The following is a 121,896-nucleotide window of genomic DNA, read 5'->3' on the forward strand; positions in this document are numbered from 1 at the left end:
AAAGTTGGCGACTGGCTCAGGAAGGGAAGCAGAGCTGCAGTGACCCTTGACCTCCTAAACTCTCTTCTAAAGACTTAATGAGAGCAACAGAACAACTGGACAGAGCCAAAACATTTCCTGATGTGGACTGTTGACAAAAAAAAGCCCCACTCGAGCCTCTTAATAGGGGAAGAAGAGTGAAGATTTGGAGTTTAAAAAAAAACTTTTTTTAGAGCCAGAAAATATTGCAAGGTTATTTGCTGTCCTAATAGTCAGCAAAGAGACAGTTATGAATATTTCAAGATAGGTGAGCCGCAGAGAAAAGTGAGCGTCAGGAAAAGGGAGAGAGTGGAGAAGGGAGCAGTTGCTTCTTGTTGTCTGCTACATTACCTTGTTTATCACACAATGGAGCATCTGCAGGTAATTGCTTTTTTCAATTGTCTCTAACAAGATAAGGATTGGAGGCAAGTGAGGCCAAATTTCGACTCAATCTCACGAAGCTGTGTATCCAGAGAAGGAGACCTCAGTATGTCATTAGTGTAAATCAGCTGTTGTCATGTCTGAGCGAGGGTGGAACTGGGCTCATGTCTCCAGGGTGTTCTAATATATCGCCCTGCTAAACGCAACCACTATGTGACTTGAGTCGACAATATAAACCACACCGGTGCAGTACTAATTTAAAGATGATAGTGGTCTGTGTTCTGTGATCTGTGTTTGAGAGCAGATTTTACTAACTGAATCCCAGTGACGTTCATATTGCATTTTAAGATATTTACTATGAAAACAATGTTTTACTGTTTTGTTTTTTCCGTAGAGATTTGAAAATTAAAATATTATTGTGCATTTCCCTTCACTGTGGTGAAAATGGGCACTGTTTAGATAGAGCCAGTCCAGCAAACACTTTCCCTGCTGCTGTGGAAACTCTGTAGCACGGCGAGTTTGCTGCTAAATCTGCATAAATTATCCTCAAATGACACAATCTACTCCAATTTGAATAACAATACAGTGGCTGGGAGTTTAAGAAAGTGGACTGGATCACTGGTTTTAAAATTGTCTTATGATTCATCGTCTGCTTTCTATCCTTTGATGCTCAACAAATAAAGAATGCGTATAAACAAAGAGAAGTATGTAAGCCATGTAATTAGTCATACCTGATACAATGTCGCTCATTTGGACTGAACATCATTCTCAGTGGCTGTAATGCCTTAAAACAAAACTATGTTTTCCCCCTTGTATGTTCTCATACAGAAAAAAAAACATGTCTGAGGGGTGACTAATGACTTGGACTGTGCTGGAAATGTTTTAGTCCCCAAAGACCCAACTAGGACACGTAATCTGAGTTATCTCTGCTCTGGTACCTGCCTTATTATTTGTTATCCAGGATTAGGTACAAAGATGCGTAATCATTCTAGGAGACAACTTAAGTTTACCTCCATTTAACTCCAAACTATCTCTGATTTAAATGTTTGGTACTGATGAGGTAATAATGATGTAATAATGATGCAATAAGGTGGAAAAAAGGTAATAATATTTGTTGCCCATTTATATAAATTTCAGTGAAATATCTTTCAGGTATGATGATAGTTGACACATTACTTGGTTATTTGATATTACTTTTGTAGCGTGGTAATAACTTGTTATTACCATATTATTACCCCTACAGAGCTGTAATAGAAGGTGATACTTAAGTAACGGACTCTTCATCACTACATCCAGAACATCCAGGGACATTTGCACCTCTCTGAGTTTATATTCATGAATTCATCCAGAACTACAGGTCTAAAGTATTGCACCATCCAGATAGAAAGTAGACAACAAGGCTTTCTGAATGCTGTGTTGCTGCTAACTGGCTTTACACATGAGTGAGTGAGAGATACTGCATCCATCCGTGCACAGTGTCTCATAAATTGCACACAATTCATGAGAGAGTAAATCTTTTTATCCTCAGACAATATTTAAACTCAAACAAAACATTTGTGCAGCTGCTTCATTTGGGGAAATCTCTGCTACATTTCTCTCACAATCTGGACTGTTGTTAACACGCTCGAGTGCTTTCCCTCACTCCTGTGATGAGACAGATTACTCGGGCTGATTATGCATTCTGCTGGACGATGGTGCATCTCTGCCAACTGATTATTATTTATTTCTATCATCACCGGTAAACGCATAAGACAAACACACTCTCAGCTCTCTGCCAGGCGCTCGTCTGTTTCACACATACAGGGAGAGTAGGTAAAGCATTAAGAGGATGTTTGTGACCTGCGATAGCCTACATAGTCTTTAAAGCCTGTGATAGCCCAGATAGGATATTTCACCTTTAAAACAGGAAATGAACTGGACCTGCTGTTTAGCAAAGGTATGTCACTGTCACACAACAGGTGCACTGCACTCTGAATATCGTTAGTTCACTTTTAAACAACACCTAACTCACTGCTAATTAAAATAACTGTAGTCTGAAACACAGCAACCTCCCTGCCTTTTGACCCTTTTATATTTCACCAACCATCCAGATTCATAAAAGCACACATGAAACCATTTTTCCTTTCAAGGCTTGTTTTATCAAAGTATCTAGCACTAGTAGGGGTCGCTTCCTGCAGTGTTTTTCTAAGTTGAAACAATTTTTGTGGCGGCACCTGCAGCAATAACACTCTGCTAACTAATATTTGTATCAAAAGGAGGATGAATATTAGAAATAATGAAAATGGGAGTTACTATAAAGAGCTTCATGTGCATAGAAATAAAGTCTGTGTTATTTTCTCAGGCAGGAGGGATCGGCTCTGCTGTTTTTCACCACCGACAGCAACAACAACACTTCGGCGCATACTCTCTTCTTCCCCAGTCTAAATGGATATGAAGGATGGGTGTAAATGCTGATGATTAAGAGTTCACATGCATATTTTTCTTCAGACTAGTTATTAGTAAGATGGCTACTTAAAAGTTTAAGTAACTTGATGATAAAAGAACAGTAACAGCCAAGGAAACCAGTTCAGCTGAAGGCCCATCACCATTTTTTTTATTTTACTGAAGATATTAAATAAGTGGCCAATAAAAGTAATTTTTAAGAACTTCTTCAACAGTATTGATTGTATTTAGTTCTTGAATGACTTACTTCTTCAGAAGTGGTAATACATCAGCCCAAGTAACTCGCCGAGGCTGCTTTTGCTCAGCGTATATATGTGTACAGTGATCATGAAAGATTTCTTTTGGTGTCGAGCATATCAAACATACCCTTCAAAAAAGCACACGCATGCGACAAGCTTGTGCTTGCAATACTCCAGTGCAGGCTCTCAGCTCTCCTAATCCCAGAAGAGATAGGATGTTTTTTTCACTTTCTTAAGCTACAGTAAAAAGAGGATAACACGCTTTTACTCCTGTCCCTAAAACGATCAAATTCACATAGCCATGTCCATAATATTTGATATTTTAGGGGTTTAAAGAGAGAAAGTAGAAAAGGAATTTAGCAAAACTTGTTGTTTTATCTTCTAGAAAAAAATGAAAATCCATTAAAGCATTAAAGCAGCATTTATCAGCATTTTAATTATAATGTAAAAAGATCTTAAAAAGAAAATGACTATCGTGTGACTGTATAGTTTCCCCATGCCTGAAGGAGGATTATTGTTTTGGTTTTTGATGATATTCTTTCATCCGCCTTGTATGGTACAGCTCCAACACCAAACATCAGATACATTTAAACTACTCGCAGATTGATGAAACCAGATTAGCATTTAGCAGCTAAAGACATGAATATTTCCCCAAAGAAATGACATCAAAACACAGCTGGGAGCTGGGTAAAAATTGGACTTTGATTCATCAAATGGGCGGCAACAACAACTCCAAATAGTTGATAATGTTGCATCATGGCTGCTGGGTAGTTTGAGAAGTGTTGCCAGCACATTTATCAGAACAGCTTTATGTAATAACAACACATGAGAGCTTTTCTTCGTCACCTCTTTGCTCTGCCCTCAAGAAACCAAATAATGAAGGTTTTACTATTCAGATTGTTACAACCTCAATTCTAAACAAAACTGGGAAGTTGTTTAAAACATAAGTAAAAACTGAATGTAATCATTTGGAAACATCATAAACCCGCATTTTATTCATAGCAGAACATAGAAAATATGTAAAACATTGAAACTGAGAAAAAATATAAATTTATGAATAAAATTCTATCATTTTGAATTTGAAGAGACATATCTCAAAAGACGGCAGTGTTTACCACTCAACGCTTCATTTACCAGTTGCTGGAATGTCCATTCTTGTCTGATATAGGATTCTAGCTAACAGCTAACAGTCCTGGGTCGCCTTCTTGTATTTTTCATTTCACAAAGTTTCAGGTGTTTTCAGTTGAAGAAATGTCTGGAATGGAGGGAAGCCAGTTCACCATCCAGACTTTTCTACTCTGCAGCAGTGTTTTATATGTGGTTTAGCTTTGCAGTGCTAAAATATACAAGGCCTCCTTTAAAAAGATGACATCCAGATAGGAGAATATCTTGGATGTCTTGGTTTAAACCCTGTATATAGAATTCAGCACTCTTGATATGCTTCCAGATGTGCGAGCTGCCAATTTCAGAGGCACTAATGCACCTCGTACCATCAGAAATGCAGACTTTTGAACTCTGTACTAATAATAAGCAAATAAACTAAAAGGCTAATTTCGACCGCATAACAGTTTTCCACTTTCCCCCAGTCCATTTTAAATAAGCTTTGGCTTATAATTATGTTAACTAATTGCGTGTTCTTTGCATCTTAGAGCTTTAACCTGCATTTGTAGATTTCATAGCAAATTGTGCTCACTGAAACTGATTTCAATGATTTGTTCCTGAGCACATGCGGCGATTGCTATGAACAAATCATGCAGTGCTGCCTGAGTGCCAGAAGTTCACAGGCATCTAATACTTGTTTTCAGCCTTGTCATTTGCACATTTTGAGAGAATTTGAGTTATATTTTAGGTCCAGGTTTATTCCTGGTAAAATAATAATTTTATGGCAAAGTGAAATACCCTTTTATTTAGAAAAGTACTTTTGATGTCTGAGGCAAAAACATTTTTGTCAGATATTCCCCACATACTTTTCTCCATACAAATATCCCCCTGACTGAGAGATTGTGGATTATGAATAGTATGATGAAAATCCTGCTGTTCAGAGAGGAAGTGAAGGAAGTTGTGGGAAGGGTGGAAGAGGGGTGTTTTACCCTTGACCTCAGTCCCTGTGGCCAAGAACTGAACGCAGTACTAAAGAGGCCACACGCTCATTCCACAAGACAATCACCCATAAAAATTTGTTATGCATCTGTTTCATAAACTTATTCTAATCCAAGATTGTGGAATAGTTACTCAAGCATTCACCCGTCACTCCCCGGGGGGTAAGAAGTCACTTGGGTCATTTAAATACAACCTGCAACCTCTCCAACACCAACCAAGCACAGGATTTACAGTCATTTTCTTTTCCATTCTTTTATCTCATTCCTTGACAACGTTGGTCAGCGTTCCCACGCTGCAGCTAGAATATAAAAACTCAAAATATATAGACAATTTAGTAAAATTCAGAAATTCTAAGAAAAGCAGGAAGTAATAACTCAAAGCAAGAAGCTGATTGAAGACGATGGCTGAAGAGAGCACAGCTGCAAAACATAGCAGCTGCTCATACGTAGTGGAGATTGTCACAATTCCACTGTGGCATCAAAATAAGGGCAGGGGAAAAATGCAGGAGTAATGAAACGTTACTCTGAGGAAATAGACCAATGTCCCGCTGTGAAAACAAGGCAAAACAGTCCAAACAAGGGGACTGTTTATTTCCATGACATTGACTCTTCTCCACCACATTGATTCGCCTCCATCTCCCTTTGCTTATTACTATGTTCATCTATCTGCCTTGCAAAATAAAGTTCATATTCAAGGACCTTTTTACTGTATTGGAAGAAAGATAAATGGAACTTATTGTAAGCATCAAGAGTTTGGACATGTGAGAACACAGGAAAAAACTGTTAGTTCTTTTTGCACTTTACGCTGCACTCGCAAATATATCATCTTGTGCATTACCATTTCTTAAAAGAAAAATCACACAACAGCACCGAAATTCAAAAGCAAAGCTCTTATTACTCATAACTATTTTGTCAAGAAGTGCACACCATACTGAATAGGAAGCCTTTCATGGAATTTTAACTCTGACCCAGACTTCACTTTTATCGGGGTGTAGATGATGAGATTTATCACCTCGCACTTGGCAAGCTCTCTGAGAGGAAATTCATCTTTAAAAATAACCACCACCCCAGCTCAAGAGGTAAACTTCTAGCCTATAGATATCTGGTATTTGAGAGCTATGCATGGAATTCCCAGATGAACAGCAGGTCGTTAATGGACTTTGGAAAATGTGATTGTGTATTACTAGGGGTAATTTTTCCGGTGTTACCTGCAACTGAGTGTTGAATGCAGGAGAAGATGTGCATACGTTTATGTTTATCTCTCTTTGGAGTTTGGTTTGGCAGGGCATCAGTCTTTCCTGATTCACTGGAAATGCAGCCTGAATGCAAACAACAACAAAGTATCATAGCTCATGTGTATTTAATATATGCTGAGCTCAGTATTACAGTTTGCTGCTTGGATTTCCTTTTTTTAATAGAAAAGTTGCTTGTTGGATATATAATAAAACACATTTTTTTTCAGTGACACCACAAACCTCAATGTTACAGCAATTGCAGCTATAGCCAGTCTATTACAATAGTAGTGAAACCTTCTTTTTCTCTGAGCATGAATGAAACTATCCACACCTACAGGGCCAGTGGCCTTTTATTAAATTTATCTGACAACAATAACACCTGGTAAATTTGGAGGCCATGTGTTGACACTGAACTCAATATCATAAATGTTCTCCAATTTTGGATTCATTCCAGCAAAGTGGGTCAGACAAAAGCTGAACTTCAGCAGCACTGGTCTCCAAAGTAGGACTCAGCGTGTGGTTTCAGTAACCTCACTTCACCTGGCACCTGCCATTATGGCACCGGTTCTGACATAAACGGTAGTAACCAGACCAAAAAGCAGCGCACATTTCGGTGCTTCATTTCGGTGCTTTTTTCCCCCTGAGATGTCATACACTTTGGATTCTAGCCAATCATTTTACCTTTCCAAGGATAGTAGGTGGGCCCAGGTACGTACGTTCCTTTAGAGTAGAGCCACAGATTAAAAATGCCCAAGGCGAAGCGATTTGCAACAGTTAAAAACTAACAACCTGATTACCCCACATACATATTTTAAGAGGTTTTTTTTTACTTAGAAGTACCACTGCAGGACTTGGTTGTGCATTAGCAACAAAAAGTTTAATTTGAGCCTGAGAGGGTTAAGGTGATACTGTGCAAAGGAGGTAACACCTTGAATCTGATGAAACACCTGGCGACGCATAGCGTTTTTTTAAAAGCGGAGAAATGCACCGTATTTGATAGCTTGCTGCAAGACCGAGCAAATCTGCGGGTGTGGTGCCTGTTATTGGACCCGGAGTTAGCAACATCCCCCAAGAACCCGAGGAGGAGAGTCCTGGCCCCTAGCCCTGCCAGTGTAGCAGAAATGATGACGGATGATGATGGCAGCAGCAGCGGTTCTTCTCTGCGTGAGTAGCTTAATGTTGTTCATGTGTAATTTACGTTGAGTAGGCTAACCACGTTATTACATTAATGCATGTACGGTGAACTAGCAAACCGTCATAGTTACATGCGGTTGTCTTCTTGTTTGATGGCAGATACTCCCTTCACCCTGGCAAAAAAGGCTAAAATGACCAAAGAAAAAGTGGAAAACAGTTAAACATGAGAGGTTTTTAGACAAAGTTTGTGTTTTTTCCATTGATTAAGCACTGCTTCCAGCCAAGAGTGATGCCATATATGCCCTGTAGCTGCAGAAAAGGCTAACATTGTTATCTTTTTACAAAAAAAACAGCTAAACATGAGAGGTTTGTGGACAAAGTGTGTGTTCTCCATTCCAAGCACCGGTTCCAGCACCGTTTAAGCACCGGCACATTTCAAAAGTACCGGTTTGGCACCAATATTGGATAAAACCTAAACGATACCCATCCCTATGTAAGGGTCCATGTTGTCAAAAGATTCCTCTATTGGGCTGTTGTGACAATGGAGACCATCCGAATTCTTCAAACATTTGAATCTGGCAGCAGAAATGCAGATCGATCAGACCAGGCAATATTTTGATTACATGCCTAAATTGAGCTGACCCCATTTGATTTGCAGAAATCATAATTATTATTGGATATTTCTATATCTGCCTTTTTACTGGTTACATAGTATCCACATTGCTTTCTCCACTGCTTGAACCTGTCCTGAACTTGGAGTTTTTTAAAGTCACGTCTTATCTGCCCATTTTGCTGTCCTACAGTCTAGTATTTAAGTAACTAAATTCTTTTTTAACCACGAAATGTCTGAGAAGTCAACTTTAGAGTCCCGACCTAATCCGCTAAAAATTGAGTGTTCTGCCGGGGTCATCGTTTTGTTAAACTCTAAAGATTTTATTTCTCTGCTCAATATTTCTTCTGCGGCAGTGTCAGCACACAGATGTTCAGTGTAACACCGCAGGTCTACAATGTAGAGAATTATTAATCTTTGAGGCCCCTGTATCTTTTTGCTTTTGTTTGTATTCTGTCTAAAAACAGTTCCATCATTCACACACAGCAGACAAAAGCCCTCGGCATTTTAAATTTAAGCTGGTAATGGGCCGAAAAATGCTATTCTAGATTATGTCAGGGGTATCAGTGATGTGCCACGGGACAATTAGGCTCATAGGGTGTCAATGAGTATTGATTCAAGAGTATGCAGAAGTCTGTTAACCTCTCATAAGCACAAAGCCCCACATCAGTGTCACACAGACAGACCCACATGCACATTAGCCCACTGCCACTGTGAAACACTGTCATTTAAAATAGGGAGAAACTAAGAGGAAGATGTGGCTCATCTGTATGCATGTTTATACTGGCACATCTATGGTTCTGCATGTTATATATGTATGTTCATCTGTTACATGTGTGCTCACATAACCCAGGAAGCCAGTGCAACTCCCAAGTGACTCTGATTGTTCCTTGGATAGTTTTTAGTCCTCCTTTTTGATTCATTTGATAAGATGGAAAGTTAGATAGGATGAACTTTAAGCAGTCCCATGACTCGCACATGTTTCGGATTAATGAATCACATGTGTGTGTTCTTGTATCCATATTTGTACATGTGTGGATGCATGTTGTTACAAGGACGAGCCCTCCAGCCTACGTTATTACCATGTGGATTAGTGTTTGTTTTACCTCCCAAGGGAGCGCACGCAGTTGTTTTCAGTTAATTAAAACAAACTACCTGCAGTCGTAGCCTCAGGACTTGGATAAAATCAAATATCAACACAGCGTGGTGTCCAGTTACTGCAATTTATGTACATTTTTCAGCATGTGGTCTCAGGAGATGTGTCGTGATTTTATTAAAAGGTTGGCTTTTAAAGCAGCTTTTAAAATGTCAGCAATACTTCAAAACTTTACATTTCATGACAGAAAGAGATTCAAAGTACACACCGTGTTGTTCATCCAATTACATACAGCACAAATCATCTGCGTGAGGTTTTCCAGCACAGGTAAGACACAGGTGACAAATAACTTGTTTTATTTAGTGTAAATGCTATGTTGGCTGCTAAATGAGTGGGCAGTATTTCTGCTGCTTCTGGGAACGAAGCTCCTGGAAGGGGGAACAGGTGCAGGGAGGGGACAGCCTGTGCGCCTCAATTAACAAGCAGATGGTGGAATAGCGTTTATCCTGGGCCAGAGAGCGGATTGTGAAAAAGAGAAGAGAAATAGTGAGAGAAATGGGGTTGGCGACACACTCAGACACCTAGACAGGTAAACAAGCTGGAGTAACCTAGGAGGAGAGACACGTAGGAAGGATCAAATGACAAATGAACCGATACCAGCCAGATGATGAGTGAGAGGATGTAAGAGGAAAGAGGAATACGTTTATGTCTATGTAACGTATCTGGGCAGTCATATGATGTTTACAAATGATGCCTCCTGTAATGTATGCAACTTTTGAACACGGAAACTTTTGCATATGTTGACTCTGAACTTTTCTGATTCATCTGGAGTCACCAACATGTCAAACTTTTAATTTATTCTCTAATTTGGTTTATGACCCCATACCCAGAAAGCTCATTAGTTCCATTAGCCCCACAAGCACTTTGTCTCTTTTGGCAAATACCACCATGCTGACATGTCCCGCTGCACATCATGGTGAAAGTGATGTGCAGGGAAATGCAAGTGGAGTCCTACTCTAAGGTACAATAACAGAAAGTGTGAAAATAGTTGTGGTACCTCATCAGTGGGCCTGTCGCAGCAGTGCTTTGCACAAGTCGTATTTCTTCCCTGCATCTGACTTATGATTTGTAAACTTTCAAATGGCTTAATCGGTTGTTTTCCTAAAGCTTCACCATTGTGCTTGTTTTATCAAAATCTCCCCAGTTGAGTCTCGGATATGATGCCGATTTTAAGAATATGATGAATATGGCCTTTGGATAATTTTTTCTCAGCCCGTGTATCCATTTTGATTTGTAAAGGAAGCTGATTTTGATGTTTGTCAAACATCAGTTTTGGATTCTCACCTTTAATTATTGTGTTCCCACTGGGCCAAAAACTTTCTCTCCTTCTGTTTGTGCTTCTTGGTTTATTATCAAGAATTATTCACAGTGAATGTCAGAAATTTCAGTTCATACTAAAATGACGGCTCATCTGTCAGAATGACATTCCTAACACCCAGATCTCACTACTGTTTTGGTTAAAAATCAAAGATGTCTGATAATTTTCTCAAAGTTTTCTCAAAGCATAACAAAAAAAAGTACACGTTCTGCACTTGTAAGGATATTCCTGTGCGTTTACACTCAACATGACCACTCAAAGCACACCGAACTCGTCAGCTCCTCTGAGTGGATTTTCTTTTACATGTCATCCTGTTCATTACAGCTTGAGGTGAGGATTTGTGTCACAGTGGCTTATTACAATGATGTGTCCCTGTGCTATGGCTATGAATTATGCAATACTCAAATAGCTTAGAGTACAATATATGACTGTGACAGCACTGTAGAAATATGTGGCATTTTATTTCCAGTACCAATTCAGTTCAAAATCCTCCAACAGCGATGCTGTTTACAGCTTGAGGACCTCATCAGGACTGGAGTGTCGTTTTGATGATGAAATTTATTGGAAAAAAAAAAAAAAACATGGTGGGAAAAGTTTAAGTGGTGTGTAAGCACCCCACTTACACACACACACACACTTACCTCCATTTAAATTTACAGTTTAAGACCAATGTCTCTGTTGTGGTATTCACGGGCAGCTTATACAGAGACAGAAGGCAACGGGTTGAAGAAGTGCTAAAATAATTCAGAACTATCATGCACAAGGGTTCAGTCCTGCCATCCCACCTCCTCAAAATGTCGCTGCTTCTCCAGAGTAAAAATAAATAAAGAGACACACAAACTGTTGGCCCTGGAGGAAAAAAATAAGAATAGATGTGAAATCTCTGTCAGCAAGCCAAGGTAGGCCTGCTTTTATTGCAGCTGAACATGAAAAGCATTCAGATTGACTGGTTAGCACAATGTTAATCAGCTGGGGGATGGAGCCTTATCAATGGGCTCACCTGCTGTAGCGTTTAGTTGGACGGAAATTATGAATTCTCTTCAGCTCAAATAAATGCTGTGATTGTATAAACCACTTAACCAACTTTTGAGAGCCAAAGCATCTGAAAGCAAATGCACAGATCGAGTGCTGAACGAAGGTTACTCGGGAAAAACATTTCTTTTAAAAGAGACAAAATTAGCATCTGTAAATAAACAATGGAGAAACTTACACTCTAGTCTACTCTGGTGTAGAAGGAGACTTTCAAAGATAAAACCCCACCCCCCTCACACCGTTTGCCTAATTGTAACATCCATCTTGCTTCAGAGCAACCACCGCTCCTGATAACCTAACCAGCACCACCCTGCAAGCCAAATTGGCAATTAGCTGATAAACATTTAACGAATAAAAAGTCACATAATTCCCTCGGGAATTGGTTGACAGAGGACCAGAGCTAAAAGTAGTCCACATATTGATCAAAAGGTCAAGCTTATTACATCGAGTGAATGCTAGCGTTTCTTCCTAATTGCTAGCTATGAAAATAAACAAGTGTATGGGCCTCAGCAGCAGGAATAGACACACAAATACCAACTCACAGTGTGGCCATGATCCATGTCAAAGAATGCAAATCCATTCACTTTTTTTAGTATTTAGTTTTATATTTTAAATTGAATTTAAATAAAAAATTATTTTTTTTTAAAATGAAGAATTAAAAGAACATAATCTTATTTGACTTCTAAAAAAAGAGACCTCTTTTTCTTGAGTATAAAATTTGCCCAAACTTCTGTATTTCCCTTTAATTTCCACCTCTCTATCCTCTCGTACCACCTCATTCAAAAACACACAACCGTCGTCGCACTGAAACATCTGCGTTCAATTAGCAGGAAGCTTTCAGTGGCAGCGCGCGTTATCAGAACTCCAAAGTTCAAGAGCAGCTAAACGTCTGCAGCGCATCTGTCTTCAAGCATGTTTTTACTGTGAGAGAGTACTTTAATCTAAAACACACAACCTGCTCTGTCTCTGTGCTGCATAATGAAGTCTGGTTTTCATAAAGTGTACGTGCAGTCTAGTCACAGTTAAGGGGAGTGTTAAATGGAGTAAAACATATCATGACATGAACTTTTTCAGTGCGGACATCGTTCTGCTCTATGGATATCAAGTCTTGCCTTTGGTCTCTTGTGCGCTGAGTTACAGGATCCTAAACTGGCTCTCGGACAGGAATTCTCACCAGGTCTAAGCTGTCTCCAAATATTCCTGTGAATTAATTATTCTGTTCAATACTATATAAGGAAGTAAGTGTTCCAAATTTCGAGCCAATAGATGATGTTGGCTAGACCGGCTGTTTTTTTCTCATTCTTCCCAACTAAACATATACTTACTCCCTGATGTAAGCTTTAGCTCTCTTACCTTACTATAGTAAGGTTGTAATTGTTGTTTTCATACTGAGACCCCTGTTACTAGAACAACACTGTTTGTCTCCCAACACAACAAACAGTGACTGTAACATATCACTATCACAAAAAAGTGTAATTTTGACTGATGTAACTAAGCTATCAGGGACAATAATTAAAGCAAAAATGAGCTCAGCTGGAGAAATGTAAACACACCAGAAACACCTGGACACACAGGCAGCAATCCATTAAGTGTTTTCTAACATAACTCCACACCCTAATGCAATTTAAGTGGGTTGGCATATTTAATAGATGTAAATACTAGTGAAATTCAACTATTTCTTCCAAATTACTTAAATGTTTAGACTTTATTAACTTACTGCTAAACATACTGTCTTATTGTTAGTTTTTTTAAGCTTTTAATGTTATCACTTTCATTGTGTTCAATTACATTTTGAACACAATGAAAGGTCCTTTTTTGTTATGATTGGTACCTACTCCTCCTCCATTGCCCCTGTTACCTCTGGTGTCCCCCAGGGGTCTGTACTGGGTCCTATGCTGTTCTCTTTATACTTGTTACCCTTGGGCCGAATCCTTGAAAAATACAATATTTCTTTTCATTTTTATGCAGATGACATTCAAATCTATTTTGAACTGGCTGAGGATGTCACATCATCGTTGCAACACCTCTTCGATTGTATGAATTAAGTTAAAAACTGGCTGCTGAGCAATTCCCTCATTCTGAATGACAACAAGATGGAAACTGTAATCTTTAATAGTCCCATTCATCAGGCTGAACTAACTAGTATATTTGGGCCCTTTGCTGACTCTCTTTCTGATACTGCGAGGAACCTGGGTGTTGTCTTGGACCGTTCCTTTAAACTGGAGAAACATGTTTCCTCTGTAGTTAAATCCAGTTTCTATCAATTACGTCTTATCTCCAAGACCTACATACCACGTAAAGACCTTGAAAAACTTATTCATGCCTTTGTTACTTCCAGATTACGTTACTGTAATTCCCTTCATATTGGTCTACATTCTGCCCTTATTCACAAATGGCAGCTCATTCAAAATGCTGCTGCGTGTGTCTTAACTGGGACTGATAGGTTTGAGTCTATTACTCCAGTTCTTTCCGACCTGCACTGGCTCCCCATTAAAAATCGCATTGATATCACAATCTTATTTTTTACTTTTAAAATCATAAATAATACCGCACCCAGCTTTCTTAATGATCTCCTCAGCTTTTATACCCCTAGGAGAGCGCTTAGTTCAGCAGGCCAAATGTTCCTGGTGCGACCGAGATCTCAGCTTAAGACCAGAGGTGACCGCGTATTTGCCTCTGTTGCACCCTACCTCTGGAAAAATCTTACTCAAGCTATTTGTGTGTCTGATTCAATTCAATCGTTTAAATCTCGATAAAAAAACCCTATTTCTTTAGCCTAGCCTTTCCGACTTCCTAGAGCCTGCATGTGTGATGGTACTGTATTTTATCATTTTGCTCTGATTATAACTTATTATGATTTAACCTTCAGCCTTTGGCTTGTGCCTACTGTGTGCCTATTGTGTGCTTACTGTGCCTGGTGTATATTGGATAGTTATGTCTCCCTCCTGTCAGTATATTTGTATTTGTATCTGTAATTGCACTTAATTGATTCTGTGAAGCACTTTGGCACCCTCCTCAGGTGGTAAATAGCTAAAACAGTCTCACAGCAGTAAGAGGAAAAGACACAAAATTGCATGTTTTCAGTCAGAAAAAGTCCAATCTTTTCTGGTTACATACAGATACCTACCACACAGTTTGGATGTACATGGAATTATATTTATTCATTTTTATTTGTCATGACAAATTTTCAGTGTTTCCAGGAGTCATCAAGGTCCAGTTGTACAGACAAACAAACAAACAAAATATATTATTTATCACACTCAGTCTGTCATAACATTTCATCTGAACAAAGAATTATTAGCCATTATATTCAGCATTACTAAGAAAAGGCCATTAAGATCATAGATGTAGTTTATAAGAAGCTCTTCAGCTCATCAAATCTGAAAAATGAACCAAGTACATTAAAAACGGTATTTCAGTGAATTCATAAACATGTCGGTCTCTCTGCATCGACAGTAGAGCCTGTAAATCAGCTTTGCTCTGCTTGTTGGCCGTCGCAGTGGAAATGAACAGAGCCACAAAGCAGCAGGTTCAGCAGACTGGAGCAGAGAGGAGCTTACATCAGGGCACAGACCTTCTCTTACTGAGAGCGCTCCCACATGGACATGATAATACGACTGCAGCTACTGTCTGGTGTCTGTGTGCGCAGTTCATACAGTTCAGAGGGGCACGGGTGGATATGTGTACAGTGTGTGTCATGGGAAAAATATAAATTATTGCCCCTTGGTTTCCTCTGAGGTTAAAGGGAGCTGTTTTGCTCAGGGCCATCAAGAGTGAGTCATAGCTCACTACAATATTTTAAACAAGCACACACAACCCAACAAACACACAACCTCTTAAGAGGTAGGTCATTCATGCATGATCCTTCGTTGTACCCCATCCCAGCTTTTTTGAGACATGTTACTGGCACAAAATTCAAAAATTTTCATAAAATAATGACATTTCTTTTTCAAAATTTGATGTTTTTTTTAGATAATCTATGATGAACAAAATAAAAAACCTGAGATTAGGATTTGTTTCTTTATTTACATGTTAAAAATTCCATTTTATTTGGTATTGCAGTTATATTTGAAATTCATGTTATGCACTATAACTATTATAGAGATTCACATTGTCGTAATCTTTAAGACTGGAGACCTGGTTGTGAAAGCTCGGTCCCTAACCCACAAAGCTGAAAAGGTCAAAATGATCTAATTAATCTTGTGGGGCGACCGTGGCTCAGGGGGTTGGGCCTTGAAAAGCGCTATATAAATCCAATCCATTATTATTAATTACACTAAAGTGGAGGCCGCAGTGCACGTCACACAAATGCAGGTGTGCTGAAACACTTCTTCTTCTGGGAAAACCGATTTATGAACATGAAAAGGGAAACAAGCAGGATATCATTGCGTGTTTGTGTCGGTGTGTATACCTGTGTCATATTCAGAGACAGTTTGGGAGTCAGGTGCTAAGCGTGTGCTGCTGTTTTTGCTTAAGGGATATACTGTAATCTCCTTTAGACAGTGAGAGTGAAAGGAGATAATTTAATTTTCCAGTCAGCTGCATACCTACAAAATTGTTGTACAGTAATGTTTCCTATGAAAATGAATGATTTAAAAAAAAAAAAATGCAGTGTTGAACCGAAGAAGTTTTATTTAACCTTAAAATGAACTTATTATTAATTTGTATATATGAGTTTTAATGTGTAAATTTGCTACATCCAGCAGTTTTTTGTAATTTATTTCTTAAAAATGTGTTTATTTAGGGCTTTTTTAGCTTTCCTTGTTTTAGAACATGATAAAGAAATGCTGCTGAGGTAAATGAAAGAAATCTGTCAGCACGACTGTGTGAGACCCAAAGTGTACGAAATATGTGTTTACTGTGGGTCCTCTAAAAAAAATAAAAATAAAAAAACATAAAATTCTATGTTAGATAGTGAAACAGGAACCTTTCTGTCATTTAATGTTTAACTATATCTTAATTATGTTAGTGTAGTATGGCTAGCCATGGGGAAGGTCTTTATCAGTAGGAAAAGCTGTAAAACTTAAAATACAGTTATTTCCTTCACATTTTACAAAGTAATCCAATGGACCAGATTGGAGTCTTTGCTGGGACGATTCTGGCCCCCGGGCCTTACATTTGATACCCCTCAATGAAGCTGTTTGGCGATAAGACTCCAGTGACCGATCAGAGCAGAATGAAAATCCCAGTGGTGAAAGGATTTAGGACAAACCCGGGGGGTGGTAAAGATCAAGAATGAAGCTTGGATGGAGCTCTGAGTGACCATGGTGAGGAGGAGATTTGGAGGAGACAGGGAAAAAGAAGCTTTGAGATTTAAAGCAGACAAAATAGAGGCTGATTGGGTCAGAGAAGGCAAGTCTAGAGCAATGATGTGGAAGTGACATAAGGAAAAGACTAGCAGGCAGACACCTAGTAGCAGGCAGATGAGTTATTAAAGAACATCCTTTCTAAACTTATGTATTGCATATGCAGGCTTTATTTGCTTGTTCTTGAAATTAAATAACTACTGATATATTACATTTATGTTATAGATAGAATGCAACCCTATGATTATGTATACATTGTACTGCTTTTGTTCCCAAAGTGTGGGTTGAGCGCTGGGCTCTTCAAATCACGGACAAACAGATTTTCAGTTTACAAACACTTGTTGTAATGACTAACTACTCCTGACATTTTGGAGATGTTAGCTCTTTATACAGTAAAGTTACAGTGGGATACAAATAATATCAGGCTGATCCTGCCACGATTTGTTCCCCCAATTCAAATCACGGACAAACAGTATCCCACAGCTGTTTATGTTTTTGAACCCATTTTGCACAGAGAGGCATGTTTTGAAAAATGCATTGATAGCAATGTTGAACATTATTACACAGCAAAAAAACAACTACACGTAAAATAATCACACCGTGACGCCTCTGCCTTTCTAACTGGAGGGACAGTAACTGCGTGTGTGTATGTAAGCGTGTAAAACTTGAAGATAGTAAGATTAACAGTAACAGTCTCTGTTTGCCATTCTGCAATTCATCTCATGTAAACAACATGTAAACAGCGTGACGTGAAAAAAGGCACATACCTTTGACGTTGCGTGATGAACTCTGTATTCCTCGTCCACATGTAAATGCAAAAAAGGAGTTTTAAAAAATCTCGGTTTTAGGTGATTCGAAATGCCGTTTACGTGTGGACAAAATGCCCAAATGTAGTGTATTTTATTACTACCTGTAATTTATTGCAGTTTATTTGTATTTGCTTAATTGTTTACTAAATGTTTGAGGTGTGACATAAACCGTAATGGATCTTGAAAACAAAATATAGGTGTGTGTGGTTGGATGATGTGTTTGTGCGGGGGTGGGGTTACAAGAACAAAGGGGGGCCTTTGTTCTTGTAACCCCACCCAAGGTTAAAACAGAGTCCTCGCTTGTTGATCCTGCTTTACGGAGGTCCATGCCCATACTGACCATCACTGTTTTTGCTCTTTTACTTGTACACTGCCCCTCCTTCATCATCAGTAACAAGAGGTGAGAATCCTTAACTTCATAAAGAAATCTGCTGTCTTCCCAGATCTACTTGTTCTACTCACGATGGACTGATTGCAGATTACATGATTAGTAATTAGTAAACACATTGAGCAATACGGTATATTGCATGAAGTAAGGGAGAGGGGAACTTAAAAATGTAAAAAAAATGATCAGAAAGTTACAGTACTTCCTAAAATGATGTGAAAAGGCCTTGTCTATAGCCACTACATTTTCAAAATAATAAACTGAATGTGATGTAGATTTACTTTTATGTGGTACAGCAGCTGTTTTCATATGAATGAGATTTAAACACGGACTAAAAGAAAAGTTACTGCATTCTGAAGCAGTCTCGGCTTTTCGTATGCGATTAAAAAAAGGAACGACTTGCTTTACAAAACCTCTGATGTAATGAATGAAAACCCAATAAAACACACAATAAAGAAATCCCCATTGCAATCAGGGTTCTTACTTCTGGAAGAAATCTCATTTTAAGGGAAAAACTGCACTTCACAGGGTGCGTGTCGTTAAATCTCCGACCATCGACCTCTATATCCTGCTTTCTTAAAGTGTTTCTCTCTCCCAGCAGTGCACTTCTAGCCCTTGTATTGTACGATTTCAAATATCTCATGTCTCTATCAGCGGTCCTCTGCGAGCTCAGCGCTGACAGTCCAATAAACCTCAGCTTATTCTTCAGCTGAGATGCTGCGCAAGATGTGTGCGAAACCACAGTCTGAGACATGATGGTACGATTAGGTACACAGTAATATGCGAGATGCTGTGATGCAAAGCTCCATCCCTGCTTGTTTCAACACTAAATTATGCAAGCTGAAGTTTCGCAACCTGAAAACCTGCAAACAAATACAAAGTAAATCTAGAAAATGACAGAAGGTAAGTTTTGTTTCTACAGATTCCTTTCTCGGAATCAGCTTATCTTTAATTCATTATACACATAGGAAATGTCCATAAAGTAAATGTTAACCAGAAAGGATGTATCAAATAGGTGTTATTCAGTGAAAAAGGTGTAGCTAATTACACCCACCCAACAATTTTTTTATTAAACCAGATTTCACCAAAACAAAGACCAAAGAAAAAAAAATTTAAGAACAAATATTAAACAAAAACGTATTTTTTATAACAGTGATGATCACACCTATCACCACATTTTTTAAAAATGTGCATAATGAAGTACACGACCTCAGTTCCTTATCACAGCGATTACAAATGTTGACAGATACAGAACTTTGACCTTTGATTTTTTGAACTTTCCTTTTCCTCCGAGTTCATGTTTTATGTCTCTTGTTTCAAACAGATTCAAACAGATTATCTGTTTATCTGACTAAATATTATAAACTTTGCTTTTTTCCCAGCTCTTTAACAGCCTTCTTGAGCTGTTTAATGACGTCTATCAGTGCAGTCAACACATCTTGTTGTTTGGTCACTTTATTGAGATCATCCTTCATGGAGAGATTTTCTAATCTCCTCCAGATCTTCTTCAACAGCCCAGATTATTAGCTGTCTTTGGTGCCATTTTCAGCAGTTATAATTACTGTTTTCTTGTTGTTGTTTTGTAGGCGCCACCGTTCATTGCGCTCCTTCTCATCTTAATATCCTTTTTTATGACTGCCTTTATATTTAAACAGGAGGTGATTTAATTCCGATTCCCTTGCTGGTGGAGAACAGATGAATGCCTCACTTAAATGTCTGCTTATCTGTAATCTATTTGTATTCCACTGATTAAGACCAATGCTTTGGAAATCATTTCCAGATACAAAGCGACGTGGCTCCGCAAATGATGTTATTCGTGACCTCTGCCCACTGAAGCACACAATAAAAGCCAAATTAATCCATACACAGACTCTGACATGCAAGCTGTCATCTGATGGACAATTGGCCCAGCCAGTGCTGGATTAGCTGAGCATGTGCATGTCCACAAAGCACACACGCACACACACACACACACATACTCGCTTAAGTCCCATTTGGGGTCGCACATCTTAACTCCCACCCTTTGGGGACACCACTTTCTGTATGGTTTAGAAGCAAGCTGGCAACTCAGTTTTACTCCTTCAAGACCACAGAAATAAAAAATCACTTGAGATTTTCATTTTAAGCAACATTTGTTCAGACAGTATTTTTACCCTCACATTGGGGACTGGGGATTTTTAATGTCCCTTTTGGGGTCTTCAGCGATACACAGATAAACAAACTATTTTATGCCACTTTTGGGGACCTTACTTCCATTTGGGGTCTTCAGCAACACACACATACACAAACTATTTTATGCCACTTTTGGGGACCTTACTTCCATTTGGGGTCTTCAGCAACACACACATACACAAACTATTTTATGCCACTTTTGGGGACCTTACTTCCATTTGGGGTCTTCAGCAACACACACATACACAAGTTATTTTATGTCAGTTTTGGGGACCATACTTACCTTTTGGGTCTTCAGCAATACACGCATACACAAATTATGTTATGCCACTTTTGGGGTCGTTACTTCCATTTGGGGTCTTCAGCAATACACACATAATCAAACAATTTTACTTCAATTTTGCGATTATTACTTCATCAAAGTAAGTACAAGGTAATGTTATGATTTAACCATCTAGAAATGTTTTAGTATGCTGCTGCTGCTCAGTGTCACAATGTTAAAAGTCATCTTTTTCTACCCTACCTAACAATATTCATTGCAATTAGGTTTGCTAACTTGACAGAATCCAATGGATTTGCCAGAACTTCAAAGTCAGGTCATTACTTATTATGAAAGAAATCACAACTTATTGTGCCACAGAACCATTTAAATATTCTGATTCTTTTATTCCTACCGTGTTGTTTTTAGCAATTTACATGCACTTCATGTATACACAGGAACTTGCAGCAACAAAGAAACAACAAAATAGACAACAATTCATTAAGTGCTTCTACCTGCAAATGTAAAAAACTTTGATTCCAAATACATTTCATAGAGTGTGAAGTGGACACAATGAAAACCATGTTAAGAAAAAAATGTCAACTTGAAAAGTTTTTTTTCCTCTCAGAATGAGAAAAGGTTGTAGGCAACAAAATTACACCTGCTTACTGAACCTGAAATTTTTTGAGTGCAACGTCTTCAAAACATCTTCAGAACCATTTTACCAGAGAAACAGGAAATTTTAACTCACTGAAATCACAAACAGCCCTCAGTCCTTTGCACAAGCTTTTTTTTTTTAAGGCAGTAATGCGATTTCTAACATAATTTTTTACCCCAGTCCAGTTTCTGTCTTTCAGTGCATAGGGTTCTGCATTGATGCATTGAGTGCAGTCCAGCTTCTGAGGCACCTTGCATGTGTTGATGAAACGCATCATGTGTCTTTCAACTGCACGTACCTCATGATCTTCCCACTTACATTTGGCGTTACCTCGGCTGCCTTTGAAGAAAAGAAAACAGACATCAATACACTGCTTAAAACCTTTTCAATATCAAATGTTTTCCTCCTCTACTCAATGAATGTCATGTATTTAATATATATTCTTAGTGCTTATTTGCTGATTATATTGTTTTACGTATAAGAGAGGGCCAGCGTTGAGTGTAAACTAGGTCGCAGGCTGATAGGAAACTGCATGCTTTTGCAGAGCATATGAGCTGCAGGCAGAAAGTGAAACTAAGTAGAGTGTTTGATCGAAACTTAAAGTGTGCGTGACGTCTAGAGGAAGTATATAAATAACCAGACTGCCTGCTGCTGCTTCAGACTTGAGCTGATGTCTGTGTGCTTAGTCTCCATTTTCCGGAAAATGTAAAATTAAAGATCATTTTTTGAGTTAGACCACTTTGAGCCGTTAAAAGAATACAAAGAACTGAATTTAATAATTGGTGCCGTGACCCGGGTTCTTTTGCGGCTGAGAGGATTAATTTGGACCTTAAGGTCAGTGTTGGGGAGTAACGGAATACATGTACCGCCGTTACGTATTTAAAATACAAAATATGAGCAACTGTGTTCCGTTACAGTTACCGTTTAAAAAGGTGGTATTTAGAATACAGTTACTTTGTTGAAATAAATGGATTACACTGCGGTACTTTCCTGTTTCATATTGTGGTGAGTCAGGACTAAAGAGGACTGTTTGGGTTTTGTTTGACAGCTACGTTCTGTTGTTCCAGACGGCAGCGTTACGGTTGCCATGGTTACAGGGTGACGCTCTCTCTCTCTCTGCGACTGTGGTCGTGTCCAAATTCATGAGCTGCATCCTCCTGAGGACCCAGCCTTTGCGGTCTACGTGGGCCGGGTCCTCAGAAGGTCGGGTAGGCCGGAAGTAAACGGCTGTGAAATGTGACGGTCCAGCCTTCTGACTAGCGTCACCGCTGTCTCGGTGGAGTTTAATAAACTCGGCCGTCTGCTCCTTGCTATCTAAAATATAACAGGACACTGGAGTAAATTCTCGACCGTCTCACACTTTGGTTTAATCAGTTTTCTATTTGACATTTATTCAGCTGTGTGAAAACCACCCGGGGGATTAATAAAGTTTTATTTTATCTAATCTAATAACTTTAATCTCAGCCAAACCGATTTACTCACGAACAAATAAAACACTGAAAAAAGCCCAACAATAACATCTTTAGGTTGTCTAAGTGACTTATATATCACGTTTAACCTGAGTAGCGAAAGTCCGCGGTGATCTGAAAATGATGTGCTGGGAGTTGTGCTGTTCTCTGCGGCTTCAGTAACCCTCGAGCTCCCTAGCTATCGAGCTGGTGGGTAACAGACGTCTCCGAAAACATCGAAGCACTTTTGCAAATATGCGATATCTTGATAAACCGAGCAGATATTTGAAGTATACACAGCTACTTTCTCACCTTAATATATGTTAAAAGTTTATTTTGTGACTCAGAAAGAATAATAAGAGTAATTTTAAAACTTAGTAGCGGCCGCCATTGCTGGAAACTGGAATTGGCTGGGCCGCGCTATGAATTCTGGGATATGGTGGGCCACGAAGGACACACCCGACCCATCCTTCAAATTTGGGGAAAAGGAGGACGCATTTGTCGGCTGCATTCGGAGGAGTCTATGAATTTGGACAGCCTTTGGTGCGTTGCTGTGACGTAATCGGTCTACAAATGCGGCCTCAGGAGGATGCAGCCCATGAATTTGGACACGACCTGTGTGTTTCCTGGGTGAGAGAGCGCCTTTTTGTTGTTGTTGTGCTAAGCTAACAGGCAGAACGCTACAGGTATAGCTCTAAAGAATGTAGCCTCATGGGCAGTGTAGTCTGTGTTGCAGGGAGAATGGACCGCCAAACACGTTATGTGTCTGTGAGCAAGAGGAGGGAGAAAAAGGTGAGTGGAAAAGTACGAGCTGTCATCGAGCAATAACGGGAGCTGGAAGCATGTAAATATAATAATAACCACTGCAGCCAAGAAGAGAGCCTGACGAGCCCAGTTGTAAGTAAGCTATTAAGACTCGACTGTACACTGTGTTCGTGTTTTGCTCCGAAAACAATAAGTTCCGTTGGAGCAGCCTTTCAACGCCTCTCTCTGTCTCTCGCAAGAAAAGTTGACCCACACAACAAAGTAAAGCTATTTTTTGGCTATGAGCCGACACGGACCCCGCCGTATTAGTCAGAGGTCCCTTTACTACGGTTCAGAGCCGCGGACCTTCAGTAATAGTAATAAATCACACAGCAATAGTACATTCACGTAGTTGTAAAAAACATGATAATATATTAAGTAATCCAAAGTATTCAGAATACGTTACTGTCATTGAGTAAAGTAACGGAATACGTAACAGAATACATTTTGGGGCATGTATTCTGTGATCTGTAATGGAATACATTTTAAAAGTAACCTTCCCAACACTGCTTAAGGTATGATCTGATATGAGGCGGACAACAGACCGGTCTAAAAAGATTTAAAGGTAGGCACAAGCCTGTTCAAAGTAAAAGCAAAATCGTGCATATTGGATGAATTTCAAATTATTTGTTCGCCGAGTTGATGATCGTCACCATCAAAAATTTCCTCAGTAGTGGTGAAATTAAACTAAACTTAATCATTTATAACCACATGACCCATCACCTTTTCACTTCATTAATTCACTGAACCATATTTATTTTTCTGTGCCAATGTATAAAGTTTATGTTTATGCCAAAACAAATTGGTCGGTACCGTTTTTCAAGGGAGGACTGAAAGAAGTCCTTGGAGATGAAGACGTCCCTGGCCCTCTGTCTCCATCCTGATCCATTGTCTCATTCTCTGGTGTTTTTATTGCCTCCAGAGCTGATTGAAGAGGCTCACTCTCATCGCTTGAGTTATCTGAATTTTCCAGATCAACTTTTTCTAAAGGTTAAATGAAAATAAAACACCGCCAGAGCATTTAATAATTAAAAATAATAATAAATTATTATATTTTAGAGCATCCTAATAAAATTTACACTCTTACCTTCAGGGTCAATTTCAATATCATCAAGTGTTTGGCCTTTATAATTTGAAACAGTTCCATTCTCCAGTGCCAAAAGCAATTTGCTCATCTTAGCAAGCTGAAGTGTTCCCTGAGGCAACCGGTAATACTGCCTGTGCACACGTATGTCATGACCCAGAAAGTCTGCTAGTTGATCTGCTTCATTTTCTTGAAGATTAAGCACCTGCAACATTGTTGCGATATGTTTTCGGAGCCTTGTTGATGTTAAGATTTCAGGGTGTTTTGCTCCACTCTCCTTTGCAAACATTTGGATACAGTCTCTTCCTCGATAGGCAGATAAAGCTCCTGGTCTAGCAAACATGTAAATGTTCTCTTTGGGGACGCCACAAGATTCACGAGTTTTCACAAGGAGCTCCATTGCAGAGACCATTGATGGTTTTAGGAGAATAGGAACTCCTCTCCCTCGTTTTCCACGGATTTCTACTCTGGTGAAGAAATCACACATTTTTTTCTCAAGTGAGGTCAGACAAGCAGCCATGTCCATATTGATTTCTGACTTTTTTCTGTCTTTAAAGGTGGACACCTCCATTCTTGATACCTCTCCTTCGCTTCTTCTGTTAAAAATGATCACTTGAGCAAGTGTCACTTTGGCAAGCATTGCATAGCTGTATGGAGTTGGAGTCAACCTCAGCATTCTTTCCGCACCGCTTTTAACAGTCTCCATATGGCGATCCAAGCATTTGACATCATCTGTTAAAGGTAAAATCTGTGGTGCATTCCACTTAGACTCCTTCATGGTTGTTGTTGCACCTCTGGTGATCAGTCCCTTCCATCTAAAATTTTTGATAGCCTTAAATTCTCTGGCAAATTGCACAAGGCTTGAGTCTCTGTCTTCTAAGGACAAATTGTCAGTCTCTACAAGCTCACAGATAATTCCCAGATTGTTGCCAATTTTTAGAGCTAAGGTAGGTTTCTGGAACGTATTTCTTTCAGGACTGTACCCAGCCACCTCTTTCACTGCAGATATCAAATGGTTGAAGTTTGCAGGATAAATCAGTTCCTCTGCTTTTTGAATGGGGGTATTCTTCTGAGCTATAAGCAGCAGTCGCCCAAGTTCCCTAAGCCTTTACCTTATGTAGTCATGTCTGTTCTTTCTTGAACCATTTAGATCATAAAGGTGCTGTCCAAACTGAAGAAGAAGTTGGTCATTTTGGATTAATTGAGTTACCTCGTCATATTTCATGCAGGAAATCACAGTTTTCAAGCCCTCTCCAATGTCACGAGCAACAGCAGTTTTCAGTGCACATTTGGATCGAACCCACTGCTTCCCACTCTGGGAGTTTTCTTCACTTTCTTTCTTTGCTGGGCATATTCTCATGTGCTTCCACAGTGTTTTCTTAGAATAGAGTCCCTGGCAGTGATAACAATGAATGTAATTAATGCCCTCTGTGGATTTCTTTGGTCTATAGCAGGCCTGTAGCTCACCAGCCCCCCTCTTCACAACACTGGCATTATGGGCAAAATTTCCACGTCTTCTAAGGATGTTCAACCTATTGCGTCTCTCTCTTGAATTTTTGGGATATTGAAATGCACGAGCAACCTCTTCCTTATTTTTATGTACAGTCTCCAGGTGTCGTGCAATTTTTGATGTAGGTTGGAGACAAAACAAACAATAGTTTCTCTTATCATACACACGGCGACTTCCAGACTTTGAAGGTGGTAACACTTTGAGTCCAAAATCTGTTCAGTTCTGCTTTTCTTCGGTGTACTTTCATTGCTATTTGTTGCACTGTGGGACGAGAGCTTTCTCTTTCTTGGAGTTTTTGAGATCCTCTTCTTAAAAGTTGTGGCACCATTCCCTTTATTTAAAATTTCTGAATAATTATCTAGTTTTTGTGGAGATAAATCAGGGTATTGCAGAGAAGGCAGAGACTTCTGTGCAGTTGGATAAAGAGGTTCATCTTCATCTAGCTGAGAGGAACTTCCTTCAGTGTCTGGAACATAATCAACATCACTATAGTCTGTGTGATCGGATTCATCAGAAGACGTTTCTGTATATGTTGAGACCTTGGGGGAAAAAAATAACATCTCTTTAAGTTTTAAGACATGATAGAAGTATTTTTTGTGACAGATTAAAAGTTAGAGCCATTTAAAGATAAATAAAACATGTATATTAAACATTTTCCACCTGTTTTTGTCTTGAGGACCTCTTTTTTGAGTATTCAACGAAGCAATTCTCAGATGCTGGTTGAAGTAATGATGTTGTGGCAACTATAGGAGGAACTGCAGCCTTAAACGATGGACAAAAAACAAAAACGGAGTTTCTAAAAGTATCATATTATTACAACATATTTTTGATATCTATAAAACCAAATAAGGAAATATTGAACTGTAAAAGTAATACTGGTTATAGCATAAAATTCAACACTGGAATTACTGAAAAAAAAATTATATGTCATTTAGAAAAAAAGGTTGCATAGGGTATTTTTTTAAGAGGGATATGAAAATTAATATTAAAACAAACCTAAACTGCAAAGCAGTGTACTTGTTTAAATTCAAAGACTTGTTACCAATACTTCAGCTACCTTCTGTGCATTTTCCAGAGTTTCCCTGGTCCTCTCCAAGGAGAAATCATCAGAATAATGTAGTGGCTATGAAGATACAGAAATTCATTATATAGCAGACATATTTAACAATAATAAACAATCTTTGAGTTTTCAATTACACAGTACTTGTATGGACAGAACTTTGTTAAATTAGTTAGGTAATAAATGTATTTCATGTATAAGAAAAAGCATCATGTAAACAAATGACAGCCTAACAGTAACTGTTATGCTTATTGTAGCTGTTAGCTAAAACCACTAATTTAGCTTAGTTTGCCCTGGGTTCAGCTTTGACAAATATGATCGACTGTTGTTATTATTATTAGGCCTCACAATTATAACTTTTGGGGACGTTTCTAACACAAATACACTCTGCTTTAACCTAAGTGAGGACAGTAAATGGCAAACTGAACTAAGGCTACTCATAAGATACTGATGAGAACGTAACACTTACCTGAGTGCAGTGTTCAAGATCGCCGGTTTGGCTGCTGATCTCAAGAGTAGACTTATCCTGAAAACAGAGACATGACTTCACTTACAACTACAAAAACATCACCAACTACAGTCATCATTAGGCCTCACACTTATAACTTTTGGGGACGTTTCTAACACAAATACACTCTGCTTTAACCTAAGGCTCCCCTAAATTGACCGTGTGCTTCGTGTTGTGCGTGCCCGCATCTGTGCATTTCATGGAGTCTGTGTAGAAATGACTAATAAGACAAGGCTGCAAACTATTCTCACAGACTTCAAATGTGAAATTGAAACCAATAAGATGGAGGATGATTTTGGGCAAAATACATTTATATAAAAAAAAAAAATCGATTCTGGATTTTAATGAATCGATATCACGTTATCCAAGCCAGAATCGATTTTAATCAATGAATCAATTATTAAAACCCACCCCTACTAACAACTACAAAAACATCATCAACTACAGTCATCATTAGGCCTCACACTTATAACTTTTGGGAACGTTTCTAACACAAATACACTCTGCTTTAACCTAAGTGAGGACAGTAAATGGCAAACTGAACTAAGGCTACTCATAAGATACTGATGAGAACGTAACACTTACCTGAGTGCAGTGTTCAAGATCGCCGGTTTGGCTGCTGATCTCAAGAGTAGACTTATCCTGAAAACAGAGACATGACTTCACTTACAACTACAAAAACATCACCAACTACAGTCATCATTAGGCCTCACACTTATAACTTTTGGGGACGTTTCTAACACATATACACTCTGCTTTAACCCTTTAAGACCTACCATAGAACCAAGTCCGCCAGAGCTTATATTATATTTTTACATGCTGTGGAGCCATTTTTGGGAGCATTTCAAGTTGCTATACATCAATACAACCATTATAGCCCAGATTTTAATAATATGTCTGCATTAAGTGCATAGTAATTACATAAATTGCAAAAAAGTGCAATAAACTACAAAAAAATTGAAAATCGTTTTTGTTTTTAACATATATTTCTAGTTAGAGAAATTTAAGAGGCTTATCCCTCAAAACTGTAAATACAAAAAAGTTGCACAAAATAGTTTCCCACCACAGGAAATTTATTTTGAGTGTCTTCATAGTTTTATTTTTGAAATACACCAATTTTTATACACTGCAGGAAAAATGAAAATAAATATTATAGTGCAAATTTGCAAAAAAAGCAGCATATGCATCAAAATAAACTATTTCCAGCAGTGCAATTTTAGTCCTAAGCATCCCAGAAACGACACAGAAAGTCATAAAGTCAAACATAACTTTTGAAAACACCAGTAACACCGTTTCTAACACAAATACACTCTGCTTTAACCTAAGGCTCCCCTAAATTGACCGTGTGCTTCGTGTTGTGCGTGCCCGCATCTGTGCATTTCATGGAGTCTGTGTAGAAATGACTAATAAGACAAGGCTGCAAACTATTCTCACAGACTTCAAATGTGAAATTGAATCCAATAAGATGGAGGATGATTTTGGGCAAAATACATATAAAAAAAATCGATTCTGGATTTTAATGAATCGATATCACGTTATCCAAGCCAGAATCGATTGTAATCAATGAATCAATTATTAAAACCCACCCCTACTAACAACTACAAAAACATCATCAACTACAGTCATCATTAGGCCTCACACTTATAACTTTTGGGAACGTTTCTAACACAAATACACTCTGCTTTAACCTAAGTGAGGACAGTAAATGGCAAACTGAACTAAGGCTACTCATAAGATACTGATGAGAACGTAACACTTACCTGAGTGCAGTGTTCAAGATCGCCGGTTTGGCTGCTGATCTCAAGAGTAGACTTATCCTGAAAACAGAGACATGACTTCACTTACAACTACAAAAACATCACCAACTACAGTCATCATTAGGCCTCACACTTATAACTTTTGGGGACGTTTCTAACACATATACACTCTGCTTTAACCTAAGCCTCCCCTAAATTGACCGTGTGCTTCGTGTTGTGCGTGCCCGCGTCTGTGCATTTCATGGTGTCTGTGTAGAAATGACTAGTAAGACAAAGCTGCAAACTATTGTCAGACTTCAAATGTGCACTTGAATCCAATAAGATGGAGAAGGATCTCTCTCTCTCTCCCTCCAGCTCTGTTGATGTGCCACTGGGAGTGTAACGACTGCTCCTCCCCCCTCTGCTCAACAAACACGTGGCTGCTTTTGCATTCGTCCCCTCGCTGCTCAGAGCAAACACAAGGCTCATGTGCAGAGTGAAGCAAAAAAAAAACAAACATTTAGAGAGATTTAGAGAAAGGAAAAAAAAAACGGGGCAGGCTTCAGTTGTTCACTTCAAGGAGGCGGCTCTACGGGCCGTTTTGTTTGCCACCGACACACACACACAGTATATATATATATTCTCAATCACATTCACACCAATCTCTTATATCAGTTCCACTACATCAAGACTATTTTATGGTGATTAGCCGTTTTATTACCATGTATTTTGCAAGGTAAGATAACCATGTCCTGCATTCAAAACCACTGAAAGTGTCTATGGTGGTGCTGTACCTAATATTGTGCTCATTTGATCCAAAACCTATTTTTCCTTTATTTTGAAGGCAGAGGCTTAGATCCATTAGGTATTCACGAGAAAAGCCTTATCACATGTCAGGATTACAGTATATGGAAAATATGTGATTATAATGGGAGTCAATGGGGCCCAAAATGGTACAAGGGTAACAGGAGGTAGTACATATGTGAATCTCCTTACCTATACACCACACCATAGAGGGGATCAAATACACTCTGCTTTAACCTAAGTGAGGACAGTAAATGGCAAACTGAACTAAGGCTACTCATAAGATACTGATGAGAACGTAACACTTACCTGAGTGCAGTGTTCAAGATCGCCGGTTTGGCTGCTGATCTCAAGAGTAGACTTATCCTGAAAACAGAGACATGACTTCACTTACAACTACAAAAACATCACCAACTACAGTCATCATTAGGCCTCACACTTATAACTTTTGGGGACGTTTCTAACACAAATACACTCTGCTTTAACCCTTTAAGACCTACCATAGAACCAAGTCCGCCAGAGCTTATATTATATTTTTACATGCTGTGGAGCCATTTTTGGGAGCATTTCAAGTTGCTATACATCAATACAACCATTATAGCCCAGATTTTAATAATATGTCTGCATTAAGTGCATAGTAATTACATAAATTGCAAAAAAGTGCAATAAACTACAAAAAAATTGAAAATCGTTTTTGTTTTTAACATATATTTCTAGTTAGAGAAATTTAAGAGGCTTATCCCTCAAAACTGTAAATACAAAAAAGTTGCACAAAATAGTTTCCCACCACAGGAAATTTATTTTGAGTGTCTTCATAGTTTTATTTTTGAAATACACCAATTTTTATACACTGCAGGAAAAATGAAAATAAATATTATAGTGCAAATTTGCAAAAAAACAGCATATGCATCAAAATAAACTATTTCCAGCAGTGCAATTTTAGTCCTAAGCATCCCAGAAACGACACAGAAAGTCATAAAGTCAAACATAACTTTTAAAAACACCAGTAACACCGTTTCTAACACAAATACACTCTGCTTTAACCTAAGGCTCCCCTAAATTGACCGTGTGCTTCGTGTTGTGCGTGCCCGCATCTGTGCATTTCATGGAGTCTGTGTAGAAAGGACTAATAAGACAAGGCTGCAAACTATTCTCACAGACTTCAAATGTGAAATTGAATCCAATAAGATGGAGGATGATTTTGGGCAAAATACATATAAAAAAAAATCGATTCTGGATTTTAATGAATCGATATCACGTTATCCAAGCCAGAATCGATTGTAATCAATGAATCAATTATTAAAACCCACCCCTACTAACAACTACAAAAGCATCATCAACTACAGTCATCATTAGGCCTCACACTTATAACTTTTGGGGACGTTTCTAACACAAATACACTCTGCTTTAACCTAAGTGAGGACAGTAAATGGCAAACTGAACTAAGGCTACTCATAAGATACTGATGAGAACGTAACACTTACCTGAGTGCAGTGTTCAAGATCGCCGGTTTGGCTGCTGATCTCAAGAGTAGACTTATCCTGAAAACAGAGACATGACTTCACTTACAACTACAAAAACATCATCAACTACAGTCATCATTAGGCCTCACACTTATAACTTTTGGGGACGTTTCTAACACAAATACACTCTGCTTTAACCTAAGGCTCCCCTAAATTGACCGTGTGCTTCGTGTTGTGCGTGCCCGCGTCTGTGCATTTCATGGTGTCTGTGTAGAAATGACTAGTAAGACAAGGCTGCAAACTATTCTCACAGACTTCAAATGTGAAATTGAAACCAATAAGATGGAGGATGATTTTGGGCAAAATACATTTATATAAAAAAAAAAATCAATTCTGGATTTTAATGAATCGATATCACGTTATCCAAGCCAGAATCGATTTTAATCAATGAATCAATTATTAAAACCCACCCCTACTAACAACTACAAAAACATCATCAACTACAGTCATCATTAGGCCTCACACTTATAACTTTTGGGAACGTTTCTAACACAAATACACTCTGCTTTAACCTAAGTGAGGACAGTAAATGGCAAACTGAACTAAGGCTACTCATAAGATACTGATGAGAACGTAACACTTACCTGAGTGCAGTGTTCAAGATCGCCGGTTTGGCTGCTGATCTCAAGAGTAGACTTATCCTGAAAACAGAGACATGACTTCACTTACAACTACAAAAACATCACCAACTACAGTCATCATTAGGCCTCACACTTATAACTTTTGGGGCCGTTTCTAACACATATACACTCTGCTTTAACCCTTTAAGACCTACCATAGAACCAAGTCCGCCAGAGCTTATATTATATTTTTACATGCTGTGGAGCCATTTTTGGGAGCATTTCAAGTTGCTATACATCAATACAACCATTATAGCCCAGATTTTAATAATATGTCTGCATTAAGTGCATAGTAATTACATAAATTGCAAAAAAGTGCAATAAACTACAAAAAAATTGAAAATCGTTTTTGTTTTTAACATATATTTCTAGTTAGAGAAATTTAAGAGGCTTATCCCTCAAAACTGTAAATACAAAAAAGTTGCACAAAATAGTTTCCCACCACAGGAAATTTATTTTGAGTGTCTTCATAGTTTTATTTTTGAAATACACCAATTTTTATACACTGCAGGAAAAATGAAAATAAATATTATAGTGCAAATTTGCAAAAAAAGCAGCATATGCATCAAAATAAACTATTTCCAGCAGTGCAATTTTAGTCCTAAGCATCCCAGAAACGACACAGAAAGTCATAAAGTCAAACATAACTTTTGAACACACCAGTAACACCGTTTCTAACACAAATACACTCTGCTTTAACCTAAGGCTCCCCTAAATTGACCGTGTGCTTCGTGTTGTGCGTGCCCGCATCTGTGCATTTCATGGAGTCTGTGTAGAAATGACTAATAAGACAAGGCTGCAAACTATTCTCACAGACTTCAAATGTGAAATTGAATCCAATAAGATGGAGGATGATTTTGGGCAAAATACATATAAAAAAAATCGATTCTGGATTTTAATGAATCGATATCACGTTATCCAAGCCAGAATCGATTGTAATCAATGAATCAATTATTAAAACCCACCCCTACTAACAACTACAAAAACATCATCAACTACAGTCATCATTAGGCCTCACACTTATAACTTTTGGGGACGTTTCTAACACAAATACACTCTGCTTTAACCTAAGTGAGGACAGTAAATGGCAAACTGAACTAAGGCTACTCATAAGATACTGATGAGAACGTAACACTTACCTGAGTGCAGTGTTCAAGATCGCCGGTTTGGCTGCTGATCTCAAGAGTAGACTTATCCTGAAAACAGAGACATGACTTCACTTACAACTACAAAAACATCATCAACTACAGTCATCATTAGGCCTCACACTTATAACTTTTGGGGACGTTTCTAACACAAATACACTCTGCTTTAACCTAAGGCTCCCCTAAATTGACCGTGTGCTTCGTGTTGTGCGTGCCCGCGTCTGTGCATTTCATGGTGTCTGTGTAGAAATGACTAGTAAGACAAGGCTGCAAACTACTCTCACAGACTTCAAATGTGAAATTGAAACCAATAAGATGGAGGATGATTTTGGGCAAAATACATTTATATAAAAAAAAAAAAATCAATTCTGGATTTTAATGAATCGATATCACGTTATCCAAGCCAGAATCGATTTTAATCAATGAATCAATTATTAAAACCCACCCCTACTAACAACTACAAAAACATCATCAACTACAGTCATCATTAGGCCTCACACTTATAACTTTTGGGAACGTTTCTAACACAAATACACTCTGCTTTAACCCTTTAAGACCTACCATAGAACCAAGTCCGCCAGAGCTTATATTATATTTTTACATGCTGTGGAGCCATTTTTGGGAGCATTTCAAGTTGCTATACATCAATACAACCATTATAGCCCAGATTTTAATAATATGTATGAATTAAGTGCATAGTAATTACATAAATTGCAAAAAAGTGCAATAAACTACAAAAAAATTGAAAATCGTTTTTGTTTTTAACATATATTTCTAGTTAGAGAAATTTAAGAGGCTTATCCCTCAAAACTGTAAATACAAAAAAGTTGCACAAAATAGTTTCCCACCACAGGAAATTTATTTTGAGTGTCTTCATAGTTTTATTTTTGAAATACACCAATTTTTATACACTGCAGGAAAAATGAAAATAAATATTATAGTGCAAATTTGCAAAAAAAGCAGCATATGCATCAAAATAAACTATTTCTAGCAGTGCAATTTTAGTCCTAAGCATCCCAGAAACGACACAGAAAGTCATAAAGTCAAACATAACTTTTAAAAACACCAGTAACACCATTTCTAACACAAATACACTCTGCTTTAACCTAAGGCTCCCCTAAATTGACCGTGTGCTTCGTGTTGTGCGTGTCCGCATCTGTGCATTTCATGGAGTCTGTGTAGAAATGACTAATAAGACAAGGCTGCAAACTATTCTCACAGACTTCAAATGTGAAATTGAATCCAATAAGATGGAGGATGATTTTGGGCAAAATACATATAAAAAAAAATCGATTCTGGATTTTAATGAATTGATATCACGTTATCCAAGCCAGAATCGATTGTAATCAATGAATCAATTATTAAAACCCACCCCTACTAACAACTACAAAAACATCATCAACTACAGTCATCATTAGGCCTCACACTTATAACTTTTGGGGACGTTTCTAACACAAATACACTCTGCTTTAACCTAAGTGAGGACAGTAAATGGCAAACTGAACTAAGGCTACTCATAAGATACTGATGAGAACATAACACTTACCTGAGTGCAGTGTTCAAGATTGCCGGTTTGGCTGCTGATCTCAAGAGTAGACTTATCCTGAAAACAGAGACATGACTTCACTTACAACTACAAAAACATCACCAACTACAGTCATCATTAGGCCTCACACTTATAACTTTTGGGGACGTTTCTAACACAAATACACTCTGCTTTAACCTAAGGCTCCCCTAAATTGACCGTGTGCTTCGTGTTGTGCGTGCCCGCATCTGTGCATTTCATGGTGTCTGTGTAGAAATGACTAATAAGACAAGGCTGCAAACTATTCTCACAGACTTCAAATGTGAAATTGAATCCAATAAGATGGAGGATGATTTTGGGCAAAATACATATAAAAAAAATCGATTCTGGATTTTAATGAATCGATATCACGTTATCCAAGCCAGAATCGATTTTAATCAATGAATCAATTATTAAAACCCACCCCTACTAACAACTACAAAAACATCATCAACTACAGTCATCATTAGGCCTCACACTTATAACTTTTGGGGACGTTTCTAACACAAATACACTCTGCTTTAACCCTTTAAGACCTACCATAGAACCAAGTCCGCCAGAGCTTATATTATATTTTTACATGCTGTGGAGCCATTTTTGGGAGCATTTCAAGTTGCTATACATCAATACAACCATTATAGCCCAGATTTTAATAATATGTATGAATTAAGTGCATAGTAATTACATAAATTGCAAAAAAGTGCAATAAACTACAAAAAAATTGAAAATCGTTTTTGTTTTTAACATATATTTCTAGTTAGAGAAATTTAAGAGGCTTATCCCTCAAAACTGTAAATACAAAAAAGTTGCACAAAATAGTTTCCCACCACAGGAAATTTATTTTGAGTGTCTTCATAGTTTTATTTTTGAAATACACCAATTTTTATACACTGCAGGAAAAATGAAAATAAATATTATAGTGCAAATTTGCAAAAAAAGCAGCATATGCATCAAAATAAACTATTTCTAGCAGTGCAATTTTAGTCCTAAGCATCCCAGAAACGACACAGAAAGTCATAAAGTCAAACATAACTTTTGAAAACACCAGTAACACCATTTCTAACACAAATACACTCTGCTTTAACCTAAGGCTCCCCTAAATTGACCGTGTGCTTCGTGTTGTGCGTGCCCGCATCTGTGCATTTCATGGAGTCTGTGTAGAAATGACTAATAAGACAAGGCTGCAAACTATTCTCACAGACTTCAAATGTGAAATTGAATCCAATAAGATGGAGGATGATTTTGGGCAAAATACATATAAAAAAAATCGATTCTGGATTTTAATGAATCGATATCACGTTATCCAAGCCAGAATCGATTGTAATCAATGAATCAATTATTAAAACCCACCCCTACTAACAACTACAAAAACATCATCAACTACAGTCATCATTAGGCCTCACACTTATAACTTTTGGGGACGTTTCTAACACAAATACACTCTGCTTTAACCTAAGTGAGGACAGTAAATGGCAAACTGAACTAAGGCTACTCATAAGATACTGATGAGAACATAACACTTACCTGAGTGCAGTGTTCAAGATTGCCGGTTTGGCTGCTGATCTCAAGAGTAGACTTATCCTGAAAACAGAGACATGACTTCACTTACAACTACAAAAACATCACCAACTACAGTCATCATTAGGCCTCACACTTATAACTTTTGGGGACGTTTCTAACACAAATACACTCTGCTTTAACCTAAGGCTCCCCTAAATTGACCGTGTGCTTCGTGTTGTGCGTGCCCGCATCTGTGCATTTCATGGTGTCTGTGTAGAAATGACTAATAAGACAAGGCTGCAAACTATTCTCACAGACTTCAAATGTGAAATTGAATCCAATAAGATGGAGGATGATTTTGGGCAAAATACATTTATATAAAAAAAAAAAATCGATTCTGGATTTTAATGAATCGATATCACGTTATCCAAGCCAGAATCGATTTTAATCAATGAATCAATTATTAAAACCCACCCCTACTAACAACTACAAAAACATCATCAACTACAGTCATCATTAGGCCTCACACTTATAACTTTTGGGGACGTTTCTAACACAAATACACTCTGCTTTAACCCTTTAAGACCTACCATAGAACCAAGTCCGCCAGAGCTTATATTATATTTTTACATGCTGTGGAGCCATTTTTGGGAGCATTTCAAGTTGCTATACATCAATACAACCATTATAGCCCAGATTTTAATAATATGTATGAATTAAGTGCATAGTAATTACATAAATTGCAAAAAAGTGCAATAAACTACAAAAAAATTGAAAATCGTTTTTGTTTTTAACATATATTTCTAGTTAGAGAAATTTAAGAGGCTTATCCCTCAAAACTGTAAATACAAAAAAGTTGCACAAAATAGTTTCCCACCACAGGAAATTTATTTTGAGTGTCTTCATAGTTTTATTTTTGAAATACACCAATTTTTATACACTGCAGGAAAAATGAAAATAAATATTATAGTGCAAATTTGCAAAAAAAGCAGCATATGCATCAAAATAAACTATTTCTAGCAGTGCAATTTTAGTCCTAAGCATCCCAGAAACGACACAGAAAGTCATAAAGTCAAACATAACTTTTAAAAACACCAGTAACACCATTTCTAACACAAATACACTCTGCTTTAACCTAAGGCTCCCCTAAATTGACCGTGTGCTTCGTGTTGTGCGTGCCCGCATCTGTGCATTTCATGGAGTCTGTGTAGAAATGACTAATAAGACAAGGCTGCAAACTATTCTCACAGACTTCAAATGTGAAATTGAATCCAATAAGATGGAGGATGATTTTGGGCAAAATACATATAAAAAAAAATCGATTCTGGATTTTAATGAATCGATATCACGTTATCCAAGCCAGAATCGATTGTAATCAATGAATCAATTATTAAAACCCACCCCTACTAACAACTACAAAAACATCATCAACTACAGTCATCATTAGGCCTCACACTTATAACTTTTGGGGACGTTTCTAACACAAATACACTCTGCTTTAACCTAAGTGAGGACAGTAAATGGCAAACTGAACTAAGGCTACTCATAAGATACTGATGAGAACATAACACTTACCTGAGTGCAGTGTTCAAGATTGCCGGTTTGGCTGCTGATCTCAAGAGTAGACTTATCCTGAAAACAGAGACATGACTTCACTTACAACTACAAAAACATCACCAACTACAGTCATCATTAGGCCTCACACTTATAACTTTTGGGGACGTTTCTAACACAAATACACTCTGCTTTAACCTAAGGCTCCCCTAAATTGACCGTGTGCTTCGTGTTGTGCGTGCCCGCATCTGTGCATTTCATGGTGTCTGTGTAGAAATGACTAGTAAGACAAAGCTGCAAACTATTGTCAGACTTCAAATGTGCACTTGAATCCAATAAGATGGAGAAGGATCTCTCTCTCTCTCCCTCCAGCTCTGTTGATGTGCCACTGGGAGTGTAACAACTGCTCCTCCCCCCTCTGCCCAACAAACACGTGGCTGCTTTTGCATTCGTCCCCTCGCTGCTCAGAGCAAACACAAGGCTCATGTGCAGAGTGAAGCAAAAAAAAAAACAAACATTTAGAGAGATTTAGAGAAAGGAAAAAAAAACGGGGCAGGCTTCAGTTGTTCACTTCAAGGAGGCGGCTCTACGGGCCGTTTTGTTTGCCACCGACACACACACACAGTATATATATATTCTCAATCACATTCACACCAATCTCTTATATCAGTTCCACTACATCAAGACTATTTTATGGTGATTAGCCGTTTTATTACCATGTATTTTGCAAGGTAAGATAACCATGTCCTGCATTCAAAACCACTGAAAGTGTCTATGGTGGTGCTGTACCTAATATTGTGCTCATTTGATCCAAAACCTATTTTTCCTTTATTTTGAAGGCAGAGGCTTAGATCCATTAGGTATTCACGAGAAAAGCCTTATCACATGTCAGGATTACAGTATATGGAAAATATGTGATTATAATGGGAGTCAATGGGGCCCAAAATGGTACAAGGGTAACAGGAGGTAGTACATATGTGAATCTCCTTACCTATACACCACACCATAGAGGGGATCAAATACACTCTGCTTTAACCTAAGTGAGGACAGTAAATGGCAAACTGAACTAAGGCTACTCATAAGATACTGATGAGAACGTAACACTTACCTGAGTGCAGTGTTCAAGATCGCCGGTTTGGCTGCTGATCTCAAGAGTAGACTTATCCTGAAAACAGAGACATGACTTCACTTACAACTACAAAAACATCACCAACTACAGTCATCATTAGGCCTCACACTTATAACTTTTGGGGACGTTTCTAACACAAATACACTCTGCTTTAACCTAAGTGAGGACAGTAAATGGCAAACTGAACTAAGGCTACTCATAAGATACTCATTAGATACTGATGAGAACACATTATGTGCAGGACACTGCTGAAAAGCTGTGTGTGTTGAGACAACAACCAGAAATAAAAAGACCGACAAGGTGGCTCAACCCCTCCTCCCCACCCCTCAACATTTTTATTTCTGGTTGTCGTCTCAACAAACAAACACAGAAGCAGCTCTTCAGTGGTGTCCTGTACAAAATGACAACAACAAGTCAGTAAGGACCCAGTACAGGCTTTAATGCAAGGACAGCGTGATGAGCCAATGCAGCGGCCCCACAGACCACACCCCACCATACGAGTATATTCACTGATATTAAATACTATTATCTCATCGAAATACAAAACATACTTTGTATTTCAACTCAAAAATAAAAACACCATGTTCTGAAGAGGTTTAAGAAAAACTTAAACCTCTTACTGGTTGCCACCGTTGCCTACTGGTGGTGGTCAGAGGGCCCGGTGGCGCCAGTGTCCGGCAGCCTCGCCTCTGTCAGTGCGCCCCAGGGTGGCTGTGGCTACAATGTAGCTTGCCATCACCAGTGTATGAATGTGTGTGTGAATGGGTGGATGACTGGATATGTAAAGCGCTTTGGGGTCCTTAGGGACTAGTAAAGCGCTATATAAATACAGGCCATTTACCATTTACCATTTAAAAAGAGGTTTAAAATTTAAGCTGTTTTAACAGTACAGTTTATGTGATATCTTTGGGCCAAAATCAAATATAGTTAGACTTATTTGACATCATGTGCAGCAATAGTGCAATGCAATAGTTTACCATCTTGCGCCAAGGCCAGTCAGCTTTCCCGTAGTCATAAGTTATTTCTTCTCCTGGGTCAATGTCACGTAAGGCAAACAGGCAAAGATGTGGCCTTCCTTCAACTTCAACTGTTTTCATCTTACAGCTAGGCCTTCGGTGGTCATCATTCACAAGCCTTCCTAATGACTTGTCTTCAACAGAAGCATCAATGCTTGAAGAAAAAAATCGCATCAACAATAGAGTAAATCAACATACTGTGTGGCATGTTACATAAATAGATATTTGTAGTAGTGTATTAAGTATAGCATAGATCCAAAATACACTGTAACATGAAATATTGTCTTACCACCAAGAGGTTCCTTTCCATTTGAAATCAAATAAGAACACTTCCACCGTATCATTGAACTTGTTTTTTTCAAGATAAGGATCTGCTTTGCAAAGTTCTCCACAGTATTCAAGAACAAATTCCCCCTGTTTGAAAAACTGTGAGGCAATTACACCACGACCTTTAAAAGAAGAAAATATTGCTCTAGTTTAAAAAAAAAAAACGTTTCCACCAATTGTAAGACATTTTAAAACTTATGAATAAAGTTACTCTTCTTTACACAGCCTATTAAAAAACTATAACATAAACACTTGATAAATGCAAATGACATGAGCAAGGTTATCAGTACTAAATGTCTAATTTGCATACAGGAGCAAAGTGTTACTGATTATGCCTGCTGTAATTATCAAAATGCACAAATTACACTATACCTTTGCATGGGCTGATGAATTGCTCTGTTAGACCAGTCTTGTCAGTTTTCAGCTTAATATAGTGTTCTGCATCATGTTGAGGATTAACTCTTTTCCTTCTTCTACCTGATGTTTCCATCATAATATCAAATGCAAGATTTCTTTTCTGTAAAAAGAGATTTAAAGACCTAATTATTCCATGTGTTCACCAACTCCAAATTAAAATACAGTATGCCTTTTCTTAAACGCTTATGATAAAATATAAATATTTGATAAATTATTAAAAATATTTGTTAATTACTAAAGCACACTATCAAATCTCATGATTACATTAAAGATTACACTGAAATTTAACATTTGTACTTTTTCTTGGCTTTTTTCTGTTTTATTCGATTGACTCAGTAAAGAATGGCAGGAAAGCGGGGCAGAAAGAGAGGGGGAAGACACTGGGCAAAGGACTCGAACTCAGGCTGGTGTCAAGAAAAAAAAAAAACTCAAGCTGGTGTCGAGGCCACCACGAAAACAGCTAACAAAAAAATGTCACCACGCTAATGCTGTTCACAAGACAGCAAAAATCAGCGATCTGGAGAAAATTGTCTTGTTATCATTCCCCCCTTACATTTTATTACTCTGATTTCAATGTTAGCTCGTTTGGGCTTTATCAAGGGCACACCTAGCTAACCAATATCAGCATTCATCTTGAAATAACTTTCTTACATTCAGACAGAAAATGCTGACATTTCTTTTTGTCGTGTAATTTCCTTTTCAGCAGAAACCTAAAGGCATGGCAATAACAAACTAAATGTCTTAAGCTAATTTTCATACCTTTAAAGCTGCTCCATGCGCTGCTGCTCTCCGATGGTCACCTCGATGACTGCAATCTAAAGCTATTGTGACCCTCCCCCACCCGCCTCTTCTTTCGCGCCTCTCCTTCGCGCCTCTCCCTTTCGCGCGCCTCCAACCCGCCTACCGGCAGGCGCTTGCCACACCCTGCCCCGCCCCGCCCACATATCTAAAAAAAAAAAAAAAAATCGGAGAAACCAACGCTTTTTGCAAAGCCTAATGGCAAGATTATGATTATGCACTTAAAGATGTTCAATCAGTCAGTTCAGTATTATTTTAATTATTAATTTAATTAATTATTATTTTAATCACTGTTTAACTTATCAAAATTTTAAAAAAAAATCAATATATTAATCTGCAAAAATTAAATCAATTTCTAAATGTAATTTCTCAGTTTCCTTGCTATAAAGTATAGAGGAACTAATGTTCGGGGTTTTGTACACAGTGAATAAAATTGTCAAATGAGAAATATAAGAGATGCCTTACTATTCCACTGTTAATTTAAGTATCACTTTTACCTTTTAAATGTTCTAGTATTATAAGTTTTTTTGTTTTGCTGCATTTTATTTCACACTATTTTCTATGTTTAAAAACAGTCTAAAATATGTAAAGACTTAAATTAGGTAATAAACACTTTATCTTAGTCTCTCCAACAAGCTCTAGATCTTCCCCAGAGAGATCCCAGTCAGTGGAATATGCCCAGGGAGGCACCCAGTAGGCATCCTGGTCATTTTGATGTGGTGGAGCAGTGTCTCTCTTTCAAGCACCCCTCAGATGACAGAGCTCTGCACAGTACCATAGACCTAGAGGAGCTAACTCTAATCACAGCCGCTTCACACTCAGCTGCAAACCACTCTAGTGCACACTGAAGGTCATGGCCTTAAGAAGCCTGAAGTACCATGTCATTTTCCAAAGATGAGACCCCAAGGTTCACAAACCAGACACCATTTCATCCATGAAAACCACCAACAGAATCCGTGACAAAGGTCAGCCTAGGCAGAGTTTAACCTTCCCTGGGAACAACTTCAGCTTTGTGTCAAGAATGCAAACACAGCTCTCGCTTTGGGAATACAAAGCAAATCAGGTTACCAGAGGGCTCATAATTGGTTTATTTCTCTCAATCCAATTGAAAGTTTTCTATCCTCTGTGATTGGGATTATTGTCTTGCCTGAAAATCCACACTTGTCTTTTCTTCAGATTCTTTTGAACAACTGTCCAGGTACACTTCTCCATTCATTTATCCTACAATTAAATAAAGTCTACCACTACCTTATGGTGTAAGACAGCCCCCACCATAGTGTCTCCATGTACAAACTTTTCTTTTTGCACAGTGTTTTTGAGGGTGATGTGGAGAACAAATCTCTCCAAAAAATGCTGTGTACAATGATATCAAAAGAGTTCACCTTTGAACATGTGTATACAGGTCAATGCAGTAGAATGGGTTACTTTTTTTTATGGGAAAAACTGCTATTTGCATGTCTTGATGCATGCTCGATCATCCAGATAAGTAAATCCCAAAAGGTTGATTAAGTTCTTCTGGACGTAGCATTTTCAATGGGAGAAACGTTTTATCACTCATATCCTCCCTGGTGAATTTGATGTGTTAATCCACTGAGTTAATGTGATCCATTACTTGTGGTACATCCTGAGATTTGATTTTCAGCTAGGTGTCATCCACATACCTGAACCAATGACTTGGTGGTGTTCCAGGGTAGGATAACAAAGATCTCTTTTCCACTCCTTCCATGTACAAGTTATGAACTACCTATTCTTCAGTGACTGGAACACAAGTGAAGTAAGAGGTGCAACATTGTACAAGACCATTGTTTCATCTGCCTCCATAATGGCATCTCTCACCTTCTCGACAAGTTGTTCTGGATGTGGTGTTCAGAGCTGCCTACCAACAGGTTGAGCATCAAAGCCAGAAAATTTGAGATGTTACAGTTGATCCATGTTGATCATACAGAAAATTGGACTTAAATGTACACCCTGTTCATATAAACAGTAAGCCATATAATCAAGAATTACTTACCTGGATGTTTGAGCATGCACCAAGACAGTAATCAACGTATTAACATTATCTGTGCAAAGATGACTACTTCTGAAGTAAAACAGTGAAAAATTACAGCACTTTAAAGGAATAGAAAGCCAGGTATTTGGCACATTTTGGCACCTTTTGTGAGTTGAAATTTCTTAGGTATTGAACAGAAATGATTTAACTTTATTTACATACCTAAAAAGGTTTCCCTCTAAATTCAGAGGGGCTGTAACTTCGGCTTCTATTGTCCGATTTGTGTTGATTGACATCTCTTTTTAATTGTTTGAGCTAATAAAATCACAGTAATATGGCCATGGTCACGTCAGTCCCACCAATCAGAAGTTGCAAGGCCAAAAAAAAATGCGTGACCTCACCCTGGTCCAATCAAATGTCTGTAACTGGGCAGAAAATGATAATTTTTTAAAAAGTAGTAAACAGCTCCAAGGCATTGTGGGAGAAGGAAACATTCTGTAGTCCAATATAGATGTTTAAACATTGGAAACAACAAGCAAAGTCCAATTATAACGTTACTGATTATTGATCGTAAAAATATTGTGGTCTGATTTTACGGCTGGTTCGTTGATTTTTGGTCAGAGTGTGACGAAGCTTGCAGTTCTGGAATCTGTAAGAGCTTTCTTTTCAAAACCATGTATTGTTTGTTTGGTTAGCTGAGGCTCCGTGCTGATGAGGCTCCACTGTGTTTGTTTACTGACATTTCATGAAATGGTGTAACTGCTTTTGTGTTTGTGTTTGGTGGTTGTAGAAATGGTAGAAATGGATAATATGAGCGTTTAGCTGAGATTCACAGGTCTCTATGGATACCATGTATGCCAGGACTTAATATTAGTCAGCTTGTCTTACAGCTGATTAAACGGGATCTAACTCCTTTTTGCCCCCAGTACCAGGGCTCAAAAGGTAGTTCCAGAACAGTGTCAGCCTTCTTTATGCATGTTGAACTTTTTTAATCCCTGGCTCTAATGCTGCTACTCTATCAGATTATGGCAGAAGAGACGACTCTCTACAATTTACATTGGCTTCTCCTGTGATTAAATGACAGATTAAAACAGATATGTATGGGAAAATATGAGTAAATCAGTGTTGTTGAAGAAAGAACAATTCTATTTTTTTATTTTATATTTCACTTGCTGGCACAACTGCTGTAAGAAAACTCTTAAGAGATGTGCTATCAGGAAGCGGCTGCAGTCTTTATACTTAAAATGGCAGCACAGAAGGATTTGAAAGAAAGGACTTGTAAGTGTGCATCCTTGTAATCTCAACATAGATTAGCATTATAGCGGCTCTTTTTTTATCAATACAGATATAAAGAGCCACATATTCATCATGACTCAAGTATTTGTGATCAAGGAAAAAAGATTTCAGAATATGTTAGGAGATATTGGATGGTAATGATTTCTATTGATATACTGATCTTTGTTGAAATTGCAGATTTCCAGTTGCATATGATTGATTTGATTTGTGGATTTGATTGATTCAATTCAATGTTATTTATACACCAACAATAGGCAAGGCAAGTTTATTTATATAGCACAATTCAACAACAAGGTGATTTAAAGTGCTTTACAGAGACATTAAAAAACCAAAACAGCATGATTTAAAATTGATTAAAAAACAGTAGATAAAATCAGAACACTAGATAAAATCAGTAGTTAAAATATAAGTTTTGAAATTTAAGCTTAAAAGTGTGGATTTGGTGCTTTATTCAAATGCAGCTGAGAATAGGTGAGTCTTCAACCTGGATTTAAATAAACTGAGTGTTTCAGCTGATCTGAGGCTTTCTGGGAGTTTGTTCCAGATATATGGAGCATAAAAGCTGAATGCAGCTTCTCCATGTCTGGTTCTGACTCTGGGAACTGATAAAAAAACGGATCCAGATGACCTGAGGGATCTGGAAGGTTCATACTGGGTCAGGAGGTCAATAGACTAATAGACTCCAATTTCTTCACGTAAATGGAGAGTTGTCTTCACACACTGAGGTTAATTATGGAGTTCCATAGGGTTCAGTGCTAGGACCAATTCTGTTTACATTATACATGCTTCCCTTAGGCAGTATCATCAGAAGGCATAGCATACATTTTCACTGCTATGCAGATGAAACACAACTTTATCTATCCATGAAGCGATATAACACACACCAATGAGTTAAACTGCAGGAATGTCTTAAAGACATAAAGACCTGGATGGCCTCAAACTTTCTGCTTCTTAATTCAGATCAAACTGAGGTTATTGTATTCGGCCCTGAAAATCTTAGAAATATGGTATCTAACCAGATTCTTACTCTGGATGGCATTACCTTGGCCTCCAGTAACACTGTGATGAACCTTGGAGTCATTTTTGACCAGAATATGTCTTTCAATGTACATATTAAACAAATATGTAAGACTGCTTTCTTCCATTTGTGCAACATCTCTAAAGTTAGAAATATCCTGTCTTTGTTAGGATGCCTGGGTCGTTGACCCAGGGTTCTGAGTTTATTATATTATTTATCATTTCTAGTCTTTGGTTTCTTTGAGTTCTGTCTTATGGTTTATGTCTCTGTGTTCTCTAGTTGCTGTCTCCCCTGTCAGCTGTATTCCCTTGTCAAGTTCGCGTCTCTGTGTTATGTTTCCTGTTTTACTTTGAAAGTCTGTCTCATGTAAATGTGTCTGGTTTTGCTTCCTTTGTCTTGTTAGGCCTGATTTGCCCCAGCTGTGTTTCCCTCCTGTTACCCATTCCCTGATTGCTCCCTCTGTGTATTTAAGCCCTGTGTTTCTCTGTGTCACGATCTACCCTTATGCCATGCTGTGTGTTCTGTCAGTCATCCTGGGTAAGTTTGTTTTGATATATCCAGTTATGTTACATTTGAGTTTAGCATTAAAGCTGTTTTGAGTCCAAGTTTTGCCTCTGAGTGTCTGCACCATGGGTCCTTTTCCTGCCTGCACAAAGCCATTTCATAACAGTCTCAGAATGATGCTGAAAAACTAGTTCATGCATTTATTACTTCCAGGCTGGACGACTGTAATTCATTATTATCAGGAAGTCCTAAAAACTCCCTGAAAAGCCGTCAGTTAATCCAAAATGCTGCAGCAAGAATACTGACAGGGACTAGAAAGCGAGAGCATATTTCTCCTGTTTTGGCTTCCCTTCATTGGCTTCCTGTTAAATCCAGAGTTCAAAATCCTGCTCCTCACATACAAGTTCTTAAATAATCAGGCCCCATCTTATCTTAATGACCTTATAATACTAGATCACCCCATTAGAGCAATTTGCTCTCACACTGCAGGCTTGTTTTTCCTAGAGTATTTAAAAGTAGAATGGGAGGCAGAGCCTTCAGTTTTCAGGCCCCTCTTTTTCACTATCTCTACTTTCAAGATTAGGCTTCAAACTTTCCTTTTTACTAAAGCATATAGTTAGGGCTGGACCAGGTGATCCTGAATCCTCCCTTAGTTATGCTGAAATAGACGTAGGCTGCTGGGGGATTCCAATGATGCATTGACTATTTCTTCTTCAGTCACCTTCACTCACTATGTGCTAATAGGTCTCTCTGCATTGAATCATACTTTAATTTCTGGCTTCCTTCTCTCAATGCGTCACAGCAGATGGCCACGCCCCTCTCTGAGTCTGGTTCTGCTGTTAGTTTCTTCCTGTTAAAAGGGAGTTTTCCCATCCCACTGTCAACAAAGTGCTTGCTCATAGGGGTCATGTTTTTTTTTTTTCTTTGAATGTATTATTGTAGTTTCTACCTAACAAAATAAAGTGGCTTGAGGTGACTGTTGCTGTGATTTGGCGCTATATAGATAAAATTGAATATAAAGCAAAGTGGATGAGCAACTGTATCATTTAGCAGTAAGGTCACTTTTTGTGGAGAAATTTGTTTCAAATCTGAGACTCTTGCTGAACTCTAAATGCAAGTAGTTAATGTGAATTTTTTTGTACTTAAATATATATCATATAGGAGATACACTATTTTAACCCCGATTCTTTTGTCCCCATGATAGAACCGAGAAAACAGACTCGTAGTGTTAAAACCTTTATATTTCTTTTTATTCAATCATCTTCCAGAAGAGAGACCCCTGCACAGCTCAAACGCCAGTTGCAGGATCTCCAACATTTTTAGCTCAACATGTGTCTTATATGGTGTTCTGTACTTCAGACATCACAAACTGTTTCAAACATTGCTTATATGGAAAGTTCCTCTTTTCTGTGTCTTATCTATTAATATGCCTGTGCACTTAGTTTGTGTTAAAAGTGGCCTTGCTCTACAAGCCTTCATTATTAAAGTACATAAAACAATATAATAGGAAAATAAGGATACTAAGATATTGATTTCATGACAACTAAACTTTGTGGTGCCCAAATTTATGCACCTGCTTGATTTTTGTTTAAACATCTATTGCGCACTTTTTGTAAATCCAGTAAACGTCTTTTCACTTCTCAAATATCACTGTCTCCTATATGATATATTTAACTGACATTTTTTTTTATTGTAACAACCAACGATTTATAATGCCTGTTAACAAAGTTGCCCAAACTCTTGCATCCCACTGTATTAGTACATGTTGTCATTAGTATAATATGAAAAAATTCTACATGTGTCAAGTTGTGTGCCAACATTTGCTGTGTAGTAGAACTGAGACATTATTATTATTTCAAATAGATTTTTATAATGACTAAAGTTCTTAAACAGAAAAACATTAAACATAAGTATTTACAGAGAGACAGGAATGAAAAGGACCCAGCTGCTCTCCAGAGCAGGAACAAGGCTGAGGAGGAAATGCTCCATTGGAGACTGGCATGGCCTCTTCAGGGACACCGGGATGGCCAGCTCCACCGCCGATGGACCATCCTGGGACCCGTCCCTCATCTGCCTCGGAGCGGTCCTGTACAACAAAACACAAAGAAATGAGAAGGCTGCTACTAGATTTTCATTTTCAACATTGAGAAAAAGAAAAACCGGATATAATCAGATTGGTTGTAGATACTTAGTAAAGGTGATCACAAGGGAATCCCACAGAGTAAAATGCTATCCTACATACCTGTGGGTGCAGGAGCTCAGGGACTGGGGAGCCAGGAGAAGCAACAGGGGATGCTCTGCTGCAGAATCAGTTGGTTCCATCAATACAGTATTAAATGTTAACAGGTTGAATATAATAATCAGAGTATATAGTGGTCCCTCATTTATTGCAGCAGGGGCTATAACTAGACCCTCACCATGCACTTCATACACTTTTTTTCCCCCCCACACATGAACATTACTCACAGTTCTCACCAGTTGATTCTGACAGTGCAAACCTTTGTAGATTGCAAAACATATTATTATGCCGCGTTTTGTCTTCATCTGCCTGCCACTTTCGTGCACCTTTTTTCCCTCGCGGTGCAGGTGTCTATTTCCGAATGAGGGTCATAGTTATGGGTGTTTTTGTGCTGTTTTTTCTATTGGACGTGATGGTTATCAAAACCAAACATGATAAATTTGGCAAGCGCAGGAGACACAGCACGGAAGAGATTTGTCAATCAGGCTGCAGAATGCAATGCTGTACGGTGCAATAAAAAATCAGCGAAAAAGCGAGGCAGTGACGGATGAGCGGGACCACTGTGTGCTGTTTATTAATAAACAAAATATATTCCTATATGACAACATGCATAAAAGCAGAACAGTATTTGTACATCAGTGGGAAACTAGCAGTGGCTTGCTAGCTTTTGTGCGGCTTCCCCGGGTCAGTGAAAACTTTCAAAAGAGAAATGAATGAACTTACCAGGTTGCCAGCTTCACATATCTTCCTCCAAGCTCGGTCCTTTATATTCCTGTCTCGGTACAAAAAGCAGCTGGTGTCGTACAGCTCCGGGTTGTTTGCTACGGCGTTGATTAGCCTTTCCTCCATATTGAATGAAGGGCTTTGGCTGGATCTGACCCTTTGACCTAGGTCAGAGCCACATCACCAGGCTTCTGATTGGTTGTCGCGGCGCAATTTGACGCTGGAGTTCAGATTTTTCCAACTCGAGCGGTTGACGCGATACGCGTGTATGCACAGCAACACAAAAACTGACGCGCGTGGGTTTTTTTTTCGCAAGTCAAACGCGCCAGATGCGATACACTGATGTGCATTTCACGTTTTTTTTTTTGCAACACAAATCTGCTACCAAATTTTCACGGGACCTGCAATCGTGTGTCAACGCGCTTTTTCCATTGACTTTACATGTAAACCTGATGCTCTGGCCGCCTCTATCGCGTTCGGTGTGAACACACTGTTAGCTTTTATGCCCCAGTTTTATACTTGGCTTTGGAGTTGATGTCACGCTGCAATGCATTGTGAGACAGCATCACCATTTTAGTAGGCCACAAATCAAAACAAACACACTGTGTTGGAAGGAAGATGCTATGAACCACACTTAAAAGCAGCTCAAAAAAAAAAAAAGGACGTATAAAGACAGATGCAAAGAGATGGTACTTGTCTGATATATTCTCGTACCTTGTCTGTGGAGTCAGCGCATAAGTAGCATAAGTTGGTTTGCGCATACACGGCGAACCAATTTCGCAGTTATAAATCTCTGGAGGCGCACATCCAATTCACCAAGGATTGGGTACAAGATTTTGCTATTTTTAAGCCTTCACGTTGTGAATTCATCATCCAAACAAAGGTAAGGGCTCTCTGTCCTGGTCACTGTGTCCTTGGGCAAGACACTTTACCTTACTGCCTACTGGTGTTGGCCAGAGGGGCCGATGGTGCGATATGGCAGCCTCGCTTCTGTCAGTCCGTCCCAGGGCACCTGTGGCTACAACTGTAGCTGGCCTCCACGAGTGTGTGAATGTGAGAGTGCATGAATAGTGGAATTGTAAAGCGCTTTGGGTGCCTTGAAAAGCACTATATAAAGGAGCGGTCATACACACACAAAAAAATCCAAGAAATGTCACTTTTGGGGACAGTGGAAATCTTTGCAATTCCACACACTTCCACTAGGGGGCAACATAGAGTTATACACAGATGGAGAAAATTTTTGGGGGCAAGGTCATACACATACACACAAAATCCAAAAAATGTCTCTTTTGGGGACAGGGGAGATTTTTGGATTAAAATATGTTTTAGAGCATGCTGAACATTGTTAGAGGTAAATCTAATTGGGGACGGTGGTTTTGGTCCCCAAAAGGAGAGGTGTCCCCAATTGACTGGTGTGTGAGCTGATAGAAGTCCCCAATTTTGACACAAGCAAACTCACACACACACACACACACACACACACACACACACACACACACACACACACACACACACACACACACACACACACACACACACACACACACACACGCGCACGCACACACACAGCCTAACGGTGCCATTCTCATTGGAAACCAAACCAGGAGGGTTCCTCATGTATTACCCATTGCACATAGCCAGACCAGAGTGCAACTGCAACCTGTCAATTAAAATGATTTCATTTGTGCACTTACTTCAACTCCAAAAGGTGGAGAAAGCAGAGGGTTGGGGATTAGGAGAGCTAATGGGACAGGAGAAGAGGGGAGAGGGGTTTATATAATGTCATCATGAGTACATATGAAAAAACAATCGCAGAGCCACAGACCCACGCAGTGTATGCATTTATAGCACTGTGGCTACATCCCTTGTGTGTTTTGACACTGTGAAGCCCTTTTCAGACATGGAATATATACCACAGCATCATTCTGTCAATTATTGGTCACTCTTACATTCATTTTCCCCATTTTCCCACGGGACATTTACCACACTAGTGAAACTGAGCTTTCTTTCAAAGGGGTGTAGCAGTTTTGTAATGCAACTACATCCAGTTCAGATTATACCATGTTAAAAGTGACACGTAAATGTTAAAAGGCATACTGAGATCCCATCACATTAATGGAAATGAGTAAATGTTTGAAAAGGGCTTTCTCCACAGTAACTGTGCAGTGCTGACTCCCCAGTAAAAATGACTCCCAGTGGGACCAAGCTCTGACCCTGCCCCCATCCATCATCTCCTGCCTTCTCTTTATTGATGTAATATGAGAATCACATTAATTCCAATGGTAATTCCTACATACACCAACATGCTCTGATGTCTTTTTTTGGAGGGCTTTACAACTTGACCATCTCTCTCCGGATCACTAAATTAAATGAGTGAAACAACAATAATCTTCTGTTAGCATTTAAAAAATATTAGACATGCTGAAAAGCTAAAGATGGAGTTGTAATGCCCAATTCTGCTTCTTGGGGCACACAGAGAGGAACACAGACACACACTTTCATGGATGCACACCCCCTTAAAATTGAAAACTTCCTCTGTCATGGGAAATGAGTGGGAGTGAAACAGGAAACAAAAGTAAGTGTGTGTGTGTGTGTGTGTGTGTGTGTGTGTGTGTGTGTGTGTGTGTGTGTGTGTGTGTGTGTGTGTGTGTGTGGTTAAAGGATTGTAATGATAGTGCCTATTGTTGTTTTTCTATTGCAGTTCTCATTTTGTTATCTTGATCATTGTTTATTGCCTCTCAGTTGTGTTGTTTAGGAGCATTACCTTGGCAACATTTTAGAATAACTGAGTTTGTGGGTGCAACATAAATCTCTCTAATTATTAAGTATATATATTTTACAATGAATACACATCATTTTAATATTTTTTGTTTTTTATTACTGTACGTTTCTAATTACGTTTTGTATAAGAATTTCTTTCACTTGTGTATTAATCACGTTATTGTAATGCCTTGGTGCCACTGGATTTTAACATGTCTGACACTCATACTGTAAGACAAATGGTAGGGGGTGTAGTAAGGATGTTGGGGGAAACAGGAACTCCAGAGGACCAGTCTTTTGTCTCTTCGAGGACTCTGGGAAGTAGCAAGGGAGTGTGAACCTTAAGGTGTGAAACAGCTGTGTACTGCCTTTTGTTCCTGAAGAAGGTATTTAACTGAGAGCCATGCTAGGCTCAGTGAGAACTCTGCTGACCGTCTGTCCCGCGGACATGCAGGGGCTCCATCAAGCTTGGTTGTCTGTTGTCTTTGTGTGTTTGGATTAAAGAATGTTAGCTACTGCTCACCGCTTGTCTGCAGGCTTTATTTAAGTGGAAAACTTCCACAACAGTTTCAACAGTGAGCAAGCAGTTGAAGTAGCAAATAGTTGTGTTTGATGCAAAAATGTAATCAGTTATCACCACATTTATGGACCTCATTGACTGAATTCATCTTTCACACTCATTAACTTACATGATCTGAAAATTTTGAAGTCAATGTTCGTGAAGTTGACAGCCTCCACCACACCTCCTGAGAGAGCCAATTAAAACCAAGCAATTAAAATTGGCAGCTTGTTTCACTTGGAGTGACATCAGGGAATCCAAATACACAATGTAGTAGCTGCTACTTTTGGGTCGATGGGGCAGCTTGAATATATATATATATATATATATATATATATATATATATATATATATATATATATATATATATATATATATATATATATATATATATATATATATATATATATACACACACACACACACACACACACTTCTTCCACTCAAGCTGCGTGAGTGCACAGCGGAGGTAGGGGAGGGGCCGTTAGACAGACTTGATTGGGCAATACAGTGTCAGTAATGAAAGTGAATGAATGGGCTGTGTCAGTACTTGCAAGTCCGGTGCACAGCGGCCCTTCAAGCTGCCCCATCGACCCAAAAGTGCGTCGGCCCACCGGGAAAATGCCCAGTATGCCAGATTGCCAGTCCAGCCCTGCCAGGAGGACCCCAGTGAAAATCCCCTAATGCCTCCCAGACAGTTTTCCTAAATTGAACGATTTATTCAGTTATTGTCTGCTATGGGTACTAAATTGAAGCATCTCACAGTATGAAAAGTAGGAGTACTCAGTCATTTTAAAGAAGAAAAGCTCAGATACCATCGGTACATTCATCATCTGGATAGGGATCTTCCTACTCTGGAAGTTATCTGAATGTTGGCAACATCATCAGATCTACCTGAAATAGATGCTCTGGTCATCCCACACATGAAAAGAAGAACTGATGCTGCAAAGTCCATTCCAAGCAGCAATGACCCTCCTGGGAGTGAGAAAACCTCCATCTGTTGATGCTCGGCTGGAAAAGCTACTTGAAAAAGGTGTTACCTTTCTTCCTTAAGCACAGACAGGAGGATAGCAACTGTTTGATCCTCCTGTCATAGGCACCATGCTCTGAGCATAGCATGAGGCAAATTGTGTGCTCTAACTGCCTGTGGTGTGTTTTTAGTTCTGATTCATGTACAGCTATAGTGAAAGTTTCCATCAATAAGTCAGAGTTGTTCAGATGGTTGCTGGTCACTTATGCTGAACGTTATATTTATGGACAGAATTTCTAGGTGCAGCCCAACGGTGATGGGTGCAGGATGTTGAGTTTAATGGTCTCAGGACCTTGCCTTTGTTTTTCACAGATGATGTGGTTCTGTCAGCCTCATTGAGCCATGATCTCCAGCCCTGCACTGTTTGCAGCTGAGTGTAAAGTGGTCGGGAGAAGAATTACAAGATGTCTGAGGCCATGGTTTTCTGGAAATTGCCCATTCTGGAATAAGTTGCTGCCCCAAGTGGAGTAGTTTAAATATCTTGAGGTTTATTCATGAGTGAGGGGAAAGTGGAGCAGGAAATTGAACGGCAGATTGGTGAAACCTTTGCAGAGATACGGATGCTGCAAAGATGTTGTGGTGATGAGAGAGCTGAGCGTGAAAGTAAATGTGTCAATTTATTGGTTGCTCTGCATTCCCATCCTTCCCTATGGTCAGGAGCTCTATGCCATGACTGAATGGATGAGATCATGAATGCGAGCAGCAAAAATTAGATTTCACCAAATGGTGTGTGCGCGTGTGTGTTCACCCTTAGGGTAAGGAGCTCAGCCATTCGAGAGGGGTCCAAAATAGAGCCGCTACTCCTCCACATTGAAAGGAAAGGTTGAGACTGTATGGGCATCTGACCAGGATGCCTCCTGGGCACCTCCAGGCTGAGATGTTTTTAACAATGTAAACGGGGGCAGATCCAGCACACACTGGGGAGATTTCATCTCTGGGCTGACAAGTGTGTGTCTGTCTCCTAATTTAATTACATGGGGTCAAAATGAGCCAACTGATTTCATCATACAAATACAACAGAATTACTGAAAACTTAGTCATACCAGCATCAAAAGATGGTAAATAAGCTGTTAAATAATAATATGGGTTGTAGTTGACATAAAGAAATACAAGGTGCAATAAAATTATTTAATAATAACTTTGTACAGCACATGTTAACTTTTTCACAATTATGCACTGGTACGACAGCTTTTATTCTCAACGATCACAAGTTTAGTGAACTGTTATAGTCGTCACACTAAGTGTGTGAAATGTTTTGAAATTTGAAAAAAAGAGAGCAAAAAAAGTAACTGTTAAATGAGTATCTGAGATCATTTCCATCAATGGACGATCATTTCCGTCTAAGCAAATAGTGGGAAACTTTCTCCTGTGACATCTGTGTTTTTCTTTTTTGGCGAGATTAATGAAATTCCCTGCAAAGCCAGAGCTGCCAAAAACCTGTCAACAACAGGGAGAGAGGGACCCAAAAAAGCAACATGCTTGGACTGAAAAGCTCACATCTCTCACTCCATCTGTCTGTTTGCATATGTGCATGGAAATCGCAGACAGAAAGGCAGCAGCGGCCTGTCTACAGCCTGTCTTCATTTGTAATTAAGTGGAGCCAGCGTCACAACCTGAATTTGACTAAGGTGGTTCCCCTCAGTGATGTAACATTGTTTTTAGGCGCTGAAGCTGCTGTTATAAAACAATCATTAGACCAAACATAAAATAATAATTATAATAATAATTATGTGCACTCAAGACACAAAAGTTACCCTAACACAATTAGCCTACTGTTTTTAGACAGTGTGCCATATTGGTTATTAAGCTGTGATATGCAAATTGCTTTACTCAAAAGTTACTTTCGAGCTCAGTCTTAGTAAATGTTCATAAACCATATCAGTCTCTGTTAAGTCCAAAGTTCTCAAAATACAAGGTGTTTAGAAAAACCTTTTTCTTCTTGCATTGGTTCTTCTCATTGCCAATAATAATAATAATAAAAGGCCACTGGTGTAGCGCTATTCTACTTATGAAAGTAACACCAGTGACTGTCCAGATTGTCTCACACTGTCTCAGTGTGGGTGAGAGCATATTGACCAACTAACTGACAACTCATACTGAAGACTACAGTCCTGGTTTTAATGTAAAGATACCGTAATGTCATCTAGGCTTTCAGAATGACAGATATCTGTAAGCCTTGATTAGCTTTGATCAACTTTGATAAATCAAAAGAACGGATACACAGATATCTTCAAGTGAATTTTAAACCTGTACACATGAATGGACAATTAATTTGTATATTGCCTTCGTACACCTTGCTGTACTAGGTGTATCTAACCTTGTACCTCGTACCTTGACGGACCGTTCTGTCTTCAGAATTGCCTTAAACTGCCTTAATACTTGGTTATTATAACTGAATATGATTATTATTTTCTAACTGTAAAAACTGGGCACACTAATGCAGACTAATGGAGGATTTTCCTTGTTTTGAAGATCCCCAGAAAACTTTGTACCCATTAGCACAAAACGTACAAATTAAGAAGGCGACCTTCTCAAATTCAGTGCAAAAAAATAAAATAAAAAATGCAAATCATGCTCAGGAGCACAAAGTAGATTGCTAAGTGTGCCAAGAAAATATCTCCTTAAATCACTTTTCTTCCTCATTCTGATTCTCACAGTTTGAACTTCAGCATGCCATCATGACCATGTGCATTGTTTTCATTGGATTGGCTCATTATATATTTGCACTGAAAAGCAGCTAAACAGGTGCATCTGCTGGTATCTAGTCATGTGGCTGGTGAGGATAAAGCCCTGTGTGAGTATCTGGAATAAATGACAGACATGCGTAACCTTTAATCTTTATTCAGCTTGTCATACTGAAACTTGCCTGCAGCTTCTGTAACAGTTGTAAAGTTTTCTTTGTGTCTGGATGAGAGTGAGTGAGTGAGAGTAGCAAGCAGATCCTCTCGACTTTGTGAACTCAAAAACATGTGGTCTCGCCTCCAGTCCATTTGAATGAAGAGTATTCTCTTTATAGAGCCACTAACAGACACTGGATGACATAACAGCACTTCACATTCTGCTGGAAAAACAACACTTAAGCTAGTAGAAAGCCACACGATTTACGGTCAAAGAGCACTTAAACTGTCAATAATAATTTCATTACTTTTCAATACTTTATTATTCAAGTGGAACATGATTACAATTTTCTAAATGTAAAAATAATGCACATTAATGCAGAGTAATGCAGGATTTTCCTACTTTTGAAGCTCCACGGTAAACTTTGTAGCTAGCAGGGCAATAATATGTGTGCACAATATTAAACTTACAAATTAAGGACGTAACCTTCCTGATTCCAACAGTGCAAAAAAATAAGACAAAGAGAAACCTAAATGATGCAAAACTACAAATGAGCTGAATATTAACTCAGAGCTATGTGATACATTCTAATCACGTCATAGATGTTGTCTGAACGATTCTTCACAAAGTGATTTTCTTGAGAAAAGAATCACATTGAGTGTGCTCCTGCTTTTCACATTGTTCGTATGATAAATCTGTGTAATCAAGTCTTCCAGCACACATGCTGCATCCTAGATGATATCTGAAAGATTCTTTGCAAACTAAATTTCTTTGGAAACATTTTTTTAAAGAAAGTATTATATTTACTAACAGAATATTTTTAAATGAGACTAGAATTTTTTCCTAATTCTCAACTGCAGCATTTCATCTCTTACTCTGTGACTTCTAATCTTGGAGTTCTTTGAACTTCTCAGAAAATGATGATGCTAACAATAAACAGCAACTCTCAGCTTCAAACCTGCTCCAGTGCAAATCAACATGAGGCATCACAGGTGGCTATATCCATCTTTATAAATAGTCTGTGATTTAGAGAAACGTTTGAGATGAGTGCACAGTTATTTATGTAGAGCATCGTATAGAGGCTTGAAACCGTGGAAAAAGCAATCAGTGTGTATTGAAGAAATTATGTCTGTATGATAATCAGCTGTGTAAATTGGCCAGCTTTCAGAAACCACCAGGGTTTCATTTAATTGTATATTTCTACACAGTTTTTAGCATAGAAATAACAAGTTGATACTATTTGATGATATGTACTGTTCAGTGCAAACAGTCCTTTGAAGTTGGTAAAATAAAATAATATACCTGTATGCTCATTTCAGGGTGTTCTGGAAGACGTGCAGCTCGAGGTAGGTTTAAAATTTTACTTTTAATATCCTGAGTAGAATATATATATATATATATATATATATATATATATATATATATATATATACATATGTCATACTGAAACTTGTGCCTTCAGGTGACTGTTGTTTGATTTGGTGCTATATAAATAAAACTGAATTCAATTAAACTGAATTAAGACTCTATGGCATCATTGGCAACGTTTACACCTCTGAGAGTAATATTGTTTATTGGTGATTTTACAATGTTCAGCACTGCATGACAATATGGATAAAACCAGCATGCTGAAGTACAGCTTTCTTTTCACTTGTATCTTATTTAAGTATTTTATGCTATTTCTACCTCTACTTATAATTTAAATAGAAACATTGTACTAATTCTATTCTCAATTTTAAAACTTTACTTACTTAAAATTTAGCAAAATTTAAAATCTAAATGTATAATAAATTATGCAAGGTCCCCAAGGGGATCATCTCCAGCTACAACATTAAAGTGAGCGCAACATTAATGAATCAATTCTTATGATCCGGTCATATCATGTACATAATTCTTCATCATTGATAGTTTGAACAGATTTTAACACTTGAACATTTGTATTACTTAAGCAGGATTGTGACTTTTACTTATACATGTTATATATAGTGAGCAAATGCTTGTTTCATTACTTTGCAAAAAATTATAATAATAATAATGAAAAAAAAATACTCATTATGTCTAAACTTTTGTGATAAATCTGTGTGAGGGTTGCACATGAGCCTCATCATCATCTTCGTACCTTGTTCTTGGAAGTCAGCTTTACCGCCCACTGAACACAGAAGTTTCTCTGAACTAATTATTTATTGCTCTTAATTGTATGTTTTCTCCTTTAAGACACAGAGGATAAACAAGCACATGCAATGCTCTCTTTTCAGCATTTTAAAGGCTCATTTGAGCTGTGTTGCATGAGCATCTGTATTTTTTTCCCTTGTTTGGCTATGCTTGATTGTGAGCATGTGCATGTGATTAGAAGGCTATCAACAAAAACAAATGAGCTCAGGCAAAGATTTCCATAACCGCTGGCCACAACACCAAATAAAGGTAGGGAATAAAGTCCTTTTTGTACAGCTGAAGACTGCATGGGGTTACAATGATACAAAAGTGTATTTTTAAAAATTATAAATCTATTCGGAAACTAAGAGAATACAACAGAATATCTCCAAACTAACCAGGGTAGTAATTTTACAGTGTCTGTTGAATAGATTTGGCACTTGTTGATGCTTTTGTTATCACATACTGGCAAGATACTCTGTACAAAATACTGTGTTGCCAAGATTTCTGTTCTTTTGCTGACAGCCACCCCTATTATATTGCAATCATTTTTCAAACATGCCATTTTCTTTCACAAAACCAAACTAGTGAGCTTTCAGATGGGGAAGAAAAAAAGCTCCTCAGACAAGAAAGTTAGACATAAAAGAGCACAAGAGTGGCCTGAGCTATCACTAGCACCATTAGCTCCCATTCACACACTCTGTTGAAACAAGTCTAGTTGAAAAGGTCATAGCTATATCAGAGTCCATTATGAAGTAGTCCTGTAACAAAATAGTTACTCCGCTTTATATAATAATAACAGGACATGCTTTAGAAAAAAAGCTGCAAAAAGGAAAGTGTAATTATTTCCCGTTGACCCCTCGTGCTTCTAATGGAGTCCAACATCTCACACCTACCCCCGTTACTCCCTCCTCTTCTCTTTCTCTCTTTCTGTGAGAGTGTGTGTTTGTTCCCTTGTGAGGTTTCAGAGGTGAGGCTGCTCGCCAGTTCCCCATTGAATTCCTGAATGATGCACTTGATCATCATAATCTAATCACCTCCAGCTTCATCATATTGGCCAGCTCTTTCAACCTCTTTCAGCCAGATTTTTCCAGCTGGAGCTGTAACATTTAGAATCATCACTTGCAACTCTTGCATTATCTGGTGAAACCGTTTCTTTCACTGTGCTTCAGTGTTCTTCACATCTTCAGCCAACTGGCTCTCTCTGTCTAGTCCTCATTTATAAGAAACCCGTAACTAGCTGCCATCTTCAGCCACAGTCTATCGCCACCTCAACCTCTGCTTTCCTCCAAAAGAATATTTGAATCTTGTTAATTAACAAGACAATTAATTTATTACTTTTGTGTAACAAATAACAAAATAATAAAAAAGAATTTACCGGGTCTTAAAATTAGGTAAATACAACCTGAGATGACCCACAACACGTGCCATATTATTCTAGTTATTATCTATTTATCAAAAACTAGGCCAAAATGCAAAAGCAGTGTAGGAAAAGCCAAGTACATCCCATGATTTGATAGCTTGTAGAACCACCTTTAGCAGCAATAACTTGAAGCAGATTTTATCAACCTCTCACATTGTTGTGGAGGAATTTTGGCCCACTGTTTTTTACATTGTTGCTTCAGTTCATTGAGCTTTTGTAGGCATTTGTTTATGCACAGCTCTCTTAAGGTCCCACAGCATTTAAGTCAGGTTGAGGTGTGGACTTTGCTGCACCTGGATTTTTTTATTTTTCAGTCATTTTGTTGTAGATTTGCTGTTGTGTTTGAGATCATTGTCCTGTTGCTTCACTCGATTTGGGCCAAGCTTTAGCTGTTGGACAGATGGCCTCATATTTGACTATTTAATGCTTTGGTAAACAGGAGGGCTTGTGGTCAACTCAATGACTCAAAGGTTCTCAGGTTCTGTGGCTACAAAAAAAGCACAATTTATAACCCCCACCAACCACCACCAGCACTGTGTTTGGGTTTTCTCCAAACACAGCTGTGTGTTATAGCCAAACAGCTCCACTCTGTCCAAAACCCTTTGCTCCAAACGTTTGCCCAAACGCGTCTTTGCAAGCCTAAGCTGTGCTGCCTTTTTAGAGAGAACAAGCTTTCTTTCGGCAACACTTTCAAACAAATTGTTCCATGTTTTTTTTAATTTAATTCAATTAACAACCTAACTGAGGCCTTTAGAGTCTGAGATGTAGCTCTTGTGTTTTTTGTAATTTCTCTTAACTTGGGGCAAATGTGCTGGGACATTCATTGTATTTAATATTGGGAAATGTTTAGATTTTTTTCCACTTGTGACTAATCTTTCTCACAGTAGAATGATGGACTTCAAATTGTTTGGAAACAGCCTTATATCCCCTTTTTAGATTGATGGACAGCAACAAAGACCTGCTCTAGTTCAGCACGGGCCAGACTGAAAGACAGAGCCACTTTGTGATTGAACAAATCCTCCTCATTTCCAGTTTAAACTTCCATCATGGTGCACTTTTTAAGGCTAATATACACGTTACTGTAAATCATCAGTAACTGCACATTTTTAACATATTATGTTTTTGCTGCTTTACATTGCAAACTACACAATATTATTGTCATATATTTCTATGACAAAGAAACTGATGCACAGCTTTAACTTTCCAGCTTGCCTTGGTAAATAAATACTGACAAAATAAACAGCACAAGTCACTGTAGCACCCGTCCTGTATTTCAGTGCTGTTTGCTCAATATTGCTGCATTATGCAGGTTAAGTGTCTGCTGTTGCTCCAAAGACAAAACAATAAACCAGAGACTGTTTGTTTGGCTGGGTTTAGCTAACTGACTGCTGTCTCATCCACTGAAACGTGTTGGCTCAAATACAATAGACATACAGTATGTGACCTTCCATGTATCTCACTTGGCAGCACAATCAATTGTCAGATACTGACTAAAATTATTTTAATTACACAGTAACAAACAGGCATTTAAAAAAATGTTGGTTTATGAAGAGCTCATAGTCACTGCTGCTAAGAAACAATGAAGATATAAATTGATGTAATTAGTCAGGCCTCATTTAATGGATTAATTTTATCTATCTTTTCATATTAATACATTTTTATGCCTGACTTTACCTTTTACTTTATTATTTTTTTACTTATTTTTGCTGAGACATAGGTACACATGTTCAATTAATGTTTCAGAAAGTGCTTATGAGTGCTGCAGCCGTTCTTAATCATTTATCTTTAACTGCTGTTAAAGTCTGGTGCAAGAGGAACTTATTGCTTATTATCTTCACTTTCAATATCAGAGTTAATAATTGCCACCTGCTACCAGTAAAAGCACGTGGTTGATGCGTTGAGACTGAAAAGCATTATGTGGGGAGGGGGAATGAAAGGGAAGGAGGCCAGCAATAATGCCAGGGATTTGCACCCCAGAAAATATTAACATACAATAAAATCTCTCAGTTATATTGTAAACTAACAGAGACACAAATATTTATTATATTGAGACAAGGATGTCAAATCAAATGGGTGGGGAACAGAGCTGCTGGAGAAGAAAAGCCACAAAACAGATTTCCAAATACAAGTAAGGAATTAAAATCCTACTTCATTGACACTATAATCTAAAAAGGCCTAATCAGAAAATCGAAAGGCATGGGCATTAAAAGAGTAAAAACCATCAGCCTTAATTAATCTTAAAGAAAAACGAGGAAACTAGGTGAAGACCACTGTGGTGGGGCGTGGTTTTCAGTGCTGTGCAGGGAGAGCGGACGCCCCTGCACGGCATCCTTAATCATGCCCGCCGAGTTATAAACACGGGGACTCAGGGGTTGGTGTGTGTTGTGGTGTATTTGTGGCTGGCAGCTTGAGAGCTGCAGCCACGTGAAATAAAGATGGCTCAAAACTATGATCTTTGGACCCATCGTGCCTTAATTCCACCACAACCACCTACAGAACAGCCTCCAGTACACTCACGAGAGCCCAGGAGTGCACACAGGTACTCAGTGCTCCACTGTAATCCTCACTTCAAATAAAATGGTATAATCTAGTTTGGTGGCAGGGTGTGGTTCCCCGCCTCAGCTCTGGAAGGGAGAGCTGGCATAGACTATGACCAGTCCAAGCAGCTGAGTGGCACATCAGACGCTCCACTTATATAGTAAATGCCTGACCAACCTAAGATAAATACAGAGAGATGATAATAATAGTGATAATTAAAGCAGAACTGGGAAAAACAATGCAGATTAAGGCAAAAGACTTAAACAAAACTGCATCAGTGACTTGGACACTGAATTAGATTGGCAGGACAACAGCGGGGTTCTAGCAGAAGTCGGCCAACTTACACTGCCAAAAACAAGGCAAGTGACAAGATACACACTGAATAACTGACTTTATACTACCTGTGACAAACACGCTCAGCTGCAGCTAAAGTAAATGAAGGGAGGCCAAGTGAGAGTAAATCAGGTGGTAGCTATATTATGAAGCATGATTTGGGGCTTAGAGAGATCCAGCTTCCACCTTCACTCCATAAACACATAGTTGAGCCTCCTTGACAGGACAAGACTCAGCTGTACATCTGCACCTAAAGAATAAAGGTCACTCTTTTGAGGATGCTAATGTTCCCATTTTGGACACCCCTTTCACACCTGTGATGAGGCACATGATAAATAGTGGGTCAACGACACTCTTATGGGACAATACCCACTAGTGGTTAAATACTTGGGACTCTCCACCATTTGGCTGTAGAGCTGAAAAAGCTTCTTGGATTAGAGTTGAAATGTCTTCAAGAAACTTAAAGTCCAGTCACTGTTCTCTCCAAGCTCTTTAGATTAGACCTGGATGACTGAGAACCTGCACACACACGTTTCATATTGTGGTTTACTTTTTACCAGGATGCATCTGTATGGTAACTTGTGCTGCAGACATAAGCAGCCCCAGAGTAGGCTATGTTTGAGATAAGAAATAAACAAAATCACCAAGCATGTGTTAAAAAGCCATTTTGTTTTGCCTTGCACTTGTTGACTATATCTAAAATTTAAAAGTCAGCTTGCTTAAAAAATGACGTTTTTGCATTTGTTCTCGCCTCCCTCTCAAAAGGTTGCACCTGAAATATAAGTCTGACATAAAACACATTCAATTTAATCAGTGCAGTAAATGAACACAATATAGCATCGTACTTACAGTCTGACCTTCCCACATTTTAGTGATGAAGTCATGATACTGATAAGTCCATTAACACATCCTGTCTTTTGTCAATTACACTGGTTTTGTAATGACTTTATTTTATAGTTAGCATTTAATAGTTTCCACAAGTGTGCGAGGGCATGCCACACAAATTTAAATCAAAGGATGAATGTGATCTCCAAGCAGACGTCCATGTGACTTCCAGTGACCAGACTTGCTTGTGCAAATTCTACAAAATAATGCAGGTGAACTCCAAGCTAGCTTAAAAAATATAAAAGCTTTGAATTTTAATGTAATATATCATCTTATATAACTGATCATTAAGTTAGCTAAAATTCAGTTAAATTAGATGATATTAGGCTGTAACGACTTCCATGAGAATGTGAATTATGGAGTTATAGAGAATATTATGGACATACTGATATTATGTGTATGGACATATTAGGTCACACATCACCAAATAAATGAAAATAATAGTAATATTATATAACAAATAGTGTACCAGTGTACAGAATAAATCACATGAAGCAACAGTAAGGCAGAAAATTGAGAACAGAAAATTGCATATGGAGGAAATACTGAAATAAAAAACACATTAAACATTGCATACTTTTCAGAGTGAGTGTGTGTGTGTCACATTAGCAAGTCTACAGGAAGCTAAATATACTGAAAGTTTGTATCCATATGTAATATTATATTCCAGCTTGGACTGCATGGCGTGAAAGAGTCTTGTTTGTCCTCCTGTTCTTTGCTTCTGTCTCGTTGTCTGGAAATGTGCCTGCTTGTCAGATGCTGTTTTCTACTTTTCCCTCCTATCTTGCAATTTACATTCAGCTGTTTTTATATTCTTTATGCATGTCACGAGGACCAGGCAACACATGGCTTTTGGCTGATTAAAAATAGAAACCACCTTGCTTTGGTGACATCAGATTTCAGTCTCTTCTTTAATGCACATATTTACTTTATAGCTCATTCTTATTCCTGCTTTCACAAATTCTGCTTTCATTTCCTTATATTTTGCTATTAGATGCATCCTGTTCACAGTGCTATACAACATGTTCGCTTGTCTGTCTCTACTGCATTGCAACATCCTGTTTGTTTGCATTATTATGCTGACTGATGATTGAAAGCCCTGGCCCAGATGGAGTTAATGGAAAGCACCAATGCATAAAACAGATAAAGCAAGACTTACTGTGAATGTAGAGCTTGAAATATTTCAGCGCGGGATATAAATTGAGTATGACCTTGAGATTGGTATAATTCCAGCCACATGCACACATGTAATTGTAAGTTATCAAAACAGCAAACCAACTTATCAAAACATTTCAGAAATTGCAGTCGTTAAAAAGCCACGTCGTGTAAAATGATTGCCATAAATGGCTCTGAATAAGGATAATAATGCTGTTTGGTTTGCCGTTTAAACAGGAATAAATGACACATTCTGTGCATGCTAGGTAACTGAAGTGAAGCATCATTGCATCAGCCAGCATTCAGGAACCCCTAACATGCTGTATAAACAACTTTCACGACGAGCCTGTACACAATATCAGCATCAACACTGAAAGCACTGAATATTTTCAAATCAACCACCCACCTTGTCCAGCAGCGAAAGAGCCAGTCCCCCCCCCCCCCCCCCCTCCAAAACACTCACATCTGTTTCTCCCTTCCTCACTCTCTCTCCCTATTTCTCTGAGTGGGGAGGGGAAAATATGAAAATCCAAGGGTCATTTTTAAATTGAAAGTACTGAGTCGAAACTGTATGCTAATGTTTCTAAATGGCACAGGCTGGTTGTCCACTTTCCACCCAGGGGCTCCCTAAGCAGATAAGAGCCCAGAACCACTACTTCCAGTTTGGCTACCATTAGACTATATTAGATTGTGGCAGAGGTTTTTTACCTGCCTGTGGCAGTGGCTTACAGTGTGTGAACTTTGCCCACACAGTAATAACTCATTTGCACAGCTTCAGTTTGAACACTTCCTGTATTAACACAGTTACCTGAAATGAAGCTGTCAGTGATAATTTCCACTTCTGGACATTGTTTAACATGTACCATTATTTCCAGGTGTTGGACAAGTGAGAGGTGGCCTGGACTGCACTGTGCAGCTTCTATGTATACTCTATAATTGTGCTTCCCCATAAAACACTATGGAGTTATAGATATTGCAGTACACCTGTGTTTTGACTATATTTAGACTCATTATTTCAACAAATCATGTGCAGGCTTGCTGATCAATCTGAAAAACAACAAAGGACTGTGTCCTTGTTATACCTTTTGGTGCCATAATTTTGTTATTAGAAGAAAAGTGTAATTAAGCAGAGGATGATTGGTACCAGCCTGTTTATTGATAATGTAATAGTCGGACAATAGTACCTTTGTTTTGAAACAGAACTGTAAACTGTTTAAGTGCAGAAGCTTCTGCTAGTTTGGATAAACACGTAATCCCAACAGGCCCAACAGCCCCAGGCCATGAAAGATCAATTTGTTTTCTTATGAGAGGCTGAAGAATAAAGGACAATTTTCTAATCCAAAAGGGAGTACAGATCTGGTGCTAGGAGCAGAGACAATGTGATGGCACTGGGTCTTTAACTTAATGTTTCTATGTTTATTTTGAATATAGTTTCATGGTTATTTTTACATCATGCATAAAGTATGTTTCTTTTAGCATTTAGTTTAGTGATCTTTGAGTTTTTCTTCCCTCAGTGTCTGCTCCTCTCCTGTGTTTAGTCAGCCTTGTCTTCATGTTGTTTATTTCTCGTCTACCCAGTCAGTCATGTCCTCGTGTCCTTTTCTCCCTGGTCCAAGTGTCAAGCCAGTCTTCATCTCCATGTTTATCCTGCTTCCAGTTTCTTTTCCAGTGTACAGTGTGTTCAGTTTTGCTTCCCTGTCCTCTTGTCCTGCACATTTAAGTCCTCAGTGTCCCTCTATTCATTGGTTTTCATTTACTGTGTGTTTCCTTGTGTTCCACGGGCCCTCATTTATAATTTATTCCTACTTGATAATTCCTAGTTTCTGAGTTTTTATATGTTTGTACTTTTGAGTTTAATTAGTTACAGCAATAAAGTTACTTCTTCCACAGATGCTCTGACAAACACAAAGAGGAATACAGGACTATATATATATATATATATATATATATATATATATATATATATATATATATATATATATATATACACACACACACACACACACACACATTGATAACTGCTTGGGAGCAAGACACAGGCAAAGGTAAGACTATCACACAAACAGCCTAAACCAGCTGTCAAGGTAAAAAAGGGAACACCCAAAAGATACATTTCTAATCCAGAGGCAACAAGACTCACAGGGTAAATCTGAGGGAGCTAAACCGACTATTGCTAACTAATAGAACTCAAGGCATGAACCAAAGCTAAATGCTAAACTGAAACTCTGCGCTAGAGTATCGGGAATCAAAGAGGCAATTTTAACACCACCGGAAATGTTGTGGAATCAAAAAAGATCACTCGTTCGTTTCAAATATATTGACTGCTGCTTCAGAACCCAAAACACCAGATGACTTCAGAATCATTATTTCCTTACACGTCTTCTGCCCTCACCTTTTCAGTAATGATGTCCCTGGATGATTATGTGGAATAAGTTATGTTATAATGCCTCAAATGCACAATCATCATCACACAGTGAGAGAAGGCTGATGATAGATTATTGCTAAATCAGCACTTGGGCGGTGAAGCATAATGCCTTGCAAGCAAAATTGGAAGGATTGAGGGTTGAGAGGGTTCATGAACACAGCTGCTGAAACATGTGCGGCGTGACTTCATCATCACACAGAACAACTCAGCCTGAAATAGCAGAAGAAAATGATTTTTAGGAGTTTTTATTTCAGGTCCCTCTTTGAAACCAGCTTCCAGTTTGGATTTGGGAGACAGATGCCCTTTCTATTCTTAAGATTAGACTTAAAATGTTCTTTTTTGATAGAGAGCTGGATCAGGTGACCCTGAATCTGCCATTAGTTGCACTACAATAGGCCTAGGGTGTTCGGGGCTTCCCATGTTGCACTGAGTGTTTTTTGTTCACTCACTATGTGTTTATACACCAATCTGCAATTGATCATTTGTTATTATTAATCTCTGGCTCTCTTCCTGTGTTTCTTGGTTTTTTCTGATTTCTCCATGTTAAAAGGGAGTTTTTCCTTCACACTGGCGCTGCACACTGATCTTACAATATAAAGTTCCTTAAGGCTACTGCTGCAGTGATTTGATGCTATATAAATAAAACAGAATTTAATTGAGTCTGGTGGACTGGTTTCTTCTTTTGCTTTGCTCGCATAGAGCATAGAGAGTAAATAAGTGTGAGAGAGCATAAGGTAGGAAGTAACAGATTCCACGTTAATGGGATCACAATGATCGCACTGGGAGAAATGGAAAAACGATTGAAACACTTTACACATTGTGGATGAGTGAAGAGAAAGGGCACTCAGAGGCGTGAATGTGTGAACAATCGTGTTATTTTCTGTGCAATATTGCAGAGACTGAACAAAAAACAGCAGAAAGTCCTAACAGCTCCAGGTCCTCACTGTGAATCCTTGGACTCAAAAAGGCTTGGCTGGATTGACCCTGCCCTGCTGGACTCCAGCATTGATCCAAACTGCACCCACACAAATGATTATAGCACTCACATCACCTCTCACGAGGAGAAATAGAGCTGGGTGTATTTTATAATGAGTGGATGTAAGAATGAGGTACAAGGACTCATGGTAGTTTCTCTTCTCATGCTGCTCCCCGATGCCTTCAAGGTTCAAATGAATCAGCAAGGCGGTGTAAACTCAGTGCAGACTGGCATGTTTATTGGCGACTTTTGAACATCAGGCGAAACACTATAGCAAAATCAGAGAGACATGAAGACAAGACAATGCTTTTTGTTAAAGAAAAGGTGAGCTGTGAAACCAAAGATGACTAATCTTAATAAACAAACTCTTATTTTTGACAATTCTGAACAAAAGTTATTGGCAGGCTAATGGTTGCTCTTCAGTTTGTCATGTCTTTGTCTATCACCTTACAAGTGAAAGTGTCTGACTTTGTTCTCTGATTACATCAGTGCATTTCAGCAAGCCCATATTTCTTTTCTTTTTTTCCCCCTTTCTTTATCAATTGTTTCAGAGCAGCAGAGAAAATGGCACATATTCACACTTTCAGCAACACCTCCCGAGCGTGCATACTCACCCACTTGGAAAGGCATACACACACAAAAACTACAACACACACACGAGCCCGCAACACGTTCATGCCACATTCATGCACGTCTTTGTAGACAACATCAAGCAGCTAATGTGGTGATTCTTTGAATTCCTTGTAGAGTCTCTGTGTATTCAGTCGCCCACTAAGACTTATATAACCAATGAGTACATGATATTTTCACTTAATGATCAAATATTTCTCCACTTGGTAATATGATTGTTTTGTTAAACTCTGGATTAAACAGTACTCATTTCTTTTTCTTGATTTTTCTACAAACACTAGAAGATAAAATAAATATCTTCCTCAACCATTTCTGCATTCTGTGGGAAATAAGGCCTAATAATTATTATTGTTATGTACTCATTCTAGCATTCCTACACATGGTGGCGTTTATTTTTAATGAATTTATTAAATAGTCTTAAACTGGATAAAATTGTTTGGTTTCTTTGTGGAATCCTTGATGTCTGTGTGTAAATTCTCACTTTTTGGGTCAAGTTTAACACAGGTTGACATTTGACAGCAGTAAATGTGACACAAAAAAACCCCACTAAAATTTTATATATTGTACAGGGGCTACATGGAGGCTGGATTTTAGATGCACAAGAAAATCTTAGTTTTAGGGAATCTTCAAACTGTGAAACTGTACACATCATATCTGTGTGTGTTTTTTGTGGGACAGTAGTGACAGAGTTGAAGAGGGACCTTGAGACTGTCTGTATTTCCACCTCATTTCTTCAGGAAATGAAGAAGCCTCTTGGGCTAGATGTGAAATGTCTTCATGACATATGAAGAAGTCCGGTCGCTCCTAAAATGACTACGACCAATAACTGAGACACAGACAATGTTACTTGTAGTAAAAAGGTGCTTTTTGTGGTCAACAGGACCAGGAACATGTCATAGAAATATAAGAAATTCTAATCATTTTTTTTAAAACTCCAATTAAAACAGAGATCAAAAGAGGGATTGTAGGAGTTTCCTACCACTGCTTTGAATGCAGAAACTAGTTTGCAGTAAGCATTTTTTTAAGTTTTGTGCTTTGCATAATTATCCATATCTAGATTATTATAACAATCTTATTATAAGGTTGATTTTTATGATGAAAGTGTCTGTCTAAATAGTTATGCATGATTACATAATAAATACCAACACTTTCACAATGTTTTTCCCAGTTTTACTTCCAATAATTGATATTTAAATCATTATGTTTTCATAGATAAGAGAGGCCATGGCATTGCATCATAATGTAGATTTTACAAACACTAATTTACAAGAAATGAGTGTAAAATTAAACAAACACTATCTCTTCTATGAAACCTTTTTTAAAGATTAATCATCCATTTATTAACGTCAGTTAGGCTAGTCATACATTTTGTATAGATTTGTATTTAAAGGGTCAGTATAGACATTCATTATGAGGGAAACATTGGTTAAAAATTGGCAAAAACAAAAAACAAAAAAAAATTGTTCTCCTCATTGATTCTTAGTTGGTGTTTTCTGAACTCACATCTCATCCTAAACTTGTAATATTTTCCATTGCTTTCCATTTCAAACAAAGTCAGTCAGTCAGTAATCACAAATCAGTTTATTTCCAAAACATTAAAAATTACTTTTCTAAAACCTACTCTTTTGACAAAATGGAAGAAAATCCCTCATTATTGGATGAATTACAGAGGAGTACTGTTGCACCTCTCTAAACCTTTTAATTTAAGAACTGGTACATCTGGTCTTCTCTCATCCAGGTAATCCATGACTGGGTTGTTGTAAGCAAGCTGAGCAAACTCTGTGTGTTTGTTGCAAGAGGTTGTACTTGGAGATATTGGTGCTTCTTCTTCCTCTTGTCCGTCTTCACAAGAGAAGCTGCAGCAGAGAACTGTTTTGGCAATTAGGTGGTCCAGTGGTTTGAGAGAGTGCATCCATTTGGGCAGGAAGTCCCAGTTCTTGAGCTTGTTTGGCAGGTGATGGGGGCTGCGGGACTGCATTACATTCACCATGGTAATGAAGATGGTTACACCCAAGAAAGGAGCGCCAACTCCAGCCATCACCTGCCAACCAGCCAGTGAGAGGCCCAGCACCAGTGATGGAAGCAACAGGAAGCAGAGGAGTAGGTACAAGATTGCAAACCAGCGGTACTTGGCAGTGCGCTCACCGAGAACACGAGCCATCCTTATCGGTAGACGCATGAATGGGAAAGGATACCACACCAGAATGCCAAAAACATTGAAGAAAAGGTGACACAGAGCAATCTAGAAGACAAGAGACCTAATAATTAGGAATTCAAATGCTTAATGTGTATTGATGTCAACTCAAAGTCATACCAGTAGAAAGCACTACTGATTTCTTATAATGTCACACTGATATCATAAATATATTCCAATTATGCAACGTAGCTTTCATGGGTAGCTTATTGTAACACTACATTACAAAATACCTCACACTGTGTAGTTTTTCTCCAGCCTAGCTATAACTTGCTATGTTTTGGTTACATGTTTCAAACGGCTACCATATGTTAGGCAAAAAGAGGGTTATTTTGGCAGTATATGGCTGATTTTGATTACTTATACAAAGCTCAGATTCAGCAGGTTATGGCCATGAAGTCAAAACACAGCAAATACAAAGCAAAATCAAAGTTTTCAGTTTAAACATGTGATGTTTGTTTTGTTTTAAATTACATTTTCCACAGCAACCCCCTGGAAATAAGGTTGCATATTATTATTTGTTGTTGTTGTTGTTGTTGTTGTTGTTGTTATTATTATTATTATTATTATTATTATTATTATTATGTGTCCTTTGTATCCAGACAAACAAACAAACCTACCTGTATGGCAGCTGCAAGTTTGTTCCTAGGACTGGCCAAAGCTGCCAGCAGGGCTGTGGCAGTTGTGCCAATGTTGGACCCAAGAGTGAGAGGATAGGCCCGCTCCAAACTGATTACACCAATACCTGATGAAGAAGACAAAGCCAAATGCTGTAAAGCATACCGTAGTGGTTTACCAGAAAATATAATTAGTGTTGTGTTCCTGTTGATATATTTATAGAGCACCACTAAGCTATACGGAGAGTTCTTAAGATGTTTTGTGACAAATACAAATGTCATCTATGATAGATCTCAGAAATTACCCTTGTTTATTTACTAGCAGTAATAACCCAATAAGTTATGAAAACTGTTCTCCAGGTGGCTTAATACTTATTGAGATAGTCGAAGGAAAACATCGCGGATATAAAGAAAGAAAATAAGAAATATTTTTGTACGTGCTATTTGAGATAAACACCAGATAGTATTTAAAAAATTTTAAAGAAATCCTTCTCATAAAGGTTAAACTACATCTTTGGCTGATAGGATGATTAGTGACTGCCAAAAGAAGGTTGCAACTGAAAGCTGAAGACTTTTATATAAGTAAAGCAAATAAATAAAAATTGTACTCATAAAGCACCAAAATTCCACAACAAAAATGCTAAAAATATAAAGACAAAAAGCTTTAGCTGCCTTTAGAAAGAAACCAGTTCTCAGGCTAAGAGGGAAAGCATTCCAAAGTCTATGGAGGCCATTGCCGTGAACTCTTTTTTTATAGTTCTCAGTCTAGTATGATGGACAGTCAGCAAGTCCCGCTCAGATGACCTCAAGGACCCCCAAGATGTATGGATGTAAATGTTCACTGATGTATGCTGTCGCTTGTTCATGTAGTGCTCTAAAAGTCAAAAACAAAATCTTGGTAGTCAGTGGACACTGAATTTACTTGAAAGCCGGAAATGAATGAACAGACTGATATGTAAGTAAGTCTAAAAAGCTTTGTTAAAGCAAGCAAATAATAAATTAAAATAATCCAGAAGGTATGAATAAGAATTTGGAATTTAGTGCATGAGACAATAGAACTCAACTTCACAACATTTCTTATCTGAAAAAACGAGCAAACCAGAGATTTAATGCGACTCAAGGGTTACCAAAGCTTCTCACAGAAGACTTACCAAAAAGTGAAAAGAACCTAGAATTACCCTTACCCTGATCACAAATCTGTTAGGGCTTCTGTTGTCTCATAAAATTGAAGAAAACAGTCTGCTGTCCAACTTTTAACAGTCTATGGACGAAAGCAAGATGCGCAACTAGGTAACTAGGAAATATCTTGGGGCTAGATATATATATATAGAGAGAGAGATAGATAGATAGATAAACATGTGGATAGAGGTTGCAGTGTTAGAATTTATATTGTAGAGGAGAAACCACTGGCTTTCGGGGGGGAGAGTGCAGTTTATGAGTGGCAAGAACACAACAGTAATTCTTATGTGTTGTTATCAGTGGAGTTCTCTCTGTATGTGTCCCCTGTTGTGACAACTGAAAAACAAAGTAACTTGTGTAAAAACTTTACACTGGTACACTGTTCTGGCATATTCATGGATAACAAGTAATTTTCAGCAGTTCCTCAATCTTAAAAAAACAAAACAAACACTACTCAGTTTTAACCTCTCCTAAACCTCTCTTGCAACATGTATTTCATGCATAACTTTATTTGTTTACTAATTCAAGCTCCACTGAAGGGAGTTCCACTTGGAGGAAATACTACAAATGTGGCATCTATTAACACCACTGTTAGAAGATGTGCTTAGATCAGGTTTATTTTTAAAGGGTTTGTTCTCAGTTGGATGGACAATGTTCTGCATTTTCACCATTCTGGCCATTCAAAAAGCCATGGCTACTTTCAAAAGCCTCTGAACTGTGATTTTATTCCTCCACACCCACTTAAAAGGAAAGGTATGTAAAAGGTCAGCAATAAACAAGCTGCGTGTTCCTGACCTCCAAATGGTCAAAATGACGGAAGTTAAAGTAATAGGTCTGCCCTGAAATGCTGGTATTTTTATAAAATGTTTTAGATTTCCTTCTATACACTGTTTAATCTATTCACAGTATGGCATAAGCTCTGTGATGTAATTGAAGGCTAAAACATGACAGATATCGAGGTGATTGGTTTCATGAGAAAGACAATCTGATGGGGGGACAGGTGTGGGCAATTGAGGGTGAGGGGGAGACACTAAAAAGAGCTAAAATTGGGTCGTTGGGGAAGGAAAGGCTGTGCTGTGTGGTCCGGAGGGATGGTAGTATCCACTGCTGTTTGGAGTCAGTGGCAATGAAGACAGTTAGTTGTTCCACTGTTAGGAAGGGCAATCTGTTGCCTCCTGAAGACATTTAAGACCAGTAAGGTTGCCTGTATTGCACTGCTGTTGTCTAACACTGTATCTCCGTGATACCCAAGCTATATATTATGTGTATGTGCTTTAATATGTGGGAAAGGTCGATAGCCAGGAATGTAATTTAGCAGGAGGGACAACTTTAAAGTTTCTATTATATTGCATGGGTTAATTGCAGGCCTGTTCATGTGGGTGGCTTGGCTTTTGGAGTGATTTGCCATGTGTAAGTATCCTGTATAACTGTTTGTGTGGGTTGCAGCAGCACTAACTTACAGGAAATTATTGATTGTTCTGGAAAATGTTAATATCTTCTCATGGGGAAAAAATGTCTGAGTACTATGAAACATTAATTGTTTATAATAAATAGCATGTTGCCACCCAGACAAAACTTCCACATTATTGCTGCATATGATGCGTCAAGTCAAAACTGGAGGCAAATAAATCAGTTTTTTCCTGGATCAAAGCCTCAAAGAATGTCTTCAAACTGTTACATCTCCTTTCATATGATCTGCGAATCTCTGAGCAAAGAGTGGACAAAGAGACATTACGTAACCTTCCTGATATATTTTTGAGCCAGAGACAGTTATTGCACCAGGGTTAGGGTGTCACTGACTTAGGCAGGATTCACTTGAAAATGAAACTGACACCAATGCAACAGCCACTTACTGAAAACACGTGTTTTTTGTTGTCATAATCTGTCCTTCAGTTGCTTCATGATGACTCAAGGTTTTTTGTGTCAAGTTAGTGAGTTGAGGATTATTTTATGCGCCATCTATAGGAAATTTAGTGATGATCACTGGAAAACATTCATGTCCCCATTTTAGGATTGATCATTTTCTTTATAGCGTTAGTCATGCCGTTCCTCAGCACTTAATTTAGCAAGCTGCTCCTACAAGGTTAAAGATGATCACCAACAATAAAGCATTTTTTATATATTTTAAGTATACTCTATGTATAAAGTATGACCAAATACAATTATATCATCCAATTAAACCAAACAAGTGGCTCATTGTAGGTCAGCGTGAGTGAGATAAACCTAAACAATCTCTGTAGAAGGAGACAATTTAAGAGGGTCTAACCCTAACAAATCAAATGGAAGTTTAGAGTTTCATAGGCCAAGCCTCTTATTATAGGAGCTTTGTAAGAGGATTTCTGTGCACTGCTGGCCCTCTCTATTAGCTGGCAGAGTAAAGGAAGCTTTTTCAATAGAATATGGCCTGTAAATATGCATGGATTTTGACCCATGACCTTTAACTATCTGCTAAAGCATTTTGTAAACTCTGTTCTCAAAGATTGATAGATAGATAGATAGATAGATAGATAGACAGATAGATAGATAGATAGATAGATAGATAGATAGATAGATAGATAGATAGATAGATAGATAGATACCAATATTGAACAAATTAATTGTGATTGGCTATAATCATGCAGCCCGAATTGATTGAGGGGACTAAAGTTGAAAAAGAATAAACAGATAAAATCCACGAAGCTTGGCAAAGATTTGTGCACATGGTGTGCTGACTTTGACATTCAAAAGAGTAAAAACATACATCACTCACCTATAAGAGGAGTCATGGCTGAAGTAAAGACAGAGCTACTCTGCACCACAAATGTCACACCTGCACCCACAAACATGGCGATGTATCCTGCCAGCCACCCAAATGGATAGGGAAGGTCTGCAGTGATGCACAAGAGAAACTTCAATCATTTTTAACTTTAAAGAATAAAGTGCTTACATTTTCCATGTAACCCCCTTCAGTTAAAAATCTATGTTAAACTAAAATGTCAGTTCTACACTCATCTGCCTGTTGATGCTAAAAATAAGAAGAATTGCTGATCAAAGGCAGTCATAAACACCTACCAGCACCCTGAAAGCTCATTCTGAGAACTCCCTCTTATGGGTTAACAAGGCAAGGAAACATGCATATTTGGAGCTGGCCAATATGAGTTTCACTTGAGCTCTGAAGCTTTTCAAATGAAGAAGTCAGGCAGGGCTTCAATAAACTCTCAAATTATTTTTGTGTGAATTTTGTAAGGCTTCACGACATCCTTCACACATATAAAACAAATAATTATAATATACTGACACATAATAAGAATTAAAAAAAACTTCACCAATGTGTTTAGAATTTCAGTACCATGGACAGCTCACAATGCTTGCCCAGATTGCTGATGGTGTTTCTCAAAAATCCATCAACAATCTGGGTGAAAATTTGCACTTCCAATCTGCGCTTCTCTTGATAGAGATTTTGGTCATTACTGAATTGAACACGATCCATGTGCATATGTAAATTTGCCCATTGTTAGTATATCCCCGCAGAGGTTTCCACTCCCATTGCACCTTTTCCAATTGCCTTCTCACACCAGTTTCTTCCAGCTTAGTTACACTGGCTTTTTCTCCTTTAGTAACTGTAGCAGTTTTACCTGGGTTATTATGAGTGTTGGAAAGTACAGCTTCATGCATTCACATTACATTTTTATGTGATGCAATAATGGAATGTATTAGTTTAGTTTAGGAATGTATGTATTAGTGTATTAGGGTGGCTGTAGCTCAGGTGGCAGAGCAGGTCAGCCACTAACCAGAAGGTCGGTGGTTCGATCCCAGGCTGCTCCAGTCTGCATGCCAAATATCCTTGGGCAAGATACTAACCCCGCGTTGCTCTCCGATGCATCCATCGGAGTGTGAATGTGTATGAATGGTAGATTACTTAGCACTTAGGTCAGAAAAAAGTGCTTGTGTGAATGGGTGTGATTGGGTGAATGAATTAGTTGTATAAAGCGCTTTGAGTGCTCAGACAGAGTAGAAAAGCGCTATATAAGAACAAGTCCATTTACCATTAGTGTGTTAATTTCAGTAATAACATTGCAGTAACAGTTATGTTGGTTCTCATTTTATAAAGAGGTGGGTGGAAAGAGAGAAAAGAGCATTAAGGCTTTTTCTTTTTTTCAACTACAGTCAGCTTTTCTGCTGTGAGGGGGAAATGGTGTTGCACCTGCAACCTTTGTCACTAGGAAATATAGATGTAATTTTATTTTTCTTCTAGCTTTTTAGCTTCCATTTCAACCTGTAAATGCTTTTGCAGTACAGTCTCAGTGGTGAAGTCCTCTGTGGCCAAGCTTTCACCATTCTTTTGATTCAAATTTAAACACTAAAAGAAAGATCTCATCTCCTGAGTAGGATAGAAATTTACTTTCTCCAAATAACATAATGCATTTTTTTTAAAAATAACAAGTATTGTGTAATACATTACTTTTTTGAGAACTTTAGCAACACTGGTTGATGTTTTGTTGTTTGTTCAGTACAGTGACTTCCTGGAGCTACACATAGCACTAAATAATACAAATAACACACGATGGGTTATCTGTATTACTTAGTGCTGATGGGTTGATGGGTTTATCCTGGCTCAAGAATTGGCAGTTTTTCTAGTGATCGGAAGGTTGCCGGTTTGAGCCCCGGCTCGGACAGTCTCGGTCGTTGTGTCCTTGGGCAAGACGCTTCACCTACCGTCTACTGGTGTTGGCCAGAGGGGCCGATGGCGCAATATGGCAGCCTCGCTTCTGTCAGTCTGCCTCAGGGCAGCTGTGGCTACAACTGTGGTTTGCCTTCCACCAGTGTGTGAATATGAGAGTGAATGAATAGTGGAATTGTAAAGCGCTTTGAGGATCTCGAACAGCGCTATATAAATGCAATCCATTATTTATTTCCTAACAAGTCAAGATATTCATTTTTTATTTATTCATTTGGTAGCTCAAATTTAGACTAACCTGTGTTGATGACTTTATGGATGGCCTTTGCTACTTGGCCTATAAGAAGAGAGTTGAGCAGTTTGACTAGAAGCAGCAAACATGTGCACAGGACAGCCAGCGAGGTGGCGAGTAGGATGAGGCCCACTGTGAGGTCTGACATCTCAGCAGATGCAAACAAATGTCTACCTACAAAGAGAGCCACAATAACAGGATATTTGACTGCATTTATACCTTACCAAATGAGTTGAGACACTATGCAAAATGACAAAACATGAAGTTCAATTTACCACCATTTAGTTTGCCATATTCTTTGATAATGTTCTCTTACTGCTTAGTTATACTTGTATCGACTGTTTTGCTATGGAAATAAAATTTCCTTGAGAAGACCAGTTCAGTTTGGGCCTTCTCTTGTTGAAATAAGGGAAGCCTTTTATCCAGAAGACACTGCTTGTATACCAACATTATGGTATTATGTTAACTTCTTTGGATATGAGGTTGTACAGATTGGTTCCGGCTTACTATATGATTGATTCAGATTCAGATAGGACTTTAGGTTTTAACTTACACTTCACGTGTGTTTGCAAGTCATGGCTGGGGTCACAGCTTTCAGTGCTCACGTTGTGATGAGACTATGGATGCATGGATAGATAAAAGAAAGAAAGAAAGACATTAGCCAGGCCATTTTTACTGGCATCAGTGACAGGCTCCATTTGGCGCCAATTCAATTCAATTCAATTCAATTTTATTTATATAGCGCCAAATCACAACAAAAGTCGCCTCAAGGCGCTTCATAGATACAGAGAAAAACCCAACAATCATATGACCCCCTATGAGCAAGCACTTTGGCGACAGTGGGAAGGAAAAACTCCCTTTTAACAGGAAGAAACCTCCGGCAGAACCAAGCTCAGGGAGGGGCGGCCATCTGCTGCGACCGGTTGGGGTGAGAGAAGGAAGACAGGATAAAAGACATGCTGTGGAAGAGAGACAGAGGTTAATAACAGATATGATTCAACACAGAGAGGTCTGTTAATACATAGAGAGCGAGAAAGGTGACTGGAAAGGAAAAACTCAATGCATCATGGGAATCCCCCGGCAGCCTACATCTATTGCAGCATAACTAAGGGAGGATTCAGGGTCACCTGGTCCAGCCCTAACTATATGCTTTAGCAAAAAGGAAAGTTTTAAGCCTAATTTTAAAAGTAGAGATAGTGTCTGTCTCCCGAATCCAAACTGGAAGCTGGTTCCACAGAAGAGGGGCCTGAAAACTGAAGGCTCTCCCTCCCTTTCTACTTTTAAATACTCTAGGAACAACAAGTAGGCCTGCAGAGCGAGAGCGAAGTGCTCTAATAGGGGTGATTTCAGTGAGTTTTTTGGACATCCTGATAATAATGAATTGCAGTAGTCCAGCCTGGAAGTAATAAATGCATGAACTAGTTTTTCAGCGTCACTCTGAGACAGGATATTTCTAATTTTAGAGATGTTGCGCAAATGGAAGAACGCAGTCTTACATATTTGTTTAATATGTGCGTTGAAGGACATATCCTGGTCAAAAATGACTCCAAGGTTCCTCACAGTGTTACTGGAGGCCAAGGTAATGCCATCCAGAGTAAGAATCTGCTTAGATACCATATTTCTAAGCTTTTCAGCACCGAGTACAATGACCTCAGTTTTATCTGAGTTAAGAAGCAGAAAGTTAGTGGCCATCCAGGTCTTTATGTCTTTAAGACATTCCTGCAGTTTAACTAATTGGTGTGTGTTATCTGGCTTCATGGACAGATAGAGCTGGGTGTCATCTGCATAGCAGTGAAAATGTATGCTATGTCTTCTAATGATGCTGCCTAGGGGAAGCATGTATAATGTAAACAGAATTGGTCCTAGCACTGAACCCTGTGGAACTCCATAATTAACCTCAGTGTGTGAAGAGGACTCTCCATTTACATGCACAAATTGGAGTCTATTAGATAGATATGATACAAACCACTGCAGTGCAGTACCTGTAATACCTACAGCATGTTCTAATCGCTCTAATAGGATATTGTGGTCAACAGTATCGAATGCTGCACTAAGGTCAAGAAGGACAAGCACAGAGATGAGTCCACTGTCAGAGGCCATAAGAAGATCATTTGTAACCTTCACTAAAGCTGTTTCTGTGCTGTGATGAGCTCTGAAACCTGACTGAAACTCTTCAAATAAACCATTCCTCTGCAGATGATCTGTTAGCTGTTTGACAACTACTCTTTCAAGGATTTTTGATATGAAAGGAAGTTTGGAGATTGGCCTATAATTAGCTAAGACTGCTGGGTCTAGAGATGGCTTTTTGAGTAAAGGTTTAACTGCAGCCACCTTGAAGGCCTGTGGTACATAGCCGATTATTAGAGATAGGTTGATCATATATAAGATTGAAGAATTAATCAATGGCAGGACTTCTTTGAGCAGTTTTGTAGGAATGGGGTCTAAAAGACACGTTGATGGTTTGGAGGAAGTAATTATTGAAGTTAACTCAGAAAGATCGATTGGAGAAAAAGAGTCTAACTTAACATCAATGGTACTAAGAGTAGCTGTAGATAATATTACATCTGTGGGATGATTATTGGTAATTTTTTCTCTAATGATAAAAATTTTATTTGTGAAGAAGTTCATGAAGTCATCACTAGTTAACGTTAAAGGGATGGCTGGCTCAAAAGAGCTCTGACTTTTTGTCAGCCTGGCTACAGTGCTGAAGAGAAACCTGGGGTTGTTCTTATTTTCTTCAATCAGTGATGAGTAGTAAGCTGTTCTGGCTTTGCGGAGGGCTTTCTTATAAAGCAACAAACTATTTCTCCAGGCTAAGTGATGATCCTCTAAATTTGTGACACGCCATTTCCTCTCCAGATTACGAGTCATCTGCTTTAGGGTACGTGTTTGAGAATTATACCACGGGGTCAGGTACTTCTGATTAGAGACCTTAGTTTTCACTGGAGCTACAGTATCCAGAGTCGTACGTAGTGAGGAGGTGAAATTATTAACAAGATAATCGACCTCTGTTGGGGTAGCGTTCAGATAGCTGCTCTGCTCTATGTTGGTACAGGGCATTGACGATGATAACAGTGGCTGGATTATATTCTTAAACTTAGTTACAGCGCTTTCAGAAAGACATCTACTTTGATAAAGTCCACTCTCCACTGCTGCGTAATCAATTATTGTAAATGTAAATGTTATCAAGAAATGATCAGACAGGAGAGGGTTTTCAGGAAACACTGTTAAATGTTCAGTTTCTATGCCATATGTTAAAACAAGATCAGTACACAGTGACACAGTATGGTAAATGGCCTGTATTCGTATGGCGCTTTACTAGTCCCTAAGGACCCCAAAGCGCTTTACACAACCAGTCATCCACCCATTCACACACACATTCACACACTGGTGATGGCAAGCTACATTGTAGCCACAGCCACCCTGGGGTGCACTGATAGAGGCGAGGCTGCCTGGCATCACCGGGCCTTCTGACACCACCAGTAGGCAACGAAGTGTCTTGCCCAAGGACAACCGGCAACCTTCCCATTACAAGGCGAACTCCCAACTCTTGAGCCACGATCGCCCCACGATGTGAAGGAGACAGGGCTAGAGATGAGACATTACCATAACAAGGTTGGTCTGGCACCATTCTTTCACCAAGCTCCTGTTCCTCATGCCCTCCTTCCCCATGGCGATCCCTGTGATCACACACTTGTCCAGCTGAGGGTGAAAGAAGATGTACATTCATTTTTCACCACAATTTTTTTGTTTTGTTTTGTTTTTGCTCGGCAGCTGAATTGCTGATCGAGTTTATCGGTTTTCAGCAGTGACCTCAGCTAACGAGTTAGATACATGAGATGGTTTTGAAGTGACATTTTCACTATTTACTTGAAAACATGTTCCAGATATTTCTAAATATGACGTGCATCATTTATTTTACACTTTACTTTTTCATGATGTTGAAATAACCTTACCATTGTTTTGCTGTGTAGTGTCAAGTTCAGGCATTATAAGTAGAAGACAAATTGTGATAAGCCAAATTTTAACGGGTTGCTGATGACCCGACTCTACACACCTACAAAGCTTAATCAGAATTTATTTGAAGATTAGACACCCATCAATTATGTGCTCAGAATTGCCTTCTACCATGTTGTGTTTAATCTAGTTCTTACATTTTGGTTTCTGTGATGTTTGGTTTTGGACAGAAAAAGAAAATAAATAGAAATTATAAATAAATCAAAACATTGCTGACCTGCTGTGAGTAACATCACAGTTACTAAGCTGAGATCATAGAGGGCTTCAGTCCAGTGAAGGGGCTTAGCAAACAGTAAATTAGAAAAAATGGCATCTGATGGTTTTACCTGTATGATAAGCTTGGTGACTGGCTCCGTGATGACCTTGAGTAGCTCGGGTGCTTCCTCCCCTGGCTCGAGCCTCAGAGTGGTGACCAGCAGGTGAGACAGCCGAGTCATGAACCCGCTCGCCACCTCCAGGGGCAACAGAACCAGGACTGACAGCCAGTTGAAGCAGTCATGGATTGTTGCTCCGGCAAAAGCACTATCATGGATCACAGTCATTTTCTGTGTTAGCTATCCAGGAGCATCATAAACTACTCAGAGTGATTGCTTGTTAATCTCCTTTCCACAGCTCAACTTTTGCTTTTTCGGTTTTTGGCAGTGATGTAATAAGCATTTGAGTTTTGATGTGTGTATATTATGAAAGGTCAAATGATATTTATTTTAGTGGTAATAGATTAACGCACCATCTGTCTGGCGCACTGGTTACTGGTATAGGATTAGTGTGGACTGGTGCCATTATTATAGTGTGAAGCAGCAGCTACAGCTGCCGATGCTTTCTCATCATCCTCCTCTACTTTCTCCTCTGCTCTCTTAACACTTTTTCCCTCTTCCCTCCATCTAACCACTTATCCACTTCACTTTTCCATTTCAGTGTCTTCTTGCCTCAACCCCCACCCTATTCTACCTCCACTCTCCTCCTCGGTCTTGCTGTGTTTTGTCACTCACCGTTGAAACTCGGTTCGTTCTGCCGCTTGCATCATGGCCACTATGGTGTTTGTAACTGAAGTCCCAATATTGGTCCCCATGATGACTGGAACAGCCGACCTGACTTCTAACACTATGAGATGAGACGAAAATGAAGAAGCATGTTACAAAAAACTAAACACTGTAAATGCATAAACATCATTGCAAATGGTAATGCATCATATATATATATATATATATATATATATATATATATATATACAGAAAATGGCCTTGTACTTTTTTATTCAACATGTGTTTTAATGGAGATGAGAGGTGATTGTAATTCTAGGCGAAGTGAGACGGCTTCGGAGATGGGTTATTTTTGAATACGCCTTTAATGGTGATGACCTAGAGGGCAGACGTCAGGAAGACAAACATTTATGCCTTTTCATATCTTTCAGTCTCCAATAATTACCTCTAATCATCCTCATGGCTCTCTTATTTAAAACAAATCTTTGGAAGCAGAGCAGCAACTCCTGCATACTGATGTAATTCACTTTAACTACCCAGAGCAAAGGTGGAAGACCTACGTGCAGAAGCCTGAACATTTTCTTGTAACCTTACCACATAATGGTCTTAAACAAGGCTGACTGAGATGATGAGACATTACCCAGAGTAAGAAAGGTTGGATTTGATTGCCCCTCTAATCTTGCTTCACCCTATCAGACTACACTTATTTTACATCATTTTTACAAATTGCAACTGCAGTACTGGAATCTCAAAATGGGTCTCAGTTAGCGTCTTGAGCCACCTCTCATTTATTTATATTTTGCAAGGAAAATAAAAAATGGGTGCAGTGTTTAATTGAAACATGCAAATATACACATATAAGGCAAAAACAGAGTTTCTTTCTTTAAGCAGTCTTCAGGAATAGTTCTCTGGGCTCTTGCAGGACATTTAAAGCTCTTGTTTGGATGTTGGTCTGTCATAATGTTCTCAGACTGCTTCAATAATGTTGAGTTGGATCAAAATCAACAATACTTTGTTTATTATTGCATCAGTTTAAAAAAAAAAAAGATCTCCATCAGCCCCAAACCATCACATAGCATTTACTGTGTTTTAATCTCTATCTTTGTGCTTCTTTCCTGACCTCATCTGGATATAATGATGATGATTTGAACCAAAAATGTCAAATTTGGATTAATCACTCCGTACGAGCTGTTGCCACTCATTTTTAGTCCAGTTCTTGTGTAATCTTGCATACCTCAGCCTTTTCTTCCTGTTTTCCTTTCTTCTGAAATGGCTTCTTGACAGCCACCCTTCCACTGAGACCATTACTGATGAGGCATCATTGAACAGTACATGGATCAGGTGAAGGGCCAGATGCATCTCTCGGGTCCTGTGTCAGATCTTTGATTGATTACATTCCTATTTCTTAAGACCATTATTTTCAGATACTGTTCATCTGCTGTATATAGGTTTTTTTTAAGGTCTGCCTTCTTCTTTTGTCCTTCACGTGTCCAGGTTACTCAATTTTTAAGGACACGCTGAGTTTTCAGCTAACAGCTCTTTGGAAACTACTTTGTTGGCAGAAAACTACTATTTTATCCTGTCCATTATTATCTTTGGCATTTTTTGTTTTTTGTGGATTCAAAAATGAAAAGAACAAATGTTTTTGAGACAGTCTGTAACAAGGTGCAATTTGTTTCTTTCTATTTGCGTAGACATAACACTGGTTCACCCCTTCAGTTAGGTGGCGTTTTTTAAACTTGAATGATTCATAGGTCAGTGTTCAGTGGTTCAAAAAAATGTCCTTTTGAGAACAGTCAGGTATGGGGACTGACCTGAAAGTAAGTGGAAAGTCAATGAAATGCTTTGAGAGACCTTCAGAAAGCCTGGAGAACTATTGCTCAAGACCACATGTAGATCTTTGGAATCAAAATGTAATGAAATGAGGGGCAACTCAAGACCTGTGTACAGTACCATACGTTAATCATTCTTTCATTATACAAGTTTGAAAACTGACATAAACATCTAAATAGTCGAAAGATAAAAATAAAATAAAATAAAAGCAACAACGGTGCATTAATCTGCAGCCAAAAGCAGCAAATAAATCATTTACAATAGACTTTATGGGTTTCCTAGCAAGCACTTTCAGGAGATCAATAAAACTATGAATGTGAGTTATGGAGCGAAAAGTTAGCACAATGCTCGTTTTAATATTTTTCAAGGGGTTCTTTAGATGCTAGATGACAGGAAACATCACTCTTAGCTGTTCATCTGCTAGTTTAGTTACATTAGACTGCTGGAGAAATGTGAGCAAGCAAATCTTCCTGTTCTCTAAAGAACAATCCTCTGGTAAAGTTTGTTAATGTAACCCAAACTTTATTTGCTAATTTAATCCTTAATGCTAAATAACAAACCGATTGTAATGGATTCAACCCTCCACAGGGAATACGGGTTGTTATAGGACTTTGAGGCAGAAAATTTCGATTTGAACTATAGACTGCAAATTGATTTTGCTGCCAATAAGGCGCCATGGGGGTGTTATTTTCTCTGGTTTTATTGCTACGGTTATGGCTTTTGTTTTCTGCTTATTAACTTATCTATATATGCAAAATAATAACCTGCAGAGACATAAGCTTACTGTGCAGACAGTACAATAAACACACACGCACACAATTCTGGCACTCACACATTTGCACATGCGTTTATGTGCCTACTCACGTCCGGAGGCCACCAGACTGACTACAATGGAGGTGGAGGTTGATGAGCTCTGAACCAGCACAGTAACCAAGATCCCCACCACGAGCCCTGCCACGGGGTTAGACAGCACTGCATTGTCCTGGAAAATGTCCCCTGCCACTTTACCTGGTTAGATATGCCACCCACATACACAGAAACACACACATAAAAAAAATACCAGTCTTAGGAATCACAAGGTTGCCAAGAGCAATGTTAAACAAAAATCAAACTGTTTGTTTCCCCAATTTCAAGAAGGTCACAGATCAAACTCGGCAGTAAATTATACAGCAGCAGGGCCCAGTAGGATGTTGTGAACTGGTGCTCGGTGACTCACTTATTTGTCAAACATCAACAGACTGAGTCACTATGAACCTGCTGATGGGGCAGTGCGCTTACCCCCTGCTAACTGGAAGGCAGAGCTCAGAGTGTCCAAGGAGCAAACAAAGAGGAAGAGGAGGAGGAAGAGGAGAGGGATCTTGGATAGATTGATGAGGACCTTCTTGATCTTGTTTGGACTCGCTGCTGAGGTCTGAGGAGATCTGTCTGGAGGAAACAGCAAAGAGACGGTTAGACTGGAATCTTTTTTTAAGGGATTTTATCTAATGAAACAAAACGGCAGCATGTTTTTGGCCACTGCTCGACTCTCTGATAGCTGTGTCCTCTCACATGTAGAGATAGAAGCCATCTGACAAAGTACATTCATAACCCATATGCAGCCAAACACTGCTGAGTGAGAGGCCACATGATCCCACTGGCACTGTGTGTCTCCTGAGCATGTCCTTATCTAATGAGCCTGTGGCTCGCTTCTGCTGTTGTAATTTACCGCCTCAAAGAGGTTAAACCTGCTGCCAGCGTGGGAGATGTATGTGTCACTCTCCTCTTTATGCCTCTCTTGTACCTTTCTCCCCGGGGAATGTGCCTGCCTCCATCAGTGAGGGTTTGTCGGAGTGGTGATTGGTATGTTGGTTACAGCCCTCAAAGCTGCCAGTGAGGTCAAGGGTGGAGCCGATGCCAGACTCCCTGTCCTCCTCCGCCAGTGGGAGTCTGGGATGTGAGGGGAGCTGAGCCGAGTGTATTCTCATCCCTGCTAGCAGAAGAGGAGTCAGGCAATTCAAAGACATAAAACTAGAATGGTGGGAATTTAAACTAATGAGTTACCACTGAAGCCGAGCTCCGTGCTCCGTCCAGAGGACACTATGGTTATAGATCGAGAGGACATGGCGCTGTGAGTGCTGTGTGGAGATATGCAAGCAATTAAAATCGCAGGATGTCACCACTGTGGAGGGAACAGATCTGATATTGGATTTATTTATCAGCCACCTGCAGCAGTAAGAAAAAGAAGCCAACAGAGACCAACAAGTGTGTATATGAGCCCATCTCTCACAGAGGTACAGGGATCAACAGACAAGCAATTAGAAGAGAGCGAAGGCCCACGTGGTTATGTAATTGGCAGCTATTCATGATGTGAGGTCAGGCCGCACACTAAAATCGCATACACCGGGAGGCGTCTCACCTCTCAAACAACTAAACAACCTCATCAGATCATGAAGAACACATTAGGATCCGTGTAGCTTATCCTGTCTTCCATTTCCTACAGCTGCGAGCCAGCTCTTCAAGGGACTCTCCAGCATCTATAGAGCAAGTCTCTTCAAAGGGTTTCATGCTCTTGATTTGAAGAGATCCCCCCCACCCCCAACCCCCACCCTCCTTTTTTTTCTGTCTTCCACTTTGGGGACTCCAGTGGAGGAGGGAGTACTAATGTCTCTTAAAAGCAAAGAGGATGGAAGTAATTACAGCAGCCGAAATTACAGTAATTACAGTCACTGCATCATCATCACCGCGCGTGTCATCTTGCTGCAGGTTTCAGATGCACGCGGAGGCCCGCGTTAACATATGTACATCTGTCTGTATGTGGGAGTACGTGAAACAGCCCACTGCAGCAGGATAAACTCTGAATGTATCTGAGCTGATTTTGGGAGCGTGTGTACTGAATGTTTTCCTCTAATCTAACTGCCCCGCTCGTCTGTTTGTCAGTCTGCCACCGTTCCCGTCTCAGCTCTTGTGCCATTACGTGCAAGTTTGTGTTTAAGGCTGTCTCTGTGACTCACATGGATAATTTCTCGATTAGTGTTGCTGCAATTTTGTTTTGCTTGTAGAAAAATGCAGGCTTTTCTCAAGCATTTAGCCAATGTTGTCAGTGTGCGTCAGCTTACTTGGCAAGATTTTCTAAAAGTATGTATGAGACATCGAAATAAAAGCTGGGATTTAAAAAAAAACAAAAAAACTATTTGTGTGTGTTACCACCGAGAAGATGTTTGAAAGTATTTGATAGTTTTGCCTCTTACCTTGTCCAAAGGCTTAGGTGTTGCTCATGACCCCGCTAAAGGAAGGTATCAAACTGAAGACTAAAACATCTTTAAATAGACCGAGTGTGGAGGTTTCAAGGGGGGAAACATCTACGTGATCTCTCGGTTATTAACTTGCTCTCTCATCAGAGACAGCATTGTTAATCAGTTACACAATGTCTTAAGTTAATGATGCATAGGTCTTAAATGCCTGTTGTGTATTAGGTAATAAATGATGTTTGTTCAGCCAGCTATTTTTCACCTGATTTGGGCCCCAGATAAAGATTGCAAGATGAAGTGGCCTGTTTGATGTGATTTATCAACCCTTCTCACTTTTTAGGTAGCAGTGCAGGAGAAACCTGACATCTAGTGGCGTGTTTTAGATAAACCTGAGAGATTGCTCCTGTTTTCTTAAGTCCGCTCACATTCTCATGCGGCTGTTTCCATCACGTTTCGTTGTCTTGGCAAAGATTAAAGCCGGGGTATTAAATGATCACTTCTTCCACGAGATAAGTCAGTGGAAGTATTTCAGACACGCAAAGCGTAATCTGTTTGACTTGTACAGAATGTTCAGGTACTTAGGTGCTTTGCCAGCACTCAGCATCAAGCCTGTTTTGATTGGAAATAGACTATCAAGGAGATTTTCTGAGAGCCTCATGACACGCATGCACCGCTATCCACACGCAGCGCCGGCCTGTGTTGTTGTGGGGGTAATTGTTAATAATTAGTGCAGCCGCGGTTCTGTCATATCAGCAGTGCTCTCAACCAAATCTCCCAAGCCTGCTGACCGCAGACTTGCATCTATGAACTTAATAAACCCTTTAGACTAAGTTGTTGCTTTCCAATCTGTTATGAGATCTGGGAGCCAGAGAGAAATAACAGCCTTGTTGTTTTTTTAGGGAGCTGGGTTTGCTGCTGTAGGTGGCGACTGGAGGAGAAATCCTTGAGATTTGGAGCCGAATTATACAGAGAGAGAAAAAAAAAACGAAGCACAGATGTACCAGCGCATATGGACGTGCGTGCACACACACACACACACACACACACACACACACACACACACACACACACACACACACACACGTGTAATCACTTAAACAGACACTGAGCGGCTCTAGAGCTCTTTGGTTAAAAAACACTCCACGTTGCAGTTAATCCCATCTCCAGATGTGCGAGTCACAGGGTGGCTGCTGCTACTGCACAGCCTGCCGATGAACCAGACGGGGGCTAAATTCTTCCACGCAAGGCGTCCTGCTCGATTTATCTAATATTAAAAAAAGAAATAAAGAGAAGCCTCGGTTTTAACAAAGGGGCCCATAACACTATGAACAAAACGTCAGTTAATTATCTCTACACAGGTGTGTGTCTTATTCTAAAGACTCTGTTCTTGTTTTGACTGGCTAGGTGACACTAATCGGTACAAGTCATTCAGATTAATACTAATCTCTTTTACCTTGATCACTGTTGTCATCTACATGAAGGGAGTAATGACGCTTTAAGAAAAAGAAAAAAGGACTCTGATTTTTTATATAGATCTGTGTGTTTTTTCATGTCTGTTGTTAACACAAGAGCTAAAACCTTAACTGGAGCTTCACATTCACAGAACTGAAACAATCAGACTCAAATAATCAACTTGATTTCATGATTTGAGCACCTAAGCTGCTGGTTTAGGAACAAGCGTCAATCCTGCCACATGTACGGCCTCCGTTTCAGATTATGCAATTCCCAAAGTGGTTGCTGCGGCCCCCTAGTGGGTGCTGAAGTTAGGCCTGCAGGCTTGCTGGCCAAGGAGACACATTTTACAATTAAAAACAAAAACAAAAAGCAATCACAACTAAAAGAAAACCCATGGAATTTAAATGACTTCTTATCGTAGGTGGCAGACGTAAAGCTCTTAAGAGAGAATCGGCTTTAACGAGCAAATCAATCAACAGAACTTCAACAATCAAAATAAATCACTGAGAAGAAAACACTCCATCGTAGTTTCATGCAGTAATCAGAGTTATGATTAAAGGATTGCGTGGGTGGCAGAAGGTTGCCAGATTTCAAATTGGGCTTCGGACCTTAGAAGTTTGTAAAAAAAAAAAAAAAAACTGCAAGAGACGTTGCAGGGTGAAAAGAACATTTGAAACTAATGATACATATATTTATGTGTGATGAAGCAGCTCTTCTATCCTTAAACATCAGCACCTTTATTTATTTTTATTTAAAAATACACTGAAACTGCCATTGAATGCATCGATGAGATAATCTTACATATTATTGTGTGATTTCATAAAGATTTTGATTTTAAGCTGTGCTTCTTTCATCCTCTGCTGCACACCATCATCTATGTGTATGTGTATTCAGACAGCCTTATTATTTGGCAGTTGGCTTAGTGGAGGTTAGTAAACATAGATTCACTCAGCAACATCACTTTATTGTTACTACACATTCAGGTGGTATGTATACACCACTCACAGTACAATGAAACAATATCATCACAGGTGTCCTTCTGTTCACATACATGTTGTTTCAGTGGTAGGGTGAATTTGTGTGTGAGTGTGTGTGTGTGTGTGTGTGTGTGTGTGTGTGTGTGTGTGTGTGTGTGTGTGTGCGTATGTGTTTTAGTCCAATTCTCTCCTTTTAATCAATTCATGGCTTGAGTATTTTTTTCATATACTATTCTGCATGTTCCTCTGTGTACATCTGCACATTTTATGTCTCAGGTTTATGATGATGTAGCTTTATGGCATCTTTTTTTGGCTTTGTTCATCATTTCAGTTCTTCGCTGGAGGATGACGGTGTCTCAGAGCCATCAGGACATTCCTGCAACAAATAAAAATAAAAATCTGGTTCTAAACATAGCTTTAGGCTATGTTCTTTAGTAGAACAGTGATACATCTCACCTTCACTCTCTCCAGCTCTGGTCTGCCTGGGAGTGATTTTTGTGAGGAAAAGGCCTGTGAGGAAAGACAGTAAGGTTGACTCATAGGGTGAGGGAAGAAATAGTGTGCTAGGGGGAAAATCAGGCTGCTGCAGGCTCACCTTCTTTGACTGCTGTGCCTCCTCTGTGGACTTAGACCTATTTTTCATGTGTTTCTGAGGAGAGGTGTTGGTGGGACACTAGGCAGAGGGAAGGGTCGCATTAGACGGCGAATGATTAAAATTTAGTGTATCAGAGGATCGGGTTCTCAAGTACCTCGTTTGTCTTCTGCTCCATGGCTGACTTGAAAGTTTTTCCTCAGAAGTTCAGGGCTGTGGGGACTTAGGATGGATCACTCTGTTTTTCTTGCAAACTTTGGCTGTGCAACTGAAAGGTTAGGAGAAAAAACGAGAGAAACTTTCAAAAAACGTGACTGCACGCAACAACAACAGACAAGGGAAAGTCATTAATATATCCAGTAAAATGCAAACAATTAATCTTGCCCTAAGCGGTCTGATCCACTGCAAGAGATCCAAGTGAAGCTAGAGCAAGAGAGTGTGCAGTTATGAGCTCTTCTCACTAGAGGGTGTCTCTGACTCAGAGATACACTGCTGCAGATTTCAGTGTCCTGCTGGTTGTTTTTAGCTTTGGGATTCACTAGAAGCAAAAATTATGACTGATTACAGGTTAGCTTGGCTCAATTTTCTCTACTGGCAAAAACAGGCATACTTAAAAAAAAAAAAAAGGAGCGGTGGGGGGGGGAGAAGGGGTGGTAATTCTTCTGACCTTGTTTGATTATACATAAATCCACCAAATATTTTTTTTTAATTGTATTTCAGTATATAAACATTGCTTTTTGGAGCCCTAACAGTTGACATAACAGAAGCTCAACTTTAGCTGAGAGGACGAAAGCAAAACAGCAAGTAACAGCAAATAAAATCGTGACAAGAAGAAATGCTCTGAATAAGGACACACACAGTTACTCAAACAGTGATTCCTCGAGAACTGAAAGGCCACAGAGAAAACTAGGCAACAGTCACAGCCAAGGCCACAGCTGGAGTCGTGAGCCCTGTTGGCTGAGGGACAAAACACCCCTGGGTCTGGTTCAGTGAACAAGAGACTTTTTTTCCCTTTCTTTTTTTAACAGTCCATCAGCCTCCCTTTTGATGTCTGCTTCTCTCTGTCAGGCACACCGATGAGATTCTAATGGTATGAAGGGGTGGTTTGATGCTGCTGTTCAAAAAGAAGAAATAAAATATGTCATAGGTATTTCAAACAAAAGACTTGAGTTTAATAAAAGCTCTTGGTTGAACATGGGAACCAACATTATTGAAAGCGGAAACTTTACAATTAGGAAGTTATTGTAGTTTTCTGATGCTTTTGTCTACATCCTGCAGAGAATAGCAGAAACACCATCTAAGTGGATCTATCACTTTTGCCAGTATTTTTTTTCTGGCTCTTTTTCCTATGATTTGCCTTTTGTTCTGTCTCTCTGTCCTCTATTCTCCTTCTCCTCTCCCCCAACCAGTCACCGCAGATGGGTGTCCCACCCTGAGCCTGGTTCTGCTGAACGTCTGTTCCTGTTAACAGGGAGTTTTTCCTTCCCACTGTCACAAGGTGCTTGCTCGGAGGAGGTTGTGTAATTCTTGGGTTTTCTTTAATATTGTAGGGTCTTTACCTTATAATATAAATGAACTTGAGGCAACTGCTGCTGTGAATCAATAGTATAAAAATAACTGTAAATTGAATTAAAAATTTAATTTGGCATATTGCAACCTAATAAATATGCAAAATGATGTGATTGTAACAGAAATAACTTCACATCCTTGATGTTTCTACATTAAAAAAAATACCTGTTTCTAAATCCTGATTGGTGCAGAGACATATGCAACATTACCACTATGTAACTGAGGCAACTGAGTCATTTTACAAAACCTATGTTTTTTTCAGAGCCTTTAAAGTGTCAATCATTGCTGAGTTTTCAAAATATAGCACATCTAACAGACAGCTTATTTCTTTCCAAGATGCATGCTTTTAGAATTACAATTGCTTTTACAATTTACTTATTACTTACTGATGAGGCTAGAATGCCAAACATATGCATGTTTTGTTGCACTCTGACTGTTTGACTTCAGTCAGATTGCATATACATATATATATATATATATATATATACATATATATATATATATATATATATATATATATACATATATATATATATATATATATATATATATATATACATATATATATATATATATATATATACATATATATATATATATATATATATATATATATATATATATATATATATATATATGCAATATACATATATACATATATATATATATATATATATATATACATATATATATATATATACATACATACATACATACATACATAAATGCTTCCTGTAAGATTAGGCAGAACTGGAGCCCAGAATAGTAGACTGTTTGACTTCAGTCAGAGTGCGTATATATATATATATATATATATATATATATATATATAGGCACTCTGACTGAGTGCGTATATATATATGTATATATATATATATATATATATACATATATATATATATATACATATATATATATATACATATATATATATATATACATATATATATATATATACATATATACATATATATATATATATACATATATATATATATACATATATATATATATATATATATATATATATATATATATATATATATATATATATACGCACTCTGACTGAAGTCAAACAGTCTACTATTCTGGGCTCCAGTTCTGCCTAATCTTACAGGAAGCATTTAGCCCAGCCAGGGCTCATAAAGAATGAATAGGAAATGATCAACGGGAGCTCACTCACTCGCTGTGATGGCTGACATCATGATGGCATCACTTTTGATGCTGCAGGGAACTCTGGTACAAAGTCCTACCTGAAGTGGAATATATGTGATATTCAGTGAGGCCAGAAATACTCCACTGGGTCAGTACCAGTGGAGTTTCTGGTTTCTTTTATACAAGTTCCATTACCACAGAACATGTATGTTTGTTCAGTAGGTACAGCCAGGAGGGATGATGAACTCTCTGCACTTACTTTAAAATGTGCATTATAGCCCTTTGAGGGACAGCTGAGGATAATCTGAGGCTTGATGGCAAGGCAGGCATTCAAAGAGTCCTGAGTACTCTTTCTGACCAACTCGCTGAAGGAAATGACCTAAATGTGAATGATTTGCTTGCTTGCCTCACTCTGTCTATCCCCCGCTTTCCTCTGTTACCGTCTTTTCATCTTTGTGTAGAAGAGAAATTCTTCCACTGCAGACAAAGCCAAGGAGTGGAGGATCGTATAGGTTAAACTGAGGCGGGTGGAAGTCCAGCTCCTTTGTAGCAGAGATAAAAACCCCTGTGGCTTTGAGAAACACTTCGCCAACGATTAGTCCACATGAGCAACAATCAAGGTGGCACATCGAAATCATCACGTCTCTTTTTTTGATATAGATAAAAAGAAATGTACATGCATAAAGCTTTTACATGCCCCTACAGACAGGAGCATACACGTGCAAAGCAATCTTTACCATTTAAAGCTACTGAATACGTTTTGTTCTGCAGGGATGGGCAAACAGACTCAATTTGAGATGCAGCAGAAGGAAGAAGATAAGGCAGAAAAGTTTAATGACTACGTAGCCTTTACGATCCTTAATAAACGCTGCTGTTCACATCTGCGTTACGTAAGAAGCAAATCTATTCTGGAGGTTTGAATCCATAACCCTGAAAGAACCTCACACAGAGCCTATCTTTGCGTCCGGGTCAACACTAATTAACTCCCTAACTGAGAAACAGAACATGACAAGAGCTCCTTAAGCATAAGTTTCCCGTGGATGTGTGTTCTGCCTCTACACTGTCATTCCTGCCTTCTTCCGGCTCAACCTAAAGGTCTGCCAAATCACTCCCTCCTGGAAACACAATAAGAAGTCATTAGTTTCATTCGCTGATTTGAGATGGCTGGAGCACCAAGGTCAGCATGTGAGCAGTGATGGAAGAGAGCACATGAAAATGGCTCAGTGTCAAGGACATTATGCCGTGTAATTGATGATGATGTGCTGTCTGTTTTGTCACACTCAGGTGGGACATGCACACATCCCAACTACACCCAGCTGGATGTATTAAGTCAGTAGCTGACCAGCACAACAGCCCTCTGTCAGAATCACAGCTGAGCCATGTGTATCTCACCTGATACCCGAGTCATGGTTATTGACTCCATAATCTTTTCATTCTTAACCCACTGAAGACTGATTGAAGACTGCCCTTCAACTGTGCACAATCTTTCAATCCACATTAATGTGCCTGCATCGATCGGCTGGACAGGTTTTGTTTTACAGCACTTACATATATTTTGCAGGACTCTCTAAGGCGGTGTGAGCTCCCATTAGGAGAACTATTTTAGAAATCCAGAACCTGCTTGTTATTCATCCAGATGTACAATGGACATGAAGCTTAGCTCACACTGAAAGCTGTAAACAACAAAACAGAGACAAGACAGAGCGCTAGCACAGTCTGAATGAAAACGTGCTTTTCCATGAATGAGGAAATGAAGGAGGCATAGTACTTTTCATCAAGCACAGTAAAGCACTGAGTGACAGAAGGGAGTGGAGGATGAATGATGCGGATGATGGAAAGAGGAGAAAAAAAGGCACCCACATCTACTGACTGAATGAGCCCTGCGATCATCGCAAATGAGACAAATGAAATGCCCGGGGTTAATTCATGCACTCACCTCCTTCCCTCTCTTTTCTCCTCTCAGTACAGTAGGCGTGCAGTGGGGTAAATGACACTCCTCATCTCACTGCTGCTATGGTGTCTGTGAGAGTACACCCCTCTCTGCCCATTCATAGCTCCGCCGACGCACCACTCACGGATGGATGGAGTCAGTAGCCAGCCAGCCCCCCCCTCCTCACACACACACACACATCCAAGACTACCACCAGGTGTGTCACTCAAAGCTCTGTGTGCTAATGTCTCCAGGCTGGCAGTGGGAAGCTGTGGGTGTGACAGACAGGTATTGTACACTGCACATCAATGCTGACGTCCACAGCTCTCATCATTACTTTAGGTTATTTCAATGACAATCACATTATACCAGATGATGATGCATGTAAGGTGGCTTGACTGAGATACTTTCAAAACATGTACTCTGAAATATGCATAATGCTGACATCATTCATGTTGATGAGACCATCTATGACTCATCCAGATTGTTTTGTAACCCATACAATAGCCAAATACAACAGGAAGCCACCTTCCAGCAACAAGTCTGCAGACAGATTAAGCTGGTCATTGGCCACAGAACCAACTTAAAAAGCCAATCATAGCATTGCAGTGCTGTGATTGGTTCTTAAAAAAAAAAGAAAAAAAAAAAAAAGAAAGAAAGAAGGACATCATTATGTGACAGCATTTTCGAAGAGCTTTCCTTTAACCAGGATACACCAGAAGACTCAGGAATGAATAATGTAATCAATGCTAGTTACATGTGTAAATACTTGCTTTACCCTGTATGAATCACACAGTTGGTCCACAGGGGTTGTGGGGTCTGACTGCACTGCATATAAAACCCAATCACGTAGCATTTCTCAAGCCAGAAACTGACCTCAGTGATTCATCCCCCCCCGCCCCCAAAAAAACAAAAAAAAACAAAAAAACCCTCACTGAGAGCTAAAAGCTGACACCTGACATCTTTTCCTTAACCAAAAAAAGGGAAGAAAAAAAAATGCAGACAGACAGGATAACAATTTCTTATAAAACACTTTAATTTTTTTCAATACACCCTGTGGATTATCGTTAGAATCATTGAAACCATTTCATTTTTATTATCACATTATTCTTAATGAACTAGATCTTGATCTGTAGTCTGAGATGTAGAGAACAGGAATCCAGGACATGACCAGGGCTTTGCAAAGTGCAATCACAGCAAACAAAAGGCAAAAAAACAAAAACACTTAAAGCATGCAACACACAAATTTAAAAAGAATATATATTAAATACTAAATCTGCATCAAATATTCCATGCATGTTGAAGCACAGAAACAGTGCAAAAACATTAAAACCCATTTTGGACGGTCACTCCTTCCTGTGCTTAGTTTAAAGAAAACATTACTGCAAAGTACGGCTGTGAAAAACAGAAGAAATGTGAACGATATATCAAAATCTGTACAGTATTACAAATCAGGGGATGAATAAAATGTATACTAAAACATTTAAAGTTTCAGGGTGACATTCTGACCTATAACTTTTTCATATAAAGGTTGAATTAATCATTTCATAGCAAACATTTTCCCCATAAGGATGTGTAGTGTTTTAGAACGACACCATAAATGCTTGCCATGATCTGCCTTATTTACAAATTGGCTTAAAAGAAGGTCATTCAAAAGTATAGAGCAGCGTGTGGTAGCACACCGCTTTCTCAGAGCTTATACTGCGAACAATTAGAAAAAAGTGCTATAGGACTAATTATTTCTTGCATTAATTTTCTTAAATTAACCACATCACAGTTTTGTGAAATGTTCGTCGTAGTTTTTTGATCACATCTTCGTTCATCCAACACATTGTTTTTCAAACTGTTGTTTCCCTCATGTCTGGGGATTTTGATTTAGCAGAGTCGGGGGCTTCCTTCGCTGCTTCGGCTGAATTTTCATCTGAATTCTTATCCTCAGATTTTGCTTTGGAGTCAGTAGTGGAAGAGCTGGCTATACTGGGATTCTCTGGTTCCTGCACTTGCTCCGTGGGCAGCTGGAGGAAGGAAGGAACCTCCAGCTGCTCTTTGGTGAGAAGACCTCGCTGATCATCCACCCTGGAGTTCTGAGCCCTCGTCAGCATGTCCAGGAACCCTGGCATGGACAAATCATTGTTATTGTTGCCCTCTTGTTCTGATAAGCACAAATGTAATATAATCTGAATTTCCCTAGAGGAACCCACCCGAGGGATTAATAAATAGTTGATATATTGACAATAATCTTGATATTAAACAAAGAACAGAATTTCAATAATAATATAAAACGTGAGAAAAAAAACTCAATACTGTCACCTGCCAGTGGTGCTACCTAACCCCCCCAGCCTCCTGGCAGAAGTACCCATTGCATTCCATTGGTCGAGGTCACCGATCCAAACTCATCCAAGACTTTAAGCGGATGCATCTATGGTATCAGTTATACAAATTCTACAAGGCATTATTCTCAAGATATCAGAATCCCAAACCTGTGTCCATGCCACCCATCCAGCAAGTGACGACAATACCCCATCAGCCTTTTAAAGCTGAGGGGTAAAAAGCTAAAACGCATACGCCTCAAAACCCCCATCCTTTTTAGATGGGTTGGCTAATAAAGATAGTCATACAACTTTACAATGCAACAATCATGTATATTCTAATGAAGTATTACCTACATGTATATATTTTGGCATGCAGATAAAAACTGATATAACAAAATTATTTCCCCACATTGAAAACAACTCAGCTAATTCAATAACCTTAAACCAAACCACACTAGATATTGCCAAGTCATCCTACCGTCCATCTCGCGGTTCTTGGTAGACCTTGGCTGAGCCTTAGCTCGGTCTTGGCTCAGTGATCTGGCTTCTGGACCTGTACTTGCTGCTCCTCCCTGGGACTAAAACAGATTTCAGCATCATCAAACTATTTCTCAGCTCACAAGGTTTAAATCTCAGTAACACTTAGTAAGTTTTCATTTCTAGTTTTAATCATTGAATCGGACGGCGTCTTGTGCAGCCATGTACCATTTCCAAACTTTGTTTGAGATTGCTCCTCCATTCTGACTCAAGCACTTGCGAGACTGCAGTACAAAAGGAACCTCCTTTAGTGTGTCTTACTTCAACTTGCATTTTATCTTGAAGAAAAGGTGTGTGGGTCACAGTCAGAGACCCAACTCTTATCACTAGGGATGCTCCTCAACATAAGGATTAGATCAGCTGGAGTTTGAGGTATATTCATGGCATATTTGAAGCATACAGGTGGCTAGAAAAAGACATCTAGGGAGCAATTTAAAAATAGCAGCAGTGCCAAAAAAAATTCAAAAGTGCACAAGACCAACACCTGAAGGGCAGAATGGCAAATAAAAAGACATGTTTTTTGTTTATTGAGACCTCAGCAGCATAGTGCACAGAGGTCACACACCCCTTCTAACTTTTGTATCCTTTAGAGTAGCTCAACAGTGAGTGTGTAAAGAGCTTCATGGAGTGGTGCCCATGGCTAAAGTAGCTGCATTCAACCCTTACATCAACAAGTGCAATGGAAACGCCAGAGTCTTAAAGCACGCTGCCACTGGACTAGAGAAGTGGAAACGTGACAAATTGCACTTCTCCATCTGGCAATCTGTTGAACAAGTCTGGGTTTGCTGGTTGCCAGGGGAGTGGTAGTTGTCTGACTGCATTGTACAGTCTGTACAGTTTGGGGGAGGGGGTTTTGGCATATTGCTTTACAGGACTTGGGCTCAGCCCCTTAGTTCCAGTAAAAGGAACTCTTTATGCTCCAGCATACCAAGACATTTTGGACTATTTCATGCTCCCAACTTTGTGGGAACAGTTTGGGGACGGCCCTTTCTTGTTCCAACATGACTTGCGCACCAGTACACAAATCAAGGTCTATAAAGATAGCGGTTGAGCGTGTTTGGTGTGGAAGAACTTAACTGGCCTGCACAGAGTCCTGACCTCAACCTGATAGAACACCTTTGGGATGAATTAGAGCAGAGACTGTGAGCCAGGCTTTCTCGTCCAATATTACTGTCTGACCTCACAAATGCGCTTCTGGAAGAATGGTCAAAAATTCCAATAAATGCACTCCTAAAACATGTAGAAAGCCTTCCCAGAAGGAGTGTGCTGGATAAAAGTTATAAGAATAAATAAATCATTAAAGCAATATAGCTTGAAATGTCTCAAACTTTGCCTTCTGTATTGTTTTTGAACTGGTGAAACCTCATCATGAAAGGATAAAAATGTCAGCTAAGGCCAAAATCATTTTAGCTAACATATTCCTTATAGTCATTTAATCTTGTAAACATTTTGTGATACCAAGTTGGAAAACTAAATGATCATTTCTGACAATATTCTTATTTTTACCTTGAATACAAAGATGTCCGTTAAAATTACCCAAAACCATCTGGTGATCAGGAGGTTTCAAGTCTTCTATGCAGAGTACCAGCATGTATATGCTTACACTAATCCATTAAACATTTGTACAGAAAGATTATATAGATTTGACATAATGAATGTGAATGAGGCCCATTTACACAATGCAACATACCACTTTTCATAGATTTATATAATGTATGTTTATATACATACTGCTAAAGGGAAATGACTGGTCCCATACAATAGACAAAAAAAGAGCAATATAGGGACTTGTCTCAGAAGGTAATGAAGGTTGTTTAACACTATTCATGTTCAGCCTTGGCTTCATACAAAAATCCTCATTTGAGTTGTTATTTTTCCAAAATAAGTTACCCAAAAGTCACAAAAGAATATTTATGACTAAGAATCACAAAGCAGCAATTCAAAGTTTCTTCATGATGGTAAAATTATTTTTGTTGCCGTTTTATTGACGCTTCAATAAACACTGCCTCACCTGGTTGGCTGCAGAACCACCACCTCTGGAAATGCTGGTCTGCTCTTTGCCTGTATACACGCAAAGATGGAAATTAGTTTCTAACAGTACTCTTATTTTCAGTGTACAAGTAGTCAACAAAAAGCTGACGATGCTACAGAACTTTAGCATACCCATTACGTTAAACACTGACATTAGGCAGATAAAACATCTTAAGTATTAAAATGGTCCTCCTGGGATACAACCACTCTAATTGAATCTACTTAGTTCCTCCTGAACAAAATAAAAAGAATCTGAGGCCGAGAGCACTGATCCAAACTGAAGTCAGATCTAGCCTCAGCAGTCAGGAAAAGAGGTGAGTGAACTGAAAGTGGCACAGCATTCAACAAACCAAATGGACTCAGACATTTTAACTTCAATTTAAAAGAAAAAAAGAAAAAAGAATGAAGAAGCTAAAAGAGAAATGCACAAAGAGAAAGCAAAGTAAAGAAAGAAACATGCAAACAGTGATGCAGAAAAAACATGACTGCAAAATGGACAGTGAAAAGACTCTTCAGACAGCCTCAAGGGAGAGAGCACCATGAGCCGAAAAACACTTTGTACGAGCCATTAAGAAACAATTAAATCAATAAGGAGCCACAGACAGCACCAGAGAACACACAATAATGGCCGATGTATCGCCAACATAATCAGCTGATGGAGAGATGAAATGTGCTGTTATCTGATTTCACTGAAGACTGTTTTCATTTACTTATCAGCTAAGTAGGTTTGTTTTCATCCTGTGGCTTATTGTGCTCCTCTGGTAGCTGCATGCTGTTTTACAATAAATGTTATGAACATGAATCGGCCTGTTTCACATTGAGGTAAATTTATGGGTTTCTAAAAAGGTCAAGTATATTAACCTTTGATTTTGTCAAGTCGGAGCGTCTTATTGGCCAGACTAAACACATTGGTGCTCACATTCAGAGGCTCATCACTTCCAACCTGAAACACAAAGCACACACACATGCAGACAGACTTAGCTGAACAGTACTATGAGAATCAATCATCTCTGCAGTAAATGGGTTGTGCATAACTTAGAAAAGACAATGCATTACTAAAATAATCTCATTACTCACTACAAACTAGTGGAACATTTATTAAAAGTAGAACCAGCATCTTAAGGACACACAGAAGTTGCTTACATTAGTTTCAAAGTGATATCTTAATAATCTGAACCATGCATTATTCTTAAAATGAGTAATTTTACTAAAGCAATTTCATTAAAACAATAAGCCAAACTTGTGTCTGTGAAAGTTGACAAATAAAGAAGATGACTCATTAAAATGTAGCAGCTTTGCAAACAGATCTACATGTTTGTGTGAGGCCTTCTTTCCTGTAATAAGAAATGAAAGAAACCGTGGCCGGAAAATGTTTTCTGTGCAGCTGGCTTCCCATTACTGAGAAAGATAAAGGTTTTAAGTAAAGCAAGTTTTCAAAAAATGTAATGTGAAACTTTGAAACGTGAGAAACATTCAAGTGTGAGACTCATTTCAATGCAGCTACAATGACAATGCCATAAAGGGTGTGCCATTCATTTAGTGACAGATTTTGAAATCCATCCTTAAGTGATGCTCATTTCCAGCTTTTTTGTTCTACTGAGTATCTTTGCAAGACCTATAGTTCAAAATAATCCTAGACTATACATGGTTGAAAGATATGTAAAATAGATATTGATATTATAATATTGAAAAGAATCACTGGTGTAACACTCTGAAATTACATGTTTATATAGGTAAACATGCACATTGATTTTTCCTAATAGATTAAAGGTTAAAAGGCATTTCACATATTTTTGTCGGTAGAATTCAACCACAGAAAATCATTCATTTAAAAGTGACAATATTGTTAATCTTTATATGGAAATGACTCAAAGAAAAGGTAACATATTATAATCCTACTCATATGCAACACTCACCATGGTGACCAAGGCCTCTTGTGGCTTAATATTGTTCTTCTGCAGCACCACAGAGAGAGCTTCCTGCAGTGTCTTACTAGACTTCACCATGATCCCCACAGTTTTACCCGTGAAGGCAATCTCCACCCTGAAACACACACTTATTTCTATAACTTTCTTCTCACACTGTATCAAATGCAATAGAACAGAAGTACAGAATTACTGTCAGACAATGTCTGTAGTCACGAGGGCAGCTGGGAAGGGATATCTTAGCAGCAAACCCATTTCTGATTACATTTTGAATTTTATTTAGTCAATGTAAAGGAAGAGTACAAAGATTAATGCTCAGAGAGCTAGACTTTGTGTGCATATTATCACAAGGACTTCCCTCTAATATGGTAAGAAGTGACATGTAGTGGGGGTGTGCAAGCCTGCTATGGTGTCAAAGACAGGAGAAAATAGGAAGTGAAGGAAGTGATTCAGTTGACTCACGCAAACGTCACTCTGAGCTCTAAAGAGACCTGCTGATTTCTCAGTACAGAGCAGTCTTGGTCCAGCGATAATGGTTGCTGCAGAGAGAGAAATGATGTTTCAAACAGAAAGAAATAAGAGGGATTTCTATAGATGTGAACATCAACAGGGGATACTTTGAGGGGGTGAGATAACACAGCACGAAAATGTCAGAACAGGAAGAAGGCAGTCGTCTGTCATGCTCACTGTTGTAAACAACTTTACAGTGTGGCTCAAGTTCCTCAAAAATGCCTCCTGATTTAAAGTTGCAGCTGAAGCACAGCAAAAGTGCTCACCTTGTCCTTGCCATGAAGGTAAATGATAACATCTTTCAGTGGGAAGCCTCTTTTCTCACAAAGGCTAGTCAGCAAGTCTTTGATTGGCTGGCCATTAGGCGTGGGTGCCAAGGAGGCACTGCCATCAGGCAAGTAGACACAGCAGTATCCCCCCTCCAATCCTACACGACTCCCACCTCCACCCCCCAGCTCAGGGGAGCAGGGACTCGAGCGACCATTCTACATCACAGACAGAGAAATGAGAAAAGTGTAATCCCAATCACACATTTTCCTCTATTCTAATACTTGTCACTTCAAATATTAGTTTTGTTAACTGTATACCTCCAATCATATAAATTGTAAATTAACATTCATTTCCCATAATTCCAGCCAACTCTAAATGCTTTATAAATGTACTGACCTCCATATGCCTGCAGATGGAGCCAAGCTCCACACTACTGGTCGACTTGATGGCCAAATGGGACTCTTTCCAGGAAACCACACCAAAGGAGTTGGAATCATTGTTATTGATGAGATTAAAAATAAATAAATAAATAAATAAAGTCAGAAGACATACATAAGATAACACAGAAGCATGAGATGTGTCATTTGGCACACATTACCTCCCCAGGATCCTCGTTTCTGTCGCTGTTTCTCTGAGGCACTCTTACCACCTAGAAAGCTGTTAGGGTCTGACTTCTTGCCCTGTTGGAGGCAGCGATGAAATAAATGTCAAACGAATAATAAAACAGGTATTCTTCATCTCGACCTTCAGTCCATCTACCGCATTTTTCGGACCATAAGGAACACCGGATTATAAAGGTGCACTGTCAATGAATGGGTCTGTTTTCATAATTAAGGCACACTGGATTATAAGGCGCATTAAGCGAAACAAAACAGTCAGATAAGTCAAACTTTACTCAACTCATCCTTCTTGATCGTCCACTTCCATACCATTGATTCATTAATGTTGAATTCTCTTGCAGCTGCTCTATCCCCATGTTGTTGCAGTATACTAATGACTAACCTCGTATTGTGGATGGATTATCTCAGTTGTTCTCCTGACTGAAGTTTGGTCCGTTTACAGCATCCTGCCATGCGATTGCATTTGTCCCCAACCATTGAGAACCCTCACATTAACTTTTATCAAGTAGAAAACAGTTAGCGTCATCCTCCAGCTTCACTGTGTTTATGTTATGCTAACATAGCTGTGTCGCTAGCAATCATGTAACACAGCATTATTTACCAGCTAGCCCAACTTCAGCAACGCTACAAAAGTCACTGCTATTTAGTTTTGTGTTTTCATTTATGTTAGAAGTGATAGCAGAGCTGTACGTTTTATTTTTTCAGAAATCTCTCAGTCAGAACATGCTATATCATGTTTAGGTGGAAACTAGCGAGCTAACTTCCTGCTAATTTCTAACTATGTTAAATTTAATAAATTCTGTTTTCATGGATGCCTGAATGTTAAACTTAATTGTTACACCTGGTAAAGCAGCAACTCTGATCATTTTATTAAAAATAAAATAATTTGGACAGTTTAACTCTCAGTGATGCCACAGTGATCGTTTGACTTTGGGGCCTGAAGCGGACGGAGTTTTGGACCCAGATTACTCCGAGTCCACGAGGCTCCTGACTTCATAGCTTATCAAAGTCGTACTAAAACATTTGACAGATTTTTGACCACATAAATTCGGTTCTAGGTCAGTAAACACAACCAGAATTCATACATAAGGCACACCATGATTATAAGCCCCACTGTCATTTTTTGAGAAAATTAAAGGATTTTAAGTGCGCCTTATAGTGTGGAAAATACGGTACCTTCTTTTCCCTTAAGGGGACTCTGGAGGCCACATCCTCCCAGGATCCCATGCGCGGAGACTCATTGGAGAACCGAGGTAGGCCTTTGCCTTCTACTGTTGCCAAAGTGCAGCTCTGATAAAGAGGGGACCGTACAAAGCGCCTGTAGCTGTCCATTTTCATCAGCTTAAATATCTGAAACAAAGCAACGAGAGGGAGCACCCAGTCATCTGTGTGTCAAAAATGAATCACAATTACTGAGAAGAAGTAGTAGGGTTGATTCATACCAACCTGCGCTTGAGCTTTGTTAAACATGTCAGGTGTAGGCTGCTGAAGGTCCTTCTCCTCCGTCTTTGCTGTGTCATCAATGTTCACCGAGTAGGGAGCACTCTCAGACAGGTAGGTGCTGTAGATTGAGTGAGCTTCTGCTTTCAGCTGGAAAAAACAGCAAGAGCTCTGTCAGATTGAACTATTCTGAAGGTCAGCAATCAGCTAAACTTTGTTTCTTAATTACAGTTCATGAAGTGCTGAGGCACAAGTAAGATCAGACACTCTGTTAATTTCCCTGTGGAAATCATTTGAATGTTCACCTTCTCAAATCCTCTAGTAAGTCACTTATTGTTTGCAAAGCTCCCAAATTACAAGGTGGTATTACTTTAAGCATTAAGCACACTCTATGTAGCATAAATTAAAGGAAACCTTTCTGTGGTTCTCTGATGTAAATCATACAGATTTCTAAAGGATAAGGTAAACCTTTCACCTACATAATTATGGCTGATGTATGATCTATTTGGATCCTTTCAATACTTTTTCCTATTTCCTCAGTCAATCTCCAATGGAGATAATCTCCACAGGAGGTGAAACAAAGATTCAGGTCAGCCACAGTCAAATGGTAAAACTGAGTTTACTTGTGTAACACAATATTATATCCCATTGAATACTCTAAATTATGAGCTACTGTGGATATTAACACATTGGTCCTGGTGATGGGGTTTACACAGGTTTTCATTGTAACCACTAAATATAAACTGTTATAGAGGAATACAAATGTCCTCCAAATTATGATGCATTTGCATTACATAACTTTGCTTTCCAATATATTTGCCAAAAGAAGTTTATAGAGCAAACTGCAACAGCTGGTAACTGTAACAACCATTCTGTAAAATGGAAAATTAAGTAGTTCCCACCAAACCTGTTCTTCATTTTTAATAACTGAATACTTACAATTTCTGCACATTGTTTCACAAGGTAAATCTCCAAAAACAGCCATAAAAATTATCATATAGCAGATCTATTTTTTTGCCAACAATGCACAGCTTCTGGCTGTTTGACTGTGGTTGATGCAATTAAAAGTTAGTGTCAGCAGTTAAAGTGCACCAAATGACTTATTGGAGGGATCATCTCAAAATTACAACAGAAAAATGCTTGTGTTACTTGAAAAGCAACTAAAATATTACTGAATTACTGACGCACTGCCATCCTCTGATTGCTGGAGACAACCACGGTTACAGCAACAAGGCAACCCTATTCCCACTAAACAGTCCACTTCTTTTCTACAAAACATATATTTTAACAAATGTGTGCTATCAGGGTAGTGGTTTACAAATATTTTTCCTGCCATATCCCACTTCAGAAGGCAGGAAAATCCACACTCCACACCCATCAAATATGATCCAAGTTGAAGGCCATCACAACTTCATGATCAAACTCTTGTTAATTTTCCCTTTAAGAATCATATTTACTTCACTCCATACTTTACATCTGGTCCTGCAGTAGTTCTGTCTTCCAAAGTACAAGAACTACTGCAACAAAGTATTAATTAAAAATAAATACATAAAAGAAAAGTTTAGAGAGAGTTTGTACCTCATCCAAGGAAGTGGCCGGAATCTTCTTGAACTTTTCACAAGCCTGCCAGAATAAAATGTTCTCCGCGCTCACCTCAGACTTTAAGAAGTCCTGCAGACAAACACACACACACAGCATTATTAGGTATGGGTAATGATTAGTTAATGTCAACACTTGAACTCTGCCTGAACTTGTTAAAAATTTCAACATTAGTTTGCCTCACCGTAAAGTAACGAACCCCAAAAGGGTCCTCCAGCAGTTTCTCAAATGACACGGCCCAGCTCATGACACTGTTGGCTGGGCCGTGCTCTCCGGCTGGAGTCCCAGGAAGGCTGGTGCTGCTGCCGCCACAGCCGCGTGCGGACATGTTCAAATCTAAAGCATATCCAGGCACAAACACGCCCATTTATCAGCACAGAAAAGCATGACCAAGAGTGAGACTGAATCAGATATTTTCATGCACAGACATGTTCACGTTGTAGAACTGAGATATGTACAGGATTAGCAGCATGCAGGTTGGCTGCTCATGCTTACCTCCATCTGACACTGCCTGGCTCTGTGAACAGAGAGAGCAATCTGTCAAGGAACTTGACTTCAACAGTTAAAACTAAAACTGAGAAAAAGCCTAATACTGAATACTCTTTGTTATTGTCTGTATAATACTGATAATATTATTGAAATTTATCCTACGTATATTTTCTTCAGGCTTCACAGTCAAAAGGAAAGAAGAAAGTTTACTTTGGCCCCGTTTACACAGGATTGTGGAGATTCTCACTACAGCTCAATATTACTGCAACAACTATACAGCACTACAATAAAAGCCTTTAGGAAGGGAAACACGAACAGCAGCTGCACATTATTTTTCTCTTCTTGTTTTTTTTTTTCCAACCTGTAACTCTGTAGCGCAATCAGCCAAGGCTGTTTTTACAGGAAGTGGTTGCAAAACTGGTGACAATAAGCCTCATTCAGCTTTCAGAGCACAGAAAACGCACATCTTGTAAATGTTCGCGTCAACCGACACATTTTTTACAGAAACTGAATGAAATCTGCAGACTAGTTAAACACCTGTAACCTACAAGCTGTGATCACACACATGTTTTCAAGTCACCAAGATACTGATCTGACGTATACACAGAAAAGCTTCAGCTTATGGAAATATTGTTTAAACAGCAGCAAATTAGCTCACAGCGGAATTTTTGGTTTTAATCCATAGGGGACCGTCGATGGATACATTTATGAGCTTTGTCAAGGTTTCCTCTTCATGCTCTGGTTTCCTCCCACAGTTCACAGACGTGTGGGCTCCGATTCTAAAATTGCCCAAAGGTGTGAATGTGTGTGTGTCTACATGTCTATATAGTCTGTGTGGTAACAACTTGCCCAGAGTGTGTGGAGGATATAGGTCTTATAAATAAAGTACCATTTTCATAACTGACAGCTGTGAGTGCCATTTTAATCAATGCAAGATTAAACAACAGTACACGTTGTTTTTAACTGATAATACTAATGTAACAGAATCATTTACATTACAGAAAAAGGCAAATATCTTCACAACCCTGCACAGTAACTGTTACTTCCACTTTGTTTTAAAGTAGAGCATTTAACTTTTTACGAATAGATTACTTTCATTTTCATTCTGTGTTTAATATTACCTTTGTGACCTGATCTGTACTTGATATTCTAGCTTTTTAAGTCATGGAGGCTAGCTTCTTAATTATTTGTTTATTTTGTTAATGAAGGCCATGTAAACATCAAGGTTTTCACAACATGGCCAGTTAATCCTGGTTGCATTGCAGATAATTTTAGTCAAATGTTAAATCATGAAGTTACATTACTTCTAATCTATATAACCGGATATAGATAACTAGATAAAGTTATATCTGTCATCTAAAACTAGTTCTGATTAGGAAGTCCTGCAAGGCACAATTTGCAAGGTAACCCAGCTGCATTAGTGTAACACAAACCACACTGGTCATCTACATTGTATAGTTAAAGTGAAATTCAGATACATAACCCAGGCGACACAGGCTGAGGAAGAGGAGCAAATGATCCACTAATCAAAGGTCAGTTTGCTCAATTCCCAAAACAGAATCAATGGGTTTCGCTTGTAGAGCTCCTCATGTGTCGATACAATAGAAAATTAGCATTTTATTTTTCTAATACGTCACTTTTTCCTTTTATGCTTGACATTTGCTACAAGCTTTCATTTGAGATAGATATGTAGATATATCTATATAGATATATCTACATATCTATCTATAGATATATAGATATCTACATATCGATGCACTCTCTGCTTAGAGTGCATCGATATATAGATATATCTATATTTCGACGCACTCTAAGCAGAGAGTGGGTCGTAACCAAAAATAACTGATCGTGACAACAGCTCCTGTCTATTGTTACATTTTGACCATATACGGTTGAAATGGGCTGTCTATTTCTGCAGGTGTGAGTCTCTCTGACTCCACCTCTTCAGTTATTTGCTCTGCTATGCAAATACTGCTTTCATAGTCAATAGTACATTTTCTAAACACTAATGAAAACAAACGATTCGTCACTGTCTTAGCTGTAAACCTTGCATTCTCGTAAAATGCACTTTTAACTCTCTGAAAAATCTATTAAAGGAGCGATATCAAAATGCAGACATCAAACGCAAGCCACAGAAAGCCCCTTTTTTTAAGACTACGGCAACATCCTGCTCTTGTGACTTAATATCCGTTGATACGTTTTCACACCTTTTTTTGGCAGAACTGAACCATTTCAAGAAATGCAATGGTCTCACACCGAGTACACTGAAGCCAACTCAGCCTACACATGACAGATTGGACAACAGGCATGGCTCAGTTTCTCCTTCTGGCTCAGAATGGCCCAGCCTGTTCTCAGTAGCAACCAAGTGTAGCCACACAGGCTGATTCTGGCACTATCAAAGACTGGAGACAAAACACAAGCCAGCACGAGACAACTGCTCAAACCGTACTCTTGATTGGAAGTCAGCTTAATAGTAACAGCACCGTTAAAAAGCAGATCAAAACAGCATACAGGGAGATTTAGAGTGCCTGCACGGCTACAAGAAGCGTAGTCAACACACTCAAAATGAAAATGGTTTGACTAGTCACTGTGGAAGGCCTGTCAAAGCCTCCTATCGTATACGTAACAAGCGTATCAAAGAACTACTGGTCCACAGGACGGCCACAGAACCAAATAAGACCTAACAAGAATGGTGCCAACTCACCATGTGGCCAACAGGGATCTCTAAAGAATTGCTGTTCTTCGCCATGATGGCCCAGACACCAGTTTCAGAGCTGAAGTCCTACGATGTGCACACTGCCAGGGGACGCAGCAGAGTGCTCCACCCAAACTTGATGCACACTCCTTACACACTCACACACAAAACTCATCACTTGGGTCTTCCTGTCACTTCCTGCCTGGAAGGGAAGTCTTACCATAGCAACAAGCCACAAAAGAGGAAGTATGGTTACTATGATCAAACTGCTCTCAGCCTACATCTTGAGAAACACTGTGATGTGGGTACACAGGCGAGCCAGACTGTCATTCTGCTTTTTTATGCGCAGTCAATGAAACGCTTGGTTATTTTGGCTTTCTATCTTTCTAAATAAACATGACAATTTTGCAGATTTAGTGTTAGACCTTAGTTTCAGAATCTGTCGGTTTTACTTTTAACTCATTGCGGCCTAAAGCACACACATTTCAAGTCTTACCCTTCAAACGGGCCTCGTGAAAGAAGCCTTTCTTTGCTATAAGCCCAATTTTGCTATAGGGTATCATTTAACACGTTTCTGGATCATCTGAAAGCAAAACTCGTTACGTGGCTTTGCGCAGATTCAAATGAGAGACAAAAATCATCAGAGTACCACTCTCTCGCTATTGCAAACAGATGACTCAAGATAACGCTCAGGCTAAAACTGCACAGTCACACACGCACCGAAAGCTCACACTGTATGTGGCATACCTTCTTGTTGTTGCCCAAGATGCTGCTGGCTATGGCGCACAGTTTGTTATATTTCCGTTGCTGTTTTTGGGCTGCAACTTTTGCCAGGCGAGAAAACCTGTTATACACTCCGCTGAAAGTAACCATGGTTCACGATACTAGAAAATACAGAACAGAACACAGTGTAGACAACATTAGCCAGGCGCTACCAGTGACTGTATAAATGTTTTCTACAGCCAAATGGGTGCTACTTAACAACTAATTAAGCCCTGGCATGCTCACAAGCAGGCCTTGACAATGAGCGGCCCTCTACCCCGGGATAGTTCTTCTTCTTCTTCTTCTTCTTCTCCTTCTTCTTCTTCTTTTACGTATTATTGGCGGTTGGCCCCCGTGATAGTTTTTTGGCAGGTTGGAATTTATATTACTTAGCTATAATATCACATTAGCCATACTAATTGATAGTACTTAGCTATACTAATTATTAGTACTTAGTAGCTAATAGTACATTTGAGTTGTAATGTTTTAGTAGTGCTGTTAAATTAACACATTAAATGCAACAATAACATGAAAAAAAACCTCTTCACTTAAGTGTTTTGCAAAACTCATGAGAGTGGTTTATCGAAAAACAACTCAACATGTTAGCATATATGCTATATAATAAAAGAGACAATGTTGTTACCAAAAACATGCTACACTAACTAGCACAAGAATGTCATGCATATTTCATGCATTTGGCACCTCCTGGTCCCACAGGGCATTTTTGTGAAACACTACAGGATGTCGTAGGCCGTCAGTGTAAGAATCATTAGGCAGCCAGTGATAGATAATTTTCCCGAAGTACCATGTTAATGTTGAGGATTATACAGTAGCTTGATCACGTTAAGCATGTTAATTGAATGTGTGGTATATAAAAAGCAAAAGATCAACTTCAGCAGAGATGTATTAAGTGAGACTGATTGGTGGAAGAATTAAAACTGAAAGGAAACATACACAAATTTCCCACGTGTGGGACTAATAAAGGTTATCTTATACACATTTCTAAAGCCAAGTGATCTCACTATGCAATTTATAAGCAGAGGAAACAAAGGTTAGTTTGTAACGCTTCCTGAATTTACACTCAAAAACAGAAAGTTATGACTTTAACTAGAGCTGCTTAAGTGCTTTAATGAGCACAGATTGCAGGCTGATATTTGCCTCAAAAACAGTTGTAAATTCATTTAAAACTATTTCCAAAGCTGTTTAATTTGAAAGGTTGTTGAGGTCCATGTAGAATGGACTCACTTTGCACAAATAGCAGCCTGAGCACATCTGGGAAAATACCAGTTTGCTCACATTCTCCTACATCGCTTCCTTTTAACAAGTCAGTTTTCTCTTTAATCGCTTGGTACAAGGCCAAGAAAATTAGAGTGTGGCTTAATCCGTTTCATTGTTATTTCTTATCAGCAACTATAAAGAGCTTGACGGCAAATGGAATAGCAAAATTGCAGCCTTGTGTCATCATTCCATAAACTGTTGTTTTCTATTGTTGTGTTTGATGAGTTTAGGTATCTATCGAGACTGGCCACAGTAAGGGAATTTTTTTGATTAACGTTAAGCTGACTAAACAAATTGAATGTAAACAGCAACGGGCCACATTACTCAACCATGTTCATCTTATTTACCATCTGGTCACTTTGGTTAAGGTGACCCAGAGCGAATTTGAATGCAAAGCCAGTCATTCTATTTCTGTGTGGAGTTTGCATGTCCAGCGTGTGTGTGTGTGGGTTTGTATGCATGCATTTTCCAAAACAGAGGTTTTATTCAATTCAGTCTCTGAATGTGCTGTAAAGCATTTAGCTTTAGCAGTGTGTAACATGTTTTGGCAATGGTAGACCATTTAGCTGCACGGGAGCCCTTCAGAAAAAAAATGAATACGATTTTGTGATCAGCAGCACTCTCTAGTGGCCACTGTTTGAATAAGTCACTGTTTAGAGTAATGCATGATTTCAGTAAAAGGCAGTAATGTATTTTTGAGGTGCCTTTTAAACTAAATCATTTTGGATTTATTCTTCCAAATTCTTAGAAAAGTTCATCTTAGTATATGTCATAATAAACTGTGTGCACAGAGGCAGAGGGTAGTTTGCCTAAGTAAACAGGCTATATTAGAGCACAGCTCCATCTCTCAGCATGTGTCCTTATGTTTGGGTGTTTTGATCAAAGCTGAAGAAATCTCATCATTTTTACCTAAAAGTCACTCAATGTTACATGAAAGCAGCAGCGGCGGCTTTACCGTCATCGTTGTCGTCATATCCACCTTCACAACAAACAGCTGCTTTGTTCATGCTATAATATTCCAGGGATGAATATATTTGCATTGCTATCAGTGTTTAGAATCAGTTTTGCTGTGCCTCTTCTGATGCAAAGACTATTCAGTTAAGCAAAGCAGAGCGGGTCATCACTCTGGTCTGTGTGTCAGAGGCAATCCAGGTAAGAGCATTACGTATTATATGTATAACTTTAAAAATATATTTAATGCTTTGTCTAAAAGTTTTAAAGTATTTCATTGCTATGAAACTTGTTCTTCCTATTTTTCTATATGCTCTTTTTTTTTTTTAGATATTAATGACATTAATTTCTCAGACTGTTCTTAACGGTTGTGAATCCAGTCTGTTCTAGTAGAGAATGGTTATCATTTATCTCATGCTTGGTTATCTCCTCTCTGGTAAGCACTCACCTACATTTATGTATATATGTCTATATTTTCTTGTTCTCTGTTTGTATATGTGCCAGTTTAGCTCTAAATAATTCGCTCTATATCCTGATATCGTAGCTGGTACTGACTGCCTGTGTTACTGTTGAGTTTTTGAAATGTACCATCACAGGGCAAACTATGGCAGATGGGGGAAAAGGAAAATTGTACATCTGGAAATGTCATGTCGCGGCTAATGTGCCTGAACATTGCCTGCCAATAAAATGCAAAATGAGATGCATTGGAAAAATGTTCCTGACGTTATTTTTTTTCATCTGTTTTTCCCATAGATACTTATGTGCTATGTGAAAACAGCACCTTGTGCAATGGTTAGTCCTCACTTTGTTTTTATTTGTTTTGTTTGTTTGTTTTTTATAAATCCTGTGAACTTGAATAGACTGCAACTGGTAGAGAGGTGTGATAATAGCCTAAGGTTGTGTCTGACACTAAAATGAAATATAAATTAAATATTGATAAGCTTTTTTTTCTTTGATAATTGTGTATCTCTATAATTAAATCTTTAAGAGTAAAGAAAGTCGACCAGATTACGTTTAAATTTCATTTTTTTGATAATGCTGAATGTGACAGTATTCATTCTTCTTCATTTTTTTTTCTCTTTAGGAACAACATTTAAACAATGCACTGAATGTAACATTTGAGAATACCTTTGTCTGAAGCAATGGATTATAACAGAGCACACTCTAATTACCTAACATTATTTATTGTTGCTTTCCTCGCTTTTCATGTTTACTCTGCCCATCAGATGAAGTGTTCATCAGCAGCGATCCATCCAGCCCAAATGAGGGTGACGACGTCACTCTCACATGCAATGAAAAATGTGGAAATTCAACTGTGACATTTCAGTGGAAGAAAAATAAGGAGGTCAAACAAGAAGAAAACAATAAGACCTTTCTTATCCAAAAAGCGCTTTCAACTCCTGACATATACATCTGCTCAGTAAACTGCTCCCGTTACTGTTGTGATTCTAAACCATACACACTGTCTGTAAAAAGTAAGTCCATCCATCTGTATGCTTCTGTTATATGTTATGATTTTAGAAATGTGTATAATGGCATGCTATCAACAGCCCTTGATACCATGTGTCTTCACTTCCTGTGTACTTGTCTATGTGTGTGTCATTGTCCAGACAACACTGTGATCATTTTGGTGGTCTGTGGTGTTGCAGCTTTGGCCCTTGTTTTGATTATGGGACTGATTATGAAGTGTAAGCTGAAAAGAGACAGTGGTAAGAGCTCATTTTAAGATATCTGTGGTATTAGACAACAATAAGAAAGAAAGAGGTTTTTCTAGTTTTCACTAACTTAACTATCATGACATGACTATCAATAAAATACAACAAATTTTGATGCTTATTATGAATGTCTGGGTGAAAACAGGCTGTTTTTACCGCATTACAAGTAATTGTGCGAGGTTAAGCTAACAGGCTGGTGCCTTCAGTTACAACTTTGAACAATATTGTTGATGATCTTGAATCTATCTACACATCAGAACTCGGAATGACACATTTGACTGATTTGAATGCTCTCTCTCTCTGCAGATAAACACAGGGAGAGGGTGAGGCAGAGACAGGCTGGACAGGCTGCTGGTGGGCCATATCCTATCACACCCAGAGAGTCCTAAAAAGAAAACATTCTATCATATTTTAATATAATAAATTCTGATCTTATGCAACATAATATATATTTATCTTTTTGATATTTCAGACTTTTGCATGCTCACAATTTGAATAAATACTCTTTAATCTCTGTTTTTGAGTGCATGTGTGCGTGTTTAATCGGTTAAAGTCACACTTTTACACAATGTAGCGTTGCATTTCTGTTAATTTGCTCAGTTTAAAAAAAAAAAAGAACCTAGAAATGTTTTAATCCACACACAGGATTGGCATGCTCGCACTAATCCTGCTGAATGCTCCACTCACAGTGGCGCACACTGCTCAGCTTTACAGTGGCTTGCATGTAATGGATATATGGGAGTGTAATGCTGTCTACTCCTATCCATGAGAGGGATGCATGTGGGATTTGAAGATTGATTTATGAACATAGTAATAGCGTTAGGTGCCTCGATTCAATGTCAGGATGCAACGATTTGAAGTTTATGTGTTAAGCTCGGTCTTCATGCTGCCAGAGTGCCTGGCATTAGCAGTGTTTTGGGGGGAGATCCCCTCCCGGCCATATGGCAAAAACTTATTTATCCGCATGTATGAGTGGGTCAGGAAGGACTGTTTATTCAGTTTCCTTCTATAACAGGTGGCTAAGGGATAATCCAGGTAAAGCCACTGCAAAGTGGAGACGGAGGGATGGACAGAGGAAGGGGGAGGAGGGGGATGGGGTTGCCTTTGCATGGATGCCTAGGGCTAATTCTGGCCTCTTAATCCCAGTCCCATACGCCCTGCCTCTCTTCCTTCTTGTAACTCTACAGTTACATTGAGGAGCAGTTCATGTCCGGGTAGACATTACTATCACATAAACACATCACGTAACCCACCCAGGTTTACTGAGAAGGAAGGGAAAAAGACAGAGGCTGCTGGTCCCTTTCCTGGATAGCTGGGTGACTGGATAGCTAACACACCTGTGTGTGAGCTTCACTGGAGAATGGAGCTGTAGCCCTCCAGCCACGCCACAGGAAACACAGCAACATGGGAGAAGCTCAAAAGGTAGGTGACCTGATCTGGAGCAGCAAGACTTACAAACTCAAATGCTAACCTTATGAGTCTGCATAAAAAAAGAGGTTTTACAAGTAGCTGTGACCTGAACAGTGGGCTATGAGACATAAAGTATTTTGCGGTTGTGTTGTGTGTCTTTGCAGCTCACAGACACGATGGATTATCTGAACTCTTTGTGTTAATACAGAACAGTAACTAAGATTTTACTCCTGAATGGAATGTCTTTATTGTACAGTTAACCAGAAATGCAAATTAGATGTTGAAAACTATGGTGCCTGTAGTCAACAATATGGCAGCCTTGCTGCACTGTCTGCAGTTGTGCAACCCTGCAGACTAATCACATTAATGTACAGCTATATGAATGGAGCTATTTTCTACACCAGTGCTTCTCTAAATAAAGCAACACAGTGATCCTCACAGGGTGTCTGTGGTAACAATACAGTCTTTTCAAAAACTGAGGAACAAAAATAAGTAGGCCTCTGTGAGGGCAGCTTTGACCTCAAATCAGAAAGAGGTCAGTGGGATTTTGTTTTGAGAGGCTAAAGCTATTTTTGTCTATTCATGTAATTTTGTTTTTTGGATAGTAATAGTGTGATTAGTGTTGTGGTTTTTTTTTTTGAGAGAAACAATGCACCCAAGAAAAAAGGGTGCATTGTACATAAGTATTTTCTGTTTGCCTCCAAAGGTTAGGGCTGGGACAAAATAATGTGACGGCTGCCATTTGGTTCCTGTTTTTCAGAAGGATTATGTAAAGACTACAGAGCTGAATTTTCACAAACTTCGTAAAAAGAAAAAGAAAAAGAAAAAGGAGAAAAGGAATAAGCCATTAGACTTTAGTCTGGATTACTTTCTTTTAAATTACAAAGCAGTTCACTGGCCCAGGCTAAAGATGCACTCTCAGATTGTGTTTAGTTCTCAATAACCTGCATTAGCCTGTGACTGTATTAATTACTCACATTTACATACAAAGTTGGCTGGCTTTATGCTTTAATTGAATTATTATTCAGTTCTGAAGGAGTCGATGCTTGACAGTTTTTTGCCTCATTGCTCTGCCTGCCCCTCCTGCCCCCATGCCTCTCCACAGGGCTTACTCTCTGTCATAGAGAAACTGAAGGGATCCACAGAGCAGGAGGTCAGGATAGTGCTTCTAGGATTGGACAATGCTGGCAAGACCACCCTGCTGAAAAGCCTTGCCTCTGAGGATGTGAACACTATCACGCCAACGCAGGTGAGAGGACGTTATGTGTTCAAAAAGCAGTGTGCATCCGCTCTATAACATTAGAACACATGTGTTTTCATCTCCTTGTTTAAATCAATTCAATTTTAACATAAACAGTTGATGCTCATTATTATATGTATATCAAGTGAAAAAAGGTGAGCAGTTTTCCATCAATACTTTGTTAATAAGCAGTTTACCATTAAAGCTCTTCTGAATACTAAATGTAATGTAATAAATGTAATAAAATCTAATTAAAATCTAATTAAAAATACAAACCATTGGAAGATGGTTTGTATTTTCATGATACTGTAGCCAAGCATCATAACAGGTGAGAGGATCGTGTCTAACCTTGTAATATCTGCTAAATCAGAGCACATTCGAAGTAATGAGACTCAGATGACCCTTGTTTTCCTGACCCACACATTAAAATGAAATCATTGGCCTCACACCACACATGCTTTAACCAGATTTGTCAGATCACGCTGTTACACTGTTAAATAACCCTTCATCACGAGATAAACTGTAGCCCGACATGACCTTGTTGATTTGCATGCTCTCCACACATTTTCTGAGAACATCCTGGTTGGCGTTATGACTGTTTCTCTCTCTCCTTTTCTCTTTTTTTTCTCTCATCTCCCTCTGATGTATTTATCTAAGCTCTAATGTCGTTATCTAATGACCTTGTATTACTCTACCGAGACAAGTCAACACTGAGTTGATGTACTGCCAGGTCCGGTCCTGGGAAAGTGTGAAAGCTCATCAGACACCAGGGAGGGAGGACGCAGTCCAGTATGGCAATAGTCGACACAAAGCTAAATCAGACGTGACACATGAACACATACACTTACCTTGATCCTTCGAGTCTTATCCTCAGATTTGCTCCTCGGATGGCCCTCGGGATAAAGTTGTTATACAACTTTGCCAACTGAAACAGAGGTGTTGTGTTATGAAGAGCGACCATATCCTTATAAACAACTGAGTGTAACCACTGATCAAGTACAGTGACGCGTCATGAATTACCTTTCCAGGTGGAAACAGATTTTAAATTGAAGGCAGGGCAGTGACTCTAGGTGCTGTGTTTTTTCTTAAGGGCTTCAACATAAAGAGTGTTGCCTCCCATGGGATGAAACTTAACGTTTGGGACATCGGAGGACAAAGAAAGATCAGGCCCTTCTGGAAAAAGTATCTGGAAAACACAGACTTGTTGGTGAGTAGGTCACTTTAAGCCATTTTAAATCAATAACACAGTAAAGTAGAGAAGTTTTATGTTATTTTAATATCTTTTTAACCCTCAGGACACTATCCCACATATAAGCAGAGATTAAACACTTTTTTAAGGATGTTTTGGACATGATGTGACCACATTCTTCTCTAGTATTTTTTAACAATAATTTCTTGCAGATAATAAAATGTAAACTTTCAGAAAATGTGGATATGATAACACTGTAACATGTCTCTTCTTTTAGATTTATGTTATTGACAGTGCGGACAAGAAGCGTTTTGAAGAGACGGGGCTGGTGAGTGTGTAAACCCTTTTACTAACAGCCTTATTACTAACAGTATTAATGCTAGCAGATACCATATTGTGCACAAAATAGAATCAAAAGTTGCACCTATGTGTGCATGTGCAGGAGCTGTCCGACCTGACTGACGAGGAGAATTTGAAAGGCGTTCCGCTGCTCATCTTTGCCAATAAGCAGGATCTGGCCACAGCATCACCGGCCAGCGAGATCGCCGAGGGGCTCAACCTGCACACATACCGGGACCGCGAGTGGCAGATTCAGGCCTGCTCTGCTGTTTCTGGCGAGGGAGTTCAGGTCAGACCTGACTTTGATTTATTGATTTCTCCCTCAGATGGAATCTAATTGGCAACAAATGCTTTGCATGTCCCTCCTTTATTCACTGGGCCCACAATCAATTGAAACACAGACCCTGTTTCTTTCAGTGATGTCTTTAACGTGATTAATTTGATGGTTTTGTGTTGTTTTCCATGCTTGGATTGTTTGGATCATTTTCTTTTGTCTTCATTTCTCCATTAGGATGGGATGAACTGGATTTGTAACAACATTGTGAATAAGAAGAAGTGAACCATCATCCCAAGCAAAACCGACCGGAGTGAAACAGTGCAGAGATCACATAAGGGAATTTTAAAAATATATATGTTTCATGTAATATCTCCAGACTTCACTTATAACAGATTCAACTCCCCTTACAGATTTAAAAAATCAAGTTTGTTTTTACAATTTCTGACATTTTTATGCAAAATTAGCCAATATAAAGACACATTTTAGCCCCAGTAAGTCAATTAGGCATACATTGGTCATTCTTCCGTCCTTAAAATATATATTTTTGTTCCCTCTTTTATCCTCATCTCTTCAAACTGTGTGCTTTCTTGGGGGAACGAAAAGCTGAGTGTGTAGTTATGTAGTGGTCTGTCAGTGGTCTTACACAAACACCAGCTCAGTGTGAGTGTAATGTATGTGTCATGAGATTTTTAACAAATAAAACAATTAGTCATTTCTGCCATTGTGTTTCCTTGTTTTCAAATCAAATGTAGCCATCAGTAATCAGATTGTCCAAGCACGAATGCATGCACGCACAGACAATAAAGGCAGCCGCATTTACGGGTCAGATAATAGCTGTCAGTGACAGAAACACACAAATGTGACTGTAAATCATCTCCTGAGTGACAAGAGGAACAATAACGAGCTGATCTGCCCCTGCTCAGCTGTCATCTTGCTTTTATTTCCACTCTACGATGACAAGCACTTACACCGTACAGTGAGTGAGGGGCTCATTGAAAAGCGAGAAGTTGGAGGGAAGAGGGTTTACAATTACACACTCGCATTGCGCGGCAGAAGAAGATATCAAATCTTCGAGGCACAGCGGAACAACAGAGAGAAGGAAATTACACAGAGAGGGGTTGTCTACATTTTCAGCAGGGATTCTTTTTCTTCAGATGTTTTCTATGTTAATTCCAGGACTTTTGCATTAGTGTGCGACCTGTCTAGCTGCTCTAACCGTGGTGGTTGGTCATATGACACATCTCACGTCCAGCTGTGAATGCACGGTGTTCAAGCAGAAATGCATATAGTCTCATCTACTATTCAAGTTCTGTCTTGAGATGTGTAAAAAAAGGGTACTTCCTGAATCAGTTAATCTGTCCTGGTACTCGAGCAGTTACCCCTGTGGTCATTCTCCACATATTTGTCCTTTACACTGACCTTGGTGTAAGCTAAGTCCTCTATTCAGCCATTTTGGCCCTGCTTTTGCTGCAGTTGGATTTAATGGATCTTTTGTTTCTATTGTTTGGAGCTGCAATTAGCCATCTGAAAGCACTCTAAAATCACATCAGCTGGCAGGCTTTACTCCATGTGTTCTGCTCTGCATTAAATTATGCAAATTAATATCCCCCACCCACCCCTTTTTTTTTTGTTTTGTTTTTTTTTAGTCTGACATTTTTGAGTAGTTCTGAAAAATTAAATGTATGTTTGTTTACTTGGTAAGTGTTAACAAAGCACTAGATTTTGGCTGATTAAGTGAGTCATCTCCATGGTGACTAATACTGGAGCAAACATTTTTAGGATTCAATGTCTTTTGAGGGAGCACAGCAGGGGTGTGTGGGACCAATTACAAGTTGTACTAAAGAACCTTATGGCAGTCTGAAAGGGACCAGACAGCGCAGGGGCTGGGAGGGCGTTGAGTTCTTTTCATGTACAGTCTTTGGTGGAGAAATGAGGTTTGCAATGGACTTTTCAGTGCTGCTTCTTTCGCCCACAGGTGGCAGCATTAGAGGGTCGGATCACTCTTGTGGCAGATGGGGGAGTCCTCTATTTGCACATAAGACACTCATTCAATCTGACACTCTCTAATTCCTCTGATTTTGTTTGCTGTTTGAAAGGTCAGGTGTGATTGAGCATATGCTTTTATTGCTTTCTGTAAATACAAAATAAATTATGTATTTCATTCAGGTTACTGGGCAGCAATTTAGTGGCTTTACCTCTGGATTTGTTTTAAAAAATGGTTTAAAATGTAAAAATCTCCTAAGTTCTAAACAATAAAACGTGTTTTAATCTTAAAGAGACATGATGTCACTCTCATGCAAGTAGCCCCTTGGCAAGTGTTGCCATAGCAACCATCCCTGTTATCCCTGGTCCAGAAGCAG

At 38.9% G+C, this 121,896-nt stretch overlaps 7 protein-coding genes and 1 long non-coding RNA gene across 11 annotated transcripts in view; 4 read left to right on the plus strand and 4 right to left on the minus strand.

Annotated features, from left to right (window-relative positions):
- adra2db (adrenergic, alpha-2D-, receptor b) overlaps positions 1–4,393 on the plus strand; it is an 8,279-nt gene extending 3,886 nt beyond the window's left edge. Inside the window, exon 1 of the mRNA XM_085179992.1 lies at positions 1–4,393. This exon is cut by the window's left edge and continues 3,886 nt beyond it. The gene's annotated coding sequence lies outside the window, so the exon portion shown is untranslated.
- Positions 1–27,935, plus strand: part of LOC146524511 (uncharacterized) — a 476,239-nt gene extending 448,304 nt beyond the window's left edge. The window contains exon 2 of the long non-coding RNA XR_014877214.1: positions 27,566–27,935. This is a non-coding gene — a long non-coding RNA (uncharacterized LOC146524511). The remainder of the gene's footprint in view (positions 1–27,565) is intronic.
- LOC146524526 (uncharacterized) lies at positions 20,993–25,438 on the minus strand. Its single transcript, XM_085180026.1, has 3 exons — positions 24,593–25,438; positions 24,319–24,489; positions 20,993–21,592 (listed from the first exon to the last, which is right to left on the minus strand). The coding sequence occupies exons 1-3, from the start codon at positions 25,365–25,367 to the stop codon at positions 21,306–21,308; spliced, it is 1,233 nt and encodes a 410-aa protein (XP_085036152.1). The 5' UTR covers positions 25,368–25,438; the 3' UTR covers positions 20,993–21,305.
- Positions 25,568–41,902, minus strand: LOC146524527 (histone-lysine N-methyltransferase set-1-like). 2 transcript variants are annotated; one of them, XM_085180147.1, is made up of 10 exons: positions 41,762–41,864; positions 40,958–41,102; positions 40,548–40,707; positions 40,220–40,412; positions 39,222–39,278; positions 30,517–30,573; positions 27,629–27,685; positions 27,157–27,222; positions 26,760–26,861; positions 25,568–26,638 (listed from the first exon to the last, which is right to left on the minus strand). In XM_085180147.1, exons 2-10 carry the CDS (start codon positions 41,076–41,078, stop codon positions 26,117–26,119), a joined length of 1,335 nt encoding a protein of 444 aa, XP_085036273.1. In that variant the 5' UTR covers positions 41,079–41,102; positions 41,762–41,864; the 3' UTR covers positions 25,568–26,116. The 2 variants fall into 2 exon arrangements, with proteins under 2 accessions (XP_085036273.1, XP_085036282.1); XM_085180156.1 differs by lacking the exons at positions 25,568–26,638; positions 26,760–26,861; positions 27,157–27,222; positions 27,629–27,685 and adding exons at positions 32,315–32,371; positions 33,490–33,546 and having other exon boundaries at positions 27,961–31,748; positions 40,958–41,902.
- Positions 41,903–70,414: 28,512 nt separating this feature from the next.
- Positions 70,415–87,606, minus strand: slc34a1b (solute carrier family 34 member 1b). The gene is made up of 12 exons (XM_085180302.1): positions 87,083–87,606; positions 86,823–87,008; positions 86,321–86,467; positions 85,907–86,050; positions 83,219–83,330; positions 82,556–82,751; positions 81,819–81,914; positions 78,766–78,829; positions 78,219–78,386; positions 76,013–76,129; positions 72,088–72,212; positions 70,415–71,515 (listed from the first exon to the last, which is right to left on the minus strand). The coding sequence occupies exons 1-12, from the start codon at positions 87,141–87,143 to the stop codon at positions 70,937–70,939; spliced, it is 1,995 nt and encodes a 664-aa protein (XP_085036428.1). The 5' UTR covers positions 87,144–87,606; the 3' UTR covers positions 70,415–70,936.
- A 3,061-nt stretch (positions 87,607–90,667) lies between these two features.
- Positions 90,668–111,343, minus strand: rgs14b (regulator of G protein signaling 14b). 3 transcript variants are annotated; one of them, XM_085179832.1, is made up of 19 exons: positions 111,123–111,341; positions 107,687–107,708; positions 107,376–107,527; positions 107,171–107,263; positions 105,599–105,742; positions 105,329–105,502; positions 104,131–104,212; positions 103,929–103,993; positions 103,529–103,747; positions 103,215–103,291; positions 102,744–102,870; positions 101,689–101,770; positions 100,808–100,857; positions 98,738–98,837; positions 95,954–98,060; positions 91,451–91,561; positions 91,297–91,374; positions 91,158–91,211; positions 90,668–91,077 (listed from the first exon to the last, which is right to left on the minus strand). In XM_085179832.1, the coding sequence occupies exons 1-15, from the start codon at positions 111,246–111,248 to the stop codon at positions 97,786–97,788; spliced, it is 1,788 nt and encodes a 595-aa protein (XP_085035958.1). In that variant the 5' UTR covers positions 111,249–111,341; the 3' UTR covers positions 90,668–91,077; positions 91,158–91,211; positions 91,297–91,374; positions 91,451–91,561; positions 95,954–97,785. The 3 variants fall into 3 exon arrangements, with proteins under 3 accessions (XP_085035958.1, XP_085035966.1, XP_085035973.1); XM_085179840.1 differs by lacking the exon at positions 111,123–111,341 and adding an exon at positions 110,385–110,537; XM_085179847.1 differs by lacking the exons at positions 90,668–91,077; positions 91,158–91,211; positions 91,297–91,374; ... (1 more) ...; positions 95,954–98,060; positions 98,738–98,837 and adding an exon at positions 98,846–99,990 and having other exon boundaries at positions 111,123–111,343.
- Positions 111,344–111,468: 125 nt separating this feature from the next.
- Positions 111,469–115,586, plus strand: LOC146524530 (uncharacterized). Its single transcript, XM_085180276.1, has 6 exons — positions 111,469–113,567; positions 113,697–113,802; positions 114,120–114,158; positions 114,593–114,841; positions 114,977–115,075; positions 115,388–115,586. The coding sequence occupies exons 2-6, from the start codon at positions 113,763–113,765 to the stop codon at positions 115,468–115,470; spliced, it is 510 nt and encodes a 169-aa protein (XP_085036402.1). The 5' UTR covers positions 111,469–113,567; positions 113,697–113,762; the 3' UTR covers positions 115,471–115,586.
- Positions 115,587–116,268: 682 nt separating this feature from the next.
- Positions 116,269–120,252, plus strand: arl3l1 (ADP ribosylation factor like GTPase 3, like 1). The gene is made up of 6 exons (XM_085180263.1): positions 116,269–116,503; positions 117,597–117,740; positions 118,822–118,938; positions 119,198–119,248; positions 119,363–119,548; positions 119,771–120,252. Exons 1-6 carry the CDS (start codon positions 116,486–116,488, stop codon positions 119,816–119,818), a joined length of 564 nt encoding a protein of 187 aa, XP_085036389.1. The 5' UTR covers positions 116,269–116,485; the 3' UTR covers positions 119,819–120,252.
- Positions 120,253–121,896: the final 1,644 nt, after the last annotated feature.

This window comes from Neolamprologus multifasciatus, chromosome 2, assembly GCF_963576455.1.
Source record: "Neolamprologus multifasciatus chromosome 2, fNeoMul1.2, whole genome shotgun sequence".
NCBI lineage: Eukaryota > Metazoa > Chordata > Actinopteri > Cichliformes > Cichlidae > Neolamprologus > Neolamprologus multifasciatus.

Excerpts from the sequence above, each read along its gene's own strand:
- LOC146524526 (XM_085180026.1), bottom strand. The coding sequence starts at position 25,367 with ATGAAGGAGTCTAAGTGGAATGCACCACAGATTTTACCTTTAACAGAT. Across the intron at positions 24,490-24,592 it reads TATTGAAATTGACCCTGAAG|AAAAAGTTGATCTGGAAAAT; the intron begins GTAAGAGTGTAA and ends TTTAACCTTTAG. Across the intron at positions 21,593-24,318 it reads CAGTCCTCCCTTGAAAAACG|GCAGCCGAGGTAACGCCAAA; the intron begins GTACCGACCAAT and ends TTTTCTTCAAAG.
- LOC146524527 (XM_085180147.1), bottom strand. The coding sequence starts at position 41,078 with ATGATGGAAACATCAGGTAGAAGAAGGAAAAGAGTTAATCCTCAACAT. Across the intron at positions 40,708-40,957 it reads ATTCATCAGCCCATGCAAAG|GTCGTGGTGTAATTGCCTCA; the intron begins GTATAGTGTAAT and ends CTTCTTTTAAAG. Across the intron at positions 27,223-27,628 it reads ATCTTGAACACTGCACTCAG|CCACTACATTATTCTGATGA; the intron begins GTAAGTGTTACG and ends GTATCTTCATAG.
- slc34a1b (XM_085180302.1), bottom strand. The coding sequence starts at position 87,143 with ATGTCCTCTCGATCTATAACCATAGTGTCCTCTGGACGGAGCACGGAG. Across the intron at positions 86,051-86,320 it reads TGCCTTCCAGTTAGCAGGGG|GTAAAGTGGCAGGGGACATT; the intron begins GTAAGCGCACTG and ends ATATCTAACCAG. Across the intron at positions 81,915-82,555 it reads TCACCAAGCTTATCATACAG|CTGGACAAGTGTGTGATCAC; the intron begins GTAAAACCATCA and ends TTTCACCCTCAG.
- rgs14b (XM_085179832.1), bottom strand. The coding sequence starts at position 111,248 with ATGGTTACTTTCAGCGGAGTGTATAACAGGTTTTCTCGCCTGGCAAAA. Across the intron at positions 107,264-107,375 it reads TTGGGGTTCGTTACTTTACG|GACTTCTTAAAGTCTGAGGT; the intron begins GTGAGGCAAACT and ends GTTTGTCTGCAG. Across the intron at positions 98,061-98,737 it reads CAAGAACCGCGAGATGGACG|GGTTCCTGGACATGCTGACG; the intron begins GTAGGATGACTT and ends TGTCCATGCCAG.
- LOC146524530 (XM_085180276.1), top strand. The coding sequence starts at position 113,763 with ATGGTTATCATTTATCTCATGCTTGGTTATCTCCTCTCTG. Across the intron at positions 114,842-114,976 it reads ATACACACTGTCTGTAAAAA|ACAACACTGTGATCATTTTG; the intron begins GTAAGTCCATCC and ends GTCATTGTCCAG. Across the intron at positions 115,076-115,387 it reads TAAGCTGAAAAGAGACAGTG|ATAAACACAGGGAGAGGGTG; the intron begins GTAAGAGCTCAT and ends CTCTCTCTGCAG.
- arl3l1 (XM_085180263.1), top strand. Across the intron at positions 117,741-118,821 it reads ACACTATCACGCCAACGCAG|GGCTTCAACATAAAGAGTGT; the intron begins GTGAGAGGACGT and ends TTTTTTCTTAAG. Across the intron at positions 119,549-119,770 it reads TTTCTGGCGAGGGAGTTCAG|GATGGGATGAACTGGATTTG; the intron begins GTCAGACCTGAC and ends TTTCTCCATTAG.